This window comes from Anser anser (assembly GCF_964211835.1).
Source record: "Anser anser genome assembly, chromosome: 8".
Classification (NCBI taxonomy): domain Eukaryota; kingdom Metazoa; phylum Chordata; class Aves; order Anseriformes; family Anatidae; genus Anser; species Anser anser.
In genome coordinates this window covers 2,733,590-2,866,025 of record NC_139728.1, presented here as the reverse complement: position 1 = coordinate 2,866,025, position 132,436 = coordinate 2,733,590, and the positions used below count along the sequence as shown (strand labels likewise).

The following is a 132,436-nucleotide window of genomic DNA, read 5'->3' as shown; positions in this document are numbered from 1 at the left end:
ACTCTAGTGCCTATTGAGCTGTTGTCTGGTTGCAAAGTAACCAGTTCTGAGTGGAGTCAAGAGACATCATTTAAATGGATTTGTAGGTAGCAGCACTTCTGAGTTCCACCATCAAATAACTTGATTGAAGTAAACCACAGTAGAATCAGAGCCCTGTTATCATATACAAGTGGCCAGAATACATATATAGTAGGTCAACAGGATAGAATATTCATTCTACAACCAGCACCTTGGGAAGCACACATGAAATAATTTCCCAAGTCCCCAAAATAAGAAACATTTACCATTTACTAGGGCAATTTTCAAAAACTCAATTGCAAATTGAGTGTTGAAATGGGAATTAGAAACGCAGAACCATTGTGCTTTTTTCTGCTTGGCAGTATCTGAATAAATCTAACTCTTTTAGTGGCAAGGTTTAGAACACTGAGTAGAAGAAAATTATGAATTATGTTCAATGTACAGGTATAGAAAGACCTGAAGGGACTGTTCCTGGTCTCTTACTACTTTCTGTCTGTTTCTGTGCTCTGAAAAGCCTTTGTGACAAGCATCTTTTTAATATATAAGCTTTTTGAAGTGCCCAGTACCATCTCTTGTGTGACAAAAGATAGTAGATATGCTACAGGAGAGAACACTAAACCTCTGAAAAGGCCTTGGATTAAGTACAGTCCAAATTTTAGAACCAGAAGGAGTCACCTGCTTTGCAAATTGTTATAAAATAGATATACAATGACAAGGCCTATCCAACACCTATAACTGATCATTCGCTAAAGCTAGGGCTTGTCTAGTATGACTTTATACTCTAGAATCTGCAGATTTAAAATGAAATCAGGTCATGTAAGTTCCAAATACTCGCTTTCAGCACGAGGAACATACCAACTACATTGTATAAACTGACATCACTGACAGGTCTGTACAAATCTACAGTTGCTCATAACAACAATAGACATTTACAACTGAGAATGAGTCCTACTTTTGACTCAGAAGGCAGTGCCTGACATCAGGAGCTAATAATCAACACAGAAAAATGTGAGCTTGGCATGACTGAGGTAGGCATTATAAGATGTACAGCTGGGAGTGGATAAACCAGAATGGGCAAGGTGGAGACTATTAAAATCTGGCCTATTTCTTCTACTGAAATGCTCAATGAAGAACTGTACAAGTATAAGGCACCATACAATTTGTATGCAAAAATAGTAAAAATGAACAACTCTTCAAAAAAAAAGAAGTTAAGAAGTAGAGTGTATATGTCAAGTTTAGGCAAATTAACATTGAAGAAAACAGGAAAACGTGAAGAGGCATTTAAAACACTAAATGAAGAAGTTACAGATTACTTATTTTCCTCCGAACATTGCTCTTGACATTTATATTCAGCTGTATTGGTGGAAAAAAAACATATCGTATTGTATATACTGCCCAGCTCATGCCCAAACTCCCCAGCTGACTCTGTTCCTATCTAATTGGAATTGTGTGAACTTGTAAAGAATGTACCATACCCATGCAGCTACAGAAAATACTTTGTCAAGATTGCAGAGTTCTTAAATTGCATAAACTCTTCTTCCTTGCTCAAAAGTATGAAATAGTTGTAATTAGAAAAGTAATAGGGGAGAAAGGGAGCTGGAGAATTGAGAAATCTAAAAGTAAGAAGAGTAAGAATTGCAAACAGTGTGGAATTTACCTAAAATAAGCACAAAGTAGCAATAAAAGATTGAGAATACTAACCATTGCCTTCAAATACAGCTCTTTTGCATTCAGCCTGTGGTAAGAGCAATGAGCAGGTCTTTGAAAGCCAGAATCTTTCTATTTTTCTCCCCAGGTAAACCCCCAATACAGACATGTACAAGAGCAAGTCATACATAAAGAACAAAATGATCGATGACCTAGCTACTCTTTCAATGAAATCTGCTCCTTTTTCCTGTATCAACATTAAATGTTTAGTAGTTAACTATATAAAGTTAATAATATCAAAGCATAAAAAATAACTTTCATAATAAATCATATTTGTAATGTATCACGTTAATAATTTTACAGTAGAAAAAATTACTTTCTTTAAAATTCAAATACATAATAAACCTCAAAAGGTAGTGTTTATGTGGTTAGGTTCGCTGCAAGGTATTTAAAGTTTTATGTGTTTACAGTTTATACTCTGAAAGTGTTTATGTGTTAAGTGTCTTTTAATTGTAAAGGGCTGCTTTGTTGGAAGGGTGCAACCCAAAGTTCAAGGGCTGACCATGACCTTTGCAGTGATGACTTGGAGCCCTAGGGAACTGGGATGTTCCTTAATTTATTATGACGCTGGCCAAGACATCACAAGATTTTTTATCCTCTTGGTTAATGGTAACCTTGATCCTCATTTTCTCACTACAGAAACACAGGCTAGTTAGGACATATGCTTTCCTCAATATGCTGTGGCAGCTTTATGAAAATAAAATGGAGAGCAGAAAAAAAATAATAGAAAATCTTGGCAAATAAATTCATTTGGAGGCATACAATAGATAGGCTTAAAAAATGCAATTTTATTTGAGCAACACGGTATTGTCAATTCCTATGATTCAATAATGAATTTCCTTAGGCTGAGAAGAAATAAATGATTACATAAGAATATTGGCTTTCTTCTTTTCACTCTAGTTACGCAAAAAGCAATTGACCATTTCATCTGTATTTCAAAGACCGAGGACAGGAAATATTATTTATTTAACCACATAACTTTTTAATGTTAAATTTGCAAATTTGCAGTCCTGGACTGCAAAAAGATGGGAGACAGATAAGAATACCACCTGTGTAAGTCTCATTCTCCAGTATTTAACAGCTACAGCAATCCAGAAACTAAAGAGGAAAGTGCAGCATTAGTGGCACTCTGGTTCTAGCTAGCCACAGCTATTTATTTTGACAGAAAATGTAGACATATGTTGGAGGAGGAGGGAGGGATTTGAGAGGGAGTGCTCCGTGTTGAAAACAGGATATGGTGAAACAGCTTCATTAGGCTTACCCTATCATTAATTTTAGGAACATAACTTGCAGCACCCTAAGGATATCTACTCTTTCTTGGCTTTGTGCTCCAGAAGCTCACACTGAACTGATAATAATTCTAGACCATAAACTTTTCTAAGCTCATCAAGAGTCAGTAAAGCAAATTATTTACTGCATTCCAAAGTTCTAGACCAAAGCATTAGTCTTGAATTGGACTGTTGGGGAGTTGGCAACACACTTTAGTAACCTGAGTTACTTTCTAATTAATGACCTATCACCTATTTATATTATTCTAGAGCTTAGGATAGAAAAAAATGAGACCTCAAGAAAAAGTTCGCCTGCCACACAAGAAAACACTGGATCCTACAATATTAAAGTGCTAATGAAGAACAAAAATTAAAAGCATAGCATAAGGTGGCCTAACATACTTTCAGTTAGCAAGACTAGAAACCACAAACAACCTACTGAGCAAGTTCAGTATATTGCAAACACTATAGAAGCAAACTTAAAGGTACAGGATCTACAGATACTTTTTCCTAATAAAACAGTTTCTAAAAAATAATAAAAGGTTAAATAGAATGTGAGAGAAAATGTATTATTAAGTGATCCGAAATTTTGAATAGCTGTTTTTTCTGATACTGAATAAAACCAGGTTCCTAAAAATGAAGCGTGAGAACCAATCGCCACTGCTAGTACCAGCAAAGGTAATTATCTGTTCCACTTATACATGTACCAAAGTGATACCTAGTGCTATGAAAATAAGAGGGTGTCTGCTTTGATCTATCAGCCAGTCTAGATGAAGGACCCTTCCATGCTCAGAAATAATGGAACAGGAGAGGTGTGGATACACTTACATATATGAAGAACATTATTTACTGGTAGGGCCTGGGAAACAAGCAAGTTAGGTGTGCCAGGCTTGAGCAATGCCCGTCACTATTTCTACAGGTAGCTTGCTACATTGAAATCAGGCCCGTGATACATATTTCTAGGGGCTTGATTGGGTGAAGTTGCATCATAACTCCATTTTCAACTTTGTACCCAAAACATTTTTGCAGGCCAAAAATTATTTTATCCCAAAGCCTGTTGTATGATGACAGGAAAAGTACTTTAAAAAAAATGATGGGGAAGAACACAAATTACACAGGAAGAGGCAGGCGACACTGCACATGATATGCTTATTCTGTATTGATCAATTTTGAGAAGTGTGATGCACACCAGTGTCTGTACACAGTTAGATCAGTAACTGACAATAACAATCATTTCAACTCCATTTATTTGTCTCTTTTAAAGCAGCAGAAGAAAAAACTTGCTGGGTGGCTCAACTATCTCATTTATATAGATGAAAATTTCTGGATGACTTGGAACAATTTCTTGGAATTGAGCTACTTTATACTTTTATATTTAGACATGAGGGCCTCTCAGCTAAGATTTGTTATTGCTGACAGTCGATAATTTCCTTATATCCTCAACTTGTGACCTAGTAATCTACCCAAAGGAACATTTTTGTAAAATCATATGACCCTGACACTAATACCAACTTGATGTACTTTTAAACCCAATGTATAAAATGCTCAGTCAGGAAATACAATTTCTATTTTAAACTTCATCAAACTTTTAAAAGTCAAACATTCAAACCTGTAGATTTTAATATATATATATTTGCAATAATTATTATTGCATTACTCCTAGAATGTTTTTGATGCTTAGGCTATATATTCTACTTTTTGTTATTTAGCTTCAATTTCAGCTCTGTCTAACATCTTCAACTTAAATGTCTTAATTAGACACTTCATGGTTAAACAAACAAATGCTTAGCAGCATTAGTCTTCATTGATTAAACTTCCGTGAAGAACTTTTACATTTTTCTTCACTCATTCCCTTTCATCAAAGATTCAAAAAGCATATTTGCTACTCTCTTACAAACCTATGCTGGTTGCTTACTTAGTTATCATTTGAATAAAATATCAGAGAGAACAGAAAAAAAAAAAGTTTTCTTGTAATTACTTCATCAAAAAACATATATTCTCCCTCAGAATGATGCAGTAGATCCAGTGCAGTGGCAAAGAATGTACATATGAATTTTGAAGAACAAGTGAGTCCCTGGAGCTGAGTTCTAGGAGTTGGATATGAACATTCCTAACATTAAAGAAATTTACAGAGGGCATCACATATGAAGCCAAGGAGACGGAAGTGAGTGGAATAGAGAAACTTGAGTGGAGTGCAGCAATACATAACAAGGTTACAAATGAGTTAGGTCAAACTTGTGAGCATAGATTTAAATGCAGTAGACAGAAATTTGAACTTAATATAAATCACAGCACTTCACTTTCTTCTCTGCCCTTTTTACCAAAAGTCCCTCTGCCCTCTTGTTCGAGAATACTGCAGTTTCATTTCTTATCTACACTACTTCGCTGCTCTCAAATCCATGAAAAAAATACAGTTATCAAGGATCTTTTTTCAGGTCACTCCTTTCACTCTACATAGAAGTGAGAAGTCACCGCAGAATGTTCTCTCATGATGCTAGGTCATTAGAGTTGTACTGAGTTTTCACTTTCAAAGGCAGAAGCAGGTGAAATCCCACCCTTTCAGAAACTAACACTAAAACAAATACCCATGTGAAAATACCTGTTCAGAATTCATAATATTTTCTTTAGGTGAGTTTGAGATCTCTCCACTAAAAGGGAAAACATAACTTACTTTCTATAGACAGACAGTTCCCCAAGGCTGGAACAATCTTCCATTTTGTTTCAAAATACTAAATGTGCCTGGAATAATACCTGAAACAAATCCAAAATAAAAATGAAAAATGCATAACAGCAATTTGACCCTAGCACAGATTCATTTCATTCAGAAATTCCTGTAGGGCACTCTATCCTGGGATATGATGACACACCTTATTTATCTAATGTAACAATATAGATAGTAAATATAGATATATATATTATATATATAAACACTTAGTGCACCTAATACTGTACGTCTTTTTGTGTGTGTGTGTGTGTGTGTGTGTGTGTGTGTGTTTGTGTGTCTTTTATTAGTATTGAAATAGATAGAAGTGCAGTAGTGGATTAATGTATTACAGAATCATAGGATAATTCAGATGGCAAGGGATCTCAGGAAATCTGTGGTCCAAAGTTGTTCATATCTGTTGGATTACAGATATGAGGTCAAAGCTCATATAATCCTGTTAAGGGTCATATCTGGTCAGGTCTTGAACACCTCCAATGACAGAGACTGTGCAACCTTTTTGGACAATTTGTTCCAATGCTTGAGTATATCTCTATCATTACTTTAGAAGAGCTCAGCTTCTTTTCCAGATTTACGTGACATAGTACATAATGAGCTTTTCTTGTTGCATAGAACATAGAATCTAGTTAGATTCAGAAAATGAGTACTTCCTCTAAGAGGAGGAGACAGGAAAGAATACAGTAAAGGGTAATATAACCTGGGACATGAGCTTGACCGGGATGCTTTGGACCAGTCTTAGAAGTTTGAAAGTAAATAACTATATTGCATTAGAGTACTGTCTAAAGGCTGAAACATCAAAGTTTAATCCAATTGCAATTAAATGGTAGCATAAATGTAGCTTTAATCTATTAGGCATGTAGCCTAAGCAAAAATTACGCTTTTCTTTAAACTTTGCTGATTTATGACCTTTTGTTTTGGTGTAAATGTTTTATTACTGTTACAATATTACTTAATAAAATGATAGCAGCTAGGTTCATGCATTACAAATAAGAATCTTCATAAGACATTTTTGTAACCATAGTTTCAAGTGTTATACCTTTGCTTTGATTTTTTGATACAAATTGATCACAGGTTTTAAAATAACTTGCATGTCCAATTGTATATCTAGTGCATACAGCATTTAGCATACAAGCTAGCCTGCCATTTTGCCAAACAACATGCTCAACCTGATGGCATTTTTGTCTCTCTATAACACAAAGAATGTGAACTTTGTAATGCATTATAACCAAAATTCCTGGAAATGCTTAAGGCATTGATTGCTAAAATACTACTGGACTAGGAAAAATTGCTGATGGAGAGAGAAGGCAACAGTACTCCTTACTTTATTTAGTGTAGCTACTCTTTCAGGCACAGCTGTACTTACCAATCTGCAATTGTTTGATTGGGATATAGTCTGTTAATGCTTACCAACATCTTTCCCAGAATGCCCACTACCTGATCCTCAGAACAAAAGCATCTGGCTGCTGTTCATCCTTCCCATTGAATGGCAAAAGGTAGAAGTGCAGTAATGCATAAAAGGTGCAATGGTTGGAGCCTTAGAACAGCTAATATACAGCTAATATACAGCTAATATCCTGCAGTACCACAAGTAGCTACAGAGCCTGATTTGCAAAGACTGCTTATAACAGCATAATACATAATATCAGACAAAAGTACTACAGGCTGAAGACAAAGCATTAGTACAACTTGAGGCCTTTTAACCTTCCCTTTTTGAACTATTTTTTTTCCTTCCTCATTCTTTGTCACTTTCCTGCACCATCACTGGCTCCTCCATCAGACAGAAAAAACATTGTCCTCATGTGGGAGCTGTGACTTATACCAACTTCCTGGCTTGCAGAGTTCATTTGTAAACCTTCACGTCCCTCTGGCAAAACCTTCAGACCCAAAGCTTGATTAACAAACTCGGCCTTGGAACATCCACAAATTCTTCATCCTAGAGACCAAACCAGAGATGACAATTTTTGCTAGACTAACATACCTTTTGTTTTCTCAGGTACTCTGCTGTGAGATACTTTGGTACCCCATGTAGTATTCAAAGTATGACAAAGTAAGTGACACACTAACAGCGACCTCTGATTTCTGAGACAAAGCTGTAACATGGGAATAGACACAGCTCCTGGTATAGTGAGGAGGACAACCTGTTTTGGCAGACAGTGGAATGGAATATATACGGGAGTCCATTTCCTATCAATGTTTCGTTATCTCATAACCCTGGGTATAAGGGAAGGGGCACATGGAGACCCAAGCATAGAAGAAAAGGCAGAAATGAACTGAAGAGAGCAGAGCAATAAAGAACTCTGAACGGGGGAGGAACGGGCATGTGAACAGACCCTGTTTATAGGGAAGTATGGCTCACAGGGAAACTTCCTGTGAAATGGAAGAAGAGTCCCTGGAGTGTGCAAGCCATTCCTCTTACAAGAGTGGTGAAGCGTACATGCTCTCTACATTGGATAAATACAGCTGCCCTTAAGATTTAAAAGACCGTTTTCAGAAATAAAAAAATAATGCACTTCACAGTAGTAGTATTCCCTTCCATATACCAGTCATTCATGAAAATACTTTGAACTCAGAGTTTACTTAATTACAAACACCTAGCAAGTTAACTAAGACAAAGATCATGTTTTTTTGAAGTGGCCACTCTAGTCTCTTGCTATCACTCATGGTGTTATGCTTAATGTATGATTATCACCTTTTGGAGGCAGAGACTGGGTATTATGTCTTTGAAGCACAATGAATCCTAATTAGGTATAATCAATAATAATTACAGTTATGTAATGGAAAATAAGAAGATGAGGAAAAGCAAACAGCTGAGATCATAATAATCACCGTGTATTACGACTGATAGGGAAACTAGTATAAGAAGCTGGTCAACCAAGGAAACAGGTAACTATTTCTTTGGCTTTAGAGTTGAAAAAGCAAAGCTAAAGTGTATTAAATGCCACACTAAACGTGATTTATAACTTAAGCTCTGGAAGTGAAGCTATGCTTCCTTTTTACCTGAGGTACATGCAACTCTGAGGGTTTTGCTGAGGTAATTTCTTTGGAATGAAGCAATTACCACCTACGTGGCAAATTGGAAGTGTTACATTCCTCTGGCAGTAATCCTCTCCTCCATTTAGCCAGAGGACAGGGAGGAGAAGGAGATGACTTGAATGGAAAGAACAGTCAGAACTACAGAGCGTTCTACTGCAACAGTGAAGAAGCACTAGGTGTTAATCTCAGAGTATATGATTTAAAAGCTCTCCACATGGAGTGTAAAAGCCTTCTACACAAATGAGATAAGAGATAATTTGGTCAAAAACTGAAATTGAGCTCAATGATGCTTCTGGTCATATGCTTTATGTTCCTACTGAGCATCGAACTCTGGAATTCCCAGAAACATTGCACAATGCTGCCTTGCTAACCCAAGATATATATGTCTATTTCTTTCACTGACGGGTTCACATTTCAATGCTACACACCCAAATGATAATTACATGCTACAACTATATATACGGGTTTTTTTTGCTTTCCAATCCATGGAGAAATCATGCTACAACTGTGTAATAGTATCAGCACACACACATATATGCATACATGTAAATATTTATGTACGTGTATTTATTGGGAAGTATCAACTAGCACTTCAGAAATTGAGTTTTATAAATAAAATAATGTTTTATCTTCCAAACAATTGTGGATAAAAGGCAACATTTCAGAATAGGTCAGTACTTTAAAGAAAGAGAAAGGAGTATTGCACAGATCCAAGCTTCTTAAGTTAAGCTTCCTAAGAACAGCTGTGTTATTCTGAACAAGATGGGACAACAGTACAACTTTCATACACACTTATGTTCTTCTTAGTGCAGTTAAAACAACAAACAAAACATGGAAATCTCAACCTTTTGGCTGCAGTTCAACAACTGTATTATGCAATCTCTATGGCCAATCAATAGCGCTTTTAGTCCTCTACCTAATTGGACAACTGTATTTTAATCACTGTAGAAAAAAAATCCTGTCAAAGCCATGTTTTCTCAATTGTCTTTATTACTGTTGGTTCATATCCAGTTCTTATGCGAACAAAGGAGTGCTCACGTTAATCTTAAAAAACATGCTCTCTATAAGCTTTCCCTATTGTGCAAATTCCTGCTCTTGCTACAACCTGTAGAGTTATATGAATGTCAAACACAGCACTGCGAAGACCCAAAAATGTCAGACTCAGTTCTGAGTAGGTCTAAGATGACACCATGTTTTGCAGCTTATATTAACGAAGACAAAATTGTAGTATGATGGTGCTGAATGCTGAGAAGTAAATAGTGCAAAGCAGGTGTTTTAGTACAGTGATGGATTTTGTTCTGAGTGCAGGTCCTAGGCCACTTCCAAGCTTCAGAACAAACTTCGGTTCTAACTGCTCCACAGAGAACCTGCTGACTGTTGAAGCCGCTCTTGGCACAGGGTCTCACGGCTGTGCTAGACCTGTAGCAATTCAGCATACAAAAAGACAGGGCAGTAAGTAATAAGTTATCGTGTGGCAACTACGGCAAATGGAAGCTTTAGATCCTTTTGTTCTTCCAACACTTTTTCGTATTTTTGCTCTGCAATAAGAACCTACGGCCCAGCTTTCTTCAGGCCATCAGGTCACTGTGATCAGGTGAAGTTTCTGTTCAACTTTCTTGAGTTCCTCCAGACTGATGTTCCATCCATTAAGTGGATTCCTTAGAGAGTACATTATTTTTTGCAATAAATATGAATGCAATTGTAATGTATGGCATAAACAGACTACCCAATATCCTGAAAGAGCTCTCTGGTGGTTACAATGGCCACATGATGCTGAATACAAGGTGTAATTGTACAACCATCCTTATGAAGAAATATTCATCTAATCTAAACCATTAATTTAAAGACTTTCATTCTTAATAGGAGTATGTCTTTCAGACTGTGGATAACATATCTGTTAACGTCATATCACCTTTTCACAAAAGGACAGCATTCTTTTAGCCACTGTAATGATAGAGAAAGAGTAATATATATATATATATTTAATATCTTTTAATTAGGTTTAGCTAAGGAAACTATTTGTGAAAGTCAATTCAAGGTCAGATGTCTAAGGACCACCTGTCAGTGATTTACCACCCTGCAGCAATTCACAGGTTGAGAATTTCTGCAAAAACTCAGGAAAATGCATTAAACTATTTGCTATAACTACACATTCATACCTCTCTTTGTATTACCTACACATAAAAATGCCTTTGCATGTCTACTTTAAAAGTGTTAATCCATGTCCTGATCCACAGGGAAAGATATTAATTAATACTTGAAACTAGGTTACTGGGTCTAGTTTTCAACATTAATTGAAACTAAGCAATACAACTAGGAATAAAAGGATAATAGAAGTGAAAAATGGGATATGAAAAGGGAAAGAAATGAAAATATAAACATGTTTCAAGTCAGACAGAAGTAGCTGAGGTAGTACATACATCTTGCAATTAGGCAATCCACAGGATTCAGTTGTGGAGCCAGACACTCTCAGCTTCACTTCTGTGTTCTCAAATTAGCTTTAATTTAAGGAATATATTATTTTTACATTTCCAACCCTTCCTCTATCAATGCTAAACTAAAATAATCAGGAAGAGTTTGTAGCTTCCAGTAACATTAATTGCACTATTTTATTTTTAAATCATAATCTACAAACCTGTAGTCTACAGATGTAAAGACCTAAATTATGGAATATTTTAAAACAAAACAAAAACAAACAAACAAAAAAACACCAACCATCCAGCCTGCATTAACGTGTTATATAGATGTAACTTTCATGCATCAGTTCCTTACATGCCATGTAATTTTCTACAGAATGCAGTATGCTGAATAACATCACAATACATCTGATGAATATTTGAGCCGTTTCATTAGGTAAAGCCATACGATGATCAAAAGAAAGACCTATCCTGGACCTTTCGAAACCTATGTGATACGTTTCAGGATTCACTTGAGAGATGGTGCCTGAAACAGCCCAGAAAGCTGCGCGCAGTTAGGTCAGAGCACAGGTTGTGAGGTTTCCTGATGGCTAAACATGGTATGACATGACCGTTGCCACAGCAAAGGAGCTGTATATTGTAAGAGATAAGGTCTTCGTTCTGCAGAGCTGGCTAAGCTCTTACCTATGGGCAGTAATTTAAAGACAAATACACAAGTGGACCTTGCAAAGTAAAGCTTGATGAGATTGGGGATGATATAAACTGCTGTGTAATCCCTAGCAGATGCACATTAAGATTACATATGAAGCACATACGGAGGGTGTATCCAGGGCCTTACCATTCCTCCCATCTGCTCTATCATCAGGACTGTCTTAAGCAGCTCCTGATGAGTGCAGCTCACAGGCAAATGTTGTGTTACTGGTACACTGTTTGAGTGATATGAGCAAGCAGAATTAAAACTGTGTGGACTAGAAACTAATTCTTGACTTCCTGTTTTCAAACTTTTGAGTTCTGCTGAAGTTGACAGTCTATGAGAATATTACCTATTACCTCCTTAATATTCCTTTTTCTTTTTCTTTTCTTTCTTTTTTTTTTTTTTTTTAATTTTTTTTCCCTATTAATTGTACCACCAGCAATGGAAGCAGCAATATTTAGAGTTCCCATCCAGGAGCAGCAGCAAGGCTGATGGTTCTTTGCTTAGAATATGCCTATTTGGCCAAGTAGAAGCTTAGTTAGCAGCATGCTTGTTATTGGCAGAAAAGGATTATTGACTATCTGGGAAGGACAGTGAAAACGACGGAGCTGTAGAACCATATCAAAGCTACCCCAGAAGTGTTTGAACCAGCTAGCACTGTTGCCATCCACTTCTAGATGTCCTTGGGATACAAAAAGTTCATAGGGTGCAGCAGTCATAATTTTCTGAGCAAGGCAATTTAGGCCACAGAGACACCTCCATACTGTGCAAACATCTCTTTAGTTAATTCAGGTGAACCCTAAATTCTTAGCACTAGAAATAGACTATTGTGAATGGTGCGTACTAGTTACTGTCACAGATGTTTGGTATTTCTAAGCATTCTCACATCTGAATTTGATGCCAAATTTATAACGTAATACAGCATTTAGTAAAGCATTAAAACTAAAATAACAATTACAGTGTTGTGTTTGACTTCTACTGCTTTCCTCCATGTTTGAAAACACGCATACATCAAACATGGTGAAAGAGTATATTTATTAGCAGTACATTGAGTATATAATCATAACAAATAAAATAACGAATGCTGAGAATTAACTTTATGGGACAAAAGTTACAATTATAGTAATTATTATTATGAATCACTTTGTACGTGACATTAAGAGACATTCAAATGTGAAGTTCAAGCACATAAAACTTTAGGACTTGATGTAGCATTTATGTTTCCAGTGAGTTCAATGATTTGAGTGAAATTCACAGTAGTATTTTAGCTGTACTGAAGAAGGGTGAAGTACAAAGAAAATGAGTCCTCTTTAAAATACCACAATGAACTAGCTAAAAAGCTAGAAATAGGGCTGCCAAAAGAACACAGAATGTTGACCACATTCAAATGGAAAACGTTTTTTCAGCTTTTACAGGAGCTCCTTTCCCCTGAGATTACATTGTGAAAGAAGTCTCTAGTTTTCAAAAGTGAAAAACAGGTGACAACTGAAGTAAGTTTGGAAATGCATCTATGATTACAATTAGTTCCTCCAGCCAGTCTTCTCTCTTCTCTTCTGTGATCCAAAATTCCTGGTCAGACTACAGTTCCACTTTGATATATCACAGAACCCTATGACTGTGATGTCTGCGAGGACATACCGTGCAGTCAGGGAGACAAAAATATAATTCTCACCAGGCATTTGTGAGTATTTCCAAACCAAACTACATTTCCACCACTACCATCATCTCTATCTTCACAGATTTGGAATTACAGTCCACAGACAGCTGTATCCAAAGGGACTCTTCAATTCGTACATCTATTAAAATCATGGTAACAGAATGCAGAGTACCTTTGTTATATAGCCCTAGCCCAGTCACTAACTCTATAAAACCTTAATGCTCTTTTGTTCTACATTTTACTGACTTTTTCTTGAGTATCATACATGTGTTACTTTACTCCAGGCTGAATGGTGTACTTTCTGTTGAACAAAACAATATTTGTATTTGCTTACAGTATAAGTAAAACTAGAAAAAAATAATTTCTACCCATATTAAAAAATTAACCTAAATTTTAAAATCATTGAAAAAAGTTCCTTTCTTCAGGTCTCCCATAAGATGTAACCAAAGCCCCCACCTTCTGCATTCACCTGCCTTTCAGAATTAATCTCTATAAAAGATAAAAGCGATTACTTCAAAACAACATTAATAGAGGTAATTTAAGCAACCTCAACTCAATAATTTCAGTGAGATTATATAGGACTCCAGAGTCAGAAATGGATACAGATGAAGAGTTAAATATTAAAAGATAATTTACTTGCCAAATCTTTCTGATGAAAACTTTTATAGCACGAAAACTATTACAAGCAGATTTCTTGTTAATCTAACAGAAACTCTGGTAAACTTTTTCTTTTATGAATGAATGTTATTTCATGAATGTGACAAGCTAAAATGTTACTGTACAGTTAAACACAAATAACGCTTAAGATAAAATGCCCGTTCCTATTTCCTCCCCTTGAAACACTCTGGAGCTAAGCAAACACCCTCCTTGACCCTCTTTGCTGTCCTGATAGACGTCCTTCTCCCTTTCCCTCATATCCCACCCTTAAACCATCAGCGCATCTGTGACCATCCAGACAGATTCACCGAGTGCCAAGCAGAAGGCTGCTCTTCAGTGAAGCAATCTGGAGTCCAAACTGAGGGACTGAGGCATGGGCTGAAACACTGAGCTTCCACCTTCCAAGAGACTTCAACAAACCCCTTTCACTTCCAAACAGCAATTCTGCATCTCTCCCTCTCAACAAATATTTAAGTGGTTTGTAATTTAAACTCTGGCACCAAAAATAGAACACGCACACACCCCTCAATTAAATAGGGCCTTTTATGTTAAATGAGAGCAGGGAGAAGGACAGGAAGGAAGATGAAGCAGAGCTCTGGAATCACGCTCCTAACAATCACTTTCAGGTTAGAGCAGTTGATTCATCACTGACACAAAATACATATCAAAATTTGAGAGAAAGGTTTAGTTACTAAAAAAAGCTCCTGAAAGCTCCCATCTCAGCTGCTAAACTAAAGCATTTATTTATTTATTTACTAATATTGTAACTTTTAAACTTCTCTAGTCAATCTTCCAGCACAGACAGAAGAAAACTTCCTAAAAACAAAAGGACAAATCCACCAAAGCTTTCAGAATTTTAATGGATTTTTTTTCTGCAGAAGTCAGCTTTGAAACCAGGACAGAAATAAACAGATGGACACCTGTCTACTCCTACTAACACTTATACCTCGTTACCAACTGTCTTACAGAGAATGTTTGCTCCTGTTTGATAAATCCACAGCACAAAATCTTCTGGGAATACAGCAGAATTTAAAGTCTGCCCTGCTAGGCTCCCCAAACGTCTGACCCTTTATTTCACGGGAGGTAAAAAAAACCCTACGTACACCTAACTTAAAGAGCCTACCATGACTATATATCCAAGTACAGCACAGGCTCCTACCCTGGAGCAAACAATAGTGCATAGTCTTAATGCTTCTCTTTCCTATTTCAGCTGCTGTTTGTAAAGGTGTCTAAACCACCTAAAGCCAAAATCACGCAAAAGGAAATCTGCAATAACTCAAGAGGTGGAAGTTAAATTACCCTGTATTTACTCTGATGCGGCTGATAACAGCATCTGATGCTTAAATTTAACTCAATTTGACTGGAGGTCTTGGAAGAGTGCTGGGAAACCAAACTGTAGCCAGTGCATTAACAAGGCCCTCAGAGGCCTGGGGAGAACAGTCCTAGAAATACACCGCCATTACAAGGAAACAAGTACACTTTTTAAATAGCTCTCACTGTAGGTCTGATTATAGGCCTTACAAATTACAAAATTATCTAGAAAATGTGGTGTTCCCATCCATCTTCAGCAATTCATTTATTTTTTCCCACAATATGCTGACAATGGCTGGGACTTCTTGGTACATAATGACAACAGAAGACCTCTGTTTGTTTCCATAACTTTACTTTTATGGTGAAATCAGTGGAAACATAAGGGGATTTGACATATTTTTAAGTTTACTGCAAGTGAATCATTTTCAATCACAGTTTCACCATTTTTGGCCCCACTGCTTGCAATTGATTGTCCTAGAAAAATACTGCATGCAAGCTGAATGCCTTTAAAAAATACATATAACAAAATACGTAAGTTAGAATAACCACAGCTATTGTGAAAGATTGCCCAGGTATACTTTCATTTTCTGTATTCAGTTTATTTATACATAAACAAAACAAAAGGAGACAGACATGAATGTAAGCAATTGCAGAATCATTAAGTGGACCACAGTGGAAACAATGAAATGCATAATGTATACCTGGTTTCATATCCTAACATGTCCCATTCTTTAGAAGGTAAACAGATTGCCAAAATTTATAATAAAAGGAAAACTGTTTCCAGCCTTCTCAATACTGAAATCTGCTCATGAGCTTCAATTACCACTTTAAAACATCAAACTGTCACAGATATGGTCCTTTCACTTTCCCCCATATGGAAATGTATTACCGAAACATTTTCCAAGGATCAAGAAAAAAAAAAAAAAAAAGAAAAGAAAAGATCTTGACCTGTGGGAAAAGGAACAGAGATTCCAGCCATCAAAATACCGAAAAGCACCTGTGGCTGTACCGAAATACAGAGACTTTCTCAGGAAGATGTGGAGAACCGAATTACCCTGAGAGCAATAGAAAGTGGCAAACTGGCGCCACCCTCTGCTACCAAGACGGAATTACTCATTTTTCAGATAACGATAAAAATGTAATTCTTACCCAATCTATCATACCCAATTTTCCATATTTATCTGCAGTCAGCCCACAGTCCCAGACTCTAGGTTATCATACTTCCAAGTAAGATTTTTTCTAATATGTCCCCCATGATGTTTAAGTAAATCATCCATAAGCATCCACAAAAACTGAATATCAACTTCTTCAAAATTACACTCCAAACTCTCCTCAGGAAGAAATCCTCTCCTACAAAGTCTTGACAACAGTTAAGCTACTAATGCCCTCTGATCACTGCTCTTGCTAAGACAATGTTATCTCATTAGTTTGGTACACTGCAGGGTATCATGGAAGAAGCCGTGAACCACCCCCCATTTAGAACCAAGTTTTATTGTGTGTTATTAGAGCAGATAGCCCTCTCCAGATGTGGGCTGTATGCTGGGCTCTTACAGACAATGCACATATGAACAAAATATGAAAAAAAGATTTAAAAACAGCTCCTCGGTGTACCCTGCAAAAGAACAGATTATTCATTTTGTAGAAATCTCTTCTGACTGTATTCCATGAAAATAAACATGCTATTTGGAAAGCCATAGGATGTTTTTATATAAACATATCTTTTTCAAAGAAGCCTGTACATGCAAATGGCCAAGGAGGTTTCAATAGAGCTAGAAGATACTATAAATTGTAGTAAGTAAACCTGTTTGGAAAACAGAGCTTCTGTCTCATGAAGAATTTCCAAAATTGTTTGACATCAGCACATCACATCACATCAGCTGAAACATTAGGCTTGTTTAGCCTCTCCACCAAAGCTTTCCCAAAATACACTCCTAAAGCTCTACTTCTGGTCATGGCTCTGCTTACAGTCTGTGATGAAATTCTGAACAACTGCTTCAGAAATCCAGGTTGAAAAGCACAAGGTTAAACCTTTAACTGAATACCATGAGTACAGCCTAGGCCTTGGCCTGGCTCCTTGCAGACAGACGATCTATAATAAAATCACATTACTGACTGAACAAATTTTTGCAATGCCATGTATCAGTCTTTCTTAATTTAACTATGGTTTGCCTACAAAAAGAACTACTACAATATTTACATTTCTTGTTTGAGAGAAAACAACTAAATGCAGACATTAGAATCTGGCTCTGACATCAACCCCTAACATACTAACAAGTTGAGTTCCATCAACCACTAACAACTAACAAGTTGTTTCACGTGCTGGGTCTGGCTGGGAGAGCTAACTTTCTCCTTAGCAGTCCATGTGGTGCTGGGTTTTGGATTTGTGTCCCAAACGGTGTTGATAACACACCCCTGTTTGGCTGTCACTACACAGTATCCGTGCAGCATGGAGGTCTTATCTTTCTTCCCTGTTCTGCCTGCCCAGTGAGTCAGCTCGGCGTGGGCTAGAAGTCTGTAAGGGACAAAGACAGGATACCTGACCTGGACTGACCAAATAAATATTCTATAGCACATAATGTTACGTTCAGCAATAAAAAAAATGGGGCTGAAGGGCTCTGTTTTCCAAGGGGACCGGTGCATGGGGACTGGCTGGTCTGCTTGTGGGAGACTGCACCTTACTCACTGCTGCACGTGGCTGCTCATGCCCTGAAATCAACGTTCCCTTTTCCTAATTCAAATAGACGTTTCTCCACTCGGGCAGCCACACCTTTATACAAAATTCAGAACTAAGAAGCTTCAGACTTATTTTAATAAGCACCTTCTGTGAGGTACAAAATAGAAAGGCAAGTCTTAACAGACTGCGAGCAACTCTGAGGGTCAAGCTCTCACTTACTGCTACATGAAAATGACAGGCATAGAAGCTTCAGCGTTTGCACAACAAACTAAATATTCACAGGCAATCTCATTTTTCTTTTTACAGTTTACAAGTGGAATAAAAAAAACAGAAAGCTTACGGGCAAGCACGGCAAGTTTCACCAGGTTTCCTGACCGACCGCCGCTCGCTGAAAAGGAGCCAAACGTGACGGCTGCGAGGAGCGGCGACCCCCGGGCCTCAGCTCCGCAGGGGATGGGGGCTGAGCGGACACACACAGGGCACTGCCCCCGCTTCTGCCTCAGAAGAAGCGGCGCTGCCCGGTGGCGGCTCCTGCTCCCCTCACGACCGCGGACGGCTCCTGCCTGCGGGGCGGCCCTCAGCCATCCCTGAGCCGGCCCTCGCCTTTCCCGCCGCCGGGCGCTAAGGTGACGGGGCCGGGCCGCCGCCTGCGCCCCAGCCGGCTGACACCTGGGTTAGCCGTCTCCCTGTGGTGCCCACAAATACCTCGGCAGCTCGGGCGCATCCAAAGTTCCCCCAATAACGCCGTGCTATGTGTAGTCTGGAATCTCCCGGGGGAAACCTGTCCGGGTACCACTAGCACCCACTGCTCCTCAGCATCACCGCTTGAGGTGCGATGAGGGCTCAGAGGGGGCAGCTCTGAGGGTACCTGCTCCTCCCTACCTTGGCAGATCATTTCAACCTTGCCTTAACGCCTTTTCAATTTGACACAAAAATATCGTACAATAGAATAACAGAAATGGTTTTCTTAAAGTGCTTGAATTAGAACCACTGATTAAAAAAACAATCCTAAGTTTATTAAATATGTGATGAAATAGGGTAATCTTAAGACAGTTCTGACATTCTATCACAAAATTCCCTGTACTATGAGACTTTTTTTTTTTTTTTTTTTTACAAAGCAGTGCAGGAAAATGAAATCCGTTCACTAGCGATCAAAATTTTGCACAGGAAGCTAACTAATAACTGGGCAGCACTTAGCTGTAAATCACTCTACATTAGAACTGTTCTCTTGGGGAATTTGCAGTACTGTGACTTAAATTTATCTAATTTCATAGCAGGAGGGACACCTGGAGCTCATCTAGTCCACTCCCTGCTCAAAACTAGCTGAGACAGCTGACAACTGTAAGGAGCTGGGTGCAGAGCTCAAGGTGTGTCCCCCCCCACTTTTTTCCTCTTTTTATAAAGTTTGATTGATTATTTTTAGTGATACTCTTTACTGATCTTTGACCTGAGGAGCTCATGATCTGCTCTCTCATGTAAGCAAAACTGGAAAAACAAAAAAAAAAAAGGCAACCATCAGCATCTCTAATGTTCAGCTTTTTTTCCAAACAGCTACATGAAAAGATTAATTTGGCTGAAATAGGTAATTTTATTTAGTGCAATTCAGAAATGAAGAACTACATTTTCTAAACTCAATTGTTTCTGTGCTAGACGTGTAAAATTCAATTTTGCTGCAATCTTTCCATTTCACATTACAACATGCAGTGCAAGAATGATACATTATTTTACTTGAATGCCCAAGTTAATCATTTCTGAATAAATCAAGTACTATCAACTGCACAAGAGTACTGGTAACAGTTAACATTTTTTCAATTGGGAAGAAAAAAAAAAATCTCAGTACCCCAGATCAAAAAAACATCAACTGGAACATAGTGGAGCCACAGTTGTTACCAAGTTCTTTAATTTATTTCCAAAACAAATTTTATTTATAGTTTTGCCTTACTGGACACTTGAGTGTATAATATAAATGGTACTAATGAATAAAAATACAATTCGAGATCAGTCAACATTTCAAAAAGTACAGTTGGCTATTTTTAAGAGATTATCACTTCAGTATAGAGTTTATCTAGACTAACACCAGCTCATATAATCTTAGATTTAACATTGCTTTCTTCCCTCTTCATTTTTAAACTGTCCAGTTTGATGAAATGTTGAGTAGGTTTGTTAAAAAAGAAAAAAAAAAAAAAGCTTAGTCATAGCCTAACATCTTACTTTTCTTGGTACATAAACCAATACTACACATTTTTTCCTATATAAAACATTTATCTGTCACTAAAGTTATACTTAACTAATCAGTGCAAAAGCATCATCATAAACAAGCATAAACTCCATCATATGTATTTGTGTACAGAGGTGATTTTATCTTTTAAAATACTGCTATTAAATTAGAAAAATAAACTAGCAGTGACAATCACACTGTCAGCAGTGCAGTTTGCAAAACAGTGAAAAGTTACCTGTAATAATGTAGGAATAATTTGATGAATAATTTCTGCCATCTTCCCCCTATACAAAGAGTGTTATTGCCTATGTCTATAATTTGACATCTTTTGGAAATCTTTTCCTGTCACAACTCTTAAGATCCACTTCCAATTTCAAAGTATTTTCACCAAATAAGAACAATTTGTTCTGCTATATTGTTCCTGCTTTCCATAGGAGCTATAACATATGCTGAAATAATAAACAAGAAATAATTATCTAGGAAAACAGTAAATGCTAGTGACACAGTAGGACATAAACCTCAATATCATTATCAAGAAATTTGGAAATTCACTATTTTTTTTTAATGTGCAAGAGGCATATAAATATTTTTCATAATCTGTTGCTGACATTTCAGTAAAATTTTTGATCAAATGACACCTCTCATACATTATGTCGAGAAAGTAAATCACCTAAACCACATATTGCAGCAGTTCAAAACTTGAGGTACAATATACTCCATCCTTAATTGGAACTTTTAAGTACTGAACACTTTAGCAAGGGAGTTGATCTACATAAGATTATTAACCTTTCAAATAAATAGTGCAAGTATAGCCACTTCTTACAATTTATCTGTCTTCTATTCACTTGCCCTTAAATACATCTGTAATATCTCCCTGAAAAAGTCAGCACAGTTGCACTACACTTCAGACTTTAAGAAAAGGGTAAGAAAACTTTAAAATACTGGTACAATAAAATATTGACCTATGTGTTACTAGTGTGTTATAATTTCATCATGCATATATTTCATTTTCAGTATATTGTTTGACATTAAGAAATGCACCGTCGGTTTTGCTTTTCCCCCTTGTGATGCAGGAAGCTGTCAGCATCACCTTCTACCTATTTATTCTACCTGTTTTACCACTAAGATGGAAAACCCACGTGAATAGAGAGCTGGGAATTACAACTGCACTTCTGCCAAACACCTTCAGTTTGGGAACGCTAAACAGAGGTCAGTAAGGGCATACAGGTATCTATATATTAAAGAACATCTGTATTTTGCATTTTGTTCACTGGATGCTGTTCCCAAAGAACTACACATAGAGGTAGCCTGCTTATTCCTACTGGTGTAATTTCAAAAGTCTTCAAAACCCCATTTTCACCAGTGGTAGGTTAATTTCTTTTCCTACTGATATTGTTTCCATTTGCTTTGACAAAGCCAGGATTTTACTAAGAATAAAGGCCTGAAGTGACCATGTATTTTCTATAACCAAAGATACAGGGGCTCCCTTAACATATAGGCAGTCCATTTTATGCATATGCATGTTTCTTATGAATTTCTCATAGTGAAAAAAATCACATTTAAATGAATAAATAAGTTTGCTGCAAGACTCACAGTATTTAAATAAATTTATAAATGGATTAGCTTGGGATATTGTCTCATCATTGCTCAAGAATTAACTCTAAAGAGTAGTTAAATGTTTTTGAAAATATTAAATGTAACTTCAAAGGTTTACATGTTTTGTAAACTTATTTCTGTGTTTACTTAATGGAGTGTTCAATTGAACACATACAGCTCCCCCTCCCAATACAGTTCAAGACAAAGTACTCTGCTTTTATTAGCGTATGTTGCTGTATGTTAGTCTACTACTCTTTAAGCATGCATTTGCAAATAACCATTTATTCTTAAAGAGACAAATGAAAAAAAAAACAAAAAAAAACAAACAAAAAACATGAGAGCTGTTCTTCATATGTTTAGCTCAGTAAAGAACATATGATTTTGACTTGAGATGTCTAAATTTCAAAGCTACCTAAAATAAATTTGTGCATATTCTTAAAAATGCTCCTTACTAAAAGTTTCTACATTACATGTGCACTGCAACTTTATTTTATTTTCTTGGCCTGCTTTTCAAAAGAAAAACAAGCCCCACACAGTTATTCAGCATAGGATCTGCTCTCTTTCAGCATTTTTGAAAGTCAGGATGCAGTTAAAGTGATTGTGCAGAGCAGGACGTTTCTGTTGCAGTATAAGCCAAGTGTTCATTTATGCCCAATAATGAGAAGACCCAGAAGTTTCACCACATCAATCAAAAGCTTTCACAAATCATAAAGGATTTCAAGGATAACACCAATTGACCAGGCCTGAGTTTCACAGCTGAAAGGGCAATATTGTCCATTTTCATTGGTCAGTTCTGGAAGCCCTTTCCAGGATGATCTGATAAAGGAAAAACAAAGAGCATTCTTGTTAGATTATACATTGAAATTAAAAGAATATTTCATTATAAAACTTTGAGGAGATTATCTCAGTATGAAACTAAAAACCATGACTAAAGGCCTCTTTTCCTATAGTCACAATATGTTATTTAATAACTAAGATTGGATTCAATTATTTTATCTGCAACTGGAAATTGTACTTTTTTGGGGGATGCCTCTCCTTCAAAGTAGATTCTCTTTTACTAATAATACCTGAACTTATAGTACCGGAATAATTCTCCTATTTCCCATTCAGGCAGTTTTGCAACTTGAAAAAAGTAAGTGAACTTTGAGATAACTGGATGCTATTTGAGGGCCATAAAGTGAGTTCCTTTGTCTTAGAATACAATAAATTGTCTTAAAATTCTGAAACAGTCAGCCTAATTTTTTCACTTATAACATGTACAAACCGTAACAATATATTGCATAAACTTATCTGCCACATTTTTATTCTGTCACTACTAGCCCTGTAATTATTTTGTTTTGCAGGCTGTTTATAAATACTTTGGTTGTTTTTTTAAAAAACCAAATACACTCACTATTTTTTGCTGAAATTCGTTTTTTGTACAAAATTAGATTCCTAGTTTTTACACAAAATTTATTTTCCCCAGTCTTTACATAGGTAAGTAATTAGTAATTCTAAAAATCTATAAACAGCACGAGATCTCAGCTGTCCTTGAAACCTGACTCGAGATCTGCAATAGAATCTGCACTGAACTTTGTATGTAGAAAACAGGTGTTATTTATATTATAGACTTGAGACATTATAGATGTGATTTATATCATAGACTTCTATATCATATGATAATATTATATACTTTTATATGCAATTGGATAGTGGATACCACTAGTTACTGTATATTTTGAACCTATGTTAGCTGCTGTATTACCTTTCAAGGTGAACGTAGTGGCGAGAAAGCACATTCTTTATCATAACTACAGTTTTTGCATATATCTGTGGACCAATTAGCTTTGAGAAGTACAATTTGGCACGAAGAAAATATCCAATTGGCCACAGCCATTCCTAAGAAAAGGAAGATAAGAGAGGATTATAGCTGTCATTTTGAAAAATTGTCAGCACTTATTCTGAAGTAGAATAAACTGGCTCTTACAGGTCCTTGGTGATAATTAAAACCTCTGGCTACATTATAGTTGTCATTGTCAAGAGCATTATCATATACTCCACAGTACACCATATCACTGCAAGAAAAAAAAAAAAGAAATTACGTAAACAAAGCATTAACTAAAATAAGGCATAAATTAGAATGCAGAAATGAACAAAAAATTTGTCATAGCATTTACATTTGATGGTGGTTAGGTCAGGCAAGTCTCCATCAGGTTCTGCTTTTACATGACAATGGAATTCCAAATACTGTTTAAACTAGTGGGAAAACAGTTAAAATCTTGGAATGACTTATATTCATAATTTTGCCCTTATGTTTTTATTCAAACTGCAATGCATACACCGTATGCTTACGCTGTATCCTACATAAGTAAACATTACAATGCAACTTTGATCTCTTATGATAGCGTATTTGACTTGCCTGCTATGTGGCATCCAAAACCACCTGCCACTTGTCTACATAAATAAAAGCAACTGCATGGACTTTTAGAACAGTAAAATACTTGCTCCTGAAGCATTTATTGCAGCCTTATTTTACAGGTATACGTGAGGATTTTAACAAAGGAAACATTACACCCATCCATTAAATAATCCATACTGGCATGTTTTAACACTTATTCTTATCTCTACTATACTTACTCTGGGTCTAAAGTTTTCATGCCTAATGGACCAAGTAGTTTTTCCTCTGCTATCTGCAGAGCTTTCCAAGCTCTCTCAGGTGTGAACAATTCAGGCGCCTAGTAAAATAACAATTTACTCAGTAAACTCTGCACATGTACACACACAGGACTATGTATATGAATGTAGAAGACCACAAAAGCCCTAGCTATCATATTACTGAATTAAAATACAGCTACTCTTACGGAACCTAGAAGTCAGAGTAAGCAAGATGACAAAAGCTATTTCACTGCTTTGGGCTTTATTTATTTTAAATACACTTGGAAAAGACTATTACTGAAGTTCTTTACAATGAAAATAAACAACCCCATGCTTTTCAGCTAATTTGAGGGGACTCCCCCCTCCTCATCCTAACCTAAAAAACAAACAAAAACCCACAAACACTTTGAAGACAGTGAACACTGCAAATTTATCCCCCAGTGATAAATTTGGACAGCCATTTCATATAGCTAAGTTCTGTAAAGGATATACTTTTAGTGGATATTTTAAGACAGATCAATATTAAAAGCAAGGAAAATAAAGCAAGCTTTGAAACTTTATCCTAAGCAATACATATTCCTGATATAACGCCATGCAGACAGACCTTATAAGGCAAGTTAAATTCAATAATAAATAAAATAGTTTTAAGCAAAAATTCTTCCCCCTCATATACCTCACTTACCACAACCATTGCTATTGTAAAATTTGGTCTGAGTTGGTAATCACACCATGGACTTGAAGCTCCATAGCTGTCTTTATAAATTCCACGTTTGTGAACAAGATTTGGATGTTTTTCATTTGGATCTGCTGGATTCTCAGAGACAAAGAAGAGCCTTTCAAAGTGTGCTTGAATTTTTCTATCCCATTCATCATATGTGATAGTTTCCTCCTTTCCTGAAAGATATTACACGTGGATTTTATTTTCTGAAAACCGCCATAGTGGTAACAACAGAAGTGTGCTTATGCCTAGTTCTTTTTATTACAGTATTACTTATGATATTCCTACCACAAAGGTCATTGAAGCATTGCAAAAAGGGTATTATTTAGAAGTTGAATTATACTGCAGATCACCAACACCTGCACAACTTTTTACAAGACAAATTTTCTCATTTGCTGTAATTAGCTAAGAGTAAACAGTATGAGATACTATGATCTATGGTAACTAACTAATTGAATAAGTCTAAAATTTTTAATCAACGTTTTTCAGCGTGTTAACATGCCATCTCTTGCATCTAAAGATACTTAGGTAAGTTGCCAATATTTACAACACAGGATAAAAACAGATGTATCTTGTGTCATGTAATGAATGATGTGTTTCATTGTGATAAATGGATATCAGTGATATAATTATGAGAAATTGGATTTAGGCTCCAAAGTTCCTTTGAAATCCACTCCCTATTATACAGAATAAAGTATTTGACAGGTTGACCAGAGAACTTTGATTGTAATAAACTTTTGCAGTAACTAAAGATTTTACCTAAACTAGATTCTTTCCCAAGTTTTTCCATTTTTCCTCCTAAACCTTCTTGAATAGTTTTGATATTCATCCCTGATGTTACACTGCCACCAGCTCATTTCAGTTATATTTATATTCCAATCATAAAATTATGAGATATGTGTGTCTTTACCATGTCTTTTTATGGTGACTCCATGGAATGGAAACTCATTTTTCCTAGATAAATCCAGCAGCCAGCGAACAGTCGACTTGCACAAGCCAACAATTTCCACAGCAGAGCCATCTCTAAAATAATAATGGTAAATAAGTCCAAAAATTACTTTAAGAAGGTCATTAAGGATACAGATTGTTTTCAGTTACTTATTGAACTTTAAGGACAGATTATTCAGATACCTAAGTTTTCCTATTTTGTGTTGCAGCCCACATCATACCTGATTTTTTTTTAAAGTTAATATTTTGCCTCAAAACTGTGTGCCATGGCTATCAAATATTGCCACATACATTCTCATCGTCTTCTCCAGACATTTTCCAGTATACAAGAATATTATTTCCAACATACGTGTTTTTTAAATTACTTTTTCCTCACTGTTATTAAGAAGGCCAAGAATCTGAAAACTTAAACTGACTTTTTTTAGTAAATAGTCACCAGTCATTCATAGCAACATCACTCAATTTCATAACTCTGCTATTAGCTTTGAATACAAATTTAGTGAAGAAAGTAAAAAGTGAAAAACAAAACAAACAAACAAAACACAATTCAGGAAGACAAACAAGATGTCCAATACTATCATCCAAATGGAAAAATAAAAAATCATTTAAATGCAACACCACTTATTACAGCCACAGTCTGTACAAGATCTGAATGCTGAAAATTGGTCTGTGAAAATTAACAAAGTAGATCCTTGCATGGAAGACATGAATTAATCAAATGAAACAGAACACAAATCCTAGGTGATACTGGAAAGTTGAAAAGAAATTAGCTTGCCAAAAGCTTCTGTGATTCTGTGATTTATTAGTAAACAAAGGCATGCATTAGAGATATACTGATAGTTTGCTAAGATTGCCATAAGAGCTTATGCTTTTTCTACAATACTGTCACTCCACAGAACTGTTTCCTTGAGGAAACCTGACATATTATCTCCTTTATGAAATAAGACAATTATATTTTACTGTTTGTAATCTAAGATGAAAATTTACAATCGCACAAGAAAAACTCAAACAAACAACAACCAACCAAAAACTGGGAGACTCCTGCACAGGACACTTAGCCTGTCATTGTATCTCATTTTCTGGCCTGCTTTAAATCAGACTGGCTAGGTTTGTAATTTGTTGCAGAAGCATACCACACTGCCACAGTATTTCTCCTTGTCTTATATAGAACTTTGCCTTCAGCATCAAGCATGAAAATCAAATGGTTTATTTCACTAAAGAATACCCTAGTGCTGTAGGTTTGCAAGAAAAGAGCTAATTTTAAAAATGTTTTATTTTTACTTTAAGCTTAGATGTTGCAAATATTTTCGAATTCTAAATAAGAAATACTTATTGATAATGGTGTGATTTTAATCTCTTTTATAATAAAAAAGTTATTCATAATCAGTCTAAATAACATTTTTTCCAGTAATCTAGTATTGCAAGTATCCAATTTTTCCTGTTATGTTTTACTACTTGAATTTAAAACTTTCGCTCCTGGCATGGACCGAAGTCCATGAAGATGAGGTCTTCCCCTGCTAAAATAAACCTCTTTTCTCTAAATGAGCACAAATTAAAAACACAATTAGTACTTTAGCCGTCAAACAGAAGTTAGAAACATATAGAACACTGAGAGCACCTCTCAGATGTGTTAACAGAAGGCATAATTCTGGAGAAGAATTTCAGCTGAAAAAAAATCAGCCCCCCACAAAGGTTAGATTTTGTACCTCGGAGTAGCAGGAATTCCTCTGTTGCGAGCTCTGTCACTCTCCCCCATTTTATCCATCCAGGTGCCACAATTGAAACGGTTCCCTCCGAAGACAAAGCCAGTTTCATGGTCAACACCCGCTGTTACATTAAAACCTGCCAAGCAAGAATATCATGTACGAAGTCTGTATGTTAACCAGCACAAAACCCCAAATGCGTGCTGAGCCCAAACATCCTAAATAAATGAAAAACCTCCACACAAGAGATCTGAAGTGGGTTTCTGAAGGCAGCTATACTTTTTGAGTGAACTTTCAAAGACAAATTGCACCACAACATATGAACAGTTGCTGAAAGTAAACAAGCACTCTTAAAACATTAAATTTATCTTAAGTAATACAGTTTTAATAGCATTAAACACTGTTTGAAAAAATAAACTTAATAAATTGAGGAAAAGAATGTAATCTTCATCTTTTGAATTGCATAGCAAGTATGTTATATTTTTGTTACCTTCATCTCTCATGTTTTGATCTATCTGTGGACCGGCATTCCTTTCTCGGAAATTTATGCCTTCCATATGTCGTTGCATTGCTTCCTGTATTACTTCATAAAGTGGCTGATCCTAGATTGATTGCATGTTTGGGTGATATGAGAAAGGCAAAATAAAAAAGTACTAGAAAGGCTCTATCTACTATGCCAATAGTAGCAATTCTTAGCCTCTAGTTTATTAGAATTCGAAAGAAAAGCATCTAGCATTTTCAATAGCGTCTTTATCAATGGGACACATTTTATATTTTTTTTTTTAGTTTTATACAATTATTAATATAAACATTTTTTCAAGACTGAAAGCAAAGACAAATTTAGAAGTAAAGCTGATGGATTTTTTCTTTCTTCATCCCCAGTTCCACCCCACACTTTTCTAATCAAGTAATGCAGATGTAATAAGAAGTGCCTGAAATATGTAGTTCTTGCACTGTAATCATCTTTCACCATAGAAAAACAAATAGTGCCTGGTTCCTGTAGACAGAAAAATTGCATCCTGTCATTAAAAACTATAGCTGTGTTCAAGACTTGTAAATCAGAAGTCATCTTTACCACACTGCCTGCAGGTTGAGGAGAAGAGTCATCTCTTGGGTACATCCTAGAAACAGGACATCTGAGAATGTCTAATCCATTTGGAACAATTTTACAGTAGTCCTGGATACACTGAAGCCACCACCATACAGCATCACGACAGTTGTATCTGGCATGTGTCCCCTGGCCGAGCAGGTTGGGAATGAGACCATGTCTTAAAGTCCCACCAAATGCTAAAATTATGTTTCTAGAACAAATAAAACAGTCTTGATTAAGTTAGTTTCAGGCAATTATTTAGCCAAATATTAATTACAAAATGTATAGGTTTATCTAAATAGCAAAGTAAGTCAAAGAGAAAAATAGGATCTTAAATACAGATTTGTAGTTTCCAACAGCAAGATTTTGGCATGACTTCACTTAAATTCTGCACTAGCACAAAAACTTCTTTTACAATAAAAATTCATCTATTATTCTACAAATACCTCAATATGAATAAATTTACATACGTTTGTTTTTATGAAACATACAACATTGCTAATACAGTAAAGGCAATTTCATTTTTCATACGTTGTGATATTGACCCTAAACCCAAATCCCACTGAGGTCAGAGGAAAGGTTTTTACTGATGTTTCTTGTATCCTTTCTGATGGGGGTGGACGGGGAGGGAGGGCAGGAGCAGATGACGATTTTCTGTTAAAATACAGAGAGGTGCCAGCAACTGAGATGTTGAGAATTTTCATTTGAGAACCTTTGCACATACCTTGCAGAAAACATGGACTCCAACTCGTTTTAAAAGGGAATATAAACATACTAGTAGACCGCAGATATTACTGTATGAGTAAGGTAGCAAGTTAGCTGGCCAAATATACAAATGCATAAAAAAATGCTAATTTAAACAAACTAACTTTTATGTTCGTGTCTTGTGGAAAGCTACACCAGCTCAGTAAGTCTGGCTTATATCTGACTCATTTATCAGACTAAACATTAGCATATCATAGACAGATATCAGATTGTAACAATCCACAGTTAGCTGATTTCTAGTATTAATAGAGTAATATTAGCAGTCACCAAAAAATCATGATAGACCTTCATACCTTTCTGATCAAAACAGAAATCCCTTGCTACTTCAAGTTCTTAAATAAATAATTTTCAAATTATTGCTCAGTAACAATGACAGAAGTATACTTAAAATAATCACTTTGTTTAAGGACAAGCAGTAGTGTTACATGGGGTAAAACTCCCTTATCTATACAGAACTGGAATATCCTATCAATGTTAAGAAAACAAAAGCGATATAAGGAGTATTTTTCATTCCATGTAAAAAGAACTCACAAATCCATCTAGGACCGTTAAAGTTTTATATTGTACCTCAACTATTTCTAACAGGTTGCATGTTCTTCCAGGTTTTAAGAGCAAGAGCATGCCTTTTTCCTAACTATCTGAAAAACTACTTCAAGCAATACTAAGAACTAAGAATCAGTCAACTCTTACCTTGCTTCTAGATAACGCCCTGTAACTAACATTAGACCTCTCAGTGCAATAAAGGTATCCCTTCCCCAAGAGCGAAAAATTCCTGAAGAAAAGTGAGGTAAACCTAAAAAGAAATGTCATTGATGAATTCATTTATTGATATGGCAGAAATCTCCAAGCACAAATGTATGTACAAACTAAACAGAAGTAAAAACATATTTGCATGCTTAATTATCTTTTTTTTCCTGAAATAAAAACTCATTTTAGAACAATTAACTTCTCGAATTTCTAAATCATGCAACAGACTACGCGTGTCAGTAACAGTCATGTTTTTCACTTTTAATTTTTTTTTGATTAAGGCACTTTGTAATGTAACCACATCACCCTTTAATAATAGTAAAAAAAAAAAACTCATAACTCCTACCGCTCTCCCTCCCTCCTCCCCCCCCCCAAAAAAAACACAACACAGAAAGAAAAGGAACAAACAAAAAGCCAGAAGTATGACAATATATATAATGCTTTGCTTGCAAGAGTTTATGTATGAAAGCCATGCTATCTCAGTATCATAAAAGGAATGACTGGAGAGCTATGAATTTCTTCAGCCTTATAATACTCTTAGCCACTAAAAAAGGAATCCCACTTCTCTTTTCTAGCAGCTTACAGAGCTACATCTTACTGCAGACATTATGACACGCAATTTTATGCTTTAACAGCAAGACTCATTCTTAATAATTACAACAGTAAAATCCATTCTTGTCTTTTCTTCTATTTATTATCTTTCCAGTCTAACGAACAAAAAATTCCGTAATAAAGGCTCAAAACAATAGTCTGTTGTGCATGCTTGCTTGAACTAAATTGTAGCTTCTATTACTTACTTAGTCAAAGCATTTGCTAATGCTCAGATATGACGCCCATACCTCTCTAATTTTATAGAATATGGCAATAAGCAACTTGAGAATGACAATCTATTCAAGAGTTAAAAATTTCACAGACTCAACTATGTGAAGGGAATATTTAAAATGAAGCCCTTTCGTATAATTAATCTTTATGACTAAATTAAGGGAACAGTGCTTGTCTGTGCTTCTAGGCAACACTAAAACAGGCAAATGGAATGTTACAAGAAACCAGAAACTAAAAGCAGTAAAATTCCATGAGAGAAGGACAGACAGCAGAAAAAAGGGAAAAAAAAAAAAAAAAAAGACAGACAGACAGAGGCCATAGAACCTGTAGATGCTAAAGGTTTCTATAGTTTCAAAAAAAGGAATGGACCAACTTAGGGAAAAATAAATCCATTCTAAGTCACTAAACACAGAAGATAATACTTTCGATGTAGGAAAGTGCCAAGTTCAAAGATTGCCAGATGCTGGCAGAACATTTGGAGGAATAAATACTGTTTGCTGACTGTGTTTATGTTCTTTCCTAAGCAGCTATTGTTGCCCCTTTCAGGGACATGTCCAGACCAGAGGTTCTTCTGGTCCACTAATGGTTCTTACATTTTTCTGAAAACTTGTAAACAATAAATACACACTTAGACTCCATTACAATTCACTTCTAAAATTCACATTTAAAAACAAACTAAAACCTATTATGGGAAGTATATATTTATCTTATTTCTTTTGGAAAGAAATAGAATATACTTGTAGATCTCCATGCAGGGTAAAATTGGATATAGTTAAAAATGTCTCTAAATAAAATATTTACAAGCTTTTTTTCCAAGAGCAAAACCAAAATGGTTGTTCCCAAAAGCACTGCTAGATGAAACTGCCATATTTTTAAACAGTCAAACCTTTATCTTAAACAGAAGTTAAAACACAGTGGAGAAGTGAACAAAAAAGCTACCTACATTTTACACATGGATGCTGACATTTAGATCCCAAGCATAGTGGAGAAAACTTTAATAGTTTTTCAAAGCAATTTAACTGTTTTGTGAGTTGTTTTTTTTTAATGTTGTCTTCACTTACCAGCTGCCAAAGAAACACAACACTGTTCTTTCTCATTTGTAATCTCATTCAGTCTATAGGGAACATCATGTAAGGAAGGAGACAGATCGGGCAAACATGAGTATTTTCCTATCCCACACATCTGGACTGAGCCCAAGGAAAGGTGTTTAACAAATGTTGATCCGTTCTGCACAAAGCTGTAATTCAACATAATTAAAAAAAAAAAAAAAAAAAATTACCCCTTTGCATTCAGCAATAGCAGTCTATGAAGTGTACCATTTTTCATTTACAGAAAAGTATTATGCATAATAAACAGGATGGACTAACAGAATGAGTTATTCTGAGTATTATGCATTAATTTTGCACATAAGCTTTATTTTGTATATCACTCTTTCTTGCAAAATAGGTGCCCAAAATTAGCCTTACATTTTTAATGTATTAATGCCAATGGGAATGTTTATGCTTTGCATACTTTTAGGGAAGATGGCAAAATAGTGAAATTGGTTTACTTTATTTGATGCCTACACACAGATCCAAGACCTCAGAAGTATAAGAAAGCAAAAATATTTTATCATTTTTTTCTTTAAATAAAAGCTTGTAAAACCTAGTCATCATTTTTAAAGACACATTTGTATATATATAAATTTATATATATATTCATGTAAAAATAAATCATTAAATCATTTAGCACATTGTCTAAAAATAATGAAACTTGAATTCTTGACTAGTTCATCTCCAAGTATTCATAAAATATACTATGTTCCACATGCTATCACATCCATACCAAATTCTATGCCCATTTTAACATCTTTATTTTTACAAAATAATGGTGATTTGGAATACTTATAGCTAGAATAAAGCCTCTATTAAATCAACCTTCTTTCCCTTTCCAAGAAATGACATTGAAGTTCAAACAATTTCCAGAAGTAAGCAAAGTACTTAGATATGAAGGATAATTAAAGGTCTTATAAAAAGGTCTTATAAAAGAAACTGTCCTGATTTCAGCTAGGATAGAGTTAATTTTCCTCCTAGTGGCTGGTACTGCGCTGTGTTTTTTATTTAGGTTGAACAAAGCATCAACAACAAGTACAATCTGGTATTTTCTTTTTCCTCCGAACTTTAAGGAAGCATTGCAGTTTCACTACGATCGTAGCAAGAAAGTTTCTGAAGCATTGCAGGGAAATTCTGGCCTAATGTTTCATCCCCTACACGATGCCAGCAGTAGTTATAAATTCAAATCCAGGACAGACATCTGAACTCTCAAACTTCCAAGCCACTGCTATTAGAAGATTGATTTTCACTACCAATTTCACCATTTTCCATTGGATAGCACAAATATGAAAATATTCTAATGACGTTCTCCAACAGATAAAACATAAAAGGTGCAATTTATAGATAACTCTACATATCTGACATGCCAAGCATACCTAGACATCTGATGCCATCCCACATCCAGAAGCGTTGTGTATGCACCCACTAATATGGCATCAAAGTAACATGGGATAAGGTAACGTGGAATTTTCTTTAAATAGGTAAACATGGCCTTCAACCATTTACCAACCTATTAAAATATAATATTATTAGAAGCTGATAACACTTGATAACAATGGGATTCAAAACCAGTGCTTTTAAGATCCATCTAGTTAAAATATTTATCACAGATTTTGAACAGATTATATTATATACCCAAATTATGCTTGTCCATCACACAGATGATGTTATTGCCAGTTACTAGTATCACCACTACCACGCAACCATTCATATTCAAGCAGCATTCCGTGCTAGATATTTGTAGCAGAATTGCTGTATCCCCCTGCTCCAAAACTTCAGCCAAACTCTAAGAATGGTAGGGAAAAATGTTATATTGTTCAATGACAAATGGGCAAGACCAGCAACTACGGAACAAAATTATTTCTTGCAAATAGTACATTTTCACAATTAAGTTTTTAAAACTAAGAAGCAAAGGGAAGATGCAACTCAGAAGCTGTCACTATGACCCGAGTGTGGGAAGGAGGTTTCTCATTGATTGAAAAAAGACAAGACTGAAGAGATGAAGCTTGAGACAAGGGAGTGAAAAATTATTGAAGACTGAATAATGTGTGGCCACTAGTGCAAATGGCTGCTGATCTGGGTCTGTGACTTAAGATTCTTGAGCTCCACCATCTTCATTTCATGGCAAAGTAGCTGACACCTGAAAGTATTTATTTTCTTTCCTTCCCGTATTGTTAAAGTAGAACATGACAAACTACTATAAAGTCACTGCCACTAAAGATTGAAAACCTGCAGAAGAAGACTGTATAGATGGTGAAGTACATGTCATTGTATTACATATAACGCTATACTTTTAACCTAGAAATTAGAGGGAAAATTACCTATGTAAACACTGAAATTGTAAAATTTAGTTTCACGTGACTTTGATATAGCTATTGCTACTTCATATTTTCTGCAGAACAGAAAGAAACACTGCAAATTAAGAACTCAAAAAAAAAAAAATATGCAGACAAAATAAGCAACAATCTTGAAAGAGCACCGAGACTGGCTACTATCAGACTAACTTGCTTTCATCAAGCTCCCATGACTGAAGTCAGAGCCATCATTTACTTCAGTACAACATTCAACAGCTTTATCCTTTCTTCTGCTTTATATCAGTACACTTGGCTTCAGGACCAAAGCAAAGTAAGAATGTTACACTCTTTCTTATTAAATTCATCCCCTTGGTTACCCAAATCATGTCTTTCTCTTGTGAAATGAATAAAGCAATTGCCTTGTAGGAAAGTGAAGGACTGAGTTATAAGACAGGTAACTTGAATCTTCATAAATCATTGAATGGTTTGGGTTAGAAGGGACCTTAAGGATCATCTAGTTCCAACCCCCCACCATGAGGGGTTCCAACTCCCCTTCCACTGAACCAGGTCGCTCAAAGCCCCATCCAGTCTGTCTTTAAACACTGCCAGGGATGGGGCAAATCCCATTTTCTCAGCGCCTGGCTGTGCAATCTTACTGTAACTGTATCACAATCATGTATGCCTCAGTGGTATTTAGGCCCTCTTTTAAAAGTAGTCACTTAAAAAGATGGTTACTTCATTTTCATTTGAGTGAAATGTAGTAAACAGAAGGAACCCTTCAGGCCCTAAATATTTTCCATCTCCCTTTTGCAACCTACTCTTAAATTGGATTGAGAAGAGGGAAGAAAAACATATTAATGGTTTAATCTTCTAGAAGAAATTGCCTCAACACTAAATACTTTAGATACAGACAGAACTTAAAAACATTGTAATAATTGAAAAAGAAGCAAAGCAGTCATTTGAAATCCCCAAGTCACCAAATATATATTTTCACTCACTTCTGAACAGGCTCCAGCACGTGAAATCAGACGATTGCTGACATAATCAATCATCCAATCTCCAGATCTTAAATTATCACAAAACGGGTGGCCCAAATCATTCTTTGGTCTAATGTCTGCCATTACTGACATTAACCCTGAAGATACAAACCCAATTCAGTATTAAAGGACACATGATTACCCAGAGGAAAAGCTACAGTGCAACAGATATATTAACTGGCTTTAACTATAATACTTTTCTTCACCTGCAGTGTGTTAGGATACAACTCGCAGCTTCCTTAGAGTACATCCCAGACAGTCACAAAACCCACTGCGGAATAAGTAGCATGATGGAATTCATATGTCTGATAAATTAATGATGCTCCCCAGTTACCTGGTAATGCATATGGTTTAATAAATATTACTTCTCTCATTAACTTCGCATTATACGCGTTTTCCTTTTTTTTTTTTTTTTAAATGACAGAGCACTGGTGTTAAAACATATATTGAAATTAATTATGCAACCCCCACAGTATTAGAAAAAGACGTTCTTGTTTAATTATGTTGTGATGATTTGATTTCCTGGGGTATAACACCGATTAGCATGGTCAAGCAGAAACAACATACTGTTTTTTATCCAAGCAGTAGCACTAGCCATTAAACAGTACTAAGGTATGATCTAGATTGAGCTGCTCTATTTTACCCTTTCCATGACAGAAAAATGTAATGCTGAAACTATTACCTTGGAGGCCTGCATACTTCAGTGGTGACCAGTTTGGTATATTATAACAACCTCCACCATCTTCTTGTTCTTCTGCCTCACACCTATACAGCACTTGATTTAGGTCAGCCAAACTTAGTTTAGAGGCAATTCTGAAATAAAGATGAAAAAATACAAACCCGAAAACAACATTTGCATGGAAATACAGAGAGGATTTTACAAACAATTCTAGTTGCAGACTTGCATTAAAACAATTAAATACATAAAACTCCCTCACCACTTAACCTAGAAAATTAAGAGTCTGAATTTTCATATGTTCTGAGTAGTGCTGCTCAGATGTTTCTGAGTCTATTTAGAAATACCATATTAAGAGATTAAGCACAAACCCTGTAACAATCATACCCCAACACTGACAAGCACTCCATGTTAGGAAGTCTACTTTAAGCAGCAGTTACACTGAACATGAACAAAAGAGCCTGGGAACCTTTTAAGTATTAACCCTGTTTAGTCTTATACATATAAAAAGAGTATCTCAGAATTTTTATAACAATCTGACGATCCAAATCTGTCTATAGAAACAACAACAACAACAAATCCTTCTTTTAAATGTACAGATCTTTGCTCTTACTGTGTCTTTCTCAGTTCTACTTCAGAAACCTAAAGAATACTTACGAAGAAAACAGTGTTTTTAATATGGGTGCTGAATGATCATCGGGAAGACTTCCAGATTTAAAATGAGGACTGAACTGGATCAGATGACTACGGAGTACACCAACAGCCTCTTGTGCCTTTGGATCAAGACTAACTCTGAAATACGAATGCATAATTTGTAGGAATGTAGCACTTAAAATAACTCTTCCTAAGTCTCAAAACAAAGAATCCTATCATTCTATTTTAACTAACACAGCTATTTGGCAATTATCATAACGTACCTGAATACTATTACACTTCCTGGTGTTAAATTTTCAAATTCTATTTCTTGAACAAATTCATTTGGCCCTTTTATGGCAGTTCCAGCTTGCTTTATAATTTTACTGTCTTTAATCTTAGAAGAGAAAACATATTTGCAACTGAAATTCAATGTATTTTCTAATATAAAACATCACAAATGACAAAATATTACATCAGAACATGGGTGAATAAGGCTAATTACCTGAATGTGCTCTCTGAGTTCCACTGTGAAGTTAGGCAATCCATTTATAAAACGTTCATCTTTTTTGTAAGGATTAGTATTTCTCTCAATAGTTCTAGCCTCAAGTACTACTTCTTCAATTTTCCCTAAGAAAAGTTAAATTATGTTGTAGCTGTTAATATAGATTCTTTTGCAAACGTGAAGCAAATCCTAAAACTAAAGAAATAACAATGTAAAATGCAACTCAGTTGTACAACTGAAGAATAACAAGGTGACAAAACACGTGGGTAAGTGCTATAAACATTCCATAAGCATTCATTACACATTCATCATCTGGGTTGTATTTAAAACTGCAATTTTGTTATTTTATAATAAATTAACCATTAAATCAATCACCAGTTAGAGCCTGCTTTTTACTGATCAGCTCTAGCTAGTTTGTTTCTAGTTAGTTTCCTTCTTATCTTTTAGGAGACTTTGTATTAGACTAGTTTCTAAACTGCAGATACAAATAGTGTATTTTCAGAGTGTAAAAACTTATATTAATATTCAAATAATTTCCTCTGTTCTCTAAATAATCTAAACTAAGGTGTACAAGTCCTGTGGACACTTGTGCATGGTCTTCACATACAAATGTGACTGACTTAAACACAGACACACATACAGACCTGGATAACACAAAAAGCCAGTATGGAAAGCTGCTCTTCAGAAATATGGCAGAGGTAAGATGTATTCTTTGCTGCTATTAAGCTGCAAATACCTTGTATATTTAATCAATTATCACCTATGTTTATATTAGCTTTTGCAGTCCAATGTTGTTTCTTATTGAAATGTATTTTAAACCCACAAAAAATAGTTGTAAATAAGAAAGGTAAATAGCAGTGACATCCACAAAGATGATGAGATTTTTTTTTTTAAATCAGTAACACTTTACAAATAGCAATTTCCTCCCCTTACCCTGTAAAACTAATCACCTTCCTCTGTTAACTAGTTCTTACCATTTCACAAACACATGTACATGGCAAACTTACAGCAGAAAGTGTACTCAATAAGAATGCCTTTGAAAACCTTAAGCAAGTTTCTTACTGTGTAACCACTTTTGGGGCATACATGTTAGTACATACATAAGAAATGTTACATACTGAAAATTCTCATATTGATTTCACACACTCAAGGTTGGAAAATATGGAATTGGAATGACTTGATTTTTATGTACACCTGTCATCCCTTGAAAAGAGATCTGATTACCTGGGATACACATTTCAGGTACTTCTTTACTGTAGAAGGAAGTCTTCGGATCCCTGAAAGCAGTTCTACTTACAGCCACAACAGACTGGTGTGTGTTAGGGCAGTGTCTTGTCACTGCCACTATATCTTCATCAACTTGATCTACATACACCTAGAAAAGGTTTACCATTACAACTGTGCTCACTCAGACTATAAACATAGAAAAATCACAATGTTACCCTCATATCTTGCCTGTTTAAAGCCTTTAGCCCCCAGCTCCTGATGCAGCCTGTTTATGGCCAGCCTTCCTGCTAGAATTCCTGTTTGGAAATTAACTTCACCAGAAGTCAGGTGTGCTGCTGGATTCCATGTTGCATAAAATCTCTCTTCAGATACTACAGATATCTGTAAAGATATTAAGATTTTAGCAAATATCAGCCACTCTGAAAAAAGAACTGGAGGTTCCAACTATGTAATGAAATTGGATGATCTTAAGTAACGCTAGCTAGTAAACTGCTTGGTAACCAAAAAACAAAACAAAAAAAACACCAAACCCACCATCAAATACAACACCACCACCACAAAACCAACCAAAATAACTCCTCCCCCACCCTCCCCCCCGAATATTAAAAAACATATCATAGGGCAAGAATCAAGTAATTTTGGAATTAAACTGTAAACACAGACCTGGTGTGGTACAAGTTCATCATAACCTTTGGTGCTTCCTGTAGCACAGCATGCCATGGAAACAATCATTGCACTGGGAAGAGCATCATATGCAGATCGGTGCTAGGTTAAAAAATAAATAGGTAGAAAATGAATTAAATCCATAATTCATCCCTCCCAATTCACCATATGTAAGATATACTCAGTTTAACAGAGGAAACAACTGCTGATCATAATTTTCTTGATCACAATAGATTTACTGAAAAAAGTTACTACAAATGCAGTACAAAAGCAACTTAAGAGTACCCCTCAAAAACCCACTCCAGTTCACACCGCTGTCTTTCTCATCCTCTCCTGTAAAACAGGAGCTTCGGAGAACAGATGAACAATAAGAGACAGAACTGCTTACGCAGCTGGAATGAAAAAGTCAAAAAAGCTCATTAAATAGCTTTGTATAACTTTTCCCTTAAAGGACAAAGCCTTGAAATTCAGTGGAACTTGCTATAAAATGTTATTCATTGGATAAAACTTGATCTGAAACAGTGTTTTTCCTACATATCACCCAGGAAAAAAAAAAAAAAAAAAAGCATCCAGTCTGCATCAAGCCCTCCCATGGTTCAGAAACATCAATTTAAAAAAGATTAAACATAAACTTTGGTTTCCAGTTTAAATGCTCACCTGAATCGGACACTCATTATCATGTGTAATATCCATGAACAGTGCATGAGCAATAGCTGGCATCAGAGGTCTCAAACGTGGCTGAACAAAAGAGCCAACAGGTTCACCTCCAAAACGATAAACTAACCTTCCCTCCTCATGACTATTATAAGCTGTCATTGCCTCTAAAGAAGAAAATAGGTAAGTGTTTGCATAAGAATAACTCTCATATACTACAGCATGAACAGAGATGTTAATGCAGCATTTTACATTTGTTATTTTGGTGTGTTCAATCATTAAAAAAAAAATATCACAGTAAAACTTGATTCTCCAATGTAGATACCCAACTCTGAAATATTCCGTTTGCTATAATATGGGAAGGTAGGGAAGGGAGGAAAAAAAAGCAAAAATCTGCAATGGTTTCCCCCGCGGACTTAAGAAATTCATGCAACAAAAATCAGACACGATGCAGCACTTGCATAGCAGAGCTGTGCTACAGCTTTTTCTTCTCTCGCTAGAATACAAGTGAAATATTTAACCTTCTGTAAATTAATGTAGGACGTATTCTCTTGATTTACAGCTAGTACTGTATTTTTTGCTGAGTATCAGAAAGCCACAATACAAGAACTGTGCTTCTTATTACATTGAGTATGAAATTAAAAGTGCATAATTCAGAAGCAAACATTTCTTTGGAAAAAGTACATCCTCTATAATCTCTGGTTGGAAAGACACCATATATACAGCAAGCCTACCTCTTATTAAGGAGGTAACACCCAGCCTATTCACAAAGATATTGTCCAGCTCCTCATTTCCTGTGAACAGCTCAGCCACTACAAACAAATCTGCTTGCAATTTTCTAGCTGTGTCCAGCATGTACTGCAAAAAGCACAGCCAAAAAAGCCACAGAAAAGGGAAAGGTAAACACAAAAGTGGACAAGTTTCAAAGCTAGGCAGGGATTGACAATAGGAAAATGCCATGCAGCAAGGACAAATAGCCAAAATTAAGGAATTAAAAAAAAAGTTGAGTTACAGACGATGACACAAACATAAGCAAAAATCAAGAATTAGGATACAACATAGAAATTAAATACAACACAAAGAAAAGATAATTGCATAAGCAAAGAACGTAAATATGTAAGGAAAAAAAGCATACCAATGTTAGTGTCACATTAAAAACTCTGAACCATACATGACAATCCTTTATAACTTTCAACTGCTTATTGTACCTCTAATCAGGCTGGTAATTCCCAGGCGGTTGACAAAAACATTGTCAATGTACTCACTGCCCGTGAAGAGTTCAGCTATCACATAAAGATTAGGTCTGACTGATCTGGCTGTTGCTAGCATCTCCTATAGATCATAATACATATTTAATGATATTTAATGGAAGTCATCCATTTTCAGCTATATATGCAATTTTTGTTGTGAATCTTAACCAAACATAAATGACTTCTTAACACATGCAGTTCATAAAAATTATTACTAACAGGTAGCATTCATAAAATTATGTTTTTATTTTATAGAGATCTGTAGATTATCTGAATAATTCTGGAAAATCTTCTGAAGATTTTAAGCTAATTAACTTTGTTTTTAAACAAAAATTTGACTCAAAATGCAAGAACAAAAGGTTGGATAAGAGAGATATCTGTTAAAATAAGATATTATTTCAGGACTTTGGTTAAAGCCTTTGAGGTTACCATTCAAAAAATAGTAACAAGTGAAAGAATGGCAGAAGCTTTGAAAATGGCTGCATTTAAGAGTCACTTACAGCTTTGGTGCGGATGCATAAACTGATTTAAGAGAGCTCGTCACAGATTTAGGGAAGCTCTGTACCCAAGCTAGGACTTTGCACAGCTCAAATCTATATAAAGATATTTTACTAATTAAGTACAATTTCAGGATGTAGTCAGCTGGGAACTTATTGGGAAACAATAAGTGATAAATGTTAGCAATAATCCTGACTGACTGAACTTTTTGTAGGTGTTCTTTACCAACTTTTAAATTCTGGAATGTAAAACGCTTTCTGTTTATTTCATCAACAGCAAAACATACAGGAAAGTATTAGTGTTTGTTTGCCATCCAGGTCTTGGAAATGACCAAGTCTAGAACTGACATACTAGATACTGGCAGTGACTGCACTTCAGTCCACAGATACACGATGGAAAAGTTACCCATGCCCATCAGTGTCTACAGGATCTCAGCTGAAATGGAGAATGGAGACATACAATAGCTATACCATTTTGCTAACTGTTCAAAGTAGCTGAAATCATATCTAAACATTGCCAGTCAAGAAACTTTATCAAGAAAATTCATTCACTCAGCCATGCAGATTCTACAGATTTTGTAGAAGCAGTGCAGAACTTATTTCACAGTCAGAAACTGCTTTATCATAAATGTGTTTAATTTTGCGTACCTCAGCTACATGAATAGGCGTTGAGTGACAGTTGTCAAGACGAATGCCATGGAAATATTTGGCAGTGATTTCAGTGTATTTTTTCATATGTGCCCAGAGGTATGGGCAGTCTTCAGGTTTGTTCCCATAACGCAGTTTCACACTGTCTCCCCAGCAAATAAGCTCCCTTCTCAAGTAAACATTTGAACCTGTAAGGGAAAAAAATCACTATAATAGAGCTATAGAACAGAATGTGGACCAAAATGAAGATATGCAATTCGTTTTCTACTTCTTAAGAGTAGGAGAATGCTGTGATGATGAGTAAAAATTCTAACAGTAACAGTATCAACCCAAAATCTATATACTTTATACTGATGTATAATTTCAGACTACTCCAAGGAAATATGAATAGTGCACACCTAAAGAAAGCAAATTTTTATGTCCATGTAGCTATGCTGCTACTAGGGTAGAACCAGTTGCATTTGTTTTTCCAGTTACTATACTTGTGCCTTTACATACCATCTTTTCATGCTGCTTTATGGCACACAATATTCCAGCTGAGACTACAAATGTGGAACACAAGTACACAGCATTCAAGAAGCCACAGACCAATTAAGAGAGAAAACTCAGTAATGGAATTTAGATAAAGTAACTAAAATCAGTGACCTAAGGAATGAAAAACTGTGCCCAGGCAACTCAACAAAAGCACCTATGAAATATTTTTAACTTTCTCTATGTGAAGGGGAAATACAACAACAACAAGGCATTGAAATGTCTGCAGATTATTTTGCAAACATAAGGCATTTGCCAACACATATCACTCTGAATTACCAAACAGATTAGCTTCTAAAGCAGACTCAGCAAAACTCTTGGATGGATGTTTTTAATTACAATTAAACTGGCCTTTGTTTGATTCAGTTTACAAAGCAAGTTGGAAAACAAGACTTGCCAGCCTTGTTTTTACTGGATATCAGTACTGTCCTCAGAATAGTTAGAATGTAATATTTTACTGCATGGCAAATTCACACCCTATCTTACCTTCACAAGCAATCCACATACTTAAGTGGATTAATTTTCTTGACCATGCCTGCATACACAAGTGTTATGAATCACATAGTGAAGGTGTCCCTAATGCAGGGCCGACAAATATCTAGAGCAAACTTAGATGTCTACCTTCAGGGAGAAACAGATCACTGTTAGCAGTTAGCTTTTAACACTAACATCAATATATTCAGCTCAGTCATTAGCAACCCTTCCCCTTTGTGAGCATAAGAATGGGCCTTTCTATTCTGATGCAGAATACACGCTACGAAGAATAGAAAAATAGATCAGTTTGGTCTCTGTGGAGAAAGACAGCTTTGTCCTCAACTGGAACTGAAGCTTGACATAGCATAAAATACTATCTAATCTCATTCTGCCCCCCCCCAAAAAAAACTATTTTTTTTTTTTTAAGTACTAAGACAAATTGAAAAAAAAGAATTAAACCCCAGAGAGTAACTCTGCAATATTTGACTATTACTTTGAAAACTCTCAACACACTCCTTCTACCCTGAAAAGAATCCAACAAAAAATTGGATTGGATAGGTAATCTTTATTCAAGTTCAAATGTATTTGAGGGTTTTGAAGAAAGCACACACTCTCATTACCAAAACACGGAGGATTATCCGTGAGCTAATTCAAAAATTAATTATGTAGCTTTTCCTGTTAGATAATAACTACCAGCAATTTTACAATAGCATATCAATGCAATTTTCAACATGTTTCGACCTACAGTTATGCTGAGAGAGACTTCACCATGGTGCAGCTCCACATGTAGCTGGGGTGACCTACTTCTTCAATGCTGATGCTGAGAGGAGAGCAGAGAGTCCCTCTCTACTGTCTCTTTCCCTGTCCCATCTAAACATCATCTCAGGTGCCCACCTTTCAACTGCCTGACATGCACACACCGGACTTTTCAAGAAGCCAGGTTTTGCTCACTAATGCAGCAAAATACCATTAATCTTTTTATCGTACTAGTTTTCTGATGCCTTATGAAAATGCCAACAAGTAGTGGTGTTGAAACAGTGCAAGGTAAGCAACAATGACAGAAGTAGGGGAGGCGGGATGTCTCCCTTTCACTGACAGAAAGCTGATAATTTCCCTCTCATACCTTGTGATGCTGTATCTCAAATTCCAGATTTTACAACTGACGTTCTGAATGCTGAATGGGAAATAGAAGTGCTATAAAGTGAGTATCTGCCTGCTGTTCTGCTTTTTCAACTTCATAGGAATATATATGGGAAAATTAGACTAAATAAAGTAATATTTGCTTCGGCTATAATATCAAAACATTTACAAAATTATTCAAATTTCTTTTACAAACCTGGTTCTGCAAAGTTTCTAAGAGGATCATCACCCATAACCCACCCATTATGGGCCATGAAATAGCAAGCTTTATCTGGGTGATGTATCATAGCTTCTTCCTCCTCCACAGTCAGGTCTTTGAATGGGTAAGTAAAATACCTATGGAATTAACAAATAATTCAAAAAAGAGAAATAAATCAAAATTCATTGTCTTAGAAATTAAAATATCTGCTATGAACTGACTTGTAGACAAAAGATACAAAAAGGCAGCTGTCAGACTACAAATGATGGTGAGTTTTCTATTCTGTATCATGTTTTGAAGGAGAAAGGACAGGTGCTGCCACTACCTTGGTGCCAGCTGGTAGTGTAAGACTAAAGCCTCAACCCTTCAGATACATTAATGGCATCAAGTACATCAGACTTTCCTAGTTCCACTCCTGTTCCATCTACAAGAGAAGTTAGCTAGAAGTTAGGTAAGGCTTCATTGTGCTCTGAGTATTATTTCAAGCTGCCTTAAGTCACATTTATTTAATAAACAGTTATTACTGTTGCTTTAAAAAAACAGTCATCTCATTGATAAAGTGGCATTTATCTATGGGAAAGAACATATAGTTGCACTTATGTATATTTTTAATTAACTTTGAACTCACTTTCCCTGGATAGACTAATAGTTTTCAACAACAACAACAAAAAAACAATACCTGGTAACTAAAGGATATTTTCTAGTAATAGGACCCAGTTTAGGACCATGACCAGACAGTCGTTCATAAACCACAGTCCCCGCAAGACAATTGACTGCCTAGAAGTAATTAAATTATGCATTATTAGAATGCCTGAATATATTTGCAATTTAAAGCAATTCAACATTAAAACACAGAAGTTATAAGACCTGCTCTTGATGGTGATTAATCTGTCTGTGTTGCTCAGCATTCAGTTCCTCAATCCTCTTGCGAAACCAGTTACAACACTCTTCTATTGCTCCTGGTCCATTGCTTAGCAAGAAGATACAAAGCAGAGAACAATTGAAATAATTTAGTTTTAAAACACATAATTAAAATGAATTAAAAAAAATATTTTTCCTATCTCTGAAAAAAATATTTATTTGGTTTTGTAAATTTAACTTCACTTGCAATTTTAACTTCTGATTAATAATACAATACCTGTGCGGTATGAATGTTGCCAATGCTATATTCATATCTACAGTGCAGCCAAATCGTCTATAATCAGGGTCCTGAACTATTTGAAGATGTTGATTTGGATCAGATTTAGTGCTCATTTTGCCTGAGGACAAAATAGAAAACTATTCACAAAGTGAAAATAGAAATTACATTTAAAAGACACACAACTTTTACAGTTTGAGCATAAGTAAGATCTGGGTAGACAAAAGGTTATAGAGGGGCGCAAAGGAAAAAGAATATTTAAGATCTGACAGAGCTGGCTACTCAAAAACATTTGTGCTCAGTTACAATATTGAATCCTGGCAAAAACAAACAAAAAAAGAATTTTTGTTATTTATTTCCCAGACTATGAAGCACAGTCTTCAAATGCTTTACCATTCCTCAGAACATTCTTGCATGCTTTTATCAGCATGGTAGATTTTTCATACCTCCCCAAAAATTGGATTATTTTTATTTTCCAACTATTTTTTAAATTTACCTATAAGGTTTATTGAATTATAAATAAAGAATCCACCTGTTCCAGCAACACACACTTTCTTTACCTTGAGTTAGAAGGGTTTTAAATTGTTCCACAGCTTTATTAACATCCACTTGGAAAAATTCCCACAGTTTAATTTTTGGATATATCTCTTCCCAAATTATTTTACGGACACACTGTAAAAATAAAAATTGTGTTAGTTAATGTTCATGATTAATATAAACACACAAAAAAAGCTAAGTGCTTTGTTCAGAAAAAAATAGTGAAATGAGGGATTATTTCAATAAATATATCTGCAAAGTATATATTCTGTGCATTTCCACAACCTTAGAACTGTTCAAGGTTTATTCAGCTATTTACAATGTTCATTGCCATATACTTAATTCTCATTTACTTACATTCAGGTGATGATCATTTTCAATCAACGGAGGGACCCCTTTATCAATACACTTTCCATCAGCCACCATACAGGTCAAGTGCCACAGAGCTCTATCTAAGACCCAAGCTGGCTTCAGGTGAGGAGAATTTACAAGGTTATAGCCACATTCTGGATGCATCCTGAGCCACTCACTGTTAGTAGCTTATTCAAGAAAGGCAGGGAAAAAAAAAAAAAAAAGTACACAAGCTGAATACTTAATTGTTTTACACAAAAATCTTAACACCGGGAAGCTAAGGTACTATGTCATGATTAAGTAGTTCACATTTCAACTAAAGTTTTCCATGCTAATAGGAAATAATGTCTTATGCAGATCTGTGCATCACTGATAGCTATTTATTTTGCAGTGCAGTCAATTGCAGAGAAAATTTTTGTTAGTTACATAAAAATATATAATAGTACCACCAGTCCTAAAACACTTCAGAAAAAAAACACATTTGTGTTGCTGGAAGTAAATGAAATAATAGATGTGTAAACCCCCTGTGTATATTAAAAACAAAACATACATCCCAAACCAAAATTATTGATGGCCTAAGGTGTTATACATATTTTTATTCTTAACCCTATCAGATGCTACACACACAGAGAACAAGACAGCAGGAGCACTCACATGCACTCCAAGAAACAACAAAAAATGTAGTAAAATGGACATTTAAGAATGGATTAGCTCTGACACTTGTGTAAATGATGAAAAGCACAGTGGTGGGAAGGGGTGCCACTGAGGGTCACGCGGGAAGATGAGTACACCTTCTGGTGCATGCAAACTGAACACTAACATATGCTCACTAACACTAACTGATGTGTCTATTTTCTAAACTAACCCTGTAGAATCAACAAGCACCAGATGATAATAGGTGCAGAATGTTAGGTATGAACTCAAATATGAAGAGCCTTTAATTGAAAATGGGTATGATATCCTAATACAGACAATAATGTGCATACAACGGTATGAGTAAATACATATAACGCAATGAGAACTTTAATTCTGGAAAAATAAAAAAAAGACTTCAGTAGTTAATTTCTTTCCATTTTCTGAACTGTCTGAAACACACAATTTAACTGAAAATAATTTCCATATATTCTTTTGAATGTAACAATTGAAAAACTTCACATACAAAAAAGCATAAGAAAAAATCTGCTGCTTAGGTTTTACAAGCTTTTTTAGAAATAGTTCTTCACAGAACACATCTTAACATTTAGAAAAGCAGAGAAAAATAAAGTAACATCTAACAGAAGAGAAAAAATATAACAAGTTATTATATTGGAAACAGTGAAATAGTAAATAACATGCCCAAAATTATAGCAGAACAACTAACAACTAAAAAACAAGCCTGCTTAGTTCGAAGTTCAAACTAAAAAACGAAAGGTAAAGAAAATATTGTGATCTCTCACTCTGTAGTATGAACAGCTCTTCTAAACACCCTCCTGTATATCTAAAGTCCATTATGACTATGGCAAAATTCCATGTTTATAAAGTCATACCATTTGTGGAAGTTAAGAACTTCATGGTTTAAATGTCATAAACAACTAAAAAGCACTTTACTTATTTTAAAGTTGCATATAGCAGTAATAAACTCAGGCTGTTAAAGGCCATTCTAGGCCAACCAGATCACTTTCCTTTCTCTCTCTCTCTCTCTCTCTTTTATTTAAATGTATTCTTGCAGTAAGAACCATGATTTACTATCCGTATCCCTTCCGAAGGGAATGGCAGCCCCAAAAGTGAACATATACCAAGTTACCAGGCGGGGTTTGCAAGTCTATCTATGATACTCCTGCTAACATGCCAAAGGTGCATCTATGTTTAAGTTTAATGCATACATCAACGTTATGTTTAACATCAGACCACAGATGCTGGCTTTTGTTAGAAACTAACAGAGATGTTAACATCAAAAACTGATTCCCACCCTTCTCTACTATACAAGCTTTCGCTGCTCCTTTCCAGTGTGTAAAAAAACAAAACTAACAAACAAAGACAATTTAGAAAAAACAACACTTCAGCTTAACCACTTCACATTTAAATTCAGCCGTCTGACTTTATAGCAGGAATGGTGGGGAAGCATCGCCATTTTATACAGTGGTCTCAGCTAGAAAGAAGAAACTATAATGATAATGACTGCTGTAAGCTGAGGGCTCATGAGCTGTTAGTGTTACTAGCGTTAGAGGATTTAGTGTGAGACAACACAGTGCTTTAGGTTTTTAATGCAGATATTCTGTGGAATTAATAACCATGCGCCAGTATCCATAATCCACTCAAAATAACTGACTATGCATTTCACATCTTTTACATTCAAAGGAGTCTGTGAAATATATATTACAATTAAATCATCCTAATATGCAGGAATTAACTGGTTTTAAATTAGAAATTTCTGTTCAATTAAAATGCAAAAAATAGTCCAATTTCCATCTTATCAAGCTGTACACAAAAAAAAATTGAAAAAAACATTTAATAAATTTTCTTATTACAAAAGCCCATAAAATATCTACCTCCACATGCAACACCATGACTTAAGCAGACATTTATCATTTATATGCATTTCTGCTTATGCTAAGTTTGGCTTTTAACGAAGTCTGTAGCCAGTTGCAAATCAAGAGTTTTGATAATGAACAACTGAAAGGGAAAAAAAATCCACCATTCTTATTGCAAATTTATAAGTTTGAAAGCAGACAAAGCCATCAAATACAGCTTGATTAATGGTTTAAGTCAGAATAATGGTCATTTGAAGATGCTTATAAACATCCTTTCACCATGATATAACTTAAAAAATAGTTTACTCATTCATCCCTTGAAAATGAATTTGAGCTCTTAATATAACCAAATAAAGTCCTTCTGCAAACGTAGCCAAATATCAATGTGACTTTTTTCTTTATATTCTGGAGTATAATAATTAGACTTAGATATTTCTGTCCATAAAAACATTTTCCTTGGTAGCATGCAAATATATACTGGAAAAAGGTGACGGGATCTCAAGAACATATGGCAAAAGAAATGGACTTTTAGTTGGTAAAGTGCAAGAACTTTTTATCTGCTGAGAAAGTTGAAAAGCCAACTTCCCTAAGACATATGGTCAATAACTACACTTAGGAGAGTAACATTTTAACAAACAGATAGGACAAACAACTGGGCCCATATTACTTTGCAGATTGATTGGATAGGAATGTTTGACAACAGTCAACACCAAAGAACAAAAGCAAATAACTCTTGTAATTCATAGATATCTATGTAACCATTTTTGTTGGCAGTGGTTTTGTTTTTTAAATCTCAGAGGACTGTGACATGAACATACACAGCCATTTGTTGTTTTTTCTGCCATATGTATACTAATTATTGTGATCTTCAGGATTACAGTATAATCAAAATAATCTCATTATCTAAATAATCAAGCTTATGAATATTGAAGTGTTATCATTTAAACTTTATCAGTCATACTGAAAAAAGCCCACTGTCCCTCTGTACAGAACATGTACCTTTAGCTATGAACTGCAATTAGATGAAAAACCTTCAGTGCTTTGGCACATCTATGCTTAAAAAAAAACAACACAAAAACAGAACACCACCCCCCACTTCCCACCAACACACACTGAGCTGTAACATTTCCTCCATTGCTTAATCCTAGCCTCTTGTCCCTATTCTGTTTGTTATCTGCATGTTAGAACCGAATTTGAGCAGCAATAAAAATGACCCTGTTTAACAATAAAATAGTCAGTTTATGTTCACCAAATACATTAATTATGCAGATTCCATTCATTTATGTGAGCGCTGCACACCACAGATCTTAAAAATAAGCATGATTTTATGAAAAATAGATGCATACACAGTTTATTAATTCATCTTTGTGAAGGGCTCTATTCACTCAAGTTACAATACAAAATTATTTTACGTCTGTTATGGAGATGTATCTGTTGTAATTGAAAATAACTCTCCCAGACTTGAGAGATTCAAAAACAGAAAAACTAAGCTGCTTAAAAACACTACTTAATGTTGTGTTAGAGGGGGAGAAGTTAAAGGAGATGATGAAATATAGAACCAATTTGATTGTTCACACAGAAATCATACCAGTATGATTGTAGACTACATCTGTGATGCAAAGCATATTCCATTCATTCTTCATTTTTTCCACAAGAGCTCCTATATCACTCCAAGTGCATTTTTTATTATGGCTTGAAAATTCAGGATTTACTTCTAACTGATCAGCCAGGGAATAACATGATCTAGACAGTCCAAGCTTCTGCAGTGGTGTAAAATGAATCATGTTGTAACCTAGGTAATAAGAAACCATTTATTTAATAAGAAAATAGAATTTCAGTCAAAAAAAGTTGATTGACAGAAGCATAAAGTACAGGTATACCACGTATCTAAACCTAGTGTCCAGAACATCCACTGTAAATTCAGCTTAATCTTCCCCTTAAAATTCTGCATAATATAAGCTTTAAAAATCATCCTGTCATTTCTACAAACTCCTGTATCTATCTGAAAACAACACGACAAAAGTAATTTCCTATTATCAGGAAATTCGGAATTTTTGCACTTCTGCAAATATCTAAATCATTTCACTGACTTAATCTGTTAATTAAATTTAATCTAGTGGAAAATATTTTATTTACAAACTAAAGGGCAAATGAACTGTTTATACTGAAGCTCTTCAGTGCAACTTTGTTTTCTCATCACAAGATTAAAAAAAGAGTGTATATCCTTTAATATGTATATTGGCATTACCTGTTTCTTTTGCCACTTTAAGCCTATCTTCCCATTCATGAAATGGTCCCAGACACTTAGCAAGGAATGTCTGGAGTGTAACGCAATCCAAAGGTAACACATGATTATCAGCTCCAACACGCAAAATAGGATCCACAACTATGTAACCTCCACCACTTTTCTCATTTCTAGGAGAAATTGATTTACATTGGTATAGTAAATGCACATTGTACTAGTCAGTTACAGAAGCAGAATCCAACAAGCACAGCTATTTCAAAAATACAGTGCCTTAATAGACTGGTTAGGGGGGTTGGTGAGAGAAAGGACTGCAGAGAATCTAACAGGAAACACTGAAGAGATACTCATCTACTAGGCACCATCTCTCTACTGCACTTAATGCCACTTGCTTACAAGAATACAATTAGGTTACAGTGGTTTAAACTCTGCAGAAGCGATACCTTTGTTACCCTGGTTCCTCCTTTAAGAATACAGATGGAAACAAAGAAAACAAGTGCCCACCTTTTACACAAAGACCTCTATTTGGAGCACTGTCCTGAGAAAGAGACCTGAGCTAAATGCCGTAAGCCTGAGGGAATTTAGCCAGCAGCCCCTATCTTCCAGGAGCTCAGAATACTAGGCCATTACAGTCATTCTCTTCTGTTGAAACAAAGGAGGAAGTAAAGTATGTGAAATAAAGAATGACAGAACCTCTATGCTAGAAAGACAGGAAACACCATCCCAGGTCAATGAAGAGAACACATCTTACTCACTTGGATATTTAGAATACTGATGATTTTGAAATCTTGTAAAAATGTCTTGCCTTTCCAACATACACAGAAAATCGATCATTGTTCTGTATATTCTGCAGATGACTTTGCAGAAAGTCTCAGCCACAAAAGCTGTTGTCTTTCACTAGCAGATTCCAATAGATTCAATTTTTGCATTTGAAAAATGCAGGGGAAAATTATGTTTTTCTTCTTAAAAGTGATTTCTTCAGTTTAAAAACAAACTAAGGGAGCAGACTGCATTTGGCTGTAAGTATAGTGCTTCACTTACCCAAGACTGAAATAGTATTGATATGACCCAGAAATTTGGAGATCTAACTTGCAATATTTGTCAGAGTCATCTTCTTTTCCTGTGGGATTGTGCCATGATAATGTCCTGAACTTGTGGCGATCAAATAATTCTCCAGAAGCTGGATAATTAGTGCACACAGTAACATGCTTTCCTTGAAGAGTTGGGCCCAATCGGAACTGTAGTTCAAACCCTCAAGGAAACAAAAACAAAAACACAGACATCTCATGAGGAGTACTAGCTATTTCTACTCTGTAATAAAAAACTATAATCTGGTATTATGTTAAGAAGAAAATATACCAATATATCTGCCAAGACCTTTTGCCAAACGGTCATCTTTTCTCCCTACTTTCCAAACCTTTTTCCTTGCACACTTCACATAAGTCTTTTTCCCTTTACTTATATGGTACCTTTCCAATTTGTTCTGCTTTGATATGTAAAAAGTCTAGGAAACAAAATACAGCAGAAGATCATGGTCATTAGACTACACATATTTTTATGCAGATTTTGTTATATGTAGTATTGTTAAAAAATCTAAAAGGCAAATCTTAAATTTACCAAGTCTATATATTAAGCTGATCCATGAAAATATCTAGAAAAAAAAAAGGAACAAATTTGAAAACAAAATATTTCAAATCCATTCAAATCCATTCTCCATTTAAAGTTCACTTAACCCTAAATTCCTTATGCTTTCAAGTGCAAAATGACGTATACTTGTGTGTAATCTACAGGGTACAGACTGTTAAACTGAGAGCTTACCAAATCAAAGAGAGCTTTGTATACGTGCTGCAGCTCACACACACATCAGAAAGAGCAGTACTCAGACTAAAGATACCCATGACAGAAAGAATACAATTAAGTTAAAAATATTTGGACCTAAAATTATACTGTAGTTTGCTAAGCTGGATATGAAGAAATCAGTGTTGTCAAGTGGTTTCAGAATATGTTTATATGTTTTTGCTTGCAGGTATGAGAGCCTCCATCACGTACCTGGCTAATTACAGAGCCCCTTCAAATGACTGAAAGACGTCTAAGCGCTTGCACAATGGCTTTTACTAAGTCACACACTAGTCATGCAGCTGACTGTAGTAACACAGCTACTAGTCCTAATAGTCTACAAAATTAGAATTTTAAGAAAAAGAAACCCAAATATTTGTACAGAGACAAAATTATTAATACTCCCATAATTAATCATAAAGTCTAAAAAAAATTGAACAGTGGCAAGTTCTAGCATCTTGAATTGGAGGAAAAAAAACACATGAACAAACAACATAACACTCATGCTTGCTCATGAAATAGAACCCCAGCAACTCTGATCTGATATTAATCAGATCTCAATGTCTGAGTACATTTAAACAAAAGTCTCACCAAGCTTACAGCTTCTCTTATTAACATAATCACAATTACCCCAAAAACTTCAGGTACAATAGTGGTTTTAGCATCTGAATGTCTGCCAGGTAAAATGAAGCTCATTTGATTAAAAAAAAAAAAATCCTTACATTAAAAAAATCACTTCTGGAAGGTTAACTACACTCTCAACAGTAATGTCCTGACATTTTATTACAGTGATTACTAAAATTAGAGCTCAGGGATATATGCCATCGATATCTTATTTCCTGTAACAGTTATACTGATATCAAGAATGCTGCGCTCAAAATTAGCTATGCCCTCTCAGAGACTGCCATCAGCAGAGACATTTTGAATGTCTGATAGCCACGCATTTCTGTCCAACTCCTTCCAATAAAATTTACAGAACCGGGAGGAAGAGTTAATAATGGAGGTTAGGGTCAACTCTGCACTTATTCACTAATGGCGTTTTTCTAGATTACATTGCTAGAAAATTTTGAAATCAATATACTTGAAGAGAATTCTTATTCTCATGAACCAAAATCTTGCTCCTCTACTAAACCACTTTGACATTAGCATCCTGGATCAACAACACCAAGTAATAAAAAACAAAAAAGATTTATGAGCAATAAATATTGCTGCATTGTTAAAAATGATTTCTAAATAGAGTGGCTTTAATTTTAGCCTGAATTTAATGACCAGCACAATAACGGCCCAGTTCTAGTTTTTTTTTTTGTTTTTTGTTTTTTTTTTTTTGGCAAACAGACTTAAGAACACTTTCAAAGAGAAACAATATCAAGTTCTTATTACTATGCAGGCAGAATACCAATATAGCACGGCTATAAGAAATCTGACAGGCACGATAAGAAGATTTAGGAGGAGCTGGGGATCCTGCATTCTGAAATGTCACCTCAGACTTTCCAAGAAGTTAGTGTCATCGTTATATTTCAAAGCTATTTTATTAAAGATGGGGTGTTACATAACATGTTGCAGATTAATACTTCAGAGTTTGACTTAAGAGGACTTTTTTAGGTCAGTATAACACAGTTACACAGAGAGAAGCTCTGTCCTACACAGACTGTAAAAAATGCCTCACACGAAGACTGACAGCTCCCGGCCGCTCTGCTCTTCATTTCTCGAGTTTTGCAAACCGTGACCGGAGCCCTCAGAGCTCCGCAGTGGAAGCAACCGTACCAGAAATTGTTTCATATTAAAAGAATGGGAAAAATAAAACCAAACCAACAGCCCCCCAACCACGACCACAGGCTGACCCCCCCTCCCTCTCTCTGCCCGAGGAAGGCGGAGAGCTGCTGGCGAGCTGCCCTCAGCCGGCCCCAACCCACCTTGCTCCAGCCTGAAGAGGGTCTTGTCCAGCTTCTCCATCTCGTTGAGGTGCAGCAGCCGCGTCTCCTTACCGCTCGGCATGGCTGCTGCCGGCTGCCTGCCGCTCCTCCGGCGGCGGGAGGCTCGCTGCGGCCCGGGGGAGGCTCGCCCTGCCGGGAGGAACACACACACGAAGCCAACCCGTCAGCGGCGGCCCGGGAAGCAGGCGGCCGCTCGGGAGCGCCTCACGCCGCCGGTGCCGCTTACATCTTCCGCAGCCCCGGGGACAGCGGGGATGGGGCGAAAGGGGAGGAGGAGGAGGGCGGCAGGGAGCCCTCAGCCCTCCCCCGGCCGGCGGCAGCAGCACCCCGGAGCAGCTCCCGGCCCCAAGCCGCCCCCGGGAGGGGCCCGCCTGACACCTGTCATCCCGCCGCCCTGTCACTCTCTCACGCTGTCACCCCGTCGCTCTCCCTGCTCGCCCACTGCCGCCGGGCCCCGTGGCCGCCATACTCACGGGCGGGACCGCGGCGGCGGCTGCCGAGGCTGAGAGGAGCCGGGGCAGGAGCAGCCCCGGGCGGACAGCCGTCACTCGCACACTCGCCAACAGCGGCGACAGACCCCGCAGAACCCCTCCCAGTCCTGCCGTTTTTTCGCTGTTTTACAAATAAACTTAATCGGCTCGGGCGGCGCCGGCCGAGCTCCCGCGAGAGCCAAGGGCCCGCCCTGGGGGCGCGGCCAAGCCTGGCCCATCCGAGCGGGTCCCTGAGGGTCGGCTCCGTCCCCAGCGCTGTGGGACTGCGGCTGGGCTGAGCCCCCTGCTAAAGGGTGGTGCCCGCGCAGGGTCTGTTCGCCACAGGGGCTCGGGCACCCGCAACCACCGGCTTTCTGTAGCCGAGGTGTGAGGTGCTGGTTTTAAAAAAGAGCACCCTGACTTTGAAGGACGCTGCCCTTGCCATGGCTGCGCGCTGCAGTACCCGCAGTACCCGCAGCCGTTGCCTCAGGCCTCCCGCCACCGCAGCCGTTAGCTGCTCCCACAGTAAAGGTCAGACTTGCAGCTTCGGAAGGTCAGTCTATTTTTGTGGCCTAGAACTCTATAAGAAACGTTTTTGCTTCTCAATTTACAGTCACTGTGTTACACTGTTTATCATTCCCTCCCAAGGTAATATATTTGTGGAACTATGAGAAGACCACAAAGCAATTTAGACTTAACCATTTACTTCCAGTCATCCCATGCACCCTATAGCTGTGTCTTGCTGCAACGTATTCATCCAGTTAAGATGCATTTAGGGACAGCTGAAGGGCTTTGATGTTTCTGGAAGCAATTCCAACTGTTTCAAACTCAGTTTGTTACCTTTTGGTAGGTAATTCCCCACACACACACACTCCTCCCACAGAAAATTCTAAGGCATCTTTTTTTCCTCATTACAGCTAACATTTTTGATATCGTTGTTTTCACAGTGTAAGTGAAAATATCAAGTTTTATTCCCCAGGCATTCCCTAGACAGGCTGAGGGAAAATTATTCAGAAAAGCTCCCCCTGCATGTTCTCCCAACCCTGTTAGAACTGTGTGAGTGGATGATTCAGTCTGGATTGTTTCACGTGGATATTTCCAGGGTGCCCAATGGGATTCTCCCTTCGTCTTTGCTCTTCCCAGCCTCCTTATTCCTTACCCGGCTTGCTAAACCTGCATGCTTTGTATACAGGACACACTTGTGCTCAACAGAAGCCCAGCTCTGTCAGTACTCTACCTGTTTTCTCTGAATTGGAAGTGTCCTAGCAAGGAAATAAAAGAAGTTCCAACAGGTACAGGAATTACAGGAACAAAGTCAACAGTAACTGAAAGAGATCTGGACTGTATATTTGCTATGGTCCTCAGCAGGCTTCAGTATCCAGAAATGACTTTGCAGTTGTGCTGCCACAGAGCCTTGCACCAGTGCCTTTTCCTCCAGGCTAGCTAGTGGCCTGGGTCATGCTGAAAACAGAGAAGGATTTAGAAGTCTTGTGAGCTGCTTAAGTAGTGAACAGTTCTAAGACAGGAAATAAAAATAATACCCATGTAACCGAGTCCCTTGGATAAATAGTTACCTTAAAGTATGTGCTTGTGAAAAACATTTTAAACTAGAAGGGTATTCATGCATGCAATTTCACCAGTGCTACTAAATTTCCAAATGTGGGTTCTGTTTTCCCTACTTGAATTTCCACTGTGAGCAGGGAAACTCACCTTACTCTAGCTACTAGGTCAGCACTGACATGTCTCTGCTAGCATATCTATTCAGACAGTTTTTGAAATGTATCCAAATTTATGTTAAAGGATTGTTAAGTTTCACATGACAAAATTCAGTAGGAAACCAAACTAACATAGAGCCTCCTGATTCCAAACCCTAAAGCAGTTATTTTGACCAACGTTTATCACAGTAGCTAGAACAGACATCAACAGTCTAAATGAAGGACTTGATGTGCTATAGAGCAAAGATGTTCATTAAGTATTATTAAATCACTTAATAATTAGAACAGGATAATTTCATTAACTTTCAATTCAATATGATAAAAAAGGACTATTACAAATTTACTGAATGAATATACCAGATCCCTTGATGAAGTTTAATCAGGAAAGCAGAAGAGACTGCCCTAATCCTTTCTCCATCCATATCACCTGATATGCTGTCACATCGCTCAAAGATTTTGGGCCTGTGTTAATTCAGCAGTGGTAAATTATAAATATGCTTTCTGCATATGGGAATCACACCACCAAAAGATCAAGGTGCAAGTGCTACCATTTAACATTGCAAATATCACATAGGACACAGTTAACAGCAGTCATGAATAGTATTTGTTACACTGGCATCTAAATGGTGAATTTCACAGTGCTGTTTCATCTTCAGTTTGCAGTTTCTGTGTGTGTGATACCATACACCACCGCAGGAAAAGATCAATAGTAGCTTCAAAATAAGAGTGGATCAATGCCATTGATCAGGAAATAATTCTCCAGCTTTTTCAAACATATTCATACCAGAATATTTCAGTTCTTTTATATTCATCTTCTTGGTACTCCCTCCCTTCCTGCCTTCTGTTTTGCACCCCAGTATTACAGAATACTTATCCTAGCAGTGGCCTCAATATGCTTTGGGTGGCCTATTTGCTAGATGTGAGATCACACCTAAGTCATATTGCTCATGGTTACTTTAAAGATTGACTGCAAAGTGTAGCAAAGTAGAGTACTTGCATGACAGTATTTTTTTTCTTTTTAAATATCAGAATAGCTTCCAATAACAACAGTAAAGGCAAATTAACACAGAGAGAACTTAACTGAACTTCAGGCTAAAATTATAAGCAGATTCTTTTGGCCTGCGTGCAGGAAATATTTGACTTTATACAATTTAAAGTGATAGCACAGTTTTTCTCAATGCCCCACACTTCTGACCTGTAAATCCATGAATTAACACTATATGATGATTCAAACAACAGGAAGTTTCAAAGGTGTTGAATCTTAGGGCTAGCTGTTGTCTTCTAATGGGGAGATCTCCTTCAGAAATGCAAACCTGATTTTGAAAGAAAGCTCTGTTTCTTTAAAAGTTTATCTTTGCAATTTGGTTAGATTGCGGCCTTTTCTGTGAGTTGGATCTTTGCCACGCAGTGGCTGAAAACAAGTGTTGTTCTTAAACACATTACATGCCCAGCTGGAATTTACATGTGGCCTTGGACTTTAGAGTCTAGTATTGAGAGAAAGTGTTGGCCAGAACATTCAGCTGGTCACCTCCAGACCATTTTATCTCTTTCTTTGTTTAAATCCCTTCTAAATAACTAATCAGATTGCAATAGCCTGATATGCAGGGAATAAACAGTAGGGTGAAAAAAAATATATTTTTATAAGTAAGAATTCATATAAGATGAAGGGGCTAGGGCACTAGCCTCTGCAGTTTGTTCTTACTGAACATGTAAATGCCCTTTACTCTAGTCATTTGACAGTATTGGTTTGACCTTTCAGAGATGAACTTGGTGTCATCGTGAATTTTTGGACTGCTGAAACATTTTTTGTCTTGTTTTTAATCCTAGCTTTGCCACTCTTCTACTTGTTGGCTTCAAAAAAAACATGCTTTCTGCTTCAACTTCTGTGTAAAATTACACTGATAATATATATATATTTAAATAGAAAATCACAAAATTCAATGCATATATCTTTAAAGAAGTCCAAATATAATTTTATTATTATTAATATATTTTTTTCACAGACTTTAAGATACATTTTACTGTGCTTTTGATAAGAGCTTCACATAAATTTGATATTAATGGTCTTATGAGAATGGGGTGACCAGACTAATTTTTGTTTTACATGTAGGACATATTAAACCTGATTACTGAATCACTACCAGCATTTTTATTTTACTGTAAATCATTCCAGTTAACACTAGTGAGATATGTTGAGATCTAAGACTTCAGAGATCCTATTCCTAAAGTAACTGTAATAATGTTTTGTCAAGTGGAACTTGAGGTGGAACTGGGACTGGGTAGCAAAAAAACTCGTCAGTGTATGGAAGAGCATTATACTAGGTTTCAATTCATCCGGTAGTTCCACGTAATCCAGTTTTAAGTGCCTTAAACTGAGGCAGTTGTTGGTTAGTGCTTTTGCTAGGAAGCTCGTTGTGCCCTGTGAAATGGGATAATAGGATCTCAGGTACAGTGAAATTAATAATTAAAACAAACAAAACAAAAACCAACACCACAGAAATGATGAAAACAGAAAACTCAATTAGGTTAATATTTCAGTACCTTTGTCAGAAAACTTCAGTATTTGCTTCATATAATGTTATGGCCCACATCCCCTGAAATGGGTAAAATGATTTTACTACAGCCCTTTATCAACTGATTTAATTATGATGTAATTTGAATTAAGCATGGACTTTCAGTAAAGTGGCAGGTTGCTATTGCATCATAACACCTGCACAGACCTGGCTCAAATTGATATTGGCAACCACAATTAATTCATTTCAGATAAGGAAGGGAATATTTCTGTATTTAAATTCTCTTTAAGTCAAAGTAGTTGCTCATTTTGGTAGACAGTATCCAACAAGTGTACTTCAGCTGTTGATGAATCAGAATAGACACAAGAACAAAGTAGATTTCTGCGTAGTGTGAGTAGAAAACCTTATTTTACTTAGTGGCTAATGCCACCAGGTGGCTATTTAGTGTAATTGACTAAAGGCAGTAAATTTCACTTTTACCTCTGGGTAAACAAATATTTTTGTCAAATACATTTCCCAGTGTTATTTGTTATATGTAATGTGAAACATTTAAAACTGAGTGAAAATAGGGAAGCCTGATTACCAGATAGAAAGAAAGACCAAAGGAAAAAATACATAAAAAGAGTATTTCTTGAGGCCAAAGGTAAAATCAGTTGATAAAACTGGTAAGTTTTAAATAGTGTCAGAGGTCAAGGAAAAAGAATTAATTAAGTATGGAGAAAAATATTTCATCCTACATTGTGACTTTTACCATTGTTTATTTCCTTTTAAATGGTCAGGATTGTTTCCATGACTCGAGATTCCCTTCTCACTGGGGAAAAAAAAAAAAAGGAAAGAAAGAAAAGCATGTGAAAATTGCACTGTAGGAAAAAGTCTTCTTAAGATAATGTTATTGTCATTATTTCCCTAATACTTACTTAACTAAGCTAGTAAAGCCGAAAAACTTGAAAATCTCTTGATTTGAACTCAAGTGCTGTCTTGCAGTGGTAATTTCACCAGTAACACAGAGAAACCATTTGCCTAGTGCTCATATATGGCACTTGAGCAAGAGCTGGCCTTACAGAATTCCAGTTTTGCTGTATAATTTGCTTACCAGCCAGGAGGAAATTTGATTGCAAGGAACCACATAACAACATGGGGCCTGTTCAGACCTAGCTGCAATGGCTTACTGTTTTCCATATTCCTTTGGGCTTGAAAAAATAGCACAGCTATCAGTACATGCCAATATTGGACTGCATACTATTTAATTTCCAAAATTATATGTTTTACTTGTTTCCTCAGTTCTTAAGCAACACAAATTCCCCTTGAAATACTCGGCATGCAGTCTGCTTTGTAAAATTGCTGTTGTTCTCAAAATTATAAGCTTTCAGATACTTCCTTATGGCCTTGCCAGAAACCATGCAAAAAAAAGTCATCAGCTTCTCTTTATATTTGATGATATGTTCCAGGACACAGAACAAAGGAATTCATTTGCCACTTGCCATAGTCATCCTCTGGTGTAGTTCAATAGCAGATTATACAACTTTATCTCTCTTCAGGCTTGTAGTAAGATTAAAAACCAACTGCCAGCCCTCTGTGTCTCTAACGGATAATATGGTTAGGGTAGAAACTTCTGCTTTGCAATAAGTGTAGCATTGTTATGGGCACGTTAACACAGCTATAACTGCAGTACATTTTACAAAGAAGATAAATCCGTGGGCTTTTTATAGTTCATATATCTTAATGCATTTTATTTCCTTAATACTACTTGACTATTGATACTTAAGAACAAATTAACATGCAATATTCTGTCATAAGAATATATTCATTAAGTCTGCATAACTATTGATTTTTTTTTCTCTCAATAGAGAGATTCATATATTTGAAAAGAATCCTTCCAGACAGATTGGTGACTGTCTGTGCAGGAGGATAGAGGTACTTGTACTCACTAGTTAAAGACAATAATTGTTGTCTCTTACTTTTCTTGCTTTATAGCTCTTTTGCAGTAGCTAATGCCTGGCTAAGTAATACAAAATGAGATGCAAAGCAGCATTCCTTTCCTTACCTACTTTACCTTTCACATATAAGCTAATATATTTTTCTAAATTCTCTGTAGTTTCCAACAGCATTGTAGCTTGCATTTTCATCCCTCCTTGCAGATCTGCAGACTTCCATATAGTTTATATTTCTAACAGTGTTTCAGAGGTATAGACCTCGTTATGTCAATGGGTCAAGACCCTAAAATCAGATCTTCAAAAAAATTTAGATATGAGTTCCTAGTGTAGTCTGCATAAACTTGGAGCTTGACTGTTGCCGGGCCTGTAAGCAGGGTTTCCACCCTACGAACGCCTTTATGGCAGCAAAGCACACCCGTACGAACAGGCTGCGGCTTATACCCAGCAGCGCCAACAAGCTCGGCTCAGCGGAGCTTTTCCAAGGGCGAGGTCTTAGTCAAACCCGCGAGGCAGGACGGGCTGCAGGCCCCAGATACCCCGCAACACCTCGGCCACCCGCACACCGGAGAGACCCCGGTGCGGCTGCCCCCGGCCCGGCCCGGCCCGGCCCCTGGGGCCCCCGGGCACCGCCCCCGCTGCCGGTGCCGCCCCCGGTGCCCGCCCCGCCCGGCGCCGCCACCAGAAGAGCGCCCGGTGCGGCGGCGGGGGTCGAGCAGGCAGGTGAGGGGTGACCGGGGGGACGGAGGGGTCATGGGGCTGCTGGGGGTCGTGATTTAACCGGCACCAGGGAGAGCGGCTACAGCAAACTTCCTGGAAGCTGCTTGTGCTTTTCAGTCGGCAGCAATCGTGAAGCAAACTGAAAGCTGGGGGGCCCTTCTGAGCACCTAACTGCTGCCGTTAATGTAAGCGCTTCTGAAATGCTTTAGACAGAACTCTGACCTGTTTTTGCCCTAATATCTTTTTAAATACTAGAAAAGATTCTAAAGGTAAACGCAGGGTTATTGCATCTGAAAGTCATGCTGTTCATGTGCCCCTGGCATGTTCCTTGCTTCTTAGTGCTATAAGAGTATTTTCTTATGTTATTTCTTTGTTAACATTCATAGGAGGTAACCACGTGGTAACTGCTGCAGTTGATGATGTAGTTGAAATTGTTTGTTAAGTGTAACTAAACTTATGCTACTTTTTAGGATAGTATGCACCTTAAAGGGTTCTCTGCATACTTACAAGCTTGCGGGGTTGGGGCCCTAACAGTTTGTATGCAGAGTGGTTGTCCCGTATAAAATTAAATAATCAAAATCAATCACCAAACAGGGTGAAATCCTTGCCTCTTGCTCATTCATGGTGAATATGAGGGAGGGTGGAAAAAAGAAATAGCTTAAATTCCTCTTTAAGACTTCTTTATTTTTCTTCTGAAAGAAAATATCTCTTTGATATAATAAGCTTTAAAATCATACTGTAAATTTATGACAATTTATGCTTAGAGTAATAAGGTATCAAAAATTTTTCTTTCCTTGTTTTTTTCCTTTAACTGCATCAGAAGGTAATTAAAGTAATGACAATGCAAAGCTGTTGTGAGGTATGTGGAAGTTCAAAGCAAATGAAGCTGTGGGGTCAGTGCTTCATGATAACTTCATGCATTTTATCTGAAATCTAGGGGTCTTGTGGGCTTAGCTGGGGATGCAACAAAAAAAAATGTTTGCCTGAGGTAAAGAACACTAATAAATATTTCCTTTTTTAGCGTCTGGGTCCTGTTTCTAGTTGCAGAAGAACTTCCTCTGATCCTGCATGTGATAAAGGTTAATATTGTGAGATGTGAACCAAATAGAAGTTATGATGTACCTATAAGCTTTCTTACTGTAAGTAGAAAGCTAATGGCAATTTTATTTGAACTTCTGTCAATGTAACAGAAGGACTGGCTGTAAAGTTAGCACCTGCATTTAAGCTTAAAGTTAAATGTGAAGAAAGTTAAACCAGAAGTCTTAGTTATCTTTCAAAGTTGTCAGAGTAGGAAGACCAACAGGCTGAGGTGTACGTTTTGTCATTTTGTGGTTGTGTGTTTTTTCTTCTTAATTTTGAAAGGATAATGAATTATTGTGAATGTGAACGCTAGCTGCACGAGTAAGGGCAAAAACCAGATAATCTGATATGGTAACTTTCAAAGGAGCAGGAGAAATTGACCACTCTCTTTCTCAAAGGGAAATTGACTCTTGAATAGCAAGGCTTTCTGCTTTGTACAAGTGTGTTTCTAAAGAGACACAGCGCAGTATCATGTGGGCAGACACCTGTTTATACAGCTTATTTTGCTTTAGACAGCTTCTTCCTTTTCTGCTTGCCCTCTTCTCTTGTGGTGTTCAGGAGAAAAGTTTTGGCCATGATGTTTTTTGTACCTCTCGCTTGGCAATATGTTTGTCTTGCCCGTCCTCTCTCTCTCTGAAACTAGTTTTAGGTTTCATACTATGCAGCTAGTGAAGTTCTGTCAAATAGCTGAAAGACAACTTCTGTGAAGAGATCCTTTGTGCGTGGGCATTATGTGTTTGAGGAACTAGACTGCTAGGTCTTGCTTTCCTGTCACTACCTGCAGGGACTAGGACCCTTTTAAACACAGGAAGGAATAGATTTTAAAAAAAAAAAGTACCAATTTAGTATGGACCTTCTCTTTGCCTCTGTCCTCAGGAACATGCTGATAACAGGAAGAAAAAGCTTACAGATAGTGTGTATTTATAAATTTCTCTTTGTAGGTAAGTGCAAAAATGAGATATATCTCTTTAGTTTTAATTCTTCAGTTGTTTTGTTGATTCTGAAGCCACAGAGCAAATATCTAAATTAGGCTACTAAATTAGCCAGCTGAAGGCAGGTAACCAGGATTTCTCTCTTTCCCCCTTCCTGGGAGAGAAAATATACAACTGCTTTTGGTCTTTGAAGTTTGACAGTGTTAAAGTTGTCCACCTAAAAGACAGTGTAATTTCCTCCCATGCTTTACATGCTGCCTGCCTAGCTAACCCTCCTAGCAATCCAGTTACTTTTTAAAGCCGCGTGACCCACTGCAAATTTTCAGTCTTATTTGTAGCTTACTGTATGGTTGGTTCTGGCTCTTTCAAAATCTGTTTCTACAATTATAACTCTCAATTCTCCCACTTGCTTCCAATCTTTCTCTTCTTTTTACTTAAAGGAGAAGGAGGTGACTCCTGCATAAATGAGATGGTAAATTTCAGATGTTCTGTCAAGATAACACAACTACACTTGTTGCTTTACACAAGCTGGTAGATGCTGTTGAACAAACCTTTCTTTCTCTTTGCAATTGGTCTTTCCAGGCAGTCTCTTGAGGTAAAGCCAAAGACAATTACTTTGACAAGAACATCTGTAATAGTTAAAGTTCAAGCCCATCACAAGGTTTCTGCTAGCTGAAAGGTGGCTTCTAGCTCACTCTTTCAGGACTATCTTTTGTAGGTTTTCAGTGAGCCACATGTTATTAAAAATAACTGACCTGCAACCCACATCCCACTACTGTTGGAGTAACGGGCCATGCCTTTAGGACTGCATTCTGATTCTTCTAAGTGCCTTTCCCCCAAATTCCTTGTGACTTATATGTAGTGTAGGTTCCCCAAAAGGGTGCTCTCACTAGAAGCTCTTTCTCTTGGGTTCTGACCTGTCCAACAAATGCCAAGTAACGTGGTAACTCAAGTGATGCTTCACTGAAACTCCAGTTCAAATTCAGCCAGCACTGTCACTTCATATGTTGTCTCTCAGTTCTTAATAGTGACTGATCCCTGCATGAAATTGGATTTTACAGTTATAATCAAGTTCTGTATGAAATAATCAGTAGTTGACATTCTCATTATTTGAGCCCCTTCTTAATGGTAATGAAGTTCTCCTTTTGTGCCTTCCCTCCCAGGGCAGGGTGAGGGGGTGAGTTGTTATACTGAAGCAGGAGGGTGGGAGGGTGTGAAGGAGGGAATATGTTTGTAGTCATGCTTCGAACTGTTGGGTGTTGGAATATTTTTATTTGAAAGTAAAGGTACAAAACATAGTGGTTTGGATAACTTCCATATAGTAACGATGTGATATGCTGTAGTATCTATTTGTCAAGGAGTTGTATTTCAAAGGTTTGTAAATAAGTCACTATGACCAAAGGTTCTCAAATCAACAAGCTATAATAACTTAGAGTGGAAACAGTATTTTCAAATGCTGTAGGTAAGAGCAGACCATTCCACTGTTCGCATGCCTCAAAACTTGAGTTAACAGAATCAGATTCTCATTTTGAATCTACGTTTCATGGCCACACTTAGTGGTTTAAGGGTTTCACGTAGTTCACTTTCAGTCAGATTTTTTATTCACTTTTCTAGAGAATACAATCAAGCTGACATCTGCTGATTCACCGTTATTAGAACATTTTTTAATTTCAGCTATGTTTATGGGAGGAGTAGAATAACTGGATGAATGAGTTCTCTAAGATAGTTTTGATCAGCCTCTCAGGTTCTTTTTGACACGAGGTAAGGAGCTTATTTTGGTTTTTACTTTATTCTTTAAAAGGCACTTATTCTTTCATGATGATGTTAAGCATGATTCACATTACACTTCAGCTTTCCTGAACCCAACCTGTCTGTAATGAGTACTTTCTAGTAATTTTTTTTTTTTGCTTTCCTAAATTATTATCTTAAATATTAGGTTATGGAAAGGATTGCATGTTATGAAAGAGGTTTTTTGGTATGGTATTGGAATTAAAGTCCAGAGTTCTTCAATCTGAAGAAGCTAGTTAAGGAATAATCTCTTAAAGCTTGATTTCTCTAGAATTGTGACCTATTATACTGTTTGGTCTATAATTAGTTTGCGAGATGTTTTCTGAAAACATACAGAGAGGATCTTTAACAGCAGAATGATTGGTGTTATGAGTGTGCTGAGTGCTTCCTGTCTTTCTGCCTCTTTAGATGTGTAGGTAGAAAATGGGGAGTGCCAGAATATATTTCCAGGTTAAAGGAGAAAACTGAATAACTGTTGTTTAAAGCAATATTCTAATCTGGGAGGTACTATTCTTTGTAAGATCTCACTTTGATTCTTGAAAGTGTATAGAGAAGATTGTTCCTCTATAGTTAACCCTATTAAAGAAAAAAAAAATACTGTTTTTCAGTACAGTACTTTTCTCAGGTTTTGGCATTTTTGTCCTTTTCCTCCACTTATTTTTTCTTTTCTGCCAGCTCTTGAGTTGAGTGAGTCTGCTGCAGAACTTGTTTCACTTTAAATCCCTACCACATCCTCTGCTACTTAAACTAGAATGCAAACCTATTTTTTTCTGTGATATGTAGCATTATCTCTTCTAGCAGCAATGTGTTTTGAAGATTTCTCTTGTACATGTAAGCTGCTTTAATACCACTATTGTACAGAAGCTTAGTTTTTAGCTTCCTATAGACTTTAACTTATAAATAAAATCACGTTGCTGTAGATTTGTGATAGCTTGGGGGGATACTAGAACTAAAAGAAAACATTGACTAACTAGAAGTTATAGATACTATCATATTTTTATCTTGGGTGTTTGGAGGAGGATTTGAGTGGTGATCTTCTTGTTCTAGTTCCTGAAATGTTTGATCACCATCCCCTAGATTTTGTTTACTGGTATGAAGTTGAGAAGGAGCTCTTACATTGAAAGATGAATGTAGCCTTGCCCTGGATTTTTTGGATGTTTAGCACTGCATGTACGAGGACTTTGGAAAAGTTAATAATGATTACTCTTAGAGTGTGTAAGACTAATGATATGTCTTGTTTCTATTTGACTGCCTGTAGATATCAGAGTTGAGTCTGAAACATCTCTGTCTTGCTTATCTTCACAACCATGCGTGCTATCAGGGAACTTCTTAACCTGGTGTTTCTTATCACTTAGTGCAGAATGGACAGAAAGCAGACTTATTTGCCTGGTCCGTGTTCCTCTAGAGCTGATAATTTTTTTGTCTAAGGATTGGAAGGATCGTATCTTAGTTCTCCCAGCCCCTTTGGACATACAAATGCTTTTTCTTGTTGGCTAAGACTTTCTGCAAATAGTGGGTGCAACTGTAAACCCTGCATGCTGCAGAACAACAAAAGAATTACCACAGCTTTCTTGAAAACAGCATTGTTTCAGAATAAATTATTATATGATGAATGCTGAAATTTAGGGGGGTTCTTATAACTGTATTAGGCTGGTCAGTCCTACTACCTGACATGGTTTTTCATGTCTCCTGTTCCCTTAGAGATTATAGCAAGCAATGACATTGTTGAACTAATTGTCTGGAGGTCCAATACTCAAAAGGAGAAGTTCTAAGGAACTCCTGTGTTTGTCTTAAACATATTTCTGTTTAACCTTTTATACCAAATCCTCTTTTACATGTATAAAGTCTATTTCTGACATCTGGTAACCACAGTCTCTCTGCAGAAAGGAGAACTTGTCACCTGGGAGTTCTTTGTCATAAGTGAAGAAATAGACACGAGTTGTGGAAACTCATGTTGGCAGTCCTAATAATGCGCAGTTTGGAGCTATGATGAATAAATGAGTGGGAATTATGTTAGCTTGGTATTTTTTCAGTACTGTGGATCTTTATACATCAATTAAAATATTTTAAGATCCATCTGTCCTGTAGATGTGTTTAAGGGACTTGGATTTTTTTTAAGAGAGTGGGAGAGCTGTAAATAAAAGAAATTTTAAAAGATGATGTAAATGTCCATCTGGTGGATCAAGGGATCTGTACTTATACTCTTGACCATATAAATGGCCCGAAACACAATCTGTGAAAGTCCTTGCAAAGTCTGGTAGTTATCACAACCACTTACGAATTGTAGCTACTGAAGACGGGAATGGTGTTTTCTCATGCAGGCTTTTGTTTTCAATGTGCTTCTAAAGTTTAGTATTCAACATGTTCTAAGAATGAATGGTGACCTGCAATGTAAATGTTTGTGGTATTTAATTGCCTGTAACTCTCATACTTTATTCAGATGGAGCTGCCTGGCCTGGCTTCTGGTTTTTGGATGCTTATTTGCTTTTATGTATCTGTGAACGGATACCCAAATGGGAGAGTAAGAGAAGCCTGCATGAGCATGATACCCTGTCATGGTAGCTCACCACAACCTTCGCCTGTGCACATCATTACAGTTAATTGGACTGAATTTAAACCTGGGGACACTATAGAAGGTATTGTGTCAGTTATAACTGAAGAGTTTAACTTACTGTTTCTTTGTGTTGCAGCATGTATTTACTTGGGTAGATACAGCAGATCTATTTAAAAAGTTGTGTTGTTCAGGCCATCCCTTCAGCAACCACTTGGTGCTTGTAAAACGAGCTTCTAGTGGTCATTGCTGAGGCACTTCATTTGTCCTCTGGAGAATGTTCAACTTCCTTTTATTTTCATTATTGCTGCAGTTCACCTGTCTGGACCAGATTTTGAAGGATTTTTCATACAAGCCCGGGATGCAGAACACTTGGATAGCCCTGCAGTTGGTTACTTTATATTAGTTGACCGGAGACATTCTCAGCTTCTGACATGTGGCCGTACCAAGGTATAATCTAGTTTCTTAAAATGGGACATCGGGCACTGGGGTGTTTGTTCTGCCCCATTACAGATGTAGTCTAGTACAAAGCTATATAATTTTTGAGCTCAGTAAGTCTCCCAGGAAATTGCTATAACTTGCAGCATAGAGGCATGGCTTACTGCAATTTTATTTGTCTATTCTTATAAACTATTTAAATGCTCCTGGTGGTAGAATACTACTGACTACTGTATACAGCAGTCATAATTAGTGAACAATGGATATGTTCTACTGCATACATGCTTATTGTACTTCTTAAAAAGAAGACATGCTCTATTTGCTTTGGAGAAGAGAGTAACAGTTTGTCATGCTTGTTAAGGACATAATGTCTCATAGCAAGGAAACCTTCCACAATAATTGACCGAAAGCAAACACTAGAATAGGCCATTATTCTTAGTGTCAATTAGTGTTAGTGGAGCTGCCTTAGTAACAGGTTAGATCACAATCTCAATATTCATTTTATTTTAATTCATCGTGCTTCACATGCAAGAGATCTGAACTGACTAGTGTTTCAGCAACCAGCTTGAACTTCATGCTCATGTGAACTGATCTGGACAAAGTATCTCAATCTTCCTGGATGTTTTTCTCTGTTTTTACCACCTGCCCCGATTAATGTATGCTGTAATGTGTATGCAGTGCTGCAATGCCATGGGGTTATATTTTGTGCCTTCTCTGATGAGGACTTAGTTCAGTGTTGTGCCTGATTTGTTTATCTTGTGCAGGTAACTCTGACCTGAACACTGATTTTTGTTCTCTGTAATACTGGTCCACTTCTCTTTATACAGTCATTACACTGTTCCTTCATGTTCTCAGTGTCAAAAAGTGTTATGACGCTGTTTCTGCATAAACACTGCAGGGATCTCTTCTGTCACTGAAGTCTTCTGGACTAAAAGATCTCTAGTTTTTCCTTTCTAGGCTTTGTTTGGCAGTATGTATGAATTTCAGTGGTAGACTTCATCTGAGTGGATCATGACTGACTAGGGAAAAGCTAGTTGTCAACTTTAAGTTGCTTACAGTGAATATGTGCAGTATAGCAGTGCAATATCTCTTCAGAATTTAGCTGCAACCTATGTAATGAATGTGTTAAATGAATTGTCTTTAGTGAATACCCTCTGTGTAACTCTTAATATGTACGTTTTCAGAATTCAGCAGTCAGTCACACAAGTAAAGCAAAAAAGAATTATGTAAAAGTTTATTGGATTGCTCCTGGAAATGCACCAAAACACGTGCAATTTCTGTAAGTAAGTCCAGTATTAGTTTTAACATTAAAATGCAAATAAAATAAGCATGTACAATTGTCTGTGACAAATACTGACCAGCAAAAGTATACTTAGACTAATGGTCCCAAAAGTCAACACTTACTGCAGAGTCTACATTAATATAGATATTTGTTCTTTACATAAAGTTTGGAGGTTATTGGTTGTTTTTTTGTTTTGAGGGGAGAGTAGAAGGGAATTCTGAGACTGGTTTCTTTAGTAATTCCAGTTAACTGCTTAATTCTCATGTATGTGGTATGCAGTGGTAAGATTTTTTTGTTTGTACCTAACAAAATGGTGCACATAACCTCCCATTATACTGTCTTTTTTTTTTTTTGGAACTAGTGGGTAAAAGCCAAGGTGTAAAAACATCACCCTTTTGAGGCTATGGACTATGCTAGAGACATGAATGTGTTTTATATCTAGTAGGGCATGTAGTAGGATGCTTTAAAGTTAATTTTCCCCCTTGAAATGCTTTCTTATTTCAAAATGCTAGAAATGGTGGGGGCTGGCATAAACATAGGTGTCTAGCAAGTATGTTGTAGAAACTATAGGAGCTCTTTTTTAAAGTAACATTTAACTGGTAATGTATACAGTACTGACCAAGTGTGCATGTATTATTTTTTAAGAGCCACAGTTGTGAAGAAATACAGGACTTTCTGGGTGAAGATTCCTGGTCCTGTTGTTTCTCAGCCTAATGCACCATTCCCAACAACACCCTTATATGTGACATCTGAGGCTATATCAACATCACATTCAGTTTCCTACTTAACAAAGCCAGTAAGTAATTATAAACCTGAATAATCCCATCTCTAATGTTTGTGATGAATGAGATTTAATAAGTCCCATTGATACAGGGAAAAATGGGGAAACGGGAAATTTCAATTTCCATTGAAAAGGAAAGATGATAGGAGTAACTTACATATCAGACTAAGAACATAGATGTCTACCCTGTTGTGTTAGTTTAGCTGCTTGAACTTCTGCGGGTTGAATGTTACCATGCCTCATGTGGGTTAAGTTTTAAATGTTCTATCAGCCTTCTAAAGTCCAGATGAAAATTTTGTGCACCTGGGAAGAGACTTACTCTGGTCTTGACTCCTAACTTATTCAGTAACTGCAGGTTCAAAAACTTCCGAGTACATCTATGTTACTGACTTCTACTACTGATTCTTGACATTTCAGTGGATTGCAAAAGCATCACTACTTGATCCAGAATAACATTGTGACTTCTAGTACATATCTTATCTCATTGCTTGTCAGTGGAGTTACTGCTTTAGAAAGGAAATAAAACTCTTCCCTTCTTCCTGCCCTCATCCTGCAGTTGATTTTGACCTCTCTAAAATTAAACTGAAGGAAGTTTCTTTCAAGTTTTTACTGTTTAAGGTTATTCTGCAGTATTGTCTTTGACATGAAAATTCAACTTAAATAAAAGTACACCTTAGAACCTTAAATAAAAGTACACCTTAGAATTCACTATTATTTTACTTACTACCTATCTGGTAACTATAGGGATGGGTTAAGAAATTGGTATGTGGGTGTAGATGGCACTTCTTTCCAGTTCCTTGTATACTTTCTTCTACAGTACATTACAAAGGGAAAAAGAAAAGGAAATCACATTGCTTATGACTTATTTTTGATTTGTTTTCTAGTTTAATGCATCAGGTTGTGGAAGTATGAAGTTCTGCGTTAGGAATCCTTCAAACTGTGATCCTGGAAGTGCTTCGTGCCTTTTCTTATCCTTCCAGCTGCAGAAGAGCTCGGTACTTATTGAAATGAGTGGCGCCAGTGAAGGGTACTTGTCATTTGCATTGTCCTATGACCAGTGGATGGTGAGTGTCTTATTTCTTCTTCTCTGGTTACTTTTGTGATCCTGGTAGAGTTTCAATGATGCTTCAGGAAACATGCATATGGGAAATGGGTTAGATTCCAAACAAAGAAATTTCTTCCCTGTAGTGCTGAAAGAAAGCACAGGTGGCTTTTTAGAGAGGCTTGCTGTCTTAGCTTGAGACTGGATTTCTGCAGTAAATCTCCCTGTGGATATACCTGTTTTCACTGAATTCAGCCTTAGTAATAGCAGAGTAGCTGACTGAAATTCCTGGTTGGATAAATTTTGCTTTGTTACCTAGGAAGAAAAAACACTACCTCTCAGAACTTGCATGGCTGTTTTCTGAAAACCACTTGCATTTCAGCATTGTTCATATGAGAGTGACTCAATCCCATCTTTACAAAGTGTTAAGATTCTTTTTTCTAATTGCTTTTAAAGTGAAGGGACAATGCTGAAAATGTGAAATCCATAAAGTGTTGCACAAAGATGCTTTTTATTCATGTTCCTACTGCAAGAGCAATTTGTTCTTAACAGTATATTTGTAAACTTACAGTTATTTTAAAACTCTTTAGTTACAAGTTGTTTTTCATACCATTAACATCCATCTCTTTCTTGTTTTACTAAAATTTTAAATAAAGAAGCTTATGATAATATGGTTGTTACTTTGGAGGTGGGGGAGGAACATGTTAAATCATAATATGCCTTACTGTTTGACTTAACATGGTTCCCCTGTACCACTGAGGTGTTTGAAAGCTGGGATACAGCTTAACAGCTTGAGATTTGAGTCTTTTGCTAGCCTTTTGTAAATTGCCATTATAGGTCTTTACTGGTCTAGAAATAACTTTTTCTCAAATTTCTAGGGTGATGATGATGCATATCTGTGTATTAACGAGGACCACCATGTTAGTGTAAGCACTGCATACCTGAAGGGACGAAGACCTCCTGTGTTGGATTCAGAGGTATGCATGGAAACACCTAAACCATTTGACAAATGTGGGTTTGAAGTGATGAAAGGTACGCTACTGCTTTGTGCTTTTATTTTACAAAGCAAATGTAAACAGTCAATTGGATTTAGAGTTCTTTAAGTTGAGACTGATTGGGTTCCTCCTCAAAAATGAAAGTTAGACTTCTGAAGGTAACATTTACCAGGAAGGAAGTCATAGTGGGAATTTACATGATTTAGGAACTTTGTGCAAATTACTTATGCAACCCTACCCTTTTGCTAGGGCTGAGGTTGTGATCTATGTATCTTGGGTTAGAGGGTAGAAGGGAAGCAGGGGGTTATCACTGTGAATTTTAAAAACTTGTAGTAATAAATCTAAGCCTTAGGTTGCTACATTAACTTACTGACATACTTTCTAAGTTGGTATGCAAGACTCTTCTTTCCTCAGATCATTGCTGTGTCATTTCTTTGCAAGCGACAAGAGTCACTTGCACGGGGTTAATTTTAAACCAATTACTCTCCAAATCCCTTTTGATGTACTAGTACAGCAGAAGGTATCACAAAAAAAAGTCTTGACATAAGCTGGAAGTATCTGCTTGACTAGGGCCTTTAATACAGAAGAGCAGCAAGTCAGGATCTCTACAGTACATCGTTGTTAGATTGCTGTTCTTACCTTTATACCTGCTTCCTTATGGTTGTGCTGGATTCTTATCTTCCAGCTGTTTTTGTAGAGCTAAACAGGTCTATGGGAGAAGACTGTTCATTTATCTACTATAAATGTATATCTTGAAAGCAGTTGACCTAAAATGTGATGATCGGCCCCTAGGGTCAGACTAGGTGTTAGGAAAATTCTTTACTGTAGGGGTGACCAAACATTGGAACAGGCTTCCTAGTGAGATAGTTGATGCCTGTCAATGTTCAAGAAGCATTTGGATAATGCCCCTAACGTGCTTTAAGTTTTGGTTAGCCCTGAAGTGGTCAGGCAGCTGAACTCTGTCTTTGTAGGTCCCTTCCAACTGAACTTTTTTATATTTTATGTTCTGCTATTGTACTGTGGTCATCTGAATTGCAGGGGAGAAAAAGACCTCTTGGCTGCATTAGCATAAGAAATGTTTTATCTCGTTACCTGAGATATAGGATGCTGCTTGTGTTTGCTAATTTGAAATTAGCCCAAATAGTAGCCTTAAAAGCAATAACGAATCCTATTTTTCCGGAAAGACTAAGTATTAAATCTTCTGTTTCACAGAATGCACTTGAAGATGTGTCATGGAGGCTTGTCGATGGTGTTCTTCAGTGTTCTTTTAGAAGGAGTATTCGTCTTGCAGCATATAAAGAGAGGTTTAATCTAGATGCCAGTTATTATATCTTTCTGGCAGATGGGGAAGCTAGTGAAGGTAAACTTGACTTGCCTGGTTGCTGTCCTTTGAACAGCTCTAAATGAGTTACTGTAACATAAGATACAGCTTAGCTGAGAAGTAGCATGTGAACTAAGGACACAAGTTTCCAAATTTGAGAGAGGCATTTAGTCCAGTCGTCTTTACTGGCTATCTGGGTCATGGCTCTGATTTTCAAAGTTAAACACGACTTATACTTGTGTTGCATGTGCACTTGATGCTAAGAACTGTTAGCTTCTTAAGATCTAGCCATACCTCTTAAAAAATGGAGTATAGCATCAATGGAAATTATTCTTCCCATTTTGTGTGTAGTGGAGAATGCTCTTCTCTGTAGAGGGTTGAATAAGTTCTTGTATATTAAGTATGCAACACAATTTAGATGACCTTCAAATTTTAATTCACAAGTTAAGTTCCTACCATATTGCACATTAGAGGTTTTGTATAATTACGTTCCATAGTTGTAACAGGGTTTACATTCGTGAATAAGGAATAGGCTCACTTTACAAGTGTGACTCGCATCTGCTTTAAATAAACTACTTTGTCACTGTTTAGGTGGGCCAATATACAAACATCGTCGTCAGCCTCTAATTACCAATGGAATGTACAATGTCACAGGTGTTCCTCAGGATATTGGAGGTTCCCGGTCCCCAAGACTCATCAAGGCTCATGGTAAGTTGCACCTCTTAGCTTTGACTGCCAGTTCAAAATTAGCTGAGACTGAGTTTTTCTCACTATTGCTGAGTATGTATTTCTTCTTCTTGTCATTCACTTTATTTTTACTGTTGGGTAGCAAGATTTGAGATTGTCAAAACAGTTAAGCTATTAATAATTTTCCATTTCAAAACAGTTATAAGATTCTCTTTACCTAGGAAAATGAATCTGTGTTTGCCTTTCCTCTTAAATTTTACTTAGAACTTGTTTCTCTTTGCACCTTTCTCTCTGGTTTCACTTATTTTCATTGCATTGTTGGTCTAGATCTATCTGAAATAAGAAACCCTTCAACTGATTGTCCAGAGCTGTTGAAGTGAATTTTCTCTCCTAGTACCGGCCTGTAAACTAGGCGCATAAGAGAACTATCATTCATCCTGTTGATGAAAGCCTGTAATAAAGGTCACCCCTCATTCTTTCTCGTATGAATTGGTAACAAGACAGTATCTCTCACTGTATGTAGGGATGTATGTGAAAGGCAAAGTAGCTAGAGTTGCTCTGTCATGCTGAGGGTGTTGTCTAATCATCCTTCTTATGGATGATTCTGACCTCTAGCAAGATAAATGTTATGAAATTGTAGTCTAAACCAGGTGATTAAAAACTTATCACCAGTAAATTCTGATGGTATACACATAGGCTAAAATATTATATGGTCTTTGAAGCAGTATTAGCATACAGCTAAATGACCTATGTTTAACTTGTGTTTTTTTTTTTTTTAAGGAGCACTAATGTTTGTTGCTTGGATTACCGCAGTTAGTATTGGTGTCATTGTTGCACGATTCTTCAAACCTGTCTGGTCTCATTCATTCCTGTTTGGAAAGGAGATGTGGTTTCAGGTGGGCAAAATCTCCCCCTAGCTGTATGTTCTATTTCTATTAGCAAAACTTAAATCTACTAGATTCAAGAAATAAGAGATCAAACTTGGTGTGGTTTTCTTTTTTTAGTCTTAGAATGGAATAACTGCAAATTGGAAATTCAGACTTGAATAATAAAAGCAAAGTCCAAAGAGGCAGCTAAGAACATCCTTATCTGCAGATCATTAGATGTATTTTAATAGTGTATTAAGAAAGCCATAGTTTCTAAAAGCAGACTTCAATTTTCTAGGTGCATCGTATGCTTATGCTGACCACCGTCATGCTTACAAGCATATCTTTTGTTTTGCCTTTTATATACCGAGGAGGTTGGAGCAAAGTAAGTGTGTGGTTTGTTTTTAACTTCATTGTAAAAATAGGACTAAATAAATGAGAAGTAAGTCCATTGATTCTAATGTTACAACTGTTGTCAAGGGAATTGTTGCAAAAGTTATTGAGAAGGCAAACTTCAAATTCTAGCAACACAGAAGAATGTTGTCTCTTTTACAACTGTAGCTAAAGGAGACTTTAAAGCTAATGCTGTCTGCTGTTTACATGGAAGAATTTCTCAATGCAGCATAAAGGTGGGGCAAATCCTGGGCGGACTAATCAGTGTCTTTCTTCTTCCTGGGAGAACCATCTCCATCCATCTGCAGAGCAGCTTGTTCTGTCCTGTCATCTCTGCCAGGCTAAACACATTACTTTTCCACCACCGTAACTTTTATAAGCTTAAATGAAATTAACATTTGTTTTTTCCTGTAACTTTACATAGATATAATACTCAACAAAAAATGTCTCATGTTTAGCAAGCAGGTTTTCATCCCTATCTCGGCTGTACTGTGATGGCTCTCACAATCTTTCAACCACTTATGGCAGGTTTCAGACCATCTCCTCATGCACCAAGGTACTCAGCTCACTCAGTTACAGAATGTAATGTTTTCACTTCATTGTTACTGCTTAAAATATTTTTTAATATTCTTTGATTTTTATTTTAAATTACTTTCCCAAACAACATAATGCTTTTCTTCATTTTTGTAGGCGGCAATTGTTTAACTGGTTTCACTGGAGTACTGGTACAACAGCTAGAATACTAGCTGGTGAGTAAGAGTAAGTTGTAACTCCCTTTTAAATGATTTGAAGGAACTTTCGTTAATTATCTGGACTATTGCTCATCTAAAGCATCTGGACATCTAGGTATTGACTCTTAGCACGTGGGATCTTCTGTGCCATTTCAACTCTGAAATAAAATTAAACCACAGGTGATAGTTAAATCCTTTTTTAACATGTTTCACTTGCTCAGCCCTGTTTAAGGTAGGTTCAGAATATGTTGTCTTACTTTTTACCTCATGGTTTCCGCCTCTTCACATAAACTCTAGAGATGCTTTTTCCTTCCACCTTTTTGTTGGCAATCTTCTGCATGAGTTTTTAAGTTGCCATCAGCTGCAACCTTAAAGGTATCTAATACCAAAGATACTTCAGACAAATGTTAAGGATCTTTATAGCGAGGAACTGTTTTTTATCTTGAGTCCTCTTTTCCTCTTTGAATTTTTTGAGGATAGTGTTCTTATTGTAACATAGCTCAATAATTCACTATTAACTTAAATAACCATAATTGGGTCTTCATTCTATTTCCATAAGGTTCCACAGGCAGCTTAAACACAAGTTCGGGTGACTTTGGTTTTGTTGGTCGTCACACATGCTAGTGATTGTGTGACTGCATAGGGCACTGAGCAGGATGAAAACTACTTTGGCATCCTGGCCTTCTCCTTCCTTCCCTGTTTCCACACCCACCCTGCCCAGCAAAAGCTTTTTAGCTGCAAGGATTCCTTTAACCTCACTCCCCAAGCAACTGTAGGCAGTCTGTGGGAAATCTGTTTCCAAAGGTGAGAAAGTTGTTTTAATTGCACTGATGCAGTACTGAATGTCTCTATCTCATTTTTGCGGACTAGTGGTGACTATGTTCTTGGGAATGGATCTACCAGCACTTGACCTACCAGACCCATGGGACACCTATACAATGATTGGTTTTGTAGCTTGGCATGTTGGTATTGATGTTCTTCTTGAAATACACAGCTACTGTCTCATACGGAAAGGTACAAGCCCAACCAATCTCTTGTTTTTACCTTGCTTGGTGAGATTTGTGACAAAAAAAAAAAAAAGTGAATCGAATTTGTGGAGGTGTGTTTTGGCTCCTAACTTAGAAGCTGAAGGGAATAACTGTCAAGTAATGGTGTGATATCTTCTTTATAAATTGATATGGGAGTAAAACAGTTTCTGAGACTAATGTGTTACAGAAAAATTGTTTTTGTGCTGTCTCAAGTGGTAGCCTCTTATTTCTCAAATCACAGTTCATAGGGCAGACTGAAATGTGCAGGTGTTTTCCCAGAATCTATCACCTCTTGCTGTGGTCCTGATCCCAGGTGGGGTAGGACTAGCACAGATTAATTCACACAGGTTTAGTCTTCTTTTTGTTGTCATAATTTACTGGTATGAATGGATATATTGTATGAGCAAAATGATCTGAAATGTAACCACAAATGCTTGCAATTTTGAGTGAACAAGGGAACAAAAGTGAAATTATGGCTCCAGTATGTCTAAGACTGATAGTAACTTCATTGGAAATTCTTAATCTTGCTGGCTGCTGTCACTGAAAGGAGATCACTGTACACAAGTAAATGACCTGTATCTAAAGCAGAGAGGAGACATTTGCAGGATTGAAGCAGCATGGTATCTTAACAGATGGTGTAAGGGGGCAAGTAGAGGAGTGATTAAAATAACTTTAGGTTAGTGTTTCATTCCTAGAACTAGATGAATGAGTCTAATGTTTAAACAATCTAAACACAAAACAATTAACAGTAAATAACTGCTTTTCTCTTCCTACTAACAGCTGAATTGATAGAGGAGGACAGAGTACAGATATTGCAGTCACTCACATCTGCAGAAGCAGAGGTAAGGCAACACTTGTAAATACCTGCTATGGGATGGGAAGTGTTTTTTTAAACATAAAGGCTGACACACTTTTTTTTTTTTTTTCCCTTGCAGGGTCATCTGTTTAAACAGATTGTGTTAACAATCTATGTCTGTGGAAATATAGTATTCCTCATTGCCTTCCTGGCAGCAGTCTACCAAATATGAAATAAGTAACTGAAAACTCTGCAGTGAAGTACTGTGCACTTGAAAAACCTGTGAGGAATACTTTATTATGTTTCCCTCAACACACCCCTGAAGATGTAATTGAAGAATAATAGCACATGTTAGGGAGAACTTGAATTCAAATCAGTAGAAGGATGCTGGAATCCTGCAAAAACTGTCTTCTGATGTGATTTTTAATGTGAGTCTTTGCCTGAGTAAGGAATTAAGTTTCTATTTTTAGTAAATGCAGTAACTAACTTGATTGGAGTTTATAGGCTAAGAAGACTGAGATGTACTGAAACCACTGTTTTGATAGTTAGAGTTCCCTAAACCTTTTGGGAATGTTACTGGAAAGCGTGATCCCAAATCTATCATATCTGTTCACTTTACTGTGCTCTACTGATGTGAAATGTGACAATTTCCTGCTTGTGACAGTTGACCATTACAAAAACTTACTGAAGAAAACTGTCACAAATGCAGGTTAATGCATTCTTTATCTTTGCAGTTAAATGCAAAAATCGTTCTCTGCTCTAAGAGCAGTACACATGTGCATACGGGTTTGGGAACTTCAGTCCTGTAGTTAAAACACCATTTAAGTCACTCAAAATATTGTTTTGTTCCCCTCAGTGCTTCTAAACCATAAAGAGAAAGTATGTTGGCAATACAAATGCATTAAAACCAGTTGTGCTTATATAACACTCAAACAGGAAGAACCTATCAGTATATGCATGTATTTGTTTATAGTCTTGGCCAGTTGTGGCTTCTGAATTACTGTTCTGTATGAATAAGATGGGTTTATGCTACTTGATTCTTAAATTGAAATGAAAATATTTGTTGGATAATGTTACTCTTGTGTTTGCACTGTTGAGTGAAATGGAGATTTGGAGTTGACCTGACTTCAAGAAAACACAGCTTCTGTTAATGTTAAATGAGTCCTTTGAGCTGTTGTACCTAGGAGACTGACTTGTCTCTATGTGGATAAGGGAGCGCATTTTTTAGTCAATAACAGATTTATCTGAATGATATGAACTAGGTAAGGGTCATGGAAAGAGATTATTCTTAAATTCTTTGGTTCATGGTTTACTTAGATATGGAGGATCACTCTAGAACAGAATCTCAGAAGTTAACCCTTAACAAAGCACTGAACTGCATGACACATTTCTTGTAACAATTCAAAGTATACTTCTAGCCTAGGGCTATTAACCTAGCTAAGAATAAAGGTGTTGGAGTACTAGAACAGCAAATACTGGAGCATATCTTGATATCGACTGTTTTAGCAAGAGCTCTCTACTACCTGACAGACAGGGTTGAAACACTCATATGGGTCAGGAAGTAGTTCTCTCCGTTTACTAACGCAGTCTAGTTTGGCCTCTTCTGAAATCCACAATGCGGTCTGCAGTGACAAAACATTCAGAAAGCTACAAGTTTGTAGTCAGTTATCTTGGCTGCTCAAGAAATTTCCTTAGCCATAAGAGCACGTATATAGCTGAGATTAATCCCCCTGTCAGCAGCAGCAGTAGACTGGAAGGTGAGCGTAAGTTGGACGGTCCCTTTCCTCCCAACTGGAGAAGTCAATCTCAGATTGAGAAGTGGAAGACCATGAAGAAATATGGCAAAACACAGGCTGAAGGGCAACAAGCACTTCCTTGTGCGTTTTTTGATCTTTTTGATCTCAGAAACCTGGGAATCACAGGTCTATTTAATACTAAAATTTTGAGGGATTTTGTATACTATAAGTTTATAAAAGAATCTCTAAGCTTAGGTGTGATTGGCTTTTTAAATTAAGTCAATGCCAAATTATTTCTGTAATATGATAGCTGTGCTATGTTGCTTCACTCTCATGTGAAAGTGATCACAGGGTTTTTAAAACGTGAATGTAGGTATCTTAATAAAAGCTTTTTTAGTAAAGTGAAAACACTATCAAATAGAAACTAGAAAAGAACAGTTTTGCCTAGCAGCAAAATGGATTGTCTGTTTTCATAGTAGGTGCTTATTTTATAAATTAAAACTATTTAAATTCTTCCTGGAGAAACTCGTACTGAAATTGAATGTTGGAATATTAACATGTTTCTCTAACGTAGAATAGCTCTCTCCCAAGAGCTATAGAGCTGGCAGATTTTTTTTAGTTGCTCTTTGGATAACTTTTTCTTTCCTGGTACTAGCAATATTGTGTAGTTTGTGTGAGGCCTCTGTAGCATATTCTAACATCTTTGATTTAAAGACTTGTTAATTTTGTGTGCCCCCTGCATGACTAGTAAAAGGAAGCAATGTATGATTACATTCTAGTGACTATCCCTACATTCCTATTATATTCTTTAAAAAATAAGCTATGCAAGAGTTTGGTAACAAAAGGCAGGTAGCAGGAATTTTGGTTCTAGAGGCACTACTGGCTGCTGTACATATCTTCTCTTTATTGATAACTTAATATTTTTTGGAGGAAGATTTCCCTTTTCTTCATAAAGGAATCCCACTGAAGAGAACTTCATGAGAAGAGATCAAGAAGGTTTTGATGTTCTTTCAGACTCAGATTAAACTTGTGGTGACAAATCAACAGTAGTATATTTCTGCTTGGATTCTTCTAGATAGGCAAATACTCCCTAGTGAGTGGAAAGACAGAAGTTTATTATTGTTTTGAATTGTTAAATGAAGTCTTCAAATACTGATCATCTGCTCTTTACAACTACAAATAATGTTTCTTCTATATGTTTAGAAGAAAACTAAGTGGTGCAAGTTGCTTGAATGCTTTTGAATTCTTTGCTATTTTGCTTTACTTGGAATCAAGTTTTTACTAGTTGATATGCAGGCTGTAGAATGAATTAAGAAATAAAACTTCTTTATGGTGAATGCTACACTATTTTCTTTGATTCCTTTTATCAAAAAAAAAATACATTTTGGGGAGACTTGTATTGAGTGTAATAATGTCAATGTTTTTTTCCTTTGCCCAGGTTTGAAAAGGTTGGAGAGAGCTTGCCTAGTTTTTGTTTCGTATCTCTATTTATAACGCTATGTGGCGCTCTTGTTTAAATAACAGAGTTTTTATTTTGCTTTCAACAAATGATGTTGAAAATAGGAACTGTTCCTAAAGCTTGAGAATTTTTATGATTACCTGATTTATTCAGTGAATTTAAGTTCACTTTAAAGCAGTTCATACAGATGAAAATAGATGTTTCATTATGTCTAAGCTTCTGTTTCTATAGTTATTACCTGTTTTCTCTTGTCATGTAAATTGTACTTTACATGTGTACATCCTTTTCCAAACAACTTAAGATAAATGGCAATCGTGGAGGAGGAACCGAAGTCTGCATTTCAATGCACAAGTTAATATCTCAGTGATTTCTGACCTAGAGACTCCACGTGAATAGGAGGATGGTTAAGAAGGATGATCTGCTAAAACTGAGATTGTTCGGTTCAGCTTGATTCCAAGCTCTCTAAAGGGAGTGCATATGTGAAGGGGAAGCTGTTGCATACATTTACCTGAGGGAGTTACACAGCAGAATCAGCACATGGCAAATGCTTCAGAATATGTTTTAGCTCAAATGTAAGCTAATTCAGCTGTTGCATAACTTCTGCTTTTGGTCTTCCTTGTGCTCTTCAGAAGTGGCTTAACATACTACTTGCTATAAAAGCTGAACATGTGCATCACACTGAACCAGGGATCTATGACAGTCATCCTGGACAAATGAAACTGTGCTTAAGACTCCATCTTTGGCTTTACTTCAGACTCTTTTTTTGCTGGACCATTGAAATTATTCAGCTATAATAGTGAATTGGGATTTTGTATGGTGCTTGTACTGATGTGAAAAATTATTTGCCTTCTTTCAATTCTGTTCTTGATATAGAATGTGGGAGAGCTCTGGGGCTGCAACACTCAGCTGATGAATATCTCTACTTCCCAGAAACACATTTCTTGAGTGCTCCATTTTGTCTCCGTTCTTCCAAAGTGATTAACTATCCATGCTGCTACCTACTGCTGTGGTTTAACCTGTCTAGCAGCTAAGCACTACACAGCCATTTGCTCAGGGGTCTGTATACAAATAGTGTATTAGTGTGGGGCAGTTCAGACTCACACAAACAATAGTTTTAATATGTGATGCCAGAAGTGCCACAGGGCAAAGCAGATCTACTGAGCCTAGTATAGTCTACACAAGTAGCACTAATGTGTGCTTAGGGCAAGAGATGTAATGAGACTACAGTGATACTTTCTCTTCCTGGCAAGATGTCATTGCTGCTTGCCAGCATCAGTGTAAGGAAATCCTAAGGTAGATACTGCAGTTGGACTGAACCTTTTTAATGATGGGACTTATCCATGAAATGTACAATGAATTCTAGAAAAAAAAATTAAAACCCATAAATCCATCAATGGTTGTCTTCCTATTTAATTATTCACTGTCAAAGCATTTGCTTTTAAGTCTGTTTCTTGATATTGTTTAATGACCTGTACTTTATCTTCCTGCCTTTATCATGGTTCTGCAGACATCTCATATCAGTCTTACTGTTTTTTTCCTATATGATTGCTGTGTTCAGTCATTTTGCACTTCTGATTTATCTTGATTACCCTTCTCTTTCACCCTTTGGAGAAAAGTAGAGTTTTGGTCACCCTAACATGTGAAAAACAAAACAAAAAATCTCTACTTAACATGTAAGCATGCAAGACCTTGCCACAGTTGTTTAGGTTTGTTTTCCATTTGTAATGAATCCTGAACTTCTTTGTTTATGGAGTTGATATTTTGCAAAGGCCTGTCTAAAATACTGCTATGGTGTTCCCCTCTTCCCCAAGAGGTTGGTAGTACCTACTCAACAGTTTCTTGTGCTGTGTAAGGTTAAGGTTTTCTGTTTTTATGCTTCAGTACTGAAAGACAGAATTTCACTTGCCAATTTACTTGCATAATCACACTTGTGATGTCTCTTTTGTTTTCATTCTTTTAAGCTACTGCAGCAATATGTAGGGAACAGTATTTTTACCCCTTTGTCAGCTCACTTAAGTTTGATAGCAGAGATCACTGGGGCAAGGCAGGGACAGATTCACAAAGCAATGTGCCTCTGTTGTAAAAACTGCCACTGTTAGTTCATGTCACTCTTTTCTACATCTGAATTGTATCCTATTGAGAACAGCTGAGTTGAATTAAAGGTAACTCCCTCTGCTCACAGAACCAACAAGTAATGGGAGAATAAACATCTCTAGTGAAAAGGGGAGGGGGAAAAAACTCACAACAAAGCAGCACAGGCTAGACATAGAGAAAATGTAATATAGTTTATTCATTTTTATCTACTATTCCAATCTCCAGGTAACAATCTCTCAAATCCCAAAATCTGAGATTATCCTACTTACTGTTCTACTTGAGACTAGGAGCCACCAAGTTTTTAGAGGCTACATGTCAGCTGATTACTACCATCCACCCTCAGTATGAGGTAGTTGTTTTAGTTGCCTGCTTTGAAACAAGGAAGACAAGCAGAAGGTTACAGTTGCTTTTAGATGGTACATAATTTCTGAGTCAGCTATATAAGAATAATACAACCTGAGCTTTTTATCTGCTTAGCCATTCAAACCAGCCTGAGACCCAACGAAATAAAGTATCATAGTGATTTGAATATAAGGATGTAGTGCTTTGAGGCACTTTTTCCCCAAGAAGGTGGTACTGGAAAAATCTGACTTGCCCATGACTTTTCTAGATGCTGTTGTGCTTTTTTTAGGGCTGCTCTAAGTTCCCTAGCTACTCCCTCATGTGGAAAGAATTAATATGTTGCTTGGTGGGAGTCATGGACCTTGCTGGAGAGCTAAGCCCTGCAGTGGCTGCACCTACAGCAGACCTGTTGTGGCTGCAGGACAAGTCACTGGCAACTCACTATTTCTGAAAGGGGCCTTGAACTAATTTTAGCTCCCCTGGCCAACTGAAATGTGTACTAAGCACTACTTCTTAATGCCTGACAGGTGCTGCTTGTCTGGTAGTCAGCTTCCTGGAAACGTGGGGCTTTCTGTAGTGAGCTAGGAGGTGAAGCCATGCTTGGGAGATCAAGCTGTTTACAGCATTATGTGCAGGATCTGTGAGGTTATGGGTGGGAGTCATACGTGGTCTCAGGAAGTGAGCAAGGTCTTTTGATGGCTATACTGTCATATGTGAAGTAGAAGGGTGGGTAGACTGGGGTGCTCTAGAAGGTGGCTAAATATGTAAATGCTGTTTTTGGATTGTTTTGCTGTTACTTAAAAAGGAATGCTTTAAATTTTGGCCAAGATTTGAAGCTTGGAAACCAGCTTTTATATTTACACTTCTTCCTGCTACTCTGTCTTTATGCTTAGTTTTTTAAATAACTTTTTTTTTAATGACTGAAACATTTTCAATCAAAAGTCAAAGTAGGTGTGTTTAAAACTGAAAGGATATGCTGTGAAGTTCCTGGAGAGGGATGTTTATCTGCTCTGTGTATATGGCAACAATGTATTCCTGATCGTGCATACCTGTCCCCACATCTTCACACTTGGATATACACTGCATTTATGGTCTTGGGTAACTTTCCACTACCTTCAAAATACAAGATTTGATTTGTGTGTGGCAGCTGGCCAAATCTAAAAGTCTGTTAGAGTCCATTGGGTTATGCAATGGGCAAAATAACCCAGATGCATAAAATAGAAGAACAAAACATTAAGCATTAAGATCCAAAAGGTATGTTGAAGAAAATCTTCATAGCTTTATTCTGCTTTGAGTAGTGAAATTTACTTCCATCTTACAGCTGTTAAATCACCTTTTTCCCCAGCTTTGCCATTCTCATCCTTAGAGCTGAAAAAAAGAAAACAAACAAAAAACCATTGTATTTTAAGTCTTCCTATTTCTGATGTTAAATCTTTGTATTTAGAATAATGAAGAATACACATACCTCCAATGGTTAATCCATCAGAATAAGCATTGTTTTAGTGTTACAGAAAGAAATCAGTAGAAGGCGTTAGTTCTAGTAATTTGGCAATAAAGTGAGTAATAAGAAACGTACCCCATTATTGCTATTTGAAAATTAGCACAGCTCTCTTATCTGTTTTGTTTCTGTTACCTTCACTAACACATTACAGGCAGATGGTATTGTCCTTGACTAGAAGCTGACAGATTAAAAGGATGCATGAATAATTAAACCCGTTTTTTAAACTAAACTCCTCAGTGGGCACTGTAACTGTTTGGAAGCCTTTTTCTTTTGTTGATGTTCAAAGCAAACTTCCCTCTTCCTGGTGCAGTGAGTCAGGGTGGGAGTTAGTCATATTCCTGAATTAAATCTGATGGAGTAATTTATCTGTATAAACATCAGTATGGCTATAGTCTTTAACTGGGTATAAGGTAGGTTCATTTGAAAGTGACAATGCAGGGCAGATGATTAAATGTTAAGGTTATTTTTAGAACAGCAATATAATGCTTTTGTTTGATATGTAAGAGCCTCCCCCCACTAAGCTCTTGATCTGAGAATGCAGTGGGAATAATCTCCAGCCCTCTGACCTGTTAGTTTGAAGAGTCACCCAAAATAGCATTTCTTCCCTCCAACATGCATGTTCCTCTGTACTGGGAGACGGGGCCAAAGCAGCTGTTTACTTGATATATGCAGGTCAAACAAATGTCCAGTTCAAGTCATATTTTGAAGTTTGTTGCAAATCACAGAAGCATCTGAGCATAACCTTATTATGGGACCACTGATGTTAAGCTTAGTTCTTACAAGGACTGTACTGTTTGCAGACCAAGGTACTCTGGTGGATTCAAATCCTGGTTGTGGTTTGAGAGCAATTAGCCTGTCATAACCAATAGTCCAGGGATGTGTTTTTGTCTTTCACTCTGCATTACAGAAACAGGTGGCATGTATGCGTTTTCCTTCCCTATTAAACAGTTTTGTTGTACAATACTTTCTTCAGCACAAATTGGGCAAGTATTGTTTTCCATGGTTGTATATCTTCCAGTGGTAAAGAAAAAGTTAGCTCATCTAGACCAGCTACCTGCCCAAAGTTGCACTTTCACTTCCCGTGAGAGTCTATTCCATGCTGTCAGGAGGTTTTTCTGCCTACTGAGCTTCAGTTTTTCCTTTCTTCATTCATTCCATTATGTCTAGCCTTTGTTACGCCCCCAAGGACTTCATTTTCCCTAGTGAGTATTGAATCTTCAAAATATTTGCATGATTGAAATTTAAAGAAGAAAATTAACAATAATCCTGAATGCTAGGGTGCTAATTACAGCACTGCCATCCCTCTCTATCTGTATTTCTAAAGGCGTGTTCCATGAGATATTGATCTCCCACCAAGCTCATAGGGAAATGAAAATTGCTCCAGTATGGAAAGAGGAATGTCCTGTGCTTCTGTCAAGTTAGGGCTATGCTGAAGTCTCCTAATTTAATCCCATATTTCTCCATATTGGTTTGGACATGGAACACTTCCTCTGCATCTAAGTTGTCTTTTATCATCCCTAACTTTTCAGTAACTTGTTCTGGAGTTTCATTTTGCTCCCAAAGCAAGACTGTAACATAACGGACTTCCTTCCTGGTCTGTCCTGTGCTTTCTTTCTGTTCTTTCAAAGAGCTCTCAATGTCTATTTAATATTCAAATACTGCCATTGCTTCTCAAGTCTTAATTTCAGAGAGGATTGTTTTTCTTTTATGGCTTGTTGCTTTAGTAATGAATGTTGAGATACCAAAATAATTTTGACTCCCCTCTTTTCACTGGTGGTGTTTATGGTTAACCTGGTAGGCTGAGGCTTGAAAAGAGTTTATTTCCTTGCTCTTTGTCATTCATTGTTCTAGGTGTAAGAGGCTTTCCTGGTTTTGTTTCTTTCTTATAATTAGCTGTGGGATTACAGGGCTGCTTGGGGAAAAAATGAGTCATTTCCTGTTTTTTTCCCACTGATGAAAATGTGTCCTAAGGAGTGGTAATAAATAGGTGGAGGGGCAAAGAGGAATATGGCTTAATTTCTGATTCTACTGGGCACTTGAAAGTGCTCACTTGGAGGCAGAGCTGAAGACGCAGGTGTATTTTTGACTTTATTGGGGCAGTTAGCAAGCTGCTATTAAATGGAACAAGGATTTTTCCTAAATGGCTATTTTCTCCTTAGTATTGTACGTGAAAGTAAATGGGTAAGACAAATATAAATTAATAGAACAGGTTCTCAAATGTCTTTGCTATGTTTTCCACTTCCCCAAAAGTCATTATTTGTTTTCCACTAGCCTCAAAAGAGGGAAACCAAATTGCTCAGAGATTGGCAGGAAAAATGAAGCATCATAAACTTCTTTTAGGAGACAAAAATAGGCAAAAGATTGTTACAGGTGGAGGTGCTCAGCTAACAGGTCAGGTATGTGGCCCACCTGAATGGTGCTACCGGCTTTCCTCTTTCCCAGGGCCTATTCAGGTCTAGCCACACAGCAGGCTGGAGGATGAACGAATCATTTTTGCTAGCAACTAGCTTCTGGAGGGTGGGTATCGCTTCTCTGTATTGTCCAGACATATGTGATAGGGGAATTAAGAGACTATTCCCAAAATACGAGGGGCTGGAACAGTTGCTGGAATGGTGTATCTTGTCTGTAGCCAGCCACTGGTGCTTTCATTTGTTGGCATAGAGTTGTTGGCAGCAGCCTTTGCTCCTGGGGGACACAGGAATTGCACAGACAGCAGAATTGGTGCTTGAGGGAAGCAAAGGTTCTCCTGAGTGGTAGACAAGGGCAGTGAATGATCAGAAGCACTGGGCAGCACTGCTGGAGTATTTCAGGCTGTGTTGTGCGTGACTGCATGAGGTTGATGATCCTCAACTGAGAGAATTACTTAACAGCTCTTCCCAGTCAATGCATACAGCTGCACAAATACTTGAAATTTCTTTATGTGATCTAATGTCCACCCTCTCTCCTGGCTTTACTTTCATTGTAAAGAAATTCTGGACTTCCAGTGCATCTGTAGGCAGGGCCTTGCACTTTTGCTTCCAAACTGCAAGATTACTCAGGATATAGTAAGGAAAAAGGGGAGAGGGGAGGGAGAGAATGTAGAATCAGCACCCCTGGCATCCCTTTAATTCAAATACAACATTCTCTAGTGCAGAATGTGGCTACTGTCTGAAATATGGTGATCTGTAAATACTCCTAAATGCAGTTTAATTATATGCACTAAAATACAACATAACCATGCTATTATCCCTTCAACCTTTCTTGCTATTGTTCTTTCAGCCTTTTATTATCAACGCTATAGTAAGAAACAGACATCTTAAATATGAATAGATTATAAAAAGTGCTAAGAAATAATAGTATGGACTAACCAAATGTAGAGAGGAAAACTTACATCGTTTTTCAGAAACTATAAAGATATTTAACTCAGGTCAACAAAAATGTTAAAACTTGCATAGACATTGTCAAGGCAAGGCTGGAAGTGTTGGTTCCAGAAAAATGATGAGTAAAACTGGTTATTAAACAGCCTTTCTGATTTAAAGTGCAATTTGGATTATCTAGGAAGTAGTTAGAATGCAGATAGGCACAAAAAATTCCAGTATGGAGACAGCATCAAGAAGCAATGCTGTTAGTTACCTTGTAGAAATGAAAATTATCCTTCTAACTGAGGTAGTATAAATGAATCCCTTAATTGTAACTTTAAAGAGAACAACTTTTAGTCTTTGAAAATCACAGAAACTGGCTTTTCTGCGATAGGTGGTATTTTTTACAAAATTTTGATATGGTAACTAGTGCATTGCTAAAGATGAAATAATTCAACAGTATCAAAATGCAGATTAGTGTTTGTTAACAAAGAAGCAAAGAAATGATTAGTAATTGCATATTGGTCCACGAAACAATCAAAGTAATAAGTGAAATAGCTGCTACCAGAGAGTAGTATCAGGTTTGCTACATGAGTGAGCAGCAGCGGCATGATTTTCCTTTTCTGTTACCTGTTAGTGAGGGATCTTCAGTACCGTCTCCAGATACCTGACTCTGAAGATGAATGTGGTGCATAGGTGAGCTTAAGCGTTCCTCTTGTTCTTGTAGGGAGATGGAGTTCTTGTGGGTTGCCTTGTTCAGGCTTGAGCCCAGGCTTCTCACCGGGTTCATCTGTGGCACTTCTGTGGTTTTTCTGCTTGGTGGCTGATAAACCTGACTATAATGGCCTATGGGATGATATGATGGTTTCTCAGATTTGCTGTTGTCATCATCGTCGTCATCAATAATAACTAATTCTGCGCGGATAACCCCATCATATCTTGACAACTTTTGATCTGCTTCTGCATCATCGTCATCAATGCGCTGATAACCCATGAAAATCATTGTAACTGGTTCTGAGTCATCCACGTAACATGGTACAGCTTGGACGATCCTGTACTGAACATCTTCCTCATCTTGAGGTGCAGGGGATGTTTCATTATGATGGTAGGAGCGTAAAAACCTTGTCTCGTTATGTCTTTCTATTGTATTCTGATAAGGTTTTAATTCCTCATGTGCAGCTTTTCTTTTTTCATTATGTATCATTCTGTTCTCAGGATTAGTGTGTGCTTTCTTCTCTGAATGTGAAAGCTCTGGAGAGGGAGACTTTGGTGTTGGCTTTGGAAGACCAAGCCCGTTCTCTTTATGTTGCTGCATGAAGTGTTCCTGCTTAGGAGAGAATTCTGTCTGACTGAGTCCATTCATCTCTCTTCTATGTGTGTCTTCCAGTTTTAGTCCGGGGACTAATTTGTCTTTCTGAGGAGTAACTGGTCTGCAAAACTTGTTTGCAAACACAGGCTCATGATACTCTGTGGGAGACTGGGAATTTTTTTCAGTTGCCTGCCTTAGAAGGTCCTCCACCTCAACAGGAGCAAGTTCATCCATCCCATTTTGTGTTGTGCTGCCATTTGAGGACACTGCATAGACTGACTTCCTACCATCATCATAGACTTTAATACCTGTCTCTTTAAACTCATTCGAGGGAAGAGGTATTGTTGACAACACTGTGTTTTCTCCTGTCTTCATGTCTTTTTCAACTTTAATTTCCATGGCAAACAATGCTGTTGAAAGAAACAAGTGCTTAAACTGATGATGCAGTGGCAGGAAGAGATATTTTAGAAGAGTTCTGACAGTGATGGAGAAAGACTGTCAGAACGAATTATCAAAGACATAAATTATCGCATACATAACCAATGTACTAGGTTCTCATTCTGAATCCCCCCCTTCCACCTTGTCAAAACTTGAAGCTGAAAAATATTTTTGGTTGGATCTACTTCTGCAAGGAAAAATAAGCTGATGAGGAGCCAGTTTTTGTTATGTGATTCTGACTGAGAAAGACACATTTAACCTTAGCCTCCAGTGGTGTGCTTGGCAATAGCAGTTGAAAGACCTTGACATGCTACAAACTGAGAGTTTTGGGCACTCAGAGGGGTTAGAAAGTGGTGTTGGTAGGAAATAACGAGGTACTGCCAGCTAACTGGTGGATGTAACTGCTGGCAGAAAATGTGAAATGTGTAGCATGAAGGAAGGAGCTACTAAATTATGCCAGATAGAGGAATGAAGTACTGGAAGGAAGCTTCAGTGTTGAAAACATTTGATCTTATTCTCAAAAGCCTTGTGTCCCACCTCTCAATTTTACTGACATCACTGATAACATAACTCAGCTTAACTGAGAACATCATCTCATATCTATAATGCTCATCCTTTCCTTAAAGTGTTAGATTCAGTTTTTAGGAAGCCTTTGCAAATACTGGCACCCTTTGCAGTTGTTAGTAAGCAGTACCTTTTCTCTTTTCTTCATCATCAGTGACAGTATGTCCTGCCCTCTTCAGTGCAGAAGGTCTGAAATACTTGGGAAGGTCAGGTATGCTGGCATATATGTAGTCTGCTGCCTCTGAATAAAGAATATCACCAATGCACTTATTTATGTTTTTAATGACTTTTACGAGAACCTTTTTTGAATTATTTTTTACTAAACATACCTTCTTCAGCTCCTGCTTTTTCAGTCTTCACTGACTAGGAAAGAGAACCATTAATAATAAATGTGATTAGTCAGTTTTAAGATGTTAACTAGACAGTGTTTTGCTTTACATAATAGTTTAACTTCTGTACATGGCTTCATACTGAGAGGTACCTAAAAGTGGAATCTGCTCAGCTTGGAGTATGGCAAGTGGGAAAGAGGAACTTGCTTCTGGTCATCTTACCCTGTGTCACTTAGAATCATACTGGTAAAGACAAGACATCAGAAAGTGTTACTCAGTGAGACAGCCTCACGCTGTAGCCCAGACTGATTGACTTCAATGACTTCAAAGCCGTACTTTGGCTTTCCAGTTAATTATCTCCCTGCTTATTTTTAAAATGTGTGTGTGCATATGTAAGAACAACTGGAAAACTGAGGTTGAGTTTCATCGTTTTTTTTTTGAGAAGGCTTCAAATTTTCAAATATCAAAATGACCTTTAGACAAAGGCGAATGACTAATGATAAATCACTTTTCACTATAACTTCTCTCGGGGACTGAGGGGAAAGGATGATGCAGTTTAGTTGGATGCATCACCTGAAGGAGCATAAGTTGGTCTCTGTACCATTGTGTCTATCTTTTGCTGAGGTGCAAAGTTGTTGATTGGTGGCAGTGCTGTTTTCTTGAGATGTGATATAGATAAGTTATGACAGTAATTGTTTCCTGACTTCCAACCCCTGCTCCAAAAAGCAAATGGAAACATATGGACACTTGAACAATATAATTTCTTGATCTACCGTTGTTTCAGAACAAAGGTTCTTGACCACTTGCATGATCCAGCTAGCTCTTCTTTCCCTGATTATGATGATGAATAAGTAACGCATTCTACCTCTGGAGTAATTTGGCACTTACCTTTATTATGTCTTCTGTTGTTTTCTCAACTGACTTAAGTTTCTTTAAAATAGATTCTTCCTTAGCTGAGACTTTCATTTCCTCTTTTTCAAGGGCCTCAATTTCCTTCTCCAGTCTGCAATTACAATTCCGTTTGATTTAATATCAGGTAGAGAACAACACTGCAGATTCGATTCATTTTGAATACAGACACTAGTGGGGCTGATTCTACTTACCCTGGCAAATCTCACTCTGATATAGAATCAGCTTGTAATTTCACATGTCTCAGGAAAAACTGAAATAGTATTCTCAGTTTTTAAAAAACGTACCTGCCAGATTCCTGCTGGGCCTACTGTGAAAACAATGACTGATGTTAACTTATTTTTCATGAGAGAACAGGCAAGGAATATATGCCCCCATGGGATTACCTCATCTTTAAGCAAACTTTCTCTCTACATTGTCTCAAGAAATGTGATCATTCCATGGTAATTATGATGTAGGAAACTAGTCTAGTTACACACACCAGGGTTATGACTTGCTTGTTTCTTCATTCTGTGTATACTTGAACATTTAGGACAAAAGCTGTGAATTCTCTGGTTGTAAAAGTCAGAAGGATGTTCTTCTAACTCCAAGAGTTGGAGTTATATGAGGTCACCTCGCGCACTATATTTTAATATATGTAGCTAAGCTGAATTCAGGAGGATAACACAAAGAAAAAAGGTCTAATCAATCTAGTAGAAGCTGCAATTCCCATAGGACCATCTTTATCCATGGATATAAAATTGCATTCATATTTCTGAGAGAGAGCAGGTATTGTGCTGATATATCAAGGCTTTATTTGATAAAATAATGGCATTTGCAAATACTTTTTGTAGAACTAAAATAGGTAAAACAGTACTTAACTGATTTTCTAATGTAAAAATTATTATAGCTAGGAATCATAATAGTGATATGTTTTGCAGACTATTTTTATGAAGCGAAAACTACATAATCATGTGGATTTTGAATACTATGCAAACTGCACAGCAGAGGATAAGAGAGACTGAATTCTGAAGCTTTTTTATGAGTTTGTTTTGGGATCAAGAATGAAGAATATGCAGTCACCTAGAGTGGTAAAGAGGCTTTCCGAAGGTAGGCTCGGACACCAAGACAGTTCTCTACGGTTTTGCATGTGTGAATGTGGGTTCTGGGATTTCAAATTTCTTTCCTTTGGTAAAAAATGTAACGAAGCCTGACTGACAGTAGAAACTTGGTTCTTGAGGCGAATAAATGCAAGATATTTATGATTATAAGATATTTATATATGCAAGATAAGTGTGGGGGCTGGGGTCAGGATGGGTGTGTGACTGTAGCATTTCTGATAGCTACAACAGCTCTTGTGTAGTCTACTAACTTTAAAACACCAGGCAGTTTTAAGGGTTCCACTTCAGGATTGTGAGCTAAGGTGTCTGCAGACACCTTAGGTGTGCTTTCTAGTTGTTCATCAGTCTTTTTACTTGATTCTCTGGGAAAATGCTGAAATCAAGTCTCTGGAAAGGATTTGTTTTCAGCATAACAGTAGTCATGTGAGATGCACCAGTTCAATGCACCTAGGACAAGCAGCTTGGAAGGCTAATGTTTGAAGTGTTTGCTCAAGTAATATCCTCACCTGTATTACCAATGAACTGGCAAGAGAAACTGAGTAGTTCATACAATTATGATACGTCACATCAGGTGTTAATAACCACTTTCTAAACTTGCATTTAGATGAGATTTCCTGCACTAAAACAATTTTTAAGGGTCCATTTAGTATAGAAGGAGCCTTTGATTGCAGATTGCACCTCAGTCTAGTCAGTGAGAGCTTTGTTTTACAAAGATAAATTAAGGATACCAAACACAATAACTTTGGATATTCTCTAGAACAGAAGGATATTCAGCACTTGGCTCATCTCCATCAGATTTTAGTAGTGCAAGTCACTTGCCGGTGAAGACATGGCTGGTGGGTTATTTTCTTTAAAAGCCCTCATTCTGTAAAAGACTGAAGCTCAGCAGTCAGGATTTTTTGGGCTATTGATTTGTACTCTAGACTTGTACTTGATTTAAAAGGGGCCACAGCTCCCTTTCTTCTTCCCCTTTTTTGTTGTATGTTAGAGCTATATGATATGGTTTCTTATATATTAAAGCTGAGTAAAATGTTTAAGGTGTCTATTTCTTAACTGGAGTTCTTATTTTCTCAGCACTGAGGTGCTCGATGAAACACTTCTAGTCAGAAAGGTCCAGGACAAAATATTTAACTTCTGTATATGTGAGAGGGAGAAATCTATGCCTGGTTGTTAAAGCACGTCTATAAGGTAAAGTATCTCAATCAAATTCTTTTCTCTGGTGTGACTAAGGTAGTGACTTTAGGGAGGTGCCCCACAACCTATTTTTCCCTCTATAGTCAAGACACTTCCATTCCGCATAAGCACATATTTTGGGGGGTTTCGATAGAAGCTTTCTGTGTAGCCTACTAGTCATAAAGTCACTTTTCCATGAAGGAGATTCATAATCAAGTCCAAATTTAGCTCTGAACTGGATCTCTCCTGCTGTGGATGAGTGCTATATAGCCTTAGCCTTCTGGTTCATCTCTTTCTCCTTCTTGCAAACCCGTTTGCTTCAACTTATAGGAAGAAACAGAAGTAAATCTTAAAATGTTCCATATTTGACTAAAATGTCTTCCATTGTTTTTGAATCCCTGTAGAAGCTGATGACTGTAGACTTAAGGCAACTGCAAATGATATCACAGTTGCTGACTCTCTAGTCATAAGGGAATTATCACTGGATGATCAGATCCAAAACTAAAAATAAAATAATGATGGACGTACTCCAATATGCTAGGAAAAACTGCATTCTGATTTGACTTATTCTTTAGTATGGACTAAGATCTAAGACACCATACCAAAGTCAATGCTAATAATAGAAATTTCAACTGCATTTAAAACAGTAAGCAGACCAGAATAGTTGAATGCAGGCTAGCAGAGAAGCATTATTTAACTGCTCTTGTGTGATTGCTTGAGGACTCTGAATAATGCTGTGGCTCTTGCCCTTTTTAAAATCAAAGTTGAAGAGCTACAATAGTAGAATACTATGTGGATTTTCAGCTGGTGGTAAGAAGATCCTCTTTTTTGCAACACATATGGTATCGCAGATCTCAGAACTGAGATGTGAAGAAAAGTGCATTCAGGATGAAAGTAAAACAAATAAAAATAAGAACTCTTACACTGCTATGAAAGAAACTAATGTAATGACCACATTCTATATTTCTGCATTTCTTACAGAATACTATTTAATATATTGAAATGTGGTTTTACAGGAGACTTTGATTGCAATATTATAATGTTAAAATTAATCATTAAAAACTCATAGAAGCATAATGAACTAAAGGATCATTAACCTTTACTATGAGTTTGTTTTAGTCTGGACTGTAACTGCTGCTAGACACAGGTGTAAGAAGAAGAAAAATCTTGGAAAGTTATTAAAATAGCAAAGTGGGGGTGGGGGAGATGGCTAGGCAAAAAGAAAAAAAAGTTATCTGGGAGATCAAGAAACGTATTTAATTTTATGTATGCTCTCATGCCCATACAAACACTCACTTCAAGTGGTAATTAAGAGGACTGATTCAGTGATCAGTGGGGCTAAAGAAAAATTATACCCATGCAAATGGAAAATTGCATCTAGAACTTGTCTCTTTTTTAACACATACTAGTATATAGATGTAAATACCTCTTATGGTTCATTTTTTCAGAGGATGTTGTGTATGTGCACACTAGAACTTGTTGAAAGGCAACTTTCTAAAAACACAAGACACGTTGTTTAAAAAATCAAAGTCCTTTTGACTTTGTACAGTTCAAAATTTAGACCAGGATCTCCTTCCATCTTTAGCAGCTTCTAAATACTCTGAATCAATGACATTTTTAGGAAGTTAATCACAGTCTGGTTTGAAAGGGTCTAGCAGCTGAAACAGTGACTATTTTAAAACAAACTAAAGCTAATATTTTTTTTCATGGTGTTGCTGTGTCTTGCAGAGTACTGGAAGCATAATGCAGTTACTGCATTAAATCAGTCCTCTGGATATTTGTCCTTTCCTCCTTGAGTAGTGTTTGTTGTTTTAGAGGGCAAAGAAAGTAGTATGGAGATATGGATTAAATAAGGATCTTTAGAAGATGAGATTCTAAACTGGTGGTGTGTCTGCCAAAGCAGTAGCTGAGTTAACAAATTCTTCAGTGTATACCTGACTGCTGCTGGCCACCAGCTGATCTACGATTGGCACCACTACCACCCCAGAAGAAAAAGGCTTATGGGTGAAAAACAGATAGTAGGATACCACCCTGGAGGATACCAGACTGAGAGGAAAAGGCAGCTTAGCAAGTCCTTGCATGTTTTGAGGTGAGTCAATGCTTTAGCAGCACTGGAAACCATCTAGCCTTAGCCTGCCTTAATGTATGTATCACATTACAAACTAGAGTAGTTCTTAGTAACATGGTGATGTTTGTGCATTTTTTTAAGTACGTTGTTTAGCAACTAAGTCTGTCACACATGAATGCTATTTGCTAAAAATCCAATGATAAAATGGGACTGAATCTTAATTCACCTTGTTCCCTGACCCAGGGACTTGCTCACTTGGCTCACCGCAACTTCTAACAGATAAACAGGGTGAATAGAAAAAAATGTGTAAATGCTGTTTTTGTCTGTAACCAGAGCTTTGAGTCACTTGTCTGCAAGGTGGCTCAGGCCACCCACTGTTCACTGTTTTACTGTCACTATAAGGAATGGAACCTTCCCTTTTATTGAAAAATGCCCAAATTCTAACATAAATGCTAGCTCTATTTGACATCCAAATAAAGAGTGTTTTAAAGCAAGTTTAGGAGGGTAATGGAAATGCCACTGTTGTAAATAACTTGCATACAGCTGCAAGCAATTGTGCTCTCAGCTGAGAGAAACATCCATGGTTCTAGGGGTATTGAAAAAAAATCTTTAAAGTGATTCAGTTTTTTAATTGATAATGAAAACCACATAACTGTCAGAGTGGACAGAATCTACTTGAAGCAACAGTGAATTTTAATAATTGGATGCACAGCAGAAAATTTCTACTGAGCTTCTCAATATATCGTATTGTTACTGCATGACAAGTATGTACATGATCAGTATTGCAATCTGACAACATAGGTCAAAGGTGTGACTTCATTTTATGTATATGTAGTCAGGCAAGCTTTTACTAGCTTGGGTACCATGTATGGCACAGCAAAAGTGCTGTGCAAGTATGGTGAGTGCATATGTTGTGCTTTTTAGTGGACTTTGTTCATGCTAGACTTGGCATTACTAGGTTTCTGTATCTCTGTCTAGTTTGAAACCAGGTTGAGTATGTCTAAAAAAGACATGATATGGAAGACAGCATAGATGCCTCTCTGGAGGCCTTTGCCAGACCACTATTGAACAGTGGTAGGAGGTATAACTTACAGGAGGAGATGTTTGAGAATAAACCTGCTTAAATTTTTAGTTCAGAGGGAAGTTTCCATATGACTCAAGCTATGTTCTTCTGCCTCAGTTCTCCATCTGTAAAGTCAAATGCCTTGCCTATCTCCTCTGTGTGTAATGAGGATAAAAGCTGCCCAAGTCTCTAAAGTATGGATTGCCTAGTTAAGAGAATAAATATATCAATAATGAAAATGTTTCTTTTGCTAGTAAGGCCTTAAAACCACCCAATTGTCTTTAAAACTTCAGCAATGGTGATAGAAGTACTTTTTCTACTGCTAGGTGGGTCAGGAATATAATTAGGACCATTTCTGTACCTATTCTTAGTTCCAGGATGCAGGTTTCTTGTCGTATTGTATCTTGCTTGGTGATGAAACTGTTTTTTCATGCTTTTTTTGATTTATAGTGGGTGAACATCACCACTTATTTTTTTCTATATGCTGTCTTGCAAAACACATCCACAATAGAAGGGAACAGTATTTGCTACATAAGTACTACTTCATTGTACCTGCAAAGTTATTGTAAGAGTGAAGACAGTGTCATTCTGTTGTACTTATATTTAATCTTTTCATTTTATGCTTGTCATTTGTCTGATGTCTTTCACTCCAAATAAATCTGAAGTATTTCACATGTACATCAGGTAGTAGGAATCATTTTAAGGAGGAAGCAATCTAGGGGAGGTTGCCAGAAGGTCATGGGCAAGAAAAGTTAGTTGGTGAGTCTGGTATTAACAAGAAATAGTTGTAGAAATATTTAGTGGGGAAAAAAAATCAATTGCCATGGAACGGTGGTGTGTGTGTGTGTATGTGTATATACATATATATATGTATATATATATATATATAAAAGATGAAACATGCAGGGGTGTTGTAAAGAGAATAACAATTTTAATAGGAGGAGAAAGGCCTGTGTCTAAAACCAAACATTTAATGCAACTTTTCCATTGTGGTACTTTTGGTTGCAAGCAAAGTTATTTCATTTTCATCAACATTTAAATTGCTGATTTATGGTCAGAATCTCAGCCATCTAGATGCACAAACATTGTTTGTGCTTGTAATTAGCTCAATTGGAGTTATGTAGGAGAACTCATGCCTAATACATTTCTCTGAAATGCAGGCATATAAATAGAAACTAGTTTGAAAAACAACAAAAACTGGCATCCCTGAATCTGACCTACATGGGAAAGGAATACTAAACTCTTTTTTTGGGGTGCAGGCTGAATGTTAAGTTTCTGGTAAAAATTCCAGTTGGAATGTAACAGATGTTTCTGTAGTTAGGCTGTTGCAGGTTCAAGCCTACATTAAGCTTATGAGCTCAGGAACTTTGGCCTTGTTTGGTGTAATGTGTGTGCTCTTGGTCATGTGATACAGTACTAAATGTGCTGCCTTCCCATTCACAGTGCATCTGCATACAGGCCTTGTAATTTTATATATATAAAACTATACAAATGTTTATATATTATATTTACATATATATATAAAAGAGGTGGTCTGAGATTTTGCTCTGGGATTCATGATGTCGTTTAAATAAGCAATCAGGTATAAATGAATGGTTTAGCACTCTCATTTCTCTCACTTCTTCCTTAAAGCAAAAATGCATTTAGAAATTTTCATTTTAATGTCTATGACTATATTTCAAAGGACCTGGAAGCTTCTAATTCAGGTAAATTTTATAAACTTATTACTCCTTCTCAACACAACTGCAATCTGGAATTGAAGCAGAAAAATTAAAATTTCTTTGACGCTAATTTACCTCTATGAGTTAAAGTTTTGTTTGAAGCTCCAGTTTGGTTACTGTTTTACTATTTCTAATAGCGTTAAATTCTAATCAGGCTAAAAAGTATGTATGGCTGCATTCAGAGAAGTGAAGCTTAATATGGGTGTAATAGAGAATTAAAAATAGAAAGAGTGTAAATAGAAACTAAGGATGCTGAACTGAAGACAAAGTCAAGGCTAATTACAAGGACAGCATCAAAATACTCTACAACTGGAAGTAGAAACCCAGATCCTGAGAGATGTTGAAATGGCATTGCATATCTGACTTATCAGCCCTATTTGCTGAAATCTCTTTAAAAACCACCCTATAATACTAATTAAGTCTCAATCCTGCTTTCCCTCCTGTCCTGTTTCTGGGAAGACTTGGACCTGTTGCCAGCGTTGCTGTGAGACAGCTTAATTGCGATGACTCAGGTGCAGGGAACCCTTAAGGTTTGTTATCAGGTAACAGACTAGATTTAGATGCTGGAAATTACCCTTCCTGATGGAATACCTCAGTGTTTATAAGGCAGTTTATACAGCAGAAGTTAAACAGTTTTTCTTTTTTGTGGCATAGACACTTACAGGCCTCCACTATAATAGTATTGCTTATTCTTTACTCAGATGTCATCAAATTAATTAGCACCAGCGTAGGTTATGTCAGGAGAATAAAAACATCCTTTCACCAACATATCTTACCAGACTTGGTTCTGAGGCTTAAAAAAAAAATAAATAATTCTCCCCTCACCAAATTTGTTGGGGCACAAAGGAGACTTCAGCTAAACCTCCAGCTCTTACTTGAAGTCAACAGGATTTTGAAAATCTATTCTACCCTCCCAGTGCCTGGAGAAGGGTTGAACTTCCACTAGATTGGTGGGGAGTTGCCTGCTCTGTGCAACTTCCCCAGTGCTCCTGCCCCACACAGCTCTGTTTCGTGTGATCACACTGTCACAGGGACCCCTCTCACATCTTCATAAACACCTCCTGTCAGGATGTTTTTAGAGCACAGTCTTCCTCCTACCATTGCAACAAAGAATTCTGGAGAGCTACTTGAAAAGCTGTTCTGTTGAGAAAAGTGCTTTCAAGCAAGAAATCAGCATAATTATAGGAAGAACTAGCACAGGCTGTTGCCTGTCAGTGAGGAGAACTATCATTTGTGTCAGATGGAGTAAGGGGGGGAGTGGGTGTGAGATAACCAGTGGAGATAATCTGAGTGACAACTTTGCCAAAAGAGGGTGTAGGAGGACAGTGGAGGAAGAAGGGAGTATGGAGGAATGTGCTATTGAACTTAAATAGAGGAAGAAGCCTTAAAAAAAAAAAAAAAGTGGTGTGTGTGTGGGTGTGTGTTGTTACTTTCTTGAATCTAAAGCAACCAAAACACTTCAGCTTTGCTGTGGATGCTAATGGGAGGTACCGCTCAGGATGCCTGGATCCAGTTTTTATACAGAGCTGTACTGTGTTTGGGAAAAGCTAACTGCAGACAACGTAGTGAGTGCCTAGAATTACATTCATAGTAAATAAAGGAGCCGTATGTGTGACTGCCTGTGTAGGTCAAAGCTATCCCTGTGTGGGAGGGCAACACTAGGGAATAAGATTTATAGGGACATTTTTAATAATAAAAAAAAAAAGATACAAAAATGCCTTCACTGTAACAGGCTTCTGTGATTAAATTGAGGACACAACTGCATGGAAGATAAGTGAAAGTAAGGCAAGTGACACTAATAGGGGTAGACAGCTTGTGATGTTTAGAAGTGCTGTGGTCTGGTAGAAATCAAGTATTAAAGGCCGTGTGGGATCTAGTGAAATTGAAGAATTTCTAAAATGATTTACTGATATTTTAAAAATCTGACTCAACAATGACTCCCTTAGAGCAAAACCATACACTGTGGATTACGTCTGACTATAGCATGACATGTATCTGGAATTAGAAACAAATACTTTTCAAAATATTTATTGTGCGGTTTGACAAAATTTGTGACATAGAAGTTTTGTGACATAGAAGCATTTTTTATGCTCTAATTCTAGCTGATCATAAAATACAACAAAGATTGCTTTATCTGTATCACACTGCATGCGTTTAGCCCTCACTGTCATTGTAATCTTTCACAAAGTAAGGTGAGACATTTAAGGAAGGACCACTTAAACCCAGAGGGAAAGGGCTACTACCCTACCTGAAGATGTCTTGTTCCAGCTCATGAGTTCGTTGTTGGTCCTCTCGATTCTGCTTTTGCATTTCTTCTTGCTCTTTTGGAGTGAGAGAACTAAGGCCATCCAAAAGCCATTTTTCTCGCAAGGCCTTTTTCTGACAGGAAAAATACAGAAAAGTGTACTTCAGAAGTTACTCTATTCAGTCATTTACTGTATTTGCCTTGCTGTCATAGATGTGCTCCATACTTTTGTGTTGTATCTAGCACAAAGCAATCTAACAGGGCAACTGCCACTGAAAGAGAAATACTAAAAAGCAAGTTTTGAGATTGACTTAAAAAGAAAATCAGTCAGAACAGTGTCCCATTTTATTAGTTTACCCAAAGTAAAGGTAGAGGACATCAGTTTCTACCTGACATCCTAAGGTATTCAGCATTTCTGAGTGGTGCTTTTATCCTCAGTAAAGCAGAACGGTTGGGCCAAAGTACATACAATACAAATTCATGCAAAAGGCCTCAGTCAGAAGTGCTATGGTTTATTTCAATAGCCCTAGTTTATTGGGTCATGGCACTACATAAATGCTGGGGAAGAGAGGAAAAAGATGAGAAGTTTCTGTAAATAAGGTGGTTTGGGGGTAAGAGATCTCTGGGGAGTTAATGATGCAACACTGTCTCCTGAGTTTAAAAGAACTTGCGTAATTCAGCATTTCGTCTGGAGAGGGCTCTGGTGAGGGGATGTGGGGCAAGAGTAGGACTGGAAAGGTGAAGGCCAGAATGCTGATATGTGGTTAGTCTTTGAGCAGACCTACAACATATTTAGGACTGCTACCGTAGGGTCATATCCAGGGACTGCATATTTAGGTCCACACCTGTTTAGGTGGAGGGCTTTGTTTGTATAGTAGTGGTTTATAAATGAGTGTCCTGCCATGTGTATAGGTAAGTAGATCTCTAGGTTGTCTTCAAATTTTGCAAAATCTGTCTGTATGCACTGATTCCTACAGCCACTCTACTATGTGAACAGTGGCATCTGAAAGTCATCTGAGTTCTCTGTTATTTCAGGGGAGAGATATTCATGGAGATAAATTCATATTGGTAGGCTAGAGGCTGAAAGTCATGCAGACTTTCATGTCATCTTTTCCCTCCCTTCAGTCTAACTCAAGAACATAAATCCAGTGCTGCCTTGGGAAAGAAGAGAGAGTTAGGGCTCTTTAGTGAAACTTTTTCAACTGGGGGGAAGCATGTATATGAAGCTTTTAATTAACCAAAATTTTTCCATTTGTAATTTAGATTTCTTGAAATGTCTGATATCCACATTGTGTGTTTTTTTATATATATAATTGTGTTAATTGTAGGATATGGATGAAAATTAAATTGGATTTTGACTGCTGCTGCTTTGAGGCAGAGCCATGCCCAGCACTGGTGAGAAGGCTGCATTAGCCTCAGTGCGGCTTGGAGTGGCTGCTGGGGTCCTTGCCCGCATCCTGTGCATTGAGTTATTAAAACTGTCGCTTCCCACTCTTTTCTGTTTACTGTATGCTTCACGTGAGGTTATCACTGAGGGCCGACTGATGGTGGAGGATGCATAGGGAACCTGGCTGTAGTTAAATACATATTTTCAACTGGCTTCATGTGCGACACAAACAGTGTGATAGAAACTGTGGGTAAAGCAAGCTTGCTGGGAGTTCTGTGGCACTCTTTGGTAGTACTTTCTGCAGAGGGTAAGAGCAACGTTTACAGTCACACTAGCCCTGTACGACAATGTTCTCTCTCACAACACTGGATCCTAGGAAATCTGTAGGAAACAAGGGCTGCTCAAGACTGAAGTTCTGAGCCTTGACTCTGGCTTTGGGAACTTAGCAGCCCCTTCCAACTTCATGGCAGATGCCTTTTAAAAAGGCTCAGATGGAATGGATGCAGATACTTTAATGGGATGGTTTTATCTGATCTAGTAGATGCATAGAGTTTGGTGTTGGCACAACTTTTATTGACTGCAAAACACTGTTCTCCCAAGTCAGAGGGAGCACAGTTATTAATTTCCTCTGAGTTGAGGAATTCAGGTTTTAGTGCTAGGTAGGACTCCTAGAAAAGTCAGATTTTAATCCTGGTTGGAACTGAAAGTTTTGCACTGCTGATTCAAATCTGTAATTCCTTGTGAGAACTACAGCAAGGCTGGCACTGTGGACCTTACTAACTGATAACCCCCATTGAAATCAACAAAAGCTTCATGTATGTGTAGGGTCAGATCCAAGAAAACAAACTCCCTAAATACAGGGATAGACAATGGTGTTATTTCTGTGTTTTCCTAGAATAGTTTGCTGCTCACAACTAAATGTCATGTAACCTCATGAATTTCCTTAGCCGCTTCTGAAAGAGTAACACACTTCACAGTGGAAACAGGCTTTGAGCAACAGACAATTTCTAGGTGTTAGTCAGAAGGCTACTCCAATGAGGCATTGGCACAAGCCAGAGCAGGAGCAGCTGCCTTGGGGATGTCAGGTTCTTTCTGCTGTCTAACATTTCCTTCTGTTGTAAAGCATCTTTAGCACAGTATTTAGGTTGTGCATGTTTGCCCTGTTACAGCTCTAATATGAAAGACATTTATTTCATATTGCCCTTGTTATGTTAAAGGAAGGTGTAAGACCCTAAAAATGGCCCGAATGCTGGAAAATGATCCTTTTCTTCTGTAGTTCGTTGTCACAGCAATGTGACTACAGTCTGCAAATTCTGTGAATACTGTCCTTTGCCTGCTGCTGGTATAAGTCCATTGTAATCCTTAACAAGGCTGCACTAACCCATAAAGGCACAGTTGCCCACAGGAAGGCACAGGTGTTTCGAGTTTGCAGGTCTTGCTCTCCCAGTGGTATGGCAGTTCACCTTACATGAAGTTGGGAGAAGTATAAATAACTTTTGTAATTTTCATTCAAGCTGTAGTTCAATATTAACACCTGGAAAAAGGTGTGACCAGCATCTACAAGATAGTATTTAATGGAATTCAGACATATCAGAGAACAAAAAACAAAGTAAACTAGACTGGAAAAGCTCTTGGAAAATACATGCACACCACTGCTGACGATGCTTTTCAAGCAACTCTGATCCCTTCCATTGTTGCCTCAGTGAGGAATATTCCAGACAGTAGGAAGTACTAGTTGCCAGTACATAGAAGTACTTGAAAATGAAATTTCCCATATACCCTCCCTCGTGGTGCCAGTTAGGCCCTTGCAGTTCCATAGAGCCCTGGTCACCCAGGTGTGCTGTAGTTGCTTTCATGTCCTCTACTCCGTGTGGTAGAGAGGCACATGTATGGAATAAATATTCCTTCTCCAATGTAGCTCTACTGGATAAATAGGACGCGTTACACCTCATCTATCTCTTTCTAGTAAGGAGTTAGACTGGGGGCAGCAAAGTTGTTGGAAGCTAGATTCCACTTTACTCACAACAAAAACCCAACCCAAACTAAAAACAAACCATCCCAAACCTTTTTATAAACCTGTTGCTAAGGGTTGTAAATAGGAATCAAGGACAAAACTAGGAATAGAATACCGATATCCATCTAACAGCAACATCTATATAACAGTGAGAATCATGAACCTGCAATAGCTTCACAAGGGAAAGGTGTGAGTTATGCTGACTAGGTCACTGAGCTCTAAATTTCACCGTACACAACTGGCGATACTATAAATGAGTGAAATCAGCCTTAGTCACTAGGGAAATGAGCCCTCAGTAATGTTTACAGAAATGACTAAATATTCTAGAGGTCTAAACTTGTTTTGAAGTGATTTATGCACAGGTTTCTTGTGTTATTTGACTCCGTTGAAATACCTGAGTTAGTCTGAAGCATCAATCCTTATTAAAGAGCAAGTCTCTGAGGACATGCAGCAGAGGATGTTCATATAGTAAATGTCTGTTATTAGGTGCCTGTCTTAGCACTCATTTGGAAGAAAAAAATCTCTATTTTGGGTGCTCTGAGCAGCTAATACAATATATTTATATGTACATTATACATATAAATACTTTAATATATGCTTGATCCCTCTGTGCCAAGTGAATCAATTCCCATACAGTTCCTGGATTCATTTCATGTGCAGTGTGACTGATTTTAAAAACCTTTATATATGATTTGTGACTTTCTATAGGACAGACAAACAAATTATATCCTCAGTTTTCTTCCAGAGGAGGTATGTGTGTGAAATATTACTACTCTTTGTCTGAAAAAGTTGCTCAATAACAAAAAAAAAACCTGCTTGTGATGGTCTTCTGTTGCCACATTTAGAAAAGTGGTATGTCATATGTGGCTTTGGATTGCAATGTGTGCCTCTGTCATGGTAGGTGCATTTAGCACATGATTTAATGTAAAAAGAGTTTCTGGAAACATTGGCCTATAGTTATTTGTAAAACAAGCATTTGTCTGTCTGTGCATGTATGTGTGTGGGGAGAGGATTCTTCCTTGCTAAGCTTAGTATCTCAAATATTTTTCTAGGAGCATTTTAGTTTTTGTCAAATTCCATAAAACACCTTGAGTATTTTTATTTTTAAAGTAAACCTCTAGACGATGTTTTAACTCTATGGTACCTATTAGTGCTAAGTGAAAGCATGTACTAAATATATTGGCGAACTGCTCTAGTACTGTCTGCAACACTAGTAAGAATCAGTGAGGTGTCTAGAACAGATCAGTTCCTCCTCAAAAGAAAGGCAGAAGAGTCAGTTAGAATTAATAGGCAAAGAAACTTGAAACATAAATTGTAGTACACCATATATATGGAAGAACATAGTTGCACTTTTGCTGTTACAGGATTTGGAAAAACATTTTTCTCATCTAGGCCCATTGTATTACACAATTGGTTAAGCCTGTCCTTGTGGTCACTACCTTCTGATAAAACCTGAAGCATAGGTGACTTGCAGTGGCTTGTCTGTCCCAATGAACCAGTGTATCATAACTTGGCTTGACACTAAAGAGAGGGTAGATGCAACCTAGGAGCACGTGTCTGTATTGAAGAGGAGTCTGCTTTAATTATGCTTCTCCCACGCTTGCTCAATGAGACACCACACTTCAGGTATTGCATTCCATGTCTTTCTTGAAAACTTTTTATTCACTCCTAAATAAGACGACATGTAAAATACCACATCTTGCATATTTCTTGAAACAAAAATTGGTCAGTATTGGATTTTCTTTTTTCTTTTCTCTCCCCCTATGCCTGATAAAAGTGCAACTGCACATCATTATTGTGCCGTGTCCTGTAGCAAGTGAGGTTGCTGTAGTGGAATTAGGGAATGTACACACCCAGTCTGAAATGTGAGGCTTAATTTTCAGCTGTGAGTTATTCCTGGTTATGATCTCATTTTATGCCATGAAAGTGATCAAATAACATTAGCTCCTGAGTGTGATTTTTTTTTATAAGGAATGATGCTTATTAAAGTCAAATGGAGTCCTGACAAGACTCCAAAAAGCTGTGAAAATTTGACAGTAAAAGCATGACTTAAATGCATGAAGATTTGCATTCCAAAATCCAAAACCCTTATGCAAGTTGAACAACTTAAGGCTATCTTTAGATATATAACTCCAACACTTTACTTACTTTTAAGTGCTGGTGCTTCAGTTTTTCCTCTTCTACTTTTCGACGTTTCTGTGTAATTTCTTCTTGCAGTTTTCTTTTGTCCTACAAATTAAAAGAACAAAAACTCTTTAGAGAAATTACTTGGTGCTAAAAACTAGAGTGTGTGTTGTTCATTAGGATGAAGTCAATCCATGCAAATAAAGCCTAACTTTAATTTCACTAAGAGAGTGGTCAAGCAGTGGAACAGGCTGCCCAACGTGGAGTCCGTGTCCCTGGAGGTATCTAAGACACATGGGAATCTCTTTAGTGCAAGTGTTGTTCACTGCTTTGAATCCCTGAGTGCCTCTTTCTGTGCTCTTTAAGATCCTTTACAATGTACATCTTTAGGTAGCACTTGAGATTCCAAGATACGATTTTTGGGACATATCTTCCCAAAGCCTTGGAGTTATTTGCAGTAGAATTGTTTTCTTGAATAGCTCAATGCTGATTCTTAAACCTGATAATAACTTTACTTTATTTAGGCTCCTTCTTTTCTGCAGTACATTACAACAAATACACGGAGTTGTTTCAATTAAATGCTATGAATTGATAGACAACTATCATATTAGAGAGCACATAGTTATGTTGTGCAGCAAGTGTAATAAATGAAGTTGTGAATAGAATCCAAGCATGATTTCTGATTTCCTGCACTGCAAGACCCTGGAAACCGTCATGGGCTTCCTAAAAAAAAATAAATAAAATTTCTCCAGTATTCCTCTGCAGTCAGATGTTGCTGGAAGATGCTGGATATTAATCCTTGTATGTGCATAGAAGTCCTCAGCAGATGAGTGTGCTGCCCTATTTGTTGTGTCAGATACCAGGAAGTATAAAATATTACAAGGCCTGGATTTCTTCTCTGCAACTTCAAAACGTTTCTTATCTTTTGAGCCCATACACAAGAGACAAAGTCCAGGTTATGAGTCAGGTTCAAACACCATTACAGTAAACAAACCAAATCCTCCAACCAAACACCCCCCAAACATTTCAAATTACCTTACTGTAAGTTTGAATCAGGTCTGAAGCAAATATGATAAATGTGCCTGTTGGTTTTTATCAAGTGTAATATATTTGGAAAACAACCCCGAATCCTCTTCACCTCCGGTAGATTTCCTTTTGAGTTCTCATATTTTTCAGTTCCAATAAAGTGTTTTTTTTAACTCTGTCCACAATTAATTCAGACAGTAGTATTTGTTTCACAAATAATCTCATTATCATGCCAAAAGTGTGAAAAATAACTTTGTCCCCCTTATTAATTTTTTAAAGAATTCCTGTGACAGTGATCCTTCTGCAGTTTTCTACTTATCCCAAACAGCCAAATTCTTTCAATTTAATTCTTTTGCAACTGAATAGTTTGGAGTGGAGATTAAATCAGAGGAGAACTTGGATTTGGCCATTTTTTTTGTAGAATCAACTTATGTTTGTTTAAAAAAAAAAAAAACAAACCCTCAGTATTTCCTTTAAAACATATCTTTTCAAGGCAGATTTCCAATTAGAACAGAAACTGAAAATGTTTACTTAGGTCTTCAGCATTAATTTCACTCAATCCTTTTCTTCCCCTCTGTAAACCGACAGGTAGGAATTTGCTTAATCTATGCTTGTCCTTTTTAGTTTTCAGACATAGATATTTAAGGTAGAGTATCATCAATTCAGCATTTTTATTTAATTCTACAATGCAAAAAGGAAAATCTTTCACCTCTTCATTTGGTTTTGAAAGGGGAAAATTGATTTGTTCTGGATTTCTCTATCTGCCTTTTGACCTGCTGTCCTTCAAGCAAACATTCAGTTGTGATGATAATATGCATTTTAAACTGTCCGGTAGCTATTTGCACACAATTTCACTGCTTTAAATTTAAATTTGAAAGTGTAATACAACACAGTAAGATCAGTACAGGAAACTTAGCTGTCTTAAATCAATAGCTTATAAAACAGAATCAAAATGTAACAATTTCCAGCACACACAAGTCTTTTTCATTTTCCTTCCTGAGATTAAAACATTCTTCAGGAAACACAAAGTAGCTCATTAATACAATACTACTTCTAAGCTTTTTTTTTAATAGCAAGTTATAACTATAAGCACTTACTGTTATGGCCTGGAATCTTTCCTTCAGCAATTCAGCTTCCTCCATTCTGGAAATCAAAAACAGACAAGTAGTGAAGGAAAACCGAATGAGACCATAAACAAAAGCCTCCTGATAGGGCTACAAAAAATGCTGAGGTGATTTGATCCAATTCCAGAGCAGAGAGAAGGCAGAATTTTTGACTTGTCGGGAGAGTCCCCGAACAGATGAACAGATCAGTCCAGACAGACACATGTAATGAGGGTGTGTAGAAGAGGCAGACGTGGAGAGTGCTGGCATGAGTTGACTGACAAGTTGGAACAGTGAAGCACAAGCCTTTTTCCTTCAGAAGCTGCCAACTCTTTGTTTTAATGTGCTCAGTTAGCATGCCATTGCTTCTTTAACTGTTAAATGCCCAAAACAGAATCTTTCAGGACCATGGTAGGATTAAATTTTTATGTTCCTATTTCTTTCTTCCCTTTTGCGTGTGCCTCTGGTGACAAACAGATATTTTAAATTTAAGTATTTCTATTTCTTGTGAAGCTTGTTTCACCTGTAATGTTTTAACCCATTGTAATGTTACCACTGTAGCTGGCACGGGGTTTGCAGAGGTAACACCTTTAGTTTAATTTCCAAGATTAATTTTTAGAAAAGTTGTATTCATAGCTGAAAGAATGTTTTAAAGATGCTAACTTAAAGTAAAATGAACTTAAGGCAATCAGGTCTACCACTGAATACATGTTAATCTATGCAATTACTTGTCAGCTATACAAGACTCAGTGGAAGCTTTTTCTAAGTAAGGATTTCAGGGATCATCATTTCAGTGTCTAAGATGACAGTGCTGTGTTAGGTGAATCTAAAATGCCATTGACTCTCACACCGAATTTCCATTCAGCTGAGTTGAAGGTTTTTGTGTGTGTGCGCGTGCGCTTTGGGTTTCTGCTGAAAACTGCATTATGCTCCTTAAAGGAAGACATACATTTCGCCCTTTCCAATTACATGGGTGGGAGTGAGCCTCCCAAAATCAATTTAGGAAGCTTGTAAAACAAGTGGAACTGCCTCTAGCATGATCCAGTTGTGGACACAATTCTAACAAAGCAGCAAGATAAAGCTAAATTCAAACAGCATAAAGATGTAACGTGAATCCAAAATCTTTGTTTACCCCTCAGTATCATGTAACTTAAATCTCTGTAAGGGCACCAACATGAGTGAGCATTTACAATTTTTTTTTTCCTACTAATACACTGAGGTGAAAAAACTCAGTGGGATTTGGTAAGGGATTTTACTTTACATGTCAGTACAATTACCTGAAGCTTGGTGGGAAATCAGGCTCATTACTAAAAAACTCTAAGACACTACCAGATTGAACGCTTAAAGTTACATACTCATAATCCAATATGAATTAATATTTAATTTCAATTTCCACCTTTCTAGTATGTCATCACTAGTTCACATACCCAAACAAACTATTCCTCTCCAGACTGAGATTAAGGATGCATTAATGCTTTGTTTATACTGTGATCCACCCTGAGGTTTTGTTCAAACATGCAAAGACCCCATATTTGATTCTCCAATGAAGATGCTTTTTTAGAATATTAATATATGCTTAATTTGGCCAGCACCCAAAATTTTAAAAAAATTACCACTTAAAAGCAAATGAGAAGTTCAAAGGCAAGTGTACTGAGGTATATCAAGAGCCAGATTACACGGGAATTTAAATGTATTCAGTTTATGGATTTGAGAATAAATTCAACCACGCCACTGAATTAAATATACTCTTGCTGTGAAAGCCAGGATAGGCTTTCTGTTTAATCTTTCATAAATTAGTATAGATTTCTTTCATTTTTGTATTCTGTGAAGTTCATCTTAAAGTTTAACTGCTTATGTGGATTTCAAACTGTTCAAAAATATTTGAAGCAGCAAATGATTACATCAGAAATAATTATGTTTTGGGCCAGAATCTGTTCTCTGATATAAACGTGATTAAGTCTTCATAGGGTGAAGAAATGAGACCAGTAGTTCAGGTTCAAATTAGAATCAATGGGATTGGGATTACATTGCTTTGAATTTTTGTGATCTAGAGTATTTTTTTAATGTTACTCTTCAAAATTATTTAAACACATTTAAAAACCTTACTTATCAGTGTTACATATTTACAGACCTGAAAATGATTTAACGTCTTTCACTAATCTAAGGCCCCAGATTTTTCAACTAACCTGAAGATGGCTTCTAAAATTTTGCTTCCCTTTTTAAGTGACCATTATTAAGAAAGTATTTAAAGCCCACTTAAAATGTTTTAAATTGTTTAAATCATATATATCCTCTTGCTAGGAAGGATTTGTTGTCCAGTCAGTAGGTTGTTTTCCAGTTATCTTAATCCTATTTGAAATGGGATTTATGGACAAGAGAAGAAATGGACCAGCTGTCACTCTGTCTGCCCCTTGAGCCTGCTTCACCAATAGGAGTATCTCCAGTGTCTTGTCGTCAGATCAGTGAATCTGAACAGCTGTGTTTTCAGTCTGTTTTCAGGATTCTTGGAACAAGGTTTTCAGAACTTGCCTGCCAGCAACATATCCAGAGGAAACTATTTACCTATTCTGCAACCTAAAGCCCCCCCCCCGCAAAAAAAAAAAACAAAAAACAAAACAAAACAAAAAAAACAACTGGAAGAATAATTTGTTAACCTGTTTCCATAATTGGCAACTGTATATTTTTCCTTTGTTAGAGTCATGCAGAACCTGTTCGTTATATGACTAACTATGCAATACAAGTTGTATTTTTTGGCATTACTTCCTTTGTTCACTTCTATTTTGTGCTGGATACCTAATACAGGAGTAATAATGAGAATCAAAAGCATGTGGTGAAATGCTTGCATGATGAAGTAATACACAAAAGTGGGTTAAAACTTAGAAGAATGGAATATCTTCAACAAAAATCCAGAAGTAGGACCTCAGAAGCACTTTCATATCTGGAAGTACAAATTCTGCTGTCCATTTCTAGAGCAAAGTCTGAATATTGGTGCAGAGAAATCCTGTCATTTCATAACCATAGCAGCTGTCCAGGGCTATTCTCTACAAGCAAAACCATGCTCAGATTTATTTGTCACACTGATTTCCTTAGAATAATAATAATAATAATAATAAAATAACCTAGGGTAATACCTGTATAGTGAATTATAGATTATTGTTGTAGTAAAAATTCTTTCTAGGAACAAACATCTCATTACAGGTAAACAGCTAGAAGCCTTCACCTTTTGAAAAAAATACGTGAAAAAGTTAGTTTGAAGTAAATGGCATTGATAGACGGTTACTAGTTGAAAACATAGCCTATACTTTCTGGAAAGCATGGTTACTAAGTTCATGACTCACCATTTTGTATATCTTAACTTGTCTGATTATTTTGCTTCTTGATGAGCTGACTTCTGTAGCTGTTGTTTTTTTTTTGTTGTTGTTTTTGTTTTTTAGGAGCACAAAAGGGGCCTCTTACTCAGTATTAAAGTTAAATTTGTATTCTTACACTGCATTGCTGCTATGCATCTGTCTGCATCTACTCTTGAACTTCTGACAGCAGAGGAATGGAGAGGAGATAAATTTTATTGAAGGTCCCTCACTGAAAATGCCTACCACAGCCTGCTGTAAATTAACCCAAAGCCCTGGTATCTGAGATGCTTCTGTTGAATGAGGAGTGGTCTCTTCAACAGACAGAACCAAGATTTTGCATTTTAAAAGTGAGAAATATGCCAACAAGAAATAGAAAAATTGAAAATCTGAAAACTTGTGTTTATTCTAGATGAAATATGTATAAATAGACAACTAAAATATTTGGGCAGTTTTTCCCAAAACTGTTTTGTTAGAAACTTTCTTGTTGGCTGTATGCTATTTCACAGCATTCCCAAAAGATATGAGGTTCATTTGTCTTAGTCAAAGGCTAGTTTAATGCCTTCAAAGCTGAAGGTGGTTTCCACCATTACTCTGCAAACTACTTCCAGCTGGTTCACTCAACAGTGTATTAATGTTGCACAGTAAGCAGCAAATAGCTTTTGTCTTGGATGTATCCAGCTAGACTCTTCGGGGGCTCAATGTGGTGGTATTATCTGGTTTAAAAGCATAAAACGTATACTTCTTAGTGATGGAAAACTTACATAGGAAAAGGATGCTAGCCAGTAGCAACACCCATTACATCTGTTTCACTTTAACCTGATCTCTTTAGTATTATAAATAATGTTGTCATGCATCCATCAAATCATAAATTCTGAGCTAAACTGATAGGTGTTTCATGGAAAAGTGTGTTTGTAAAGGGGAAAAAAACTTTAAAGTGAGAATAACATAGACAAAGGAAGTTAAAGTATCCCTAGAATGTTATGTTATATATCTAAATATGTGTAGGCATGTAAATGTGTGTGTGCATACATATATAAAAATACACAAAAACTATTAGCAGTTAGTAAAGAAAATAGCTTGTTTTTCTTCCACAATTTTCTATTTTAGCTTCTCTTGGTCACTAAATCTTAATCTAATGGCCTGTTTAGCATGTGGGATTGCATGGTCATCATCAGGTAAATAACAGTTAAGGATGCTTTCTTTTATACTTCAGTCGTAATACAGATTATATTAATTTGTATACTTGCAGGCATGTGGTAAAATAAGGTGAAAAAGGAGAAGAACAAAACCATATCCTTCCAGAAAATTATACAACGTTATAGAAATTATATAAAAATGAGTTGTGTACATTTCTAGGATCCTAGAGGAAGTTCATAACAAAGCCTCTGCCAGCTCTCAAGAGGGATTAAATTGTTGACTTGGAGGCCATTTTTGGCAAAGCAATACTTGAAAAAATTTACCTACCACATAGGTAAATGAATTAACAATGAATTTCTTGGGTCCTCTCACTGAAGGAAAAAAAGTCCAAATACTCCTGTTCTTACAGTGTTAATGAAGCTAAATTTTACCTTGATTGAGTAGGCACACACCCTGAACCTCTGGGAGGAAAAGCCTTGAAGTATTATGTTTCTGTTGGTACAACTCCCTTCCTGTTGCTATTAATAGCTGTGAATATATAAAGTCTTTAGAAATCAAACTAAAGAGACAGCTGTTGGTCATTGCCTTCAATTGTTTTAAAAACATTGATTATTTTAATCATATTTTATAATAGGTTTCCTTGACAGATATCTTTCAATATTAGAGAGAAGTTCTTAAAACACAGCATAGTCTCAGCTTTCTCTTCCACACTAGAAAAATTATATGCACGTGTATAAACTATATGCATAATGGAGCTAATCTATAAATGCTATTTAGCTAAATATGATTCACCTTGCCCCCATTTTCTAAAATTACACCATGAAATTTGTCAGTCTGATTGTTTTTTAGTAAGTTAAACATGCTTTTGTAGCCTATTTCATGTTCCCAGACTCTTGTCAGTTCTTGGCTTTGTGTATATTGGAAGTGTTTTATGAAATTCTGAATGTGGGAGGTTTCCAAAGCAATTTTCACTGTGTTGTTTCTCAGTTAAAGATTACACTTCCATGAATTGTTTAATTTAAGTTTAATTACTGTGGTGATACTGAATGTGAGATTCTTAACAGAATGTGTTCAGGTGCCTAAATAACTGATAGTTGTGTGTGTGTTTGTTTTTGTAAACTGAAATAAATGAAACCACAATTTGAAGTACTCAGGGTCACAGCCTTAAACATGTTGTGGAATGCATCGATTGCAACCTAGCATTTTCCAGTTGCTGCAGATATGCATGTCTAAGAATAGTGCAGAGATCTAAATCCTACCCAGCCAACTGTGGGGGGAATTTTTAGCAGGGCTCTGAAAACTAGCTTTAGTTATGTAGTTTAGTTGGTTTAATTAAGTGAAACCAAATATCCCATGACCAAGGCCAATCCTGTGGAAAGTAAAACCCACACGGGTATGTTGCTGTCCATAGTAATGTAAACTGGATGACATATTCTTCTGATTTTTGTTTGCCAAAACATTTGGAGAACACAGAGAGAACAGTAAACGGTGGTGTTTGTGACTAACAGGTTTCAGAAGGACAGCAGAGCAAAACTAGGGCCTTGCAGATATTTTTGCAAACACTTCATGTTCACAAGAGCTGTGTTCAGAGCACAATGCTGCTGGTGGAAACGCTGAACATACAGATGACTTGCTCTAGAAAGCAAAGCTGACATAGGAATCCCTTAGGGAAGAGCCTTTCTTCTGCAGCTAAGGGAGACAGGTGATAGTGAAGCCATTCAACAAGTACCTCTAATGACCAATCTTTGCTGAAGAGTGGAAGCTGTGTAGGTTACAACAGTTGATTCCCATCTCCTGAGGCATGGGCAGAGCTCTGCTCCCCTGGGAAGCTGCCTAGCCAGCCTGTGCCTGTAGCGAGGTCTACCCTGAATACCAGAGCTTGAGTGTTCTGCAAGACTGGATTAACCTTGTCTGATGGCTCTCAGCAAGGCAAGGAGGAATTACTGCTTTCTCCACCCACGCTTCCAGACATGTTTTCCAGCCACTTTCCTTCCTCTGGCTAGTCTGTGAACGCATTGAATTTGCTAATCTGTTAGGAAAATAATTAAACAAAACAAAATACCTGCAACCCCAAATTCATGAAAGTCTGCTATGCCAGTGAGTTGAATAGGCTTGCTGAGAGCTAGGAGGAACAGTAGCACTAGTGGGTAAGAGGGAGCGGGATTCTGGCTGGAGATGAACAGAGAGAGGGGAAGGATGGAGGAAATGTGGCTCTTGGCAGCAGTGAGTGACTGGATGAACGCCGCCATCTTGCAAGCCTCAGGCCTGCCTCACCACAGTGTTCCAGCGTCTGAGACCTCTTACGCTGACGGATATAATAAGCATGTATGCTTAGCTATTTATCTGAAACTTGAAACTGCAGTGAAAACATGATGACTTCAGACTCTGGCAATCCTTCCTGTGCTTTCTGATATTCACTGTCCTGTGCTGTGGGTGGGCAAAAAATATCTCCGTTCAATGTGTTTTGTGTAAGCCCTTCCGAGTATTAATGGGGAAAAAACATAAGATTATGCAAAATGTTAGTTAGCAAGGCTGATAATATTATTTATTGCAGATAACTCTTTTTGCAAAAATGGGCCTATTTTCTTCAGTGAGGCAGACTTTTTTTTTTTTTTTTCCCTTCTGAGGTTTGTTATTTGGTAGCAGTGGCTGAGGAAAACTTGCAACTTGTCAGTCATTCAGACTGTTAACTCCAGCTGTCCCCTGTTTGTTTGCAGTGCTAGTAGGTCATCTGAATAACATGGATTCTGACTGAATGGCTGGAGCCTACCAAGTGGAATACTGAGTGATGCAGTTCAAGGAGCTGAAGCTGACTAGTCATCCAGATGCCTGGGAGAGTATGTCACCATCTTAGATTTTTCATCATTCAAACATTTAACTTTTGCTTCTCACAGCACCCTGTTTAGTTAACCCCTTATCTCGGAGCGATGATTATTAAATAGGAACAAAAAAAAAATCTTAGTTTAACATGGAATATATGGAATGGGAATATAATTCCTATATCATTCTCTGAAGATTTATTTTGATTGTCGGGATTTTAGACCTGTTTCATAGCTATGTTTTCTTAGCAGAAAGATGTTATGTTCCTTCTTTTCACTTAAATCTGAACTGGATCATCTAAGTAATATTATACTGCTTGCTTGGTAGTTATTTAGGGTAAAATTACATGAGAATTCTGAATAGACACTGCATGGTGTTCAGAAGAGGCATCCTGCTTCTCTCTCTCTCTCTTTTTCTCCTGAACATGCACTCCCACAGCTTATTTAGCTAATTTAGCTATCAGCTCACTAAGCTGGCAGGGAACTAACCAAGCAAAAAAAAGTGGCTGTTGCTGAGCTAGTGAGTAATATCACTGCCCAGAGAAGTCTGATAAGTGCCAAACTACGGTAAAGGAAGATGGTAGAGGGTGGAACTGTTTGGCTACTGGAAAATGCAAACGAGGGGGGAAAACAGGGAAAGAGGAGGGAGGAGTATGAAGAAAAGGAAGTGGTGGTAAGCTGTTAGATAAGTTTCACTGTTATATGTAAACTTATCTTTAGAGACTATTTAACACAATGTGGGAAACCACTTTTTTTTTTTTTGTAGGTCTTTCAAATGCTTTTGGCAGATCAAAGGTTAATATTTTATTATAATTCATGAATAATGCAAACACTAATCTGGCTGCAGGTTATATGAAATAATATTTTGGGGAATATAAAGGCTCTTTTACTGTTGTATCTTCTCAGCTATGAACAAGTTCTTTACTGAGCGTCATCAGGAAAGTTGAGCTAATGTGCAGCTCACGGCACTTCCAAATCAGATGTGATTTGTGAAGGGTGTCTTCATATATTTCTCATTGGTCTAGCAAGCAGGATCTTTGGTTGGATAGGAGATCTTGTCCAAATGCACCTGAAGGCTGATGGCCTGCAAAGTCTGCAGATGGATGCTATTTTAACCATCTATAGCTTTTAGCAAAACATTTTTAATTTTGAAAATATGACTACTGCATTTTGCCTGTAGGTGAAATGACTTTTTGGAATGGGTTTTGAGGCATAGAGTTAATCTGGGAAAGAGGCTTGTCAGGTAATTTCTCCTTTCACAGGGTATTCTAATAGCTTAAATAAATAAAGATGATCTAGATATATTTAATTGGTCTGTTCTCTTATTTATTTTGGCTAATTCAGCTCAGGATTTTAATCAGAAGTTGTCATAACTGTTGCACAGATTTATTGCTGAGTTGTTTAATGTGGTAGTTTAGAAATTGAAGAGCTGAAGTTAGATAGATTAAACAACTTCAATAACATCAGTTTAGACCTCCAGCTAGCAGAGAGGCACTTTTGGGGACCTAATGATATATCTGAAGGAAATGACAGCTTAAATGTAGCTGAGGGACCTTAGCTCTCCTTAGTCCCAAGAAATGTCCTACATCAAGGTCATATTATTCTGAAATTATTCTTTCTACCAGTATGAGTGCATGGAATTTATTTCATTTCACAGTTTCATTTAATGTGTTGATCACCTCTAGAGAACTTCATGCTTATTAATCATATAGTCATGTATTACAATGTCTCTCAGCCCTTCACTCATTTCATAATTCTGTAAGTATCTGGAAGTATTGGCAAACCATGATTTCAGTTTCCTATTTTGAATATTGATTGTAGCAAAACAGTTGGAATAGTAATAATAATAAAAAACTTTTTTGCATTTTTTTTAAGAGTACCCTGCTACCAACACAAGTTAAATAACTTTTGCAGTTAAGAGATGTCTTGAGGAATACCTGTTCTTGACAGAGGCAGCAAATGGCTTTGTATTCATTTGCCCCCAGAGAACTTCAGAAAAAAGTTCCTCTTACTGGCAGAGCTGATTACTGAATTTCTGAAGCTAGGTTAAAAACAACAACAGAACTTATACATTTTGTGTGAATTCTCAAGATGTGCAATATAGACCAGAAAAGGAACAACTTCTGTACATTATGACCAAACACTTAACTATGCTTAGCTATGTTTGGCAACGTTCAGATAGCAATCTGGGGACCCGTCCTGAAAAACACGTGAAGGTGTGTGTTGGGGATTTTCAGAGCTGTGTGAGTGCCACATGCTTGCACTAACTGCATTGGCAAGGGCTGAGCTAACACTGCCTGTTTTGTGATACCATATGCAAAGTAGAAATTATAATCGATGATGCTGGTAGTAGAATGGATCTGTTCAATGGCTCCTGCTAGGGAATTGAAAATAAATCTTCTTCCAAGTCCTAATTCCTTTGACTGCAGCCTTTTGCCTTAATTGCCTTGTTATTGTGGCAGCTTTAGCAAAACTGACAGCAACACTTGAGTGGTCACGTGGTACTTTCACCAAACTGACAGTCTGTTTTCCAAAAAAAACACTTGTGCGGGTCTCAGCCTCCTCCACCTCCTCCTCCCACTTAGACGATCTCCTAATACTCAGTCTTTCTCCTATCCTTTATTAATCCTATAAACCCTGAGCCAATCTGTCTACCTCTGTCTGTGTTTGGTGAGGAAGGTCCTGTTCTCCAGGGTGCCAGGTCTCAGTGTGCACAGTCTGCAGTGACAGGCTACTAACAAATCTGACCACAGTTTGAATCCCTTGCTTTAAGTGTCCCTGGCCTAAGAAATTGTTAAATCCTTAGAGCACCTTTAAGCACTCATAGGACATTCTGAAAATATTCCTTGCATACCTGTCCCTTGGGTTGTCTTGTCAATAATGGCTGTATAATGCTTGTGGTGTAGGACTCTGAGTAAAATTAAATGCCAGTTTTGAAAGCAACATGAATAATACAATAATAGATATACAGGACAGACTTTGAAAGATCATAAGCATGACTGAAGCAATGAGGATTTTATTCTCACACAGAGCTTTCAAAAGAGAATTTTGAATCAACATCTTGACTGAATTCTTCTTGTTTCTCTTCTAGAATATTACTTTAAACTCTCCAATCAACATTTCCTTTGAAGTAGTGATTCTCTTACGGTTTTCTAATTCCTGTAGGTAAAAGCTATCTGTAGTACAGCTTGTCAAAAACATTTTTTATGAAAGACAAATATACTAGAGACTGAGACAAATCCTCCTGTGCTAAATCAGTACTTTCAGATCCACTTTATTTTATATTTTTTTACATAGTCCTATCTTCACCCTGTGAATGAATCCTACAATATCATTGTCCAGATTAACCTCTTAGATCTAGTTTTGCTTTTAATTTTTGTACTTGACCTTTTGAGTGATTGGCAAGCAAACTGGTCTGGTTTACAGAAACACTCCTAGCTATTGAGACAATGACTGCCTACTCTAATTTAGTTACTTCTAGTTCCTAGATATGCTCAGTTACAGGCATGAAAGTGGGATAAGGATTATTTTGATTCTTTGGTTTATACATCTTTGATTATTCAATTATTTTGCCATTTAGTCTTTCTGAATAAGTGGTTCCTTCTCAGTAATGAAAAGGTTTACAACAACTCATAAACAAGGTGCCACGTCTTTCGAAGCGAATGCGGGATTCGAAATAAAGAGTTTCAGACCTGCCATGCATTTTCATTTATCTATAGATTAAGTTGTTAGTCTGCCTGGGTTAATATTGTTTTAAAAGTTTACAGAAAGTCTCTGATGCCATCCACCTCCAATCTACCTAATTACAAAGCAGTTGTCTAATCAGGCTTTTTTTTTTTGTTTAATTTTAAAATTCTGGTTTGAAAGTATAACATTAAGAATAATATATTGTGTAGGAACAGCTGAAGATCTCTATTTCTCTATTCCCCTTTGGAATTCTGCATATCATGAAAATTCTTAATTAGAAATGTTTTGTAGTATTCCTCTAAGCTTAAATGATGCAAATATACTTTTGCAGTGGCCCACTGTGCAATTCAGAAGTGACAAACTGCTTTCTTTAGTTCTAAGGAACTGAATCTTAATTTTTTTTCTTGACTTGCAATTATGATAATTCAAACCCAGTAGAGCTAAGTGCTAAAACAACAGTACGGTATTCAATGATTGAGATTTTTATGTGCTATTATGTAATAGGAAGACTGTATACATTAAATCATATTATAAGAAGTGGCCTTTTGTACTCTTCAATTTTTTAATCCATGGCACCTTTTAAAAACAGAAACTAAATGAAAGCAACTGAATCTAAAAACATCTGATTCAACTGTCGATACCTTCCTATATAGTTATCTTGATCAAACAATTCTTAGTTTAGGATTAATATACTGACTGGGAAAATAATGTTGTTGCAAATTCTTCTTTGTTCCATTCAATAATAATAATAATAAATGCTAGCAATTTACAACTTATCTTCATTGCCTTAGAAAAGCAATAGAAACTTCTGATGTAGAAGGAAAGAATAAGTTGACAGCATTTTGAAGAAGAGTTGATTTGTTTTGTTTTGTTTTGTTTTTTCCCCAGCACCATGAGGGATCAAAATTAGTCTTCATAGTCTGGCAGTAAATGAAAAATGAGTAATGCTACACAGGAAAGAGGTGGTTTATACATCTACTACATCATATTAAAGCTTGACAGAGTTTCTATTGGCTTCTGACGGACTATATTACTTTCATGCTGAATTCCTATGGTATTTGAAGAGAGTAATAGCCCCTTTCACAAAGTCTTAAAGCCCTGGCTGTGGTTTCTTTCCTTTGCAGATGTCATTTTCTCTTGAATGGAGAGGAATAGTTTTATCTTTGCCATTCTCTAGTACAATAAGCAGAAATGCAGTCTTTCACAAAAGTTACTGATGTAAACTGTAGCATATAGTATAGCTTAAAATTCCTCAATGAAATGTACGATGGTATTAGAAGAGAAATAGTATAGCCCAGAAAATTTTTGGCTTGTCAGCCTAACATCTGTTCCAGGGAAAATGTTGAGTAGGCTGATAAAAGGTCTAATAATGCATTAAAGGAAGGTGATATAGTGAGTACCAATAAATGGAAAATATTTCATCGCATTCATTTGATGCTTCTTTTGGGAAATCTAATAGAGTTGATGTATTATTTCCATTGATGTCTTCATTAAGAACCAAACTTACAAAAAGCCAACTCAAGAACACAAGGATTTTTTTTATTTTTTTTTTTTTAAAAAAAGCAAAGACTACAGTTCACTGTCATGGGGTGATCTGGAACGTTAGCAGACTGTTTTTCATAACCAATATTCATTTTAATATTCTCATATGCAGGGTCATGTTTAGGAAAATTGAAATTCATAAGATTAAGGCACTATCCTGAAAACTTCTGGTGCTGAAGAGATGTTGGGAGTCGTGTTGGATAATCAGATGAATAGATGAATATTAACTCTGATAGCAAGCCTGTAGCTAAAATGGATAACGTGATCCTAGGAACTCCATATAGGGTTCCAGAGTAGGTCTAAAGAGATTTAAACTTCCTCTGTGTTTGTGAATGAGTGCAACTGTTATGGGGAATAGATTACCTAATTCTGCTAGCCGTGTTTCAAGAAGAATGCTGAACTCTGACTGGAATGTTAAAAGAAGAATGATAGAAAGATTTAATAGTTAGAAACCATGTTCTGCAAAATGAGTTCAAGTTCTTCAGAAATCCTTTATAAGAAAATTGACAATAAAGGGTTTCCTACTTTAGTAAAATGATAACGAAATTCAGTGACAGGATGTTGAAAGTTGAGATTTCAGCACACTAGGAGAGATTTTTAACAGGGATTTGAAGCAGTTAATGCCACAAGGTCTGAGTGCAATCTCTACTTCTGCAGACTTAAAACAAAACAAAACAAAACAAAAAAAAACCAAGCAGATTTCCTTGGCTTTATAATCAAGGGACCATAATGTTTGTGGAGTGGCTAAAGGAAAATTATGAAACATATAACAAAAACTGACAAATTTCTTAGCATGCTTAGGAAAATGACAAATTAGATCATAATAAAAATGGCTTAAAAGGTCATCCAAATTTATCAGTACAATTCAGTACTGTTTCAGTCTTTAAATAAGGGCATCAAAAATCCCTGAGATGGAGCTGATATTTTCATGTGCCCAGCAATTCTTCCACTCCAGCTATCAGAAATGCTCTTTGCTCTTCCACAGCTTCTCTAGAGCAGTTTTCAGGTTCTGGGAACACCTAAGCTTTCCTTAGAGTCACAGACACCGCCTTCTGGTTTTAATGAAACATTTCCTTGCTTTTCTTTGAAGATAAAGCTGTTATAGGGACTGACATACAAAAGTAAGAGTGCAGGTAGGAGCAGGACTTTTCTGTTGAATTAAATTTATTTAAGACTTGTACCTAAACAATACACTTATACCTTAAACTAAAGACTTGTATTTAAACAACATACTTATTCATTTATTCATCTATCACTTTTTTGCAATTAGTGTTAGATGAATATAGACAAGTAAAATTGTTCAAGATATTTGAAGCAAATGTCTTACTGTATGATTGAAAACACTACAGAACAATTTAAATTATTTCTTATGAATATTTTTTCATTTATTTCTGACTTTTCACATTGTCATTTAAAAAAATAATAATTAGCACATCAGAATTTGCTATTTGTCACAGGGAGGTGGTGCTTTTGGCACTTAGCTGAGAGTATTATAGCATCTACAGTCCTACTGTACTGATTACAGACCATATTTACAGAATGTGCTTGTTGTGACAGCTACTGAATTCATTTGCTTGCACCCTTCCTTCAAGCTTGTACGTTGTAATCTGTCTTTTATAAAATGGAACCAGTGTTTTTCAAATGTGGACTGGATTTGCCAGTTTGGTGGTATTAGTAATGAAATGGAAGTGTAAAGACTGTGTATCTCTTCGCTGTCATATCATAAGCCTAGCTGAAGCTCAGTAGTTTGGATGAGAACTGAATTATTCAGAACCTAGGTGAGACGACAGTTGCTTATTTGGTAAAATAAACATTGAAAACAATCCCTTTAAAATGCCTTTTCTTAGCTTACAGGTGCAACTGACCATAGCAGTAATGGTATATTGCTGAAATTGAACTACTAAAATACAGGCCAGGCCAGGCCAGAGAATTGAAACAGCTGGTTGATTCCCATTGAATGCCCTGGAAGTCTTAAGCAAGTGCTTACCAGTATGAGCTGCCAGTGTTTCAAAGGGTGTCTCTTTTATTTTATTTCTGTTGCAATAGGCTGTTGTGTCTTTCTGGTCTCCATAATTTAGCTTTTCATGAATTATTTTGGATGGCACAGACCCAGTAGCAGGCTAATAGACTTTATTAGCAAATGTCATTTGCCCTTGAACTGTCTCTTATGCTAATCTTTTTATGATATCACCATTCTTTTTTGAGGAGTAACTGCATTTGCTAAATGCAACTTGCCCCGTCAATATGCCAAGGGAAGGTCCTGTCGTGATTTAGTACCTCTCAAAAAATGTCTCAGCGTGGCTTGGCTGACATAATTCTTTGCATACTGAGACTGTAGGAGGCTGGCTGTCTTCATGGGGGCTATAGTTCAGATCTTGTCTTAGTGCCCGTCTAAATCAGCAACTGGACATGTTATGCATTAGCAGATGATAGTGCTCGGTTTGGTAATGAGTGGCATTTTTCACCCCAAGAGACTGGAGGTTGAGCCAGGTGTTGCCACAGCATTTCTCCTCAGTCACAGCTTGTGCAAGAGCCCTTGGCTGATTTGATATGGAGAAGAAGATGCAACCAGTAAGCAGGGCTTTGCTAAATCCTGAGTCTCCTTGCACTCAGGGTTGCTTTAGGAGTCAGCCTGATGACATGATGAGAAATTACCTGGGAGGAACAGCACTTCCCACTTGGCAGAAGCATCATCTTTGTTACATTGCAGCAGTAACACTGCCTCAGTTTAATCGCTGTGACAAGTATGTTTGCTGCAGCAGACACAACTGCTCTTTACAAATTCATTGCATGTGTGTGGCAGGTTCAGCAGACTGGGGGCAGATTTTCAAGATGGCTGTCAACTCCTGTGATGCTTACAGGCTGTTTTCTGAAGACCCAGGACAGTGAGCTCTGAACAGAGAGGAGCTGTAGAAACTCTGCCTCTGACAGCAGTGGGTAAAGTCCCTTTCTGTGTGCAGCAAACGTCTATTCATGTAAGGAGCAACCACAAATTCTGTTGTTTTCAGAGGAGCTGTTAATTGGATTATGAAAAGAAAATTGTGACTTGTCAATTTCTGAGCTTCTAGTCAGGTATTTAATTCCTTCTGCCTTCATAAATGGTACTCAGTGATTATTATTATTATACTATAATTATTATATGGTGTATATACAGCACAAGCCACATGATATTGAGCAGAAGAGATAATAACACTTCTTAGATGCCTGCACATATCAGCAAAGTGTATACCTATGTATGCATTTAAAATCCACAAATTCCTCCTACACACATCTCTATTAATACCTTCTCCTTCATCCAGAGTACTGACCACTGGCAGAACACAGTCTGTACAGAGCCTTTTCAAAGCAGCAGAGCATATTGTGTTCCAGTTATACTAGATGTTTTATAAACACTTGGGCTGGCAATGGTGTCTGACGTGAACTCATATAGTAAGAAAATAAAAGGGGCCTTCATAAAGGCTTGGCTTTGAATCTGTGATGCTTTGCATGCCCTACCTTTTCTGATAATGTTAGAGACCTTATCTATACTGGGCAAAGTGTGCTGTTAGAAAACATGTATTTAATCTACTTTAAATAACATAATATGGTTCAATGCTTAGTGACCAAAGATCATCAGGAGATAGCTGGACTTAGCCTTCCACTCCCTTTGCTTTAGCTATAACTAGATAACTCATTTTTAAACTAGGCAACTTCATTTTAAGTTCTATTTCATGTCAATGACTAACTTATAAATCTTCCTTAACACCTCTGGAAACATTCAAATAAATGCTTGGACTTCTGGAACAGATTTTATTATTAAGGTGACCTCAAGAACGCAAAACAAGGAAGAGATTGTGAGAATCAGAAATCATGATGAACACTAGGAAGATGTTGGCTGGTATTTGAGAAAGTAAGTTGCTGAAGAAGCAGTGTTTGTGATCCATAATTTGGTGTTTTGTCTGGCTAACAGCAGATACATAATAGCAGCTTGAAAAGTCTTTGATCAGCAGTTCAGTTCCCACGCTGGTAATGAGTCAGGGCTTGCTCAGCTGATACCTCATTCTGACAAATAAATTGAGTTACAGGATGGGCATAGAGCAGGAGTTGGTGTGTCATCAGTAAGAATGATAAAGTAAATCTCCACCAACCATTGTTTGTAGGGAAGAGCATGGAAAGGGTAACAATAGCAGCACATCTGCTATTGTTCAGCTAGAGCACTTTCAGAAAGAAAAAAAAAAAAGAAAAGGATATAAAAGAAAGTATAGGTAGAAACTGGCTTTGCTTCAAGGGTGAACCTGCCAGGTCTTGTAGATGTCAGCTGTCTCAAGTGGATGAGTAGATTCTACATGTTTTGTCAGATCCTGGCAAGGTATGTACTGCCTGTGAAGAGAGCTGGTTTATGTTCTGACAGGTAAAGGTAGGATAACACAGTAGTTTAAGTATGGAAACAACATAATGATGCAATTGTCAGGCTGCATGAAACTTGGCGAGAGCAGAAAAACACTGCTTTAGCTGGGGTTTTAATGTAAGAGTTCTTCCTCTTCTGAGGTCCTGACATGATAATGGTTCTTTCTGAGTGTATTAGCACACAAAACATACTCCTTGTGTTTTTGTACTGGATGAAACTAATGATGCTAAGGAGGTGGTTGTAGGTTCTTGTATACCATGGCTCTAAGAGCCACATGAGTGCTAACACACAGTTCACAGTTACTGATTCTCATCTTTCCAGCCTGCAGTATAGGGAAATTAGTATTAACAAATCAAGGTAGCTAGGACTTCACTATATGGAATCTGATCCTCATTATATAGAGCCTGATCCTCTGTGTCTAATCACTGGTTTAGATCTAGCGTGACTCCCCCAAATCTGGTGTGTAACCTTGACAGAGATGCATCATGTTTGTGGGAGTGTGAATAATGCACAGAGTCAGGCCTGCTATTCGTGAGCAGTTGTGGGTGCTGTTGACCGCCATGAGGTTCCAAAGAGCTTTAGTCCACTGAGTTACTGCACAGTTTACTCTTGCAGGGGAAAAAAAGTAGCTTTAATTATTTAGAGAGATCAAATTCATTAAAGAAGGGTGTGACTGTGCAATTTAATTTCTCTTCTTTATAACATCCCCTGGGATACTGCAAGCTTGGGCTGCAGGAGGGGCAAGTTAAACAGCTTAGCATCTCACCTGCACTGAGGGAGCCAGCCAAGGGAACGCTATTCTTGTAATGCTCAAACTTGACTGAGCTAGAAGTAATTTTCAGTGGCACACAGAAAGGTAGGTTTTAGCTCATTCATAGTCTCCTGGGGATGGTTTTCTAAGAGAACTTTTCTTACAGGTATCTTTCTAAAGCCACACACACCATCTTTATCCCCCAGCATTGACTTTGTAAGCAAGATTGAGTACCATTGTCTGTTACTTTGATAGATGCTAGGAATAATAAACAACCTGGATCTATCCTCTACCTGGGAGCCCTTGAAAAGCTCCCTGTAGATGGAAAATATTACTTTTTACTGCAGTTCAATTCTCACATCAAAGAAGGTCTTTTCTGTGTACCCTGTAAACCTCTTTGAAAGAACACATTTGTGTTGAAAGAAAAATTCTTGAACATCAACCAAAAATCTCACTTGGCAGATGAACTATGCTCATTTTTGCATGGATTACATTGCATGCCCCAAAATATCATCCATTCATTATTAGTTTAAGCATCCCTAAAGTACAATTCTCAAGTAATATGTTTTTAGATACAGTTTAGATTCAGTTTCACTATATAAAACTGCATCCTGGTATATAAGTAGTGACTAGAAAAATTTCTCTTTTCTCAGTCCCATTATAAGGAATGTCTCTTATGGAATTTGTTGATTCTTTTTGGACTCCAGTGAGCGATTCCATGGCATGGTGATCTCATGATCTCATGGTGCAGGGGCTGAGGTGGCAAAGAGCACCTAGAAATAAAGTATTTGTAGCTCAAAACATGCAGTTACAAGCTATGTCTGGGCAGATTCAAGGTCAAGCTTGCTGCTTCAAGACAGAGAACCTTTATGGGAGATGGCAGCTAAGGATTAAGTTTATAGAGGAATATATTTGGCTCTGCTCAAACACAACACAAACTGCGTTAATGTGCTTCACTACACTGAATTACTCTACAGTGCAATTAGGACTATCTGCCAAGCAGTTTTTTGGAAAAGAGACATTTCTACCAGAAGCATATGGCCAAATGATAGTCAAGACACATGTCAGCCTGGCTATTCTTTAGTCAGCTGAGAGCTCCATACTTATTGTGTCAGGGGAGAGAGAAATAAGATTATCCTGGCGTCTCTGAAGTCTTTCAGCTTTATTTTTTTGGCTAGTCAGCTATTACAAAAACAGGACCAAATTAATTCTTTGGGTACCTTTGAAGTCAGAAGAGTTATAGTTGTATTAAGACCCAAACTTCTTAGTATACTGCCTGTGCTGAATCTTGCAGGAGAGTTCCCTTTTGAGAGCTTTTCTTTAACTGAATGTAGTGTTTAGTATTCATTGTTCATCATGAGTCACCCTGCTGTCTGTTCAAAAGTTGTATTTGCAAAGAGTTGTTTTTGCCTTTTCTCAATTTTAAGTGAAAAATTATTTTTTTTTCTGCAGCTGATAATGCTCGATACTGTGATTTTAGCCATGTCATAATTCCAAAAGGACTGACTCACAACCAAGAGCAAGTTGCAAATACTTGTCATTCCAGCCTATGTAACAAATACTTAAAGTACTTGCTTTCAGTGTGAGGTTATCACTCTGAAACTCTGATGGACAAACCCAAGCTTGGAGAAAAATGTTTGCTAGTTTTCCCACTTTGTTCTTTCATATAACAGTTCCTATACTTTCCAGCTCACTGTTTCCTCAGCTAGCATTGCCAACATGAGCTGTTTCCAGACCAATGGAAACTTCCTGCTGAATGAAGCAAGTTGTACTGTTTGAAAATGGAAAACATTTGTAATCTTTATATACAAAGAAATAAGATCTTACCATAAATATAGAAGCAAAGCACTGTTTGTTCCCAGATTTCAAATGTGTTTGAAATAGCTGTGAGCTGGAAAAACATTTGGGAATGTGATGGAAGATGGGTATTCTAAACATCTAATCATGAAATGGAGAAGGTTATTCTCTTATTTTGCTTCTTGAGCCTTTTATTCCCACAGGACATGGCCTTTTGAAAAAGGAAATGTGGCAAACAGGAAAGGAAAGCATTTAAGGAAGAAGCACAACTGTAGCCTGAGTTGTTGGCTTGGTTTTATCACAGTCTAGATAGAGGAGTGGAAGATGAATGGATTCACGCCCAAATTCCACTGCTGTCATCAGCAGAAACTTTAGAACTGGGCACAGGGGCCACGTGTCCACCTCCATGTGGAGCAGTTAAAGTGCAAGGATCTCTGAGTCTGTGTCCTGATGTACTTTTGGTACATCAGTTGGTTGATCCTGTTTGATGAATGGGAGTGGTTAAGTATTGTGGATGCAACCACAGTGCCGGAGATGTCTGTAACCTACCTAAAGAGAGGCCTCATGTAATTTTTGGGACAGGGATTCATGGCACTACAAATCTGGCCTCTTTTTTGTTCCCTCCCTAGCATTTTCAGGCCTCCCAAACCAGCATGGTTGCTGTCTTCATTCTTTTTCTGAAATCTGCAGCCAGAGCACGGCATAATAAAGGACATAATTAAGGACATAAAATGCTGATCTCTTGAGTGATTTCTCAAATGGATCTGGTGTCTAGAATAACTTCATAGTTAAAGCAATTTTGCAGATTTAGAAATGCCCATCTAGAAAATATAGAAGCTCAGAAAAAAGCTACAAGTGGACATATAAAAATGTCCTAGCTTTGTGTAACAAGCTTTAGATAGACCAGATTTCATAGTTAAATATTAAGATATTATGATCTCCCTGTTTTTAAAGCCAGAGTAGTAAATGGAAATATCAACAGAATGAATTGCTTGTCATTCTTTTTATGGTTATATATCACAAAGGGAACCATGCTTTTCCGTAACTTTCATGTGGCAACTTCCAGAAAAGAACAAGCAAAGAAACCAACATAAAGTACAGGTTTGTATACCTTTATTTGCATATCTGTATAGACTATGTAATTGCTAGAAATACTTGCTTTTCAGGAATAGTGAGTGACCAGTCACATTCCACTTGATATCTGTCCGGCAGAGATTTTGAGAACCTAGGTTCTACCTATTTTTTCTCATAAGAACGTTAGCTAGAAGGTCTGGCAAGTGCTTTGTCAATGATCCCTCCAAAGCCTTTTCTGTATTAGTTAATTGCTTGAAAATTGCTGTGGTGTGCTCATTTCAGGGATTTTATTACAGGCCAAAGGTAAGAACAGTGTTATAAAATAAACCAGGAAAAAATTCACCTCTTTTTCCATGACTGAATTTGTCTAGAGGTCTGCATTGAATTTTTTATTCAATGCATAGCTTGTCCAAAGTAGAAAATGACACATGAATTTTAAGAACTAAGCAATTAGCATAACAACACTGAGTTTTAATTTATTTATAACACAATGAATCTATAATCAAATACTTCTGAACTTGTTTGCACTGCTCTTAAATATCTCTTTAAATATCGAACTAATATCTTTATCATCTGTTAAGCATGAGATTTTCCTATGCTGGGAATATTCCTTATCAGAGCTGGGTAATCTTTCTGTTGCAATATTTCTCATTGAACAGATGAAATGAAATGATTGTTGAACCTTCCAAGGTAGTGGCTAATAGGTAGGTGCTACTCATTAAAGGTTTCCCTTTCATACTTAGCACTTGCTATATAGCATTTGGGAAACTTGATTCTTGTAATCTATTTAGTAGTCAATATGGACATATGTTAGGGGGTACAGGGGCAGGAGTTAAATAGGATAAAAGAATGGTGTTGTCTGTAGTGGAAGCAAAGGAAACCTTTCTAAAAGGATAAGTGAAAGTTCATTGGTATAGGTATAAACAAGTCTGTAACTGCACCTTCATGGTGTTTGCTAGGAATCACATCGTTCACAGCTTGGTATGAAAATGTATAGTGGTGGAGAATCTGACACTGCATTTCCATGCCGAATTGTGAATTCTCCCTGGAATTCCAAAACCTGAAGCGTCTTTAAACAAATAGAAGACGCTCTCTTGAATCTTTGGTAATGAGATCATTTTATGCATACCAATTTACTCTGATTCAAATGCCTCCATGAAGTTACTCTGTTTTGTTACAGAAAATATAACCTGGAAACAGCTGGATAGGTGTTGGGCAATGAATCCTGCTCTGCAGCACTGCTGGAAATTGTGTGCACTGATAGATCATAGTCAAACAGGTTATTACGACTGTCACTGAGTCAGTCCAGACTTCCCTCCAACA

General features: G+C 37.0%; 3 protein-coding genes across 18 annotated transcripts; 1 reads left to right on the top strand and 2 right to left on the bottom strand.

The window, feature by feature from the left end:
* Positions 1-20,048: 20,048 nt before the first annotated feature.
* AGL (amylo-alpha-1,6-glucosidase and 4-alpha-glucanotransferase) lies at positions 20,049-55,980 on the bottom strand. Of its 2 annotated transcripts, none has more exons than XM_083846308.1 (34): positions 55,845-55,980; positions 55,446-55,595; positions 52,738-52,948; positions 51,703-51,869; positions 51,043-51,246; positions 46,951-47,132; positions 46,617-46,728; positions 46,057-46,177; positions 45,786-45,888; positions 45,598-45,695; positions 44,916-45,055; positions 42,575-42,762; positions 41,388-41,511; positions 40,183-40,346; positions 39,526-39,627; positions 39,091-39,243; positions 38,860-39,010; positions 37,636-37,760; positions 37,415-37,527; positions 37,155-37,289; positions 36,504-36,634; positions 35,783-35,919; positions 33,867-34,000; positions 32,461-32,636; positions 30,521-30,623; positions 29,051-29,276; positions 28,466-28,577; positions 27,979-28,114; positions 26,235-26,347; positions 25,289-25,500; positions 24,589-24,686; positions 23,939-24,026; positions 23,717-23,850; positions 20,049-22,788 (listed from the first exon to the last, which is right to left on the bottom strand). In XM_083846308.1, the coding sequence occupies exons 1-34, from the start codon at positions 55,849-55,851 to the stop codon at positions 22,671-22,673; spliced, it is 4,668 nt and encodes a 1,555-aa protein (XP_083702434.1). In that variant the 5' UTR covers positions 55,852-55,980; the 3' UTR covers positions 20,049-22,670. The 2 variants fall into 2 exon arrangements, with proteins under 2 accessions (XP_083702434.1, XP_083702433.1); XM_083846307.1 differs by lacking the exon at positions 41,388-41,511 and adding an exon at positions 40,914-41,037.
* A 372-nt stretch (positions 55,981-56,352) lies between these two features.
* FRRS1 (ferric chelate reductase 1) lies at positions 56,353-82,609 on the top strand. 15 transcript variants are annotated; one of them, XM_083846370.1, is made up of 17 exons: positions 56,368-56,489; positions 63,837-63,894; positions 69,056-69,251; positions 69,480-69,616; positions 70,789-70,883; positions 71,532-71,682; positions 72,552-72,731; positions 73,588-73,686; positions 74,917-75,064; positions 75,617-75,733; positions 76,493-76,608; positions 76,877-76,963; positions 77,430-77,527; positions 77,662-77,720; positions 78,573-78,716; positions 79,511-79,572; positions 79,666-82,609. In XM_083846370.1, exons 1-17 carry the CDS (start codon positions 56,380-56,382, stop codon positions 79,756-79,758), a joined length of 1,950 nt encoding a protein of 649 aa, XP_083702496.1. In that variant the 5' UTR covers positions 56,368-56,379; the 3' UTR covers positions 79,759-82,609. The 15 variants fall into 15 exon arrangements, with proteins under 15 accessions (XP_083702490.1, XP_083702496.1, XP_083702495.1 ...); XM_083846369.1 differs by having other exon boundaries at positions 63,837-63,954; XM_083846375.1 differs by lacking the exon at positions 56,368-56,489 and adding an exon at positions 62,731-62,814.
* Positions 82,610-84,987: 2,378 nt separating this feature from the next.
* Positions 84,988-110,974, bottom strand: PALMD (palmdelphin). Its single transcript, XM_083846394.1, has 8 exons — positions 110,564-110,974; positions 108,465-108,545; positions 102,919-103,049; positions 93,525-93,639; positions 92,637-92,670; positions 92,438-92,548; positions 90,627-91,715; positions 84,988-86,525 (listed from the first exon to the last, which is right to left on the bottom strand). The coding sequence occupies exons 1-8, from the start codon at positions 110,606-110,608 to the stop codon at positions 86,482-86,484; spliced, it is 1,650 nt and encodes a 549-aa protein (XP_083702520.1). The 5' UTR covers positions 110,609-110,974; the 3' UTR covers positions 84,988-86,481.
* Positions 110,975-132,436: the final 21,462 nt, after the last annotated feature.

Bases quoted from the DNA above. Each gene is read 5' to 3' on its own strand.
- AGL (XM_083846308.1), bottom strand. The intron at 39,628-40,182 runs GTGAGCATTTAA...TTTTTAACCTAG, and splicing joins ATAATGAGTGTCCGATTCAG to CACCGATCTGCATATGATGC. The intron at 39,011-39,090 runs GCAAGATATGAG...AACCTTTTCTAG, and splicing joins GGGCTAAAGGCTTTAAACAG to GTGTATGTAGATCAAGTTGA.
- FRRS1 (XM_083846361.1), top strand. From the start codon at position 62,497: ATGGCAGCAAAGCACACCCGTACGAACAGGCTGCGGCTTATACCCAGC. The intron at 71,683-72,551 runs GTAAGTAATTAT...TTTGTTTTCTAG, and splicing joins TTTCCTACTTAACAAAGCCA to TTTAATGCATCAGGTTGTGG. The intron at 77,721-78,572 runs GTGAGTAAGAGT...TTTGCGGACTAG, and splicing joins AACAGCTAGAATACTAGCTG to TGGTGACTATGTTCTTGGGA.
- PALMD (XM_083846394.1), bottom strand. From the start codon at position 110,608: ATGGAGGAAGCTGAATTGCTGAAGGAAAGATTCCAGGCCATAACA. The intron at 108,546-110,563 runs GTAAGTGCTTAT...TTTAATTTGTAG, and splicing joins AAAGATTCCAGGCCATAACA to GACAAAAGAAAACTGCAAGA. The intron at 91,716-92,437 runs GTACTGCTTACT...TTCTTTCAACAG, and splicing joins TGATGAAGAAAAGAGAAAAG to CATTGTTTGCCATGGAAATT.